The 140,357-nt window shown below is 42.0% G+C and overlaps 1 protein-coding gene across 6 annotated transcripts; it reads right to left on the reverse strand.

Annotated features, from left to right (window-relative positions):
• Nucleotides 1-3,780: 3,780 nt before the first annotated feature.
• LOC140486911 (tumor necrosis factor receptor superfamily member 5-like) lies at nt 3,781-106,340 on the reverse strand. 6 transcript variants are annotated; one of them, XM_072586043.1, is made up of 15 exons: nt 106,150-106,340; nt 104,502-104,747; nt 92,697-92,765; nt 55,502-55,632; nt 52,700-52,773; nt 36,910-37,049; nt 30,279-30,298; nt 27,414-27,516; nt 26,401-26,526; nt 23,654-23,800; nt 15,893-15,986; nt 9,808-9,983; nt 9,036-9,061; nt 7,859-7,955; nt 3,781-5,277 (listed from the first exon to the last, which is right to left on the reverse strand). In XM_072586043.1, exons 6-15 carry the CDS (start codon nt 37,037-37,039, stop codon nt 5,213-5,215), a joined length of 984 nt encoding a protein of 327 aa, XP_072442144.1. In that variant the 5' UTR covers nt 37,040-37,049; nt 52,700-52,773; nt 55,502-55,632; nt 92,697-92,765; nt 104,502-104,747; nt 106,150-106,340; the 3' UTR covers nt 3,781-5,212. The 6 variants fall into 6 exon arrangements, with proteins under 6 accessions (XP_072442144.1, XP_072442143.1, XP_072442148.1 ...); XM_072586042.1 differs by lacking the exons at nt 92,697-92,765; nt 104,502-104,747; nt 106,150-106,340 and adding an exon at nt 66,313-66,667; XM_072586047.1 differs by lacking the exons at nt 92,697-92,765; nt 104,502-104,747; nt 106,150-106,340 and adding an exon at nt 66,313-66,665 and having other exon boundaries at nt 36,928-37,049.
• Nucleotides 106,341-140,357: the final 34,017 nt, after the last annotated feature.

Consider the following 140,357-nt stretch of genomic DNA (forward strand, 5'->3'; position numbering starts at 1 on the left):
TCTTTGAGCAAATGTCTTTGATATGGCATTGTCTTTATTTTAAAAAACTTAGAGGTCCCATTAATCAATGAGAAGTATTGGTGTAGTTTACTGCTTCAAACCTCTATCACACATGTCCTAACTTGCACCAAGTCTAGTTCATCCATGACCTTTACTTTCACTCACCTACCTTGGTTCAACAGCATTGATCCTGAGGTGTCAAGTGAGAGATAAGAATAGCCTATCTTTGTAAGGGAATAGCAAGGATGTAATGATTACATTAGAAAAGCCCATAGCGTGGTAGGAATTGGAAGACACAAAGAATTCTATTTCCTCTGATGCAAGGCCAGAGCTGAAAAATGGGCTTACCAGCAATGAATGGAAAACAGAGTGTGAATCTGTGAGAAGGGAGGCCGGGACACAATGGAGCACACAGAATTCCCAAGGATAACTTGGGGCTTGTACACAGGTTTGAGACAAAACCTCAAACCAGTTGGTAACAGTTGACAGGTCTTCAGTGGAACTCCAGGACATGTAATTGCAGTAACTCTGTGGTTAAACTCCTGAAGCTTTGCACTTTCTGACCGATCAGAGCATTAGATATCACTAACTGGTATATAATTATAAATTTATGCATTTATTTTACAATATAAAATTACAAGGAAAACATGTTAACCTTTTATTGTCTTCACAGGGCATATGTTCAGCTTTAAATAAGTTTACTCTGGTTAGCTGTTGTAAAGCTGTATTTTCTATGAAGCTGTTAAGACTCTAAACAGCCAGGTTTAAACATTGAACATATGATATGCATCCAAGGTGAGTGATAGCTAAGTTGTCCACCCAAAATGGGACATGTAACTGCATTTTATGTATAAAAGCCATGACTATTTGTAACTTGGATAAATTTTAAGCTGCTCCCCATGTGCATGTGAATAAACCACTTACATTTTGGACTTAGACTGCTAAGTTTCTTATCTGTTATTTCACACTGTTCACTGGACTTTCAATACTGCAAACTCTTACTTTTAAGTTTCTCCATGAATAACACCTTCTGCACCTCTGTTATCTCACTTCTACTCAGGTTCCTGTGTTACTCCAATTCTGATCTCTTTGTCATGACAATATAGGGAGAAAACAGGAGCAGGTCCTGAATTGGATGACCAGTCAGCACCATATTAAATGGTGGAGCAGGCTTGAAGGATGAATGACCAACTGCTCCTATTCTCTATGTTTCCACAACTGACTTTTATCATTCCATCACTGGTGGCTGTGCCTTCACCTGCCAAGAGTGGATACACTGGATTTTACTCTGTCAGTTTCTTTCAATACAGTATATGGCAGTTAGAAGTGGGGCTTGGTAAGCTCAGTTGGCTGGATGCTGGACTGTGATATACAGTGACACCAACAGCATGGGTTCAATTCTCCACGTTGACTGAAGTCATCATGAAGGACTGTCCTTCTTAACCTCACAACTTGCCAAAGGTGTTATGATCCTCAGGTTAAACCAGTTCTTGCTCTCTATGAGAGTAATCCTTGAGTCTATTAAGACTATGGGAATCCTCCCTTTACTTAGAAATGCCTCCATACTTAAAGATTAAAGTTACAAAATATATTTATTATCAAATATACAAGCTAATGGGTTTTACACGGTTTCCCACACTTCACTAAACAATGGCAGGAGGATCTTAGAAGTCCCTTCCTATTAAGCTTGCACAGTGCCTGCTCTGAACTTTCATGTCTTCCTCAGCACATAGTCCTCGACCTTGGAATGCGCAAGTCTGCAACATTCAGTCATCCATATCTCTTTATACTGACCATTTAACAAGTTTTGGGCTGATCAAAGAACACCTTTCACAGAGTTGAAGCTCCTCCAGCAGCAGTTAATGTTTGTATCATGTCCTTTGATTCTCCGAAGTATGCTCTGCTTGCACACAATGTCCTTTGGCTCTCAACGATACTGTCCAAAAATGATCATTGTTGAGGAAGCAGAATGTGCAGTCACTGTGCCTGATGACTTGTGTCTAAAGTATACAGCAAATTAGAACATATGGACATGGTTCTTTGCACATTCTGCTTGAATATAAATTCACAGGCTGACAGGCACACACCAATGATGTCAGTGATAGGGGAAATCTTACATGTGCCAATGGCCACAGTATGAACTGAGAGTGCGTGTGCTCCTGTTCCTGGTGTTTGTATAGTTGTTGTAACAGTGGGAATAAAAACAGCACTTTCAGATAATCCTCCAAACTAAACATTTATTATATTCACATATTAAGATCACTTCAACAAATCAATTTTTGGGAATACAGAGGAACCTTGATTATCTGAACAAAATACACCCAGCCCATGTCATTCGGATAATCGAGGTTCCTCAGTATACTCTCTCTCTCTCTCTCTATATATATATATATATATGGGTCTTATAAGTTGCTTTCTTTCTCTTCCTTTCAACTCTGCTTCAGTTCTTTGTTATTGACACAATATTCTTTGCGACTTTCGTGAAGATTGGTGCTCAGATTGAGGTTCAGGTTGTGAATTTGCTCAGAGCTGGAAGGTTTGTTTTCAGACATTTTGTCACTATATTAGATTACATCATCAGTGAGCCTCTTGTGAAGTGCGGGTGTTATGTCCCACTTTCTAATTATATGTCTTGGTCTCTTAAAGGTGTGTGATATCATTCCCGGTTCTTTTTCTCAGAGGATGGTAGATGGGGTCTAAATCGATGTGTTTATTGATGGAGTTCCAGTTAGAATGCCAGGTTTCTAGGAATTCCCCTGTGTGTCTCTGTTTAACCTGTCCTAGAATGGATGTGTTGTCCCTCCCATCAAAGTTGGAATCCTTCTTCATCTGTATGTAAGGATACTAGTGATAGTGCGTCATGTCTTTTGGTGGCTTGTTGGTGTTCATGTATCCTGGTGGCTAGCTTTTTGCTTGTCCAATGTAGTGTTTGTTAAAGTCCTTGCATGGTATTTTGTAAATTATATTTGTTTTGCTGGTTGTTTGTATAGAGTCCTTTAGGTTAATCAGCCTTTGTATATTGACGTTCCCTTTCAATCACTCATTGAGAATTTGTCCTCTCAATGTCTTTAAAGGTACGTTTACTTAAGAATGAATGTAGCTGCATATGGAGGCAGTTCAGAGGAGATTCCCTTGATTAATTCTGGCAATGAGAGTTTGTCCTGTGAAGAGAGATTGAGCAGTTAGCCCAATATCTTCTGGCGTTTAGAAGATTGAGAAGTGATCGAATTGAGATACATAAGAAATTAAAGGCAATTGATAAAGTATATGCTTAAAGGATGGTTTTCTCACGTGGGTCAATCCAGCACGAGAAATCATAGTTTTAGGGTAAGGAGTAATGGATTGAAAACAGAGATGAGGAGAAATGACTTCTCTCAAAGGGTCATAAGCCTGTGGAATTCACTCCTCCAGAGTGTGGTGGATGCTGGGACACTGAATAAATTAAAGGAGGAAATGGACAGAGTTTTAATAGTAACGGGTTGAAGGGCATGAAAATAGAGTTGAGGCTGAGATGAAATAAGCCGAGATCATATTAAATGGTGGAGTTGGTTCGAGGAGCTGAATTGCCTAATCCTGCTCCTGGTTCTTATGTTCCCATTCTTCCTCGAACAAGGATTTTGCAGAGAAAGGTGAATGGAAGCTAGCTGGCTGTTACTGGAGACTTTCTCCTGCACCACTCAGAAAACAGAAGTTTTGAAACTTTCTTTTTACAGGTTTGGTGGTTCTCTGCTCCACTGGTCACACACAATCCACAGTCACTCAGTCAGGAGCCAATTAAGATATTTTTGTCAAACAGCTTTCCTTTAATTCAGAAACCATCAACTCCATGGTGCCTGCTTCTACTCACAATAGATATATTCCTGAAACAATGAGTTGTACAAAATGTATTCCAGTAGACATGATTTACAACACCGTAGCCTTCTTTGCACAATATCCTTGCTTTAAAGCAGTCCACATTCCAAAAATACAGGCAATAAAAAGATGTGGTCCTTACAAAGTGAGTAGCTCTCTTATCATTCGTTATAATTTTATCTATTAATACATATTATTGATGCATGGTTAAGTTTTCAAAAGAAACTCAAGTTTGTGTCCTGACCTGCAAGATGCTGGGGTTGACAAGTCCTTGTAATCTTCAGATTCTGAGGGCAGACTTTTACCCACTGAGGAAAGGTAGCTTGTCCATCTTCTGCTCTGATCTTTTAGAACTTGTTGACAACGGATTCAAGTCGAGCTGGCAGATGCTCAAGACTCCAAATGTACTGAATCTGAATGTGTTCCCATATGTTTGACATCAGATATGAGTTTTATGTCAATTCATCTTTACATTCCAGACCTTCCGCTGAAATGCATTAAGGTGATGAAGGAAAGGATAAAATTGACAGTCTTCAAATGTTCAACAATTACATTTTACAGAAATAACAACCACCAACTAACAGCCCATTGTTTTTCCTCTGGTCTACATTTCTCACTCAGGACGATAGTGTCCAATCTATTTCACGTGTTGGATTTGAATTATGGTTCAGGGCTGGTTATGCTTCACAGGTAGAACTCGAATCACACAAAGGTCTAAAATGTTGAATATTTGAAATGTTAAAACAAGCTACGTCTGCTATATTTTGTAAACAATCTTTCTGCCTTGAAGTCGTTCAGATTTCATGAATCCATAGTTTCAAGGTACAGCACATATCTTTTATCATTTTACCTCTTTCATCTAGAAGGCCAAGGGCAGCAGATTCCTGGGAACACAATCACTTTCAAGTTCCCCTTAAAGCCACTCACCATCCTGACTTGGAAATATATCATTGCTCCTTCACTGTCACTGGCTCAAAATCCTGGAACTCCCTCTCTCATGTTATTGTGGGTCAATCCATAGCAGGGGGCTGCAGTGGTTCAAAAATGCAGCTCACTTCCACGTTTACAAAGGCAGCTGTGGATGGGCAATAATTGCTGGTCAGCCAGTGACCTCCACGTCCCACAAATCAATCTAAAAACATTGATTGATTTAATTATATCAAAGAATGTCTGTCAACTTGCATCAATTAGGAGAGAGTTAATTTTGCTGTATTTCCATGTTAATTTATTTTGACATTCCCCTTCTGTCCTCTTATAATGACTGTAGAAAAACAATTTTGAACCTGACAAGTAAGGTGCATAGATGAGTCAAACCAAGAATTGCGAAAATGACTGTCTATTTCTGGGTATCTGTAATGTCTTAGACATGTGGTGAATTAGTATCTGCTGAATTTTGACTCCCTATTCCTGAATCACAAGGACGACCTGAAGAAGAAAACAAAGAGAGATAAGTCACTTTTAGAATTACTGTTCATCCATACGAAATGATAAACAGACTGTTCATTTAGACTCAAGACCATATGTTCAGGAAAGGAAAATAATTAATAATGGACTCCGTTTGCTTGTGGCTGCACAGTCTTAAAGCAGAGGGCAGCTCCTTTAAGACAATGCAGCGAATAATCATGTGACAAATCCATACCCACACTTGAAATGACAACACTCTAGTCATTCATAAGCAAGTGCAAATTTTAATTAACAAGCTTATCATGTTTCAAAACAACTGTATCTGGATTTCTCATCACTATTGCTGTGGATAAAATATTTAAAAATTGTTTACTTTCACATGTAAACATTAGTATTTATCAGAACATGTAAATACAGCTGCCAGGGGAAGGTGCAGTATTATACGATCACATTCTGCTGTTTAGTGATGGGTCAGTGTTTTTTGTGGAAAACAATTCTTCACTATAAAAAGCCTCAGAAACAAAAAGAAAACCCTCTCCTTATTTCTATCCTAAAAGGAAGACCTATTCTTTTTAAACTGTGTTCCCTTATACTGGTCTCTTCCACACTATCCACCCTATCCCAGTCTTCTGGGGTTCTTATATGTTTCAATTAGACCTTTCTCATCCTTCTTAACTTGAATTGACATAAGGCTGTTCCTTGCCCACCTTTCTTAATATGACAAGCCCTTCATTCTTGGAATGAGTTGCGTGAACCCTCTCTGAACTACTCCAAATGCATATCCTTTTTCAAATAAGGAGAGCAAACCTGTACCAGATGTGGTCTCAGCAAGGCCCTGTACAGCTGCAGGAAAAGCTATCAACTTTTATATTCCAATCACTTTGCAATAAGTGGCAATATTCCATTTGCCTTCTCAATAATTTTCTGTACTTGCATACTAACATTTTGTGACTGATGTACCAGACATGCAGAACCATGACTTATGTCTGTGGACAGCAAAGGTTTGGAAAGAATTCTGAGGGATAGGATTTATGACTATTTGGCAAAACATAGTGTGATTTAAGGCAGTCAGCATGGCTTTGTGAGGGGCAGGTCATGCCTCACAAATCTTATTCAGTTATTTGAGGAGGCGTCAAGACAGGTCGATGACAGTCGAATAGTGGATGTGGTGTACATGGAATTCAGCAAGGCATTTGATAGGGTTCCCCATGGTAGGCTCATTCATAAAGTCAGGAAGTATGGGATACAGGGAGATCTGACTACCTGGATTCAAAATTGGATGGCTGATAGAAAGCAGAGAGTGGTTGTAGATGGAAAGTATTCTGCCTGGAGGATAGTGCTGAGTGGTGTCCCACAGGGCTCTGTTCTTGAGCCTCCGCTCTTTGTCGTTTTTTATAAATGACTTGGATGAGGAGATTGAGGGGTGGGTTAGTAAATATGCAGATGACACAAAGGTTGGAGGTGTCATTGATAGTATAGAGGGCTACTGCAGGCTGCAATGTGACATAGACAGGATGCAGAGCTGGGCTGAGAAATGGCAGATAGAGTTCAACCTGGATAAATGCGAATGGTGCATTTTGGAAGGTCGAACCCGAATGCTGAATGCAGGATTAAAGACAGGATTCTTGGCAGTGTGGAGAACAGAGGGATCTGGGTGTGCAAGTACATAGATCCCTCAAAGTTGCCACCCAAGTGGATAGGGTTATTCAGAAAGCATATGGTGTTTTGGCTTTCATTAACAGGGGGAATCGAGTTTAAGAGCCGCGAGGTTTTGCTGCAGCTCTACAAGTCCCTGGTGAGACCACACTTGGAATACTGTGTCCAGTTCTGGTTGCCCTACTATAGAAAAGATACAGAGGCTTTGGAAAGGGTGCAAAGAAGGTTTACCAGGATGCTGCCTGGACTGGAGAGCTTGCTTTATGAAGAAAAGTTCGGACTTTTCTCTCTGGAGAGAAGGAGGAAGAGAGGAGACCTGATTGAGGTGTACAAAATAATGAAAGGAATAGATAGAGTCAATAGCCAGAGACTTTTCCCCAGGGCAGGATTGACTGGTACAAGAAGTCATAGATTGAAGATATTAGGAGGAAGGTATAAAGGAAACATTAGAGGTAGGTTCTTTACGCAGAGAGTTGTGAATGCATGGAATGTGTTGCCAGTTCTGGTGGTCGAAGCAGAGTCATTGGGGATATTTAAGCGACTGCTGGACATGCACATGGATAGCAGTGAGTTGAGGGGTGCGTAGGTTAAGTTACTATATTTTACATAAGGATTAAATCTCGGCATAACATCGTGGGCCAAAGGGCCTGCTCTGTGCTGTACTTTGCTATGTTCTATGTATTACCACGTTCTGCCATCTCGCTATTTATATAATGTATGCTTTTCTATTCTCACTGCCAAAGTTGACAAGTTCACATTTATCCACATCAGACTCCATCCGCCAAGTGTTTGTTTACTCTTCTATTTATTTTTGTGGTCTGTTTACTTCTACTTTCAACTAATTTTTCCTTCTATTTTGATGTCTTCAGCAAATTTACCTTTTACAAGTGTAGTCCATTTATCCAAATATGGATACAATCTCAAAATCACAGAGAAATGTACTTACTATTGCATTCTACAATGCTTTTGTCTGGTTGGTCATTGTCTGATGTTGCAGCTTGGCTCCTGAAAAGACCTACACTTTCTGGTATGGAACTGTGTTCCTAATATGAAAAAAATAAATATTTAAGTGTGTGAATCATATTAAAAGTAACAGTTATAGTTGTCTTGAGTTTGACATTGTAATTGTGACACTAAAGCAGGTCATTTATTCTTTGCCCTGTATTATTTCTATTGTTAGCTTAGGAGCCACTGAAAATAGCCCTGGAAACTATGAAGTTTCCAGCCTGGGGAGCTACTGTTTGATCACTTCTTATTTCTTCAGTGTACCAATTAACTGGTAATCCCTCTGCTTGCATCCTTCCTCATAAACTGAAGCGTCCATACATGACCGATGTTCGCCGTGGTTCTACACTGTCAATTTTGATTTGACGACTTTTATCGTTTTACCATTCCTTTAATCACCTTTTATGGCCCCATCATTGTATCTTGGTAGTAGGACAACATAGATATCTATGTATGCTCCAACTCCCTATAATTCATTTCAGTCATAGAATCCTGAAAGTGTGAAAAGCAGGCCATTTGGCCCATTGAATCCACTGAACCTCTGAAGAGCATCTATCCCTCTACCCTATCGGCACAACCTTGCAATTCCAATTGCTAGTCCACCTAGCCTGCACATCCTTGGATGCAATAGGCAATTGTATTATTGCCAATCCATCTAATCTGCACATCTTTGGATTGTGAGAGGAAACTGGAGCACTCGGAGGAAACCCACATAGTCACAGGGAGAGTGTGCAAACTCCACAGACAGTCACCCAAGGGTGGAATCAAACCTCAGTCCCTGAAGATGTGAGGCAGCAGTGCTGACCACTGAGCCACCATGCTGCCCTGAATATCCTAATCTGTCCACAAACACTAAAACTCTTCACATTTGTTATACAGAGATTTTATATTAATCCAGCCATGCTTAATGTCTGTACTGTTTGATCCTTCGCTGCCTTGCAATTCACGCAATGCTACATTAACTTCAGATATCTTTGAGAATCAAGCGGGTGGACAGCTCTGCAGGAAACAGCTCTAAACACGAGTTCAGAATTATATTGGAACGTGAGAAATATTTACAGCTTTCAGATAACATGATTTTATGCATATGATAATAAGTGTTAGAAATATATATTTACCTTGCGATCTGATAATCTGTTGGGATCTGCCAATAAAAGAAGGAAATGACACTATGAATGAGATTAATTCCATGTTTGCTTGATCTTTCCAGTTTTTACTGTTCAGAAAATGGCAGGTATTTTTGTTAGCAAAAGAAACACTGGCCTCAATTTAAACCCACCCTCTGTTGTTCAGTGTAAATGGTGGCAAGGGTGAAAATTAGGCCCAATCAACACCACAGCCAGAGGCAGTGTCACGCCTGCCTGACACCATCTCCTCTTTCAGAGTTTGAAATCAACTAAGGCTCTGACTTCAGGCAGGTGGAACTCACCAATTCTTTAGATTTAAAGGCCACAACTTTAAACTGCTAACAGGCTGAGAGATAATAAACAAGTTAGGGAGACACCTGTAATACTGCAAAGTTTTAATAAATTACTTCAGTAAGAACTCCTTGTGAGCCAGGAGAAACAGGAATGCTCCCCCTCTCCACCAACCCTCCAGGATTTGCAAGGAATCCTTGCATCTACCAAAGCCTGATTTCCCTCGATCAATATAAAACCCTCCCCTCTCATCTGCATTTGCCCATAATCCCCTCCAGACCCGTGATCCCACAAATTATTGGATAGTGTTTTATGATTTCCTTGTGGTGACCACCTGCTGTTACACAGGAGTTTGACGGCAGGACAATTGTTGGAAATAAGGAAACTTATGTGCAATTTGACTGAATGAACACTGATCTGGAGAACTGTACACAAACTGGATTATGTATAGTAAATCAAAGGAATTACACACCTGAGGCACGCCTTTTCTTTCTCCTCCATATAAAATACAAAAACCCTCCAAAGAGCACAACCAAAATCGGGATAACTGGCGCAAGTATAGTACGGAGCAGATTACTCTCCTCTTCACACTCTGTGTCACTCGTAGAGGTTCCTTGTCTGACCTGCTTCTGTTTGTGCTTTTCACATCTGGGTAAGATGTAAAAATAAAATCAACAGAAATATCACAATTGTTTTTGTATGTACAATTAGAATGATGTTCTGGGGTTCTGGGTTTGAGTTCTGTCACAGCAGATGGTGGGTTTGAATTTAAAATAAATTGAATTAAGAATCTAATGACGACCGTGAATCCACCGTCAATTAGAGTCTTAGAGATGTACAGCATGGAAGCAGACTCTTCGGTCCAACCCGACCAGATATCCCAACCCAATCTAGTCCCACCTGCCAGAACCCGGCCCGTCTCCCTCCAAACCCTTCCTATTCATATCCCCATCCAGATGCCTTTTATATGTTGCAATTGTACCAGCCTCCACCACATCCTCTGGCAGCTCATTCCATATACATACCACCCTCTGTGTGAAAGAGTTGCCCCTTGGGTGTCTTTTATATCTTTCCCCTCTCACCCTAAACCTGTGCCCTCTAGTTCTGGACTCCGACCCCAGGGAAAAGACTTTGCATATTTATCCTATCCATGCCCCTCATGATTTTGTAAACCTCTGTAAGGTCACCCCTCAGCCTTAGACGCTCCAAGGAAAACAGCCCCAGCATGGTTCAGCTTCTCCTTATAGCTCAAATCCTCCAATCCTGGCAACATTCTTGTAAATCTTTTCTGAACCTTTTCAAGTTTCACAACATCTTGCCAATAGGAAGGAGACCAGAATTGCAATATTCCAACAGTGGCCTAACCAGTGACCTGTACAGTCGCAACATGACCTCCCAACTCCTGTACTCAATACCACGACCAATAAAAGAACGCAAGCCAAATGCCTTCTTCACTATCCTATTTACCTGCGACTCCACTTTCAAGGGGCTATGAACCTGCACTCCAAGATCTCTTTGTTCAGCAACACTCCCTAGGACCTTACCATTAAGTGTATAAATCCTGCTAAGATTTGCCTTACCAAAATGCTGCACCTCTCATTTATCTGAATTAAAGTCCACCTGCCACTTATCAGCCCATTGGCCCCTCTGGTCAAGATCCTGTTGTAATCTGAGGTAACCTTCTTTGCTGTCCATTATGCCTCCAATTTTGGTGTCATCTGCAAACTTACTAACTGTACCACTTATACTCATATCCAAATCATTTATGTAAATAACAAAAAGTAGAGAACCCAACAACGATCCTTGTGCCACTCCACTGGTCACAGGCCTCCAGTCAGAAAAACACCTCCACCGTCACCCTCAGTTCTGTATCCAAATGGCTAATTCTCTCTGTATTCCGTGAGTTCTAACCTTGCTAACCAGTCTCCCATGGGGAACCTTGTTGAATGCCTTACTGAAGTCTATATAGATCACATCTACCACTCTGCCCTCATCAATCCTCTTTGTTACTTCTTCAAAAAACTCAATCGTTTGTGAGACATGATTTCCCACGCACAAAGCGGTGGGAAATCAGTCCTTGCCTTTCCAAATACATTTACATCCTGTCCCTCAGGATTCTCTCAAACAACTTGCCCACCACCGACGTCAGGCTCACTGGTCTCTAGTTCCCTGGCTTGTCCTTACCACCCTTCTTAAACAGTGGCACCACTTTAGCCAACCTCCAGACTTCCAAATATCTCAGCAAGAGGCCCAGCAATCACTTCCCTAGCTTCCCACAGAGTTCTAGGATACACCTGATTAGATCCTGGGGATTTATCCATTTTTACCCGTTTCAAGACATCCAGCACTTCCTCCTCTGTAATAAGGCCATTTTTCAAGGTGTCACCATCAATTTCCACAGTAAATACTGATGCAAAATACTCATTTAGTATCTCCCCCATTTTCTCCTGCTCCGCACAAAGGCTGCCTTGCTGATCTTTGAGGGGCCCTATTCTCTCCCTAGTTACCCTTTTGTCCTTTATGTACTTGTTAAAAACCCTTTGGATTCTCCTTAATTCTATTTGCCAAAGCTATCTCATGTCCCCTTTTTGCCCTCCTGATTTCCCTCTTAAGTATACTCCTGCTGCCTTTATACTCACTTGATCTATCCTTTCTATACCTTACATATGCTTCCTTCTTTTTCTTAACCAAACCCTCAATTTCTTTAGTCATCTAGCATTCCTTATACCTACCAGCCTTTTGTTTCACCCAAACAAGAATATACTTTCTCTGGGTTCTCGTTATCTCAATTCCGAAGGCTTCCGACTTTTCAGCCGTCCCTTTACCTGTGAACATCTGCTCCCAATCAGCTTTTGAAAGTTCTTGCCTAATAATGGTAAAATTGGCCTTTCTCCAATTTAGAACTTCAACTTTTAGATCTGACCTATCCTTTTCCATTACTATTTTAAATCTAATGGAATTATGGTCACTGGCCCCAAAGTGCTCCCCCACTGACACCTCAGTCACCTGCCCTGCCTTATTTCCCAAGAGTAGGTCACGTTTCCCACCTTCTCTAGTAGGTACATCCACATATTGAATCAGAAAATTTTCTTGTAATCATTTAACAAACTCCTCTCTCCATCTAAACCCTTAACACTATGGCAGTCCCAGTCTATGTTTGAAAAGTTCAACTCCCCTAGCATAACCACCCTATTATTCTTACAGATAGCTGAGATCTCATTACAAGTTTGTTTCTCAATTTCCCTCTGACTATTAAGGGGTCTATAATACAATCCCAATAAGGTGATCATCCCTTTCTTATTTCTCAGTTCCACCCAAATAACGTCCTTGGATGTATTTCCTGGAATATCCTCCCTCAGCACAGCTATAATGCTATCCTTATCAAAAATGCCACTCCCCCTCCTCTCTTGCCTCCCTTTCTATCCTTCCTGTAGCATTTGTATCCTGGAACATTAAGCTGCCAGTCCTGCCCATCCCTGAGCCATGTTTCTGTAATTGCCATGATACCCCAGTCCCATGTTCCTAACCATGTCGAGTTCATCTGCCTTCCCAGTTAGGCCCCTTGCATTGATATAAATGCAGTTTAATTTATTAGTCCTACCTTGTCCCTGCTTGCCCCGACTCATTTCTGTTCTCAACTGTACCAGTCTCAGATTGATCTCTTTCCTCACTATCTCCCTGGGTCCCACCTCCCCACCTTACTAATTTAAATCCTCCTGAGCAGCTCTAGCAAATCTCCCTGCCAGTAATTAGTCCCCTTCCAATTTAGGTGCTATCCGTCCTTCTTGTACAGATCATTTCTACCCCAAAAGAGAGATTCCAATGATCCAAAAATGTGCATCCTTCTCCCAAACACCAGCTCCTTAGCCATGCATGCATCTGCTCTGTCCTCCTATACTCGTAGCACCGCGAGTATTCCAGATATTACTACTCTCGAGGACCTCCTGTTTAAATTCCTGCCTAAATCTCAGTAATCATCCTTCAGAATCTCAACCTTTTCCCTTCCTATGTCGTTGGTTCCAATGTAGACAACGACCTTTTGCTGGCCCCTCTCCCCCTTGAGAACATTCTGCACCCTCTCTGAGACATCCTTGATCCTGGTAGCAGGGAAGCAACGCACCGTTATGATTTTTCGCTGCTGGCCACAGAAACATCTGTCTGTACCTCTGACTAGAGAATTCCCTAACACAATTTATCTCTTGGAACCCGTCGTACCCCTCATTGCATTAGAGCCAGTCTCAACACCAGAAACTTGGCTGTTCATGCTACATTCCCCTGAGAATCCATCACTACTTACATTTTCCAAAACAGCATACTTGTTTGAATATACCTGCACCAGGTGCCTACCTCTCATACCTTTCCTGGAGTTAACCCATCTATGTGACTGTATTTGAGACTTTCCCCCCTTCCTATAACTGCCATCCATCACATACTGTTGGTGTTGCAAATTCCTCATTGCTTCGAACTGTCTCTCCATTGGATCTGATAAGATTCCCAACCAACAGCATTTATTGCAGATGTAATCCGCAGTAATCCTTAAGCTCTCTTTAAACTCCCACATCTGACAAGAAGCACATATCACTCTACTAAAGGCCATTCTTGCTCCCTCACAATCTCCAGACCCAGAAAATAACACCGTCTTATTCCTCTATAAAACACTGCCCCAGGTTAGATTAATAGTTATGGCTTATATTTTAAGTTTAATCAAGAGACAGATCTCAAAAAACATATAATCAAGAAAGAACCCATTCTACTCACTACTGCAGATTTTCTGTAGGACACTTAAAACTGTAGGGAAAAACCTGTCTGGCTCACTAATGTCCTTTAGGGAAGGAAACTGCCGTCCTTACTCGGTCTGGCCTACATGTGATTCCAGACTCACAGCAATGTGGTTGACTCTTAACTGCTGTCTGGGATAATTAGGGATGGGCAAGAAATGCTGCCTGGTCAGCGACACCCTCATCCATTGAATAAATAAAAAGAAAAAATAATAGTAGTTTTACTGTCACATCAAGGGATTTAATTGGATTTCTGTAGACAGTTTTAGACACGAAGACTGTTTTGATAAAGAACACATTTGAAAAAACGTCAATACAGGCACCTTTTTACCAACTGGTTAATTGGATGGGTCAATGGGCTGAGGAGTGGCAGATAATGTTTAATTTAGCGAAACGTGAGGGGTCACATTTTGGTCAGCTAAATCAGGGCAGGACTACACCTCACAGTAAGGTCTTGGGGAGTATTGCTGAACAATAAGACCTTGGAGTGCAGGTTCAGAGTTCTTGGAAAGTAGAGTTGCAGGTAGACAGGGTAGTGAAGGAGACGTTTGGTACACTTGCCTTTTTTGATCAATGCACTGAGTATAGATGTTGGGAGGTCATGTTGTGGTTGTACAGGACATTGCTTAGGCCACTTTTGGAATACTACATTCAATTCTGGTCTCCCTGCTATAGGTAAGATTATGTTAAACTTGAAAGGGTGCAGATAAGATCAATAAGGATGTTCCCATGGTTGAAGAGAGAGGCTGAATAGGCTGGGTCTATTTTCCCTGGAGACCTTATAGAGATTTATAAAGCCATGAGGGGAATAGTCAAGGTCTTTTTCCCAGAGTAGGGAAGGGCATAGTTTCAAGTGAGAGGGGCAAGATTTAAAAGGGATCTAAAGGGCAACATTTTCACGCAGAAGACACTAGTGTGTAGCAGACTCCTGCAAGTGTCACCAGTTATTTTCTGGAAAGAGCAGGAAGTGAACGAATTCACAGGTGACTAACCTGACCACATGGGAAATGTGTGGTCACCTGTTCCACTTGTAAGGAAGCCTTGTTGCAGGAAGAGACAGGTGTCAGCAATGACCTGCGTAGAAAATCTGAGCCTTCTGAAACAGTGCTGTTCAGTCATGTTCAGAATGATGATCCTCTGCCGCTGTATCCTCTGTTAGGGATACAGCCTCCTACTGACTAGAGGTCTGCATTCATCCCGTTGGTCCTGCTGTATGGCTACAAGCTGAAGAGAGAACAGCTGGAGTCCTCACATTGAATATGTTTCTGAGCTGCTGTTGTTATTGCTCATGCTGCTCAACAGAGGCCCAAGGTAGAGCTGTATCAGAACAAGTTCTTTGGGACAGCCCTGAGATTTATGTGAAGAAACACCTATCCTGGATAAGCATTTAACAGCTTGTTAGCCTCTCAATTTCAATACCTCGTCAATCACTGTGGGCTCTCCACTTTGTCTTCCCAGTAAGTTTCACACAGTGCAGGCATTTAATACCAGAATGGAGGAGAAATCTTCAATCAAATGATTTTTATTGAAATCAAAACACTGGCTGACTGACTTTTGCACATACTTTCAAACTGGCACTGATTAAATGCAGAAGTTGTTGAGTTCATGTTGAATTATCAACACTTTGGCATTTTACTCACCTAAGCTGTAAAACTGACACCAGATTCCCCAGCCACCAAACCCCTGTCAGTAAAAATTCTGCAATGTATTGTTGAAAATTATAGCCACCCTATTCCAATATTGCAATTTAAAAATGCTGAATTCTCTGGAGGTACTTACTGAGTCCATTCCACACATGGTTCAGTTGATGAATCATTGCTAGAATATGTTCCTTCGGGGCATGCCTCACACACAGTATCTTTGAAATGTGTGCCTGAAAAATAAACGCATATCAGTAGTGATCTTTTATGTCAGCAATATAGTTTATTCCTAAAAATTATATAAATACTCACAAAGGTTTAAAATCAGTTCTGTACAGTCTTTGCAGAGAAAACAAAACAATGTTGGAATATTGAATTTTTCAGAGCATTTCTACATTTGCAATCAAAAGTTTCTACTTATTCAGGAAATTGTTTATGTTCATTTGAGGCACCAAGAGGGTCTGACAACTGAAAAGACCCTTGATATACTTTAGCAGAAAGACCGTAGATAGTGATCTTTTCCCATCCCTCAACACATAGTCCTGAATCTTGGAACGTCCCAGTCTGCAACACTTAAGAGTCATAGAGATGTACAGCATGGAAACAGACCCTTCGGTCCAACTCGTCCATGCTGACCAGATATCCCAACCCAATCTAGTCCCATCTGCCAGCACCCAACCCATATCCCTCCAAACCCTTCCTATTCATATACCCAACCAGATGCTTTTTAAATGTTGCAAATGTACTAGCCTCCACCACTTCCTCTGGCAGCACATTTCATACACGTACCATCCTCTGAGTAAAAACGTTGCCTCTTAGATCACTTTTATACTTTGCCCCTATCACCCTAAATCTATGCCCTCTAGTTCTAGACTCCCCCACCCCAGGGAAAAGACTTTGTCTATCCATGCCACTCATTATTTTGTAAACCTCGATAAGGTCACCCCTCAGCCTCCGACGCTCCAGGGAAAACAGCCCCAGCCTGTTCAGCCTCTCCCTATAGCTCAAATCCTCCAAATCATGCAACATCCTTGTAAATCTTTTCTGAACCCTTTCAAGTTTCACAACATCTTTCCGATAGGAAGGAGACCAGAATTGCATGCAATATTCCAACAGTGGCCTAACCAATGTCCTGTACAGCCGCAACATGACCTCCTAACTCCTGTACTCAATACACTGACCAATAAAGGAAAGCATACCAAACGCCTTCTTCACTATCCTATCTACCTGCGACTCCACTTTCAAGGAGTTATGAACCTGCACTCCAAGGTCTCTGTTCAGCAACACTCCCTAGGACCTTACCATTAAGTGTATAAGTCCTACTCAAATTTGCTTTCCCAAAATGTAGCACCTTGCATTTATCTGAATTAAACTCCATCTGGCACTTCTCAACTCATTGGCTCATCTGATCAAGATCCTGTAGGATTCTGAGGTAACCTTCTTTGCTGTCCACTACACCTCCAATTTTGATGTCACCTGCAAACTTACTAACTATACCTCTTATGCTCGCATCCAAATCATTTATATAAATGATGAAAAGTAGTGGACCCAGCACTGGTCCTTGTGGCACTCCACTGGTCACAGGCCTCCAGTCTGAAAAACGACCCTCTATCTTCTACCTTTCAGCCAGTTCTGTATCCAAATGGCTAGTTCTCCCTGTATTCCATGAGATCTAACCTTGCTCACCAGTCTCCCATGGGGAATCTTGTTGAACGCCTTACTGAAGTCCATATAGATCACATCTACCGTTCTGCCCTCGTCAATCCTCTTTGTTATTTCTTCAAAAAACTCAACCAAGTTTGTGAGACATGATTTCCCATGTATAAAGCCATGTTGACTATCCCTAATCAGTCCTTGCCTTTCCAAATACTTGGTCATGGTCAACTCTTTACACTGGAAACCAACTCGTTTTGGGCAAACCAAACAGCATATTTTATTAAATTGATGGTCTTCCAAACATAGTTGATGTTTGTGTTGGTGTGTCCCAGGGAACAGAGCGTTGAGCACAGAATCCTGCGTCATGGAGCTGCTTAGGAATCTCTTTCCAGACATTTTTTTTTGCAAAGGCACATTCCAGGGGAAGTTGTGGGGCAGTCTCCTCACTAGCACAGCCGCTTCAAGGGCAGTATGTGGTGGTGCACAGAGACCAGACGTGAATGACAGCTCTGACAGACAGTCCCCTTCTCACCACTAGCCAAGCTATGTCCTGATACTTCTTGGAAAGTTCTAGTGAAGAGACATTCTGCCAAATGACTTTCCTGCTGCATCTCAAGGACATTATGTGCTGACCGCTTCCTGATGGACTTGTGGTCAAAGGTGTTTCTCTTTACAAAATTTTTCCATGAAGGCTAGGTGATATGGAATGGTCCAACTACTTGTGGCGTGTTCTGTAGCACTGATGCCAGATCCATCCTTCGTACACCAGGGACAGGTAGAACCTCAGTATAGTGACACTTGGTGTTTACATATGAAGGGTCCACGCACAGCCTGGTGCAGCCACACACAAAGGTGGCCATCAGGAGGGAGGCGTTAAGTACACCCTTCACCTCCGACCTTATTCACAGCTTTGTACATGATGTCCTTGCAAACATGGTCCATCTCAGACCTCCCGATGCAGCGGATGATGGCTTGGGTGACTGCTAAAGCGTAGGTTCAGGGAATGGGCCAGATATGTGCCATGTGCAGCAATACCAGTGGTACCTCACACCTGATGATCAGGTTTTATCCACAATGAAGAGGAAATAGTGTTTGCTTAAGCTCAATTTCGACCTCATCTTGGTAATATGCTCATCCCAAGTTTTTGCACACTCTGAACCATAATCCGAGCACCTACAGGTAATCTGTCCTGAAGGTGAAGGCGATAAAGGATCAGTCGGCCCCGTTCCCAAAGAACATGGCTTTACTGTTGCCTCGATTTGCTTTATCTCCAGACGTCAGTTTGAACTGATTGGAGATGATCATGACTCTGCACACTAATACCGAATCTGAGCACAAAATAACGATGTGATGCATGTACAGCAAGGTTTTGACCTGCAGGCCTCACTGTCTGGAACACTCACCCCTCTCAGGCTCACATCCTTCCTGATGTACTTGGCAAAAGACTCTATACAACACACAAACAAGGCAGGTGACAGGGAGCAGTCCTGCCTGACTCCAGATCTGATCAGGAACCTTGGATTCCATCCACTGATTGAGAGTGCTTTATTGTTGTTAGTGTAGAGACGTTAGATCCAAATTTGAATTCCCACCCCAAAGCCCACGTAGATATGCAATGTCCTTTCAAAGGCCTTCAACCTGCTCCAAGCTGATGGGACAGATGTTCACCTCTCTGTCCTGCACATAGATGATTATATCCCAGGGGAACACAAGGCTCTTAGAGACCTTTCTATCCAGTACAGCACTCGGGGTGGATCACTAATCCCAGATCAGACCTGACCTGGTTGGCGATGACCTTGGACAGAATTCTATAACCTGCATTCAGCAATGACATTGGTCACCAAATCCCGATTTCCTCCTTTCCCCCAGTTCTATTTGTAGGTGAGGGTGATGAGACCTTTCCTCATGAATCCACAGATGCTACCTCCCAGAAGCATACTGTCGTACACTTCCAGCAGATCCTGGCCAATCAACTCCCACAGAGCCGAATACAACTTGGCCACAAAGCTTAAACTTCTAGGAGCTTGACTCTTCAAAAAGGAATCAAGGCCTTTAGTCAACTCATTGAAGGACAATGGCTGATCCAGCTTCTCCCACATGCTGCCATCTCAGACCTCCGTGGTTCAGGACAGAAATGAATGAGAGGCCACACTGCCTATTGGCTGCGTGTCATACAGTCTGGAATAAAATTATTTGCTGATCCTCAGGATATCAGACTGAGATGACATTATCCAGCCATCTTCTTCCTTCAGGCTGCTGATCTCAGAGCCCTCTCTGTGCACCTTCTGAAAGAAGAAATGCAAGCACGTCTCACCCTTCTCCATGATGTGGACCCTGGACCAGAAGATTACTTTGGAGGCCTCGAAAGCAAAGAGTGAGGCTTGTTGGCTCTTCATCTCCTGGAAATCCTCATTGACACTGACCCCCATCAGGAGTAGACTCTGTACGCTCTTCTGGAATTTTGACAATTTCACCCATTCTCTCTCTCTCTCACACCTCTGAACACCTTTGAAAAACCTCTTCTGTTCCCTTTGACTGCTTCCCACTAGTCCACTGAGGCTCAAAGAAGGATTTCACAGTTCTCCAACTTTTGTAATCCTTGTGAGTTCCTCAATGTTTTCTGGGGTCAAAAGTTTCACATTCAGCTTCCATGTTCTCTTAGTGGTCCACTGGTTGTCCTGCAGGTGACAGCTATCAGGAGCAGTGGTCAGAGAAAAGAAAATCAGCTTGACACTGGTGGATCTGACTGAGAATGTATGGGACACAAACAGGAAATCTATCCTGGAGCAGATAGACCCATCTGACCATGACCAAATGTGCCTGGACCACACGATCTTGTAGGATTACTGAAGACATTGTGCGGCTTAGCGTCTTAAACCGTTTCCATCAGGAATCTGGCCAACGTGTCCAGTTTGCTATCAGCCCTTCAGGATTTTCCAGCCGCATCAATGATGATGTCAGTACCAGATCATTGAAACTGAATTTGTTTTACTAAGGGCTGCTTCATCACAGCCCCCGTGGCTGTAATACAAAGCAAATGCAGGTCCATTCAATTCGTAGATAATTTTGCTCAAATTCATTCAGTACTTGGCCCAGCCACCTGAAAGAGCAGCCCATCATTGCAGGCTGCTCTGAACAGCAAAGTCTGGACTGTAGTTCCTGTTAAAAGTTTTATTCACTCTAGTTTATTCTCAATAATTTAACGACTTTTGCACTAAAATCACCCACATTTAATGAACTGCAAAATGAACTAGATTTTTAGTTGACACTCACAGCAATCTAATCTGATTTGATTAGATTTATTGTCACACATACTTAAGTGGAGTGAAAAACCTTGCTTGCAAACAGTACAGGCAGTAAGCAAGGACATAGGGTAAGAAAAAAGACTTGGATAGAGTAAGATTTAAAGGTTACACCGCACAGGAAACGCACTAGGCCAGATCAATGTCAACATGTTCCTCCTGTCCGTGTCGAGAGGAACATTCCAGTTTATCTGGAATTTAGCCTGAAGATAGCATCATGAGGGAAGAGTGAGATGAGTGATCTGAAGTGAAACTTAGAAGAGCAGATGGACAGACTGATGCAGCAGTTACAAGATCTTGAGACATGCAGGTGTGGTACAGGAACAGTCAGAACTTCTGTTTGGATTGTTTTTGGTTTTCTCTCCTGTCATCCCCTTCAAAGTGTAAAATGTGTTATTCACGAATGGTTTAACATCACGTGGTGAAAAGTGTATTGGCAGCAACATGTATTTCTGTAATAACTTTAGCATGGTAAAACTTCTCTCTGATGGTTCACTGGAGTGTAATTGGACCATAAATAATCACTGAATTGTAAAATTATTAAGTTACTATTAAAAATGGCAATTGGTCAAATCTCATTTTATTATTCAAAACTATTAGAAACTAATGTCTTTTTTAGTAACACCCGATTATAAAGATACACTTCTTTATCCGACATTAAAGTGAGAAAACAGAGGTAGACTACAGTGTAAGATGATGCAAAGTCAGAAGGATTCTGGGATATTGTATCAAGTTTAAAGCTACTGATTGCAGCAAATAGACAAGAGCATGAAGACTGTTCATGGAAATCTGGGAGAGAATAGAGTGTGAATGTCTCACTCTTTAGTAAATCATTGCAATACCAAGGACATACAACTTGGAAGCAGAAGTAGGCTATTCGACTCACCAAGTAAACTCTGACATTCAATAGGACCATGGCTGATCAGATAATCCTCAACTCCATTTCCCTACCTTTCCCCATAACCTTCATTTCCTTTACTGATTAAAAATCTGTCTATCTCAAACTTGAATTCATATAATGACCCAGTTTCAACAGTCTTTGTGGTAAAGAATTTGTTGAAATTCCTCATTTCTGTCTTAGAATGGTGATCCCTTATTTTGAGGTTAAGACCTCTAGAACCCCTACAGTGAGGAAACTGGCCATTTGGCCTACCAAGTCAACACCGATCCTCCAAAGAGTATTCCACCCAGACCCATTCCTCTACATTCATCCCCGACTAATGCACCTAACCTACACATCTCTGGACACTATGGGGCAACTTAGCATGGCCAATTCACCTAACCTGCACACTTCTGGACTGTGGGAGGAAACCCACGCAGACACAGGGAGTATGTGCAAATTCCACACAGACAGATGCCTGAAGCTGGAATTGAACTCAGATTGCTGGTGCGCAGTGCTAACCATTGAGCCACCTTGCTGCCCAAACTCTGATCCTAAACTCTCACATAGGGGAAACAACTTTTCTGTATCTTACTTGATTTCTTCCCTAAATAGGTACAGTTCGCAACAGCCACATGAACTATTCCTGATTGGTCAATGAAAATGTCTTTATACACGAGACTGAAGACGATTTGGTGAGGAACAAGTTAATTGGATAACAGCCAGCATAAAGGATGCTGAGTTTGGTCTCTTGGTAGTGGAGTGACAATTTCTCCACCTCTGCCATATCTGCTCCCAGGAGGACCAGTTCCACCACAGAACACACCAGAGGCCTCCTTCTTTAGAGATTGCAATTTCTCTTCTCACGTGGTTGAAGATGCCCTCCAACACATCTCATCCCGCACCCCTGCGCCCTCACACCCCACCCCTCCAACTTTAACAAGGACAGAACCCCCACCAACCTTTGCATTAACCGCATCATCCACCGACATTTCTGTCACCTCCAAATAGACCCACCACCAGAGATATATTTTCCTCCCCACCCCTTCCCGCTTTCCGCAAAGACTACCTCCGTGACTACCTAGTCAGGTTCACCACCCCCCCCCACCGCCAACAAACCACCCTCTTGTCCTGGCACCCTCCCCTGCCACCGCAGGAATTGCAAAACCTGCGCCCACACCTCCTTCCTCACCACCATCCAAGGCCCTAAAGGAGCCTTCAACATCCATCAAAGTTTCACCTTCACATCCACCAATGTCATTTATTTTAGCTGTTGCTCCCAATGTGGTCTCCTCTACATTGGGGAGACTGGACGCCTTCTTGCAGAATGCTTCAGGGAATATCTCCGGGATACCCGCACCAATCAACCCCACTGCCCCGTGGCCCAACATTTCAACTCCCTCTCCCACTCTGCCGAGGACATGCAGATCCTGGGCCCCCTCCAGCGCCGCTCCCGCACCACCCAATACCTGGAGGAAGAATGCCTCATCTTCCGCCTTGGAACACTTCAACCCCAGGGCATCAATGTGGACTTCACCAGTCCCTCATTTCCCCTCCCCCATCTTACCCCAGTTCCAACCTTCCAGATCATCACTGGCCTCATGGCCAGTCCTACCTGCCAATGTGCCTTCCCACCCCTCTGCTCCACTCTCCCCTCTGACCTATCACCTCCATCCCCACCCCCATTCACCTATTGTACTCTTTGCAACCATCTCCCCAGTTTCCCCCCCCACCCCGCCCCATTTACTCTCCACCCTGGAGGCTTCCTGCCTCTATTCCTGATGAAGGGCTTTTGCCCAAAACTTTGATGTTCCTGCTACTTGGATGCTGCCTGACCTGCTGCACTTTTCCAGCAACACATTTTCAGCTCTGATCTCCACCATCTGCAGTCCTCACTTTCTCCTCGCATTAATCAGGGGTAAATGTAGGTGTCTAGGTGGGTTACTCTTCATAGGGTTGGGCCGAATGGCCTGTTTCCATACTGTAGAGAATCTAATCTATGTTATAGTTCCAGTTCAAGACATTATTTAGATAATGGGGCCAAAGAAATCTAACACCATACCTTTTTCTTTAACTCCTTCACCTGGAGGGCATTTTTTGTGCTTGAACGCCATCTGACAGTTTTTCTCTCGGCAGTAATACCCATTTTTGGGCTTACATTCTGTATTCCGTGTATAGATACAAGGGTGTTTAACTTCAAGCCCCAACTCTATAAACAAAAAACATCAATGAGCTACAAGTAAAATAAAAATGAAATACTTCCCATTTTATCTTAAGTGGGAAGCAAGAGATAAATAATAGTAAAATAACAGAAGGTTTTATTTTAAAATTAGAATCTGGAGGATTAATATTAACTTTTGGGCATCCAACCAATGAAGGTCACCAGTAAACTGTCCAATTTAGTGAATTCAGGATGGCTGTGATTTGGTGGGTATAGACCTCTTGAGATTGGGCCAGCAAGCTGAGTGTGCATTGTGAGAGCGTGTTGTTGGTGGGGGTAGAGAATCAGTGACTCAGGACAGCAACATCTCCACCCAATTCTTCAATTGACAGTAATAGTTCTATTTGTCTTTAAGTTTTATTTTTATGTTTCTGTGTTTCATTTTCCTTTCATTTTTCTCACGGTAATCTTCTGAGTGGCTGTTTTATGGTTCATATTTTTTAGGTGATATTCCAAATGTTTTTCTCGATTTATTTTTTAAAAATCTTGCATTCTGAATGGTTTCACTTTCTCCTCCAGTGGAAGAATAAACAGAGAATGGGAAATATCATATAGTTCATCTGTCGAAGTGCTTCTTGAATTCACTAAATTGGACAGTTTACTGGTGACCTTCATTGGTTGGTTGCCCAACCAATTTTTCATTTTTTGTTGGCATTTCATTCGTACAAAAATTATTGAAAATAATTATGAAAATAGTCATGTAGAAACTTAGGAAAAACTAACAAAAATATCATTCATCCCTTGAGCTTTGAGTTGATAAAACATTACATGTTTCTACAGATTATTTATTCCGATTTGCTCCATTCTGTTTGACAGCCTTCCTTTTCTAAAGCCCATTGAATACAGACTTTTTTCAATTGACCTAGAATCTACAGATTCTTAGATGTCGTTCCATGTTTCCACTATACTGTATGTGGAAAAAGTGCTCCTTGATTTCATCTAAATTAGCTCAGTTCTCATTTTAAAACTTATGCCTCTTGTCCAGGGACCCCTTCACAGTTTCTCTGCACTAACTATATTAAATCCCTTTTCATATTTTAAAGACCTTGGTCAGTTCAGCCCTCGGATACCAAGCCCAAAGTAATATAAAATTTACGCAGGTAACGTGTGCAAAATCCTTTTAATTTCTCTTATAATTCTGGTGTGTTTATGCTGCACTCTGAACGTGGCCAATGTCCACATTAACAATCTCAATCATTAGCTCTAACTTCCCCTCTCCACAGATTGATGTTCCCTGACCTGATGGATGATTCCAGAATTTATATTTCATCTTAAATACGAAGACAGTTGTATTTTCATTCCCAATAGCCCAACAATTAAATGCCCAGGTGGTCTATATTACGTTGAACTAGCTAGTCTCAGTGTCTAAATATTGTAAAAAGGTCTCAAGCAGAAGGCTCAGCCATGGCTCCCATTTTTCTATTACATTCAGTGACAAAATAAATTAACTTAGCCATTGTGACCAACACCCTCAGCAGATCGCCTCATGTATAAATAATGATAATTTAAGTGAGGAGCAGGAGAGCTACTGGGAGCTGTGTAACCGCTGTCAAGCACAGGTCTGAATCCTTGGGGAAAGGAAGCAACACCAGAAAGTTATTTCTTTCACAGGAATTGTGACATATGACATTTAATCTAATCACATCTAACTCCAAAACAATCAAATAAAAGCAAAATCATGCAGATGCTGGAGATTTGAAAGAAACACAAAATGTTGATAAAAAGTCACACTGGACTTGAAATGTTAATGGAGTTTCTCTTTCCAGAGATGTTGCCAGACTGGCTGGGTTTCTCTAGCATTGTTTGTGTTCGTTAACTCCAAAATAAATTTGAGAGAAATTCCAGCTCAGATTTGAAGTTGAATTGCACAATTTCACCATTAATGCAGTGACACAATCGTGAATCTGAAGCTCACCAAAAAGGTGCATAAATATTACTTGCTAAATATTATGGGGAGAAAAATCAGTTCATAGCAACACGTTGCGATCTAATGTAAGTTCACCATGAACAGAGAGCACAGTTGGATTGTGCCAGTTGCACTGCCCGCTCAGAAATAATATGTAGTATCCTTTAGAGTGCTATGCAAATCAGCTTTTCCCCCTTCATTTTAAATAGCAAATGCATTAAACAAAAACTTTGAACAATTATGTTTTGCTAAAACCAAAGAATTTCTAACAATTGTTTAATTACTATTCCTGACAAAGTGTTCAGTCTCCAAACCCAATGTGAACATACGAAATAGAAGCAGGCATAGGCCATACCACCACTGGAGTTCCTTTGTCAATCATTAAGACGTGACATCATCATGAACCCAAATGCACTTTCCTGTCCACTCCCCATACTCTCAATGCCCTCTGTTTAAAGTTAAGAATCTCACAATACCAGGTCATAGTCCAACAAGTTTATTTGGAAGTACTAGCCTTCAGAGTGCTGCTTCTTCACCAGGTAGCTGTTGAGCAGGATCATAAGACACAGCATTTATAGCAAAAAACTATGTTTAAAAATTAATCAGTATATCCGTATCTTCAATAACTGAGCTGCCTCAGTTCCACGATGACCTGTTTAAAATGAATAAGTTTGATAGTTACCTGGGTCACAAGGTTTACATTTGAAGCATTTCTCTAACCCATTAGGATGTTCCATAAATTCTCCGGCTGTACATGGCTTGCATGTTGTACCAAATAATTCAGTGCAATGTTTTAGTACAATGGAGCCTGCAATTAAAAAAGTCAGTTGTGAAATTACAAAGTTTACGGTGTTGCCAAGAAAACGTTAAGAGACAGGATTTGCTGCAAAAAGATTTGAACAACTAAGTGAACTGGTTATGAGAAAATATTATTTTTATACAGAATAAAATACAATAATAGAATTTCAGAAAGATTAGGCAATCTATAGTATAATTGAGGAGCTTTATGTGTAAGCGTGCAAAAAGCTCAGATACTTATCCATGAGTTACCATTAATGCAACAGGAAAAATTAAACTGTTGCATTCAGGAATAAGTGAATTTTTATTGGTGTGGTCAGTATTGATTGTTACCAAAAAAAAATTCTGAGTGTCAATTTCATTCCTTCTGAAGTTGTTAAGTGTTGAAAAGAGACTTTTAAAATAAAAAAAACTATCTTATATCTCTTTAAATTAATCACACCTGTCTTTCTTAATTTTTATTTTGCTCTGTACAGGATTTTGACCCATTTTTTCTTTTATCCTTTCACAAGACAAGCAGTAGGATAATTGTAATATCACTAGACTAGTAATCCAGAGCACCAGACCAATACTTTAGGGACATGGGTTCAAATCCTGCCATGCCAGGTGGTGAAATGTGAATCTTACATAAAACAACATCTGGAATAGACAGCTAGCCTAATTATGACCATTTATCAATTGGCATCAAACCTATCTTGTTTACGAATGCCCTTTTTAGAGAAGGCGATCTGCCATCCTTACATGTGACACCAGTCCCACAGCAATGTGATGTTCATATCCCATGAACAAGTTTTTTAAAAAAAATTAAAGTTCCTAGTTAAATGCTGCAGGGTTGAAGTAAAGCTCTATAATAGACAGTGGTGGTGATGACAATTTAAAACAGGGACTAACACATACCTGGTGAACACATGGAACAGCAGTGATCTTCGTGTTCATACTCACTTACACCACACGATCTCACAAGGTGTAGTTGAAACATCAGTAAGATGATGAACAAAATCTACAATAAAATAAATGAATTTCACTTGCATGGTTGTATTTTACTTTTAAGTTCTATTTTCCCATTCTATAATAAGCAAAAGTTGTATTAAAATATAGTTATGTTGTAAGTTAATGTGTTTCACAAGAACTTAACATAAACAAAATATAATACTGAGCCATGAAAGGAGACAATAGGGGATAACCAAATGCTTGGTCAGAAAGGTAGGAGCACCACAAGGGAGGAATAGTTGCTCCTGAACTAGTGGAGAACCATAAGGAGGGGATGCCAGAGCTTTGCTCCATCACTGATGGATTAGCCTTCTTTTCAACAAGGTACCGGTCTTCCTTCAGTAAAGTGGTCAATTCTGGGCTTTGGCATTCTCCACCCATCAAAACTGATTATTAGCGGGAAGAAAACATTTGTCCGGCTGAATTTTGTAACAGAATCTCATGTTTATTTCAAACTTATAATTATGGGAATCTTCATTTAGTTCAAACAATTCTGAAACAAAGCAAATTGCTTTCAAATATTATAGTGGTGAAATATGAGGTGTCTGGAAGAAAAGCCTGATGGATGTTGCTGCATCTGCATCTGAAAAAAGTAAGTACCTGTATAAGATAACAATTACATTGTTCAGGATTGAAAAAGCATTTCTCATCAACTGAAGAAGCTTTTTTATAAACAAAAGTACCAGACAGCGAGTACTGTTATGACATTTTAAAAACATGCTTTGTAATGTAGACTTTGTGCAGGTAAAAATAGGTATAAGCTCAAGAGTCGCACGAAAAGAACAAATTCATTTTAAATGGTCAGAAAAATTACTGGACAGGCTTTCATCAAGAGCTGGAGAATCATGGCATTTTTTTAGTGAATAAGACATTTTTATGTATGGTTAAAAGTTTCATTTTGCAGGTGAGAAGGTAATACTTGTTAAATTATAATCACTTTATTTGAATTGTGGCTTTATTTGAACGTTTTATTCCAAAAATCAGCTATGAATTACAGAAGTGCATTTCATCGAAATTGAATAATTCTAAGTTTAGAATTTGGCTGGCTGAGAAAAACTAAAAAAGTTGAGCAATTGAACAGTTACTGATTTTTAATTGATGTTTTTGAAAGAAATATCAAGTAATTTGATTTTTGGGTTACTAGATCATGATTGGCAAGTTTTCCTCACTACGTACATGCACGTGTGTGGATAATTAAACAGATAGTGAGTGACACGGTTTGTAGCAAACTATTACATATATCCCAGGTGCTGCTAGTTTTGTAACATCACTGACTCATTCTATCATAATAATATGAAACATATTATAACTTAAATAAACATCTTTAACAAAGAGAAACCAAATCTGCTCACTACAATTAACCTGGAGTGTGAAAATCGGATGCTACTGCAATATATTTTTAAAAACAGCATCACAGGTTCAGATACCCAATTAAGATTATCTAACAATTAACTGGATTGAAGCTCCATACAAATAGGAGTTGGTAGCTGTCAACTGTAGCTCAGAAATTGGTACTCCCAGTTCAGTCAGAAGATCCTAGGTTCAAATCCCATTCTTGAACACGAGCACAAAAAGCAAGACCATAACTCCCCAGCATGTTATGGAGGGAGTCTTGCAATGTCAAAGTTGCTTTCTCTTAGAGTAAACATTAAACCTAATCTGATATGCCATTTGCCCTCTTAAATTTCTTGGCACTGTTTTGAAGAAAAGCATAGGACTTATTCTTCGTCCTTGAGCCAATGTTTATCGCCCAAGCCAAATCAAAGTCAGAATATCTGGTCATTATAATTTGCTCACCAGCTTGCTGTTCGCCAAATGACTGTCATATTTCCTACACCACAAAAGTGATGGTCTCTTAAAAGCATCTCAGTGGCTATAAAGCACCATGGGACATCCTGACTTATTCAAAGGCCTACATTTAATTGGCATAAAATAAAAATTAAAGAACTGAAGATGCTATAAATCAGAAACACAAACCAAGATTGCTGGAAAAGCTCAGCAGATTGGATAGCATCTGTGGAGAGAAATCAGAGTTAATGTTTCAGATTGAGTGACCCTTCCTCAGATTTACTCGACCCGAAACATTAACTCTGATTTATCTCCACAGATGCTGCCAAACCTGAGCTTTTCCAGCAAACTCTATTTTTGTTTGTAATTGTAACAGCTGTTTGTCCACTCCTAAAACTTAAAATGTATATTTTTAAAAATTCAGCAAGATCTTATGAATTATTTTAAACACAAGAGCTTCTGCACTACAGTCAAGTAATCTCTTTTGAATGACACAGTTGCTGACACTCTGGTCCTAGGTCCTATAGTCTTAACACAATCGGTATTTATGCACACAGAACTGAGCTGAAATCTAGTCTGCTAGTAACCCATTAATTCCTCTGAAAAGTAGCAGTGAACATCATAAACTACAGGAAGGAATTGCGTCAGCAATGAAAGATAACTGTTAAATTAATTTGCAATGAAAGATACCATCAGCTGTGGGCTGTGGCTTTCTTGCTCCCTAAATCTCTGGGCAATGTGGCAAAGGGAGGAGGGGCAGTGGAGTTACAACTTTATTATTCTCGTCTTGCTAATTGAAAGGATGTAAAATGCACGACCAAGGAGCTTTTGTCTGCTGGCTAAATCTTATTCTTTCAATTTTATAAGGAAAACATTTTGAACAATACAAGATGCCATGGGGTATTATTGTTTGGTGACTTTAACTTTTTTAACCCTGAATAAAATACTCACTGATAAGAATGATAGAATGTATTGAACTCTTACCTTTACTTTTCTTCCAGAACCTGATAACATAAGAATAGTATAAATTAACTTCTGGAAGAAATCTATAAACAAATGTTTACTTTTAATAACAATAGCTTTAGCTTCACAATTAAAACTAAGTTCAAAATTCACATTTCTGATGAAGGGCCATCAGACTCGAAACATTAACTGTTATTCTCTGCTGCCACACCATCAAATTTCTCCAAGACTTTTTGTTTTGTTTCAGAATTCACCCATTCTTTACTTGACAAGTGCTCTGGTCTCTAACTTGTTTATCATCTAGGCCTTTCTCCCTGTGACACTGGAGTACACCTGCACACTGTTCTCTCTCACAATCTGTTCCTTTTCCAAATTATTAAAGCATTTATTCAGCAACTGATTCAAATTGCACGCAAAACAGTGAATCACTCTACATTCAATTTCTTTTTAGTTAACATCCTTAGTGCCTTTATCCCAATTTGAAGTATTATTAATAAATTGCTATATATTGACCTCCTGAATCCCTTTTCTTGAAACAATGGAAAGCTTGCTTCTTTTGATTTTTCTTTCGATCTCAATTTTTTGGTGTCACTTAAAACTTCGGTGACACATGGCACCCATTACAACTTATTTGTCCTTCAACATCTGAAAATGTTAACTACATCCTGCCAGAAATAGCTGGGAAAATGAAAGGAAAATCCATGTGTAAGTTTAGATTGCTAAGTAGCCGAGCAAGGTGGTGAGGAAGAGAAACTTCATAAATTACACATTTTCAAATATTGCTCTATTATTCAGTATTAGCTTACTATAAATATCCCAAAAAGTGTCAAAAAATTACACAGTTCAAATATCTGTACTTAGCTTTGTATGTAATAATAAGATTTGAGTTCCTGCAATGTTACTCAACCAGAATACATAACTGGAGCTGGTTACTGGGTTTTACTATAGTTTGACCATTTAGGCTATTTTCATTTTTAATTTACTACAATAAACTAACAAGATTAAGGAAGCTAATGATAGATAAATGGTTATTTAAGGAAAGCACTTTGTATTCTGTAAGGAAACTATAGACCAGCGAGGATGACATCGGTGGTGGGCAGGTTGTTGGAGGGAATCCTGAGGGACAGGATGTATAGGATGAAAAGAAAGGATTGATTAGGGATAGTCAACATGGTTTTGTGCATAGGAAATCATGTCTCACAAACATTGATTGAGTCTTTTGAAGAAGTAACAAAGAGGATTGATGAAGGCAGAGTGGTAGGTGTGATCTATATGGACTTCAGTAAGGCATTCAACAAGGTTCCCTATGGGAGACTGGTTAGCAAGGTTAGATCTCACAGAATACAGGGAGAACTAGCCATTTTGGATACAGAACTGGGTCAAAGGTAGAAGACAGAGGGTGGTGATGGAGGGTTGTTTTTCAGAGTGGAGGCCTGTGATCAGTGGAGTGCCACAAAGATCAGTGCTGGGTCCTCTACTTATTATCATTTATATAAATGATTTGGATGCAAGCATAAAAGTTTGCAGATGACATCAAAATTGGAGGTGTGGTTGACAGCAAAGAAATTTACCTCAGATTGCAACATGATCTTGATCAGATGGGCCAATGGGCTGCGAAACGGCAGATGGAGTTTAATTCAGATAAATGCGAGGTGCTGCATTTTGGGAAAGCAAATCTTAGCAGGACTTATACACTTTATGGTAAGATCCTAGGGATTGTTGCTGAACAAAGACACTTTGGAGTGCAGGTTCATAGCTCCTTGAAAGTGGAGTCGCAGGTAGATAGGATACTGAAGAAGTCGTTTGGTATGCTTTCCTTTATTGGTCAGAGTATTGAGTACAGGAGTTGGGAGGTCATGTTGCGGCTGTACAGGTCATTGGTTTGGCCACTGTTGGAATATTGTGTGCAGTTCTGGTCTCCTTCCTATCGGAAAGATGTTGTGAAACCTGTAAGGGTTCAGAAAAGATTTACAAGGATGTTGCCAGGTGTGGAGAATTTGAACTAAAAGGAGAAGCTGAACCATGCTGGGGCTGTTTTCCCTGGAGCGTAGGAGGCTTATAGAGTTTTACAAAATTATGAGGGGCATGGATAGGATAAATAGACAAAGTCTTTTCCTTGGGTTCGGGGAGTCCAGAACTAGAGGGCATAGGTTTCGGCTGAGAGGGAAAAGATATAAAAGAGACCTAAGGGGCAACTTTTTCACACAGAGGGCGGTACGTGTATGAAATGAGCTGCCAGAGGAAGTGGTGGAAGCTGGTACAATTGCAACATTTAAAAGGCATTGGATGGGTATACGAATAGGAAGGGTTTGAAGGGATAGGGGCCGGGTGCTGGCAGATGGGACTAGATTGGGTTGGGATATCTGGTCGGTGTGGACAGGTTGGACCGAAGGGTTTGTTTCCGTGCTGTACATCTCTATGACTCTATGTAATTACTTAAAATATACTAATGAGGAATTATAGTATTAGTAATTAGTCAGAAGCAAATGATGAAGTAGTAAGGATCAACTGAGTTATGCTTTAAGAATCAATAACTAATCATTTTATTAAAAGAATATTCAAAATCCCATAAGCTTGTTTTAATATCATTAATTGGCCATAAAAGTTTCTGTCTGTTGTACATTCCTTCCAACCAGATGAAACGTGCAAACAACAAATGACGTCTGATCTTGATTAGCCTTGGCCAGAGCTATATGGCCTTACAAAGAACTTACAAAGTAGTGGAAAATCAGAGAAGAACTGCACTGTATTCTTGCCTGGGATAATCCATACGGATTAATTTAGTAATAATATTGACCATTTATCAAATTCAAATCAGACCAATTTGAGATGAGTTCATGATTCTTTTGGCACTAAATACAGGTCTTAAGAGTTTTCCTTGTTTGCCAGTTACTGTAAACGTTTGAGATAGAATCCTTGGAGAATCGTTATCAAAAAAAAATGCAAAAGGAATATACATTTTGTACTGATAACAGGGTTGAACTTGTAGAAATCTGTCTTGTATTGATAAGAACACCTTTTGTCCTTTAAATAAACTTCTTAATTTACTATCTGTAAATCTGGATTACCTTGTTCAAACTAAAACAACATACTGTGTAAAGACTATATTTTCTATTTCTCTGTATTTTTGATTGTGGACTGAAATGGGAAAAGGACCATTTTAGAGACAAAGGATTGTTTTTCAAAGCAAGCTATTTGCACTTAATGATTAGATTAGATTACCTACAGTGTGGAAACAGGCCCATCGGCCCAACAAGTCCACACCGACCCGCCGAAGCACAACCCACCCAGACCCATTCCCCTACATTTATCCCTTCACCTAACACTACGGACAATTTAACGTGGCCAATTCACCTAACCTACACATTTTTGGACTGTGGGAGGAAACCGGAGCACCCGGAGGAAACCCACGCAGACACAGGGAGAATGTGCAAACTCCCAGGCGGGAATTGAACCCAGGTCTCTTGCGCTGTGAGGCAGCAGTGCTAACCACTGTGCCACCCACAAAGTTTTGTTACAGTTACAATCATTTGTTTAACCACTGGGGAAAGATATTTGCAGACAAACTGACACCAGGTATTGTGTACAAAGTGAGATTTAGCCGTTAGCAAGTAGTCTGATTGGTCTGTGGGCTGGTGACCAGTTGTTGATGGCAGAGATCTTCTGCCTGATGACAACATTATTGGATTCAGGTAGTTATGGGTGTGAATGATACAACCATAACGCTTTGGACCTCTGGAAGGGGTCTGCAGTAAATCCACCGAAAGCTTGCAGAAATCCAGGTCATTTTCTATTTACCAGTTATGGTAAACCAGGGCTTTTGACCAATGAATCAGAAATGTTATAATTTCAGAACATCCTGTTCCATGTCCAAGTAAATGCAAGCATCAGGAGAAGCAAGAACGAGGAACAATAAGTCCTGACAAATCAAAAAGGATGATCTCGGTGCTCCCTATGGCCCAGGACCATTGTATTGCCTTTCTGGTATTTCACTCCATCCATACACCAACATATTATTTTTGTGTTTGTCTGCATGTATGGGGAATGTTATAAAGGGAATAGTTTTCACCAGTAGAGTTATATGTCCACAGTTCATTATTGAGCTTTGAGCTACAATCTATTTATTTCAATAAATAGTAATTATTGTTAAGGACAGAAACCTGAACAGTGTTGACCGACTCGAAAAAGACAATTAATTTGTAGAATTTTGTGAACGTTGCTTAAAATCTTTAACATTTTATGATAGCTCTAGGAATGGAACAGCTTGCTTTCCAGCACACTACCCCAGTCAGGTATGACAATTTAATAATTTATAAATTAGTAATGAATTATGTCAACTGCACTAAAATTGCAGGTAACAAATGGAGTACTTTAACAATTAAACTAACAGGGACCAACTGGAACATTAACATCTTGTTGTGGGCAATAGCTTGTTCTTCGACTGAGGCTTTCAGAATTAGAAAACCCTTAACTGTCCTTTAATCTCTTTCATTCTCTATTCTGTTTATCTACACCTAATGAACAATTCAATGTTTTTTTCCTACATTATTTCCTTCACCAATGCAATTTAACAATAGAGAAAGCAAGATGAATAGATTGTCGATCTTAATGCTCACCCAGGCTCCAGGTGTTCCATCAACCTTGCTGCACTGCTATCAGTTCACACTTCCTTCATTTAATTTGAACCAATCATTTCCAAATTGAAGGGTGAGGAGAAATCTCCAACTAGCAAGGCATGCCACAAAATGTCTGCTGAGAAAATTCTGCAGCATTATTTTCATTCATTCCTAATGGGATGGTCGCTTGGTAATTTTAAAAAAAATGGAGCATTTTGACTCCGTGTCAACAAAAGAATGGTGATAGGGTTCCAAGTGATAGTGGATTAGTGGTGCTGGAAGAGCACAGCAGTTCAGGCAGCATCCGAGGAGCAGTAAAATCGACATTTCGGGCAAAAGCCCTTCATCAGGAATACAGGCAGAAAGCCTGAAGGATGGAGAGATAGTGAGAGGAGAGTGGGGGTGGGGAGAAAGTAGCATCAGGGCAGAGGAAATGACCTGGGAATTGCAGTGGGAGAGGGACTCCCTGAGATTCTTGTAGAGAGAGGAGGAAAACTTCTGTTTCCCTATTTCCTACCATTTAAGAATGGCCAAATCCAGAGTGCAGGTTCATAGCTCCTTGAAAGTGGAGTCACAGGTAGATAGGATAGTGAAGGCGGCGTTTGGTATGCTTTCCTTTATTGGTCAGAGTATTGAGTACAGGATTGGGAGGTCATGTTTCGTCTATACAGGACACTGGTTAAGCCACTGTTCGAATATTGTGTGCAATTCTGGTCTCCTTCCTATTGGAAAGATGTTGTGAAACCTGAAAGGGTTCAGAAAAGATTTACAAGGATGTTGCCAGGGTTTGAGGATCTGAGCTACAGGGAGAGGCTGAACAGGCTGGGGCTGTTTTCCCTGGAGCGTAAGAGGCTGAGGGGTGACCTTATATAGGTTTACAAAATTATGAGGGGCATGGATAGGATAAATAGACAAAGTCTTTTCCCTGGGGGTGGGGAGTCCAGAACTAGAGGGCATAGGTTTAGGGTGAGAGGGGAAAGATATAAAAGAGACCTAAGGGGCAATTCTTTCACACAGAGGGTGGTACGTGTATGGAATGAGCTGCTACAGGATGTGGTGGAGGCTGGTACAATTGCAACATTTAAGAGGCATTTGGATGGGTATATGAATAGGAAGGGTTTGGAGGGATATGGGCTGGGTGCAGGCAGGTGGGACTATATTTGGGTTGAGATATCTGGTCGGCATGGACAGGTTGGACCAAAGGGTCTGTTTCCATGCTGTACATCTCTATGACTCTATTTATTAACCCAAGCCTGAATTCTTATCTCCATCATGCTGAATGCATTCTCTTGTTGGTTGTCAACGAGCTGGGCCACCCCTTACTTACATTCCTTTAGTGTCAAATCAGTTTAAAAGTTATTCATCTACTCCTTACTGTTTATTTTATTTGTGTGCAGAGCAATGAAAAGAACATTGTGTAAAACTAAAACTCTGGGTTTTGATTTTGTGTGATCTTTTGTTTCGTTGCCCTGGGCAATTATTCAGTTGTTCTGATCTCTTATGATTTTTAGCTTTGTTTCTTTCGTTAACTCCATCAATCTTGTCCTTGCGTTGTGATCAACTTTAGTGTTCACATAGCCTTTCCTTTTGTAAGGAGTAGCGTCACCATGAAGAACACATGCTTTTAGTGCCCAGTAGGGAGGACTTTGTCAACCAGAGGGATTAGGATTAATGCTTATACCAGTTGCAGGTCGATCACACATTTTCCAATCCATACTCATCCAGATTTAGGATTAACATTGAAGCAGTCACCATTTTAAATGTATGCACCAACATTTCTACAAGGTCCTCTGTATGGTAGCAGTTGGAAAGTTAGTGGGAAGGAATTTAAAACAAAAATCTGGGATCTAGAGAGATTGAAAGAATCTGGCAGTAGGAAAAACACATCACCTGCAATAATTAACAAAAATGGACGCAGAAAAGACATGGAAAGAAAAAAAATAATAATTACTTTTATTCAACATAAATATGCAAATACAATTGTCTAAGGATAGATCCAGCAAATAGCCTGTCCAATGTGCTTCCAAACTAAGTACCTGAATAAAACTTTATACCTTCTTCACAATAACTTGATATCCATCCCAAGAGACTACCAAGCAGTATGGTTCCAAGTGGGATTGCAGCTTGTATGTTCATCTTTTCTGCACTGATTGGAATGTGAACCATCTCTTGACAGCTAGGATTGTTGAACACAAAGAGTTACAAAGGTTTGAATTTTCACATTTGTAGGCTGTGTGTATTTCAGAGTTTCATGGTAGGTATCTCATCATAGCTTACAGCAACTCATCTCATTGTGACTGTTCACCTCATTCACTGTGTATCCGGGTCATATAATACCCCTCTCATGCATTCATGTGGGAACAGAGATGGAAATGCTTACCACTGCTGGGATCTTCCAGCATTCATAACATTGATGCCGTACAAGGTTTGTGAAGGTTTGTAGCTCAGGTTGAATTTTAGGGTGTAGGTTTGCTTGCTGAGCTGTAGGTTTGATATCCAGACATTTCATTACCTGGCTGAGTAACATCATCAATGGCGACCTCCAAGTGAAGCGAAGCTGTTGTCTCCCGCTTTCTATTTATATATTTGCCCTGGATGGGGTTCCTGGGGTTTGTGGTGACGTCATTTCCTGTTCGTTTTCTGAGGGGTTGATGTGTTTGTTTATGGTGTTGTGGTTGGAGTGCCAGGCTTCTAGGAATTCTCTGGCATGTCTTTGCTTAGGCTGTCCCAGGATAGAGGTGTTGTCCCAGAGGCCTATAATGAAACGTCTGGATATCAAACCTACAGCTCAGCATGCAAACCTACACCCTATTGATGCCATAATTAAAACCATTTCGACTGGGACAACACATCTATCCTGGGACAGGCTAAGCAAAGACATGCCAGAGAATTCCTAGAGGCCTGGCACTCCAACCACAACACCATAAACAAACACATAGATCCAGAGGAAAATGTGAGGACTGCAGATGCTGGAGACCAGAGTTGAAAAATATGGTGCTGGAAAAACACAGCAGGCCAGGCAGCATCTGAGGAGCAGGAGAATCGATGTTTCGGGCATAAGCCCTTCTTCAGGATTGAGGCTGGTGTGCCAAGTGTCCCGTGTGGTCTCCTCTACATTGGGGGGAGACAGGCCGCCTACTTGCGGAACGTTTCAGGGAACATCTCTGGGATACCCGCACCAACAACCCAACCGCCCCGTGGCTGAACACTAACTCCCCCTCCCTCTCCGCCAAGGACATGCAGGTCCTTGGCCTCCTCCATAGCCAGACCCTGACCACACGACGCCTGGAGGAAGAGCGCCTCATCTTCCGCCTCGGAACCCTCCAACCACACGGGATGAATGTTGATTTCTCCAGCTTCCTCATTTCCCCTCCCCCCACCTTATCTCAGTCCCAAACCCTGGATTCAGCACCGCCCTCTTGACCTGCAATCTTCTTCCCGACCTCTCCGCCCCCACGCCCTCTCCGGCCTATCACCCTCACCCTCACCGCCTTCCACCTATCGTATTCCCAGCGCCCCTCCCCCAAATTCCCTCCTCCCTACCCTTTATCTCAGCCCGCTTGGCACACCAGCCTCATTCCTGAAACGTCAATTCTCCTGCTCCTCAGATGCTGCCTGGCCTGCTGTGTTTTTCTAGCACTACATTTTTCAAAATAGACCTAGATGCCATCTATCAACCCCTCAGAAAACGAACAGGAAATGACATCACCACAAACCCAGGAACCCCATCCAGTGACAAGTGAATTTCTGTAGGGGTCATGTTGGGACCATAACTTTTCATATTATACATTAATGATCTAGATGAAAGAACTGATGGCATTGTTGCTAGGTTTGCAGGTGACAAAGAAAGATGGAGGGACAGGTAGTGTTGAGGAGGTGGGGAGGCTGCAAAAGGATGTGGACAGACTAGCAGAGTGGGTAATGACGTGGCAGATGGAATACAACGTAGGAAAGTGCGAGTTTTTGCACTTTCATGGGAAGAAAGCTTAGAATATTTTCTAAATAGGGAAAGCCTTTGGAAATCTGAGACACAAAGGGACTTGGACTCCTAATTCAGGATGATCTTAAAGATTGTCTTAACACGCAGGTTCAGTTGGCAGGCTAAAGAAGCAAGGAAGGCAAATGCAATGTTAGCATTCATTTCAAGAGGGCCAGAGTACAAAAGCAGAAATATACTGCTGAGGCTGTATAAGGCTCTGGTCACACTGCATGTGGAATATTGAGAGTGGTTTTTGGTCTAGTATCGAAAGGAGGATGTGCTGGCATTAGAAGGGTCCAGAGGAAGTTTATGAGGGTGATCTCAGGGATGAAGGGCATGTCATAAAAGGAGCTGTTGAGGACACTGGTTCTGTACTCGATGGCATATAGAAGGTTGAGGGGCTTCCGATGTAAACTTACAGAATACTGGGAGGTCGGAGTACAGTGGGCGTGGAGAAAATATTTCCACTAGTAGGAGGGGTGAGGACCCCAAGGCGCAGCCGCAGTGTGAAGAAACGACTCTTCAGAACGAAGATGAGGAGGGATTGCTTCTGCCCAGGGGGTGGTGAAGCTGTGGAAATCTTTGCCACAGAGGGCTGTGGATGCCAAGTCATTGAATGCACTTAAGACAGAGATAGTTGGGTTCTTGCTTAGTAAGGGAATACAGGGATGCAGGGAGAAGCCAGGAAATTGGAGTTGGTAAACAGATCAGTCACGATCAAATGGTGAAACAGACTTGACGAGCTGAATAGCCTAATTATGCTCCTGCATCTTATAGTCCAAATGAGATGTGAAAGTGGAATTCATTGTGGCCTTTGCAATCTTTTGCAAAAGGCAGACTTTCTAATCAGCTAGAGACTAGTGCAGATTCTGAAGGAATTATGGGCAATAATGTGGAGCATGGAAACATTGCAGAGTTATGAAGATCAAATCACTGCAATTGGCAGTTTGTCTGATGATGGACTGATCAGATCCAATTGTCAGTATGAGGCCATTGGTTCCAAAGGACAACTGTCAAAAATGAATACTAAAGTCAAATATTTACCAGAAGGGGCTAGTCAATGGAGAAATGCAACTATAAATAGAACAGAGCAGGCCACTGGAAAATACAAAAGCGAGATGAATATATAGGATGAGGGTCAGGAGGTTAGGCCCATGGATTGGAAACATGAAGTACAAAGATAGAAGGCAAGTGAATGCAATAAGCTGAAACAGTGGGTCTGGGAACGAACATGCTCTTGGAAAGAGATCACTACCATATAAATAAATCCTAATAATAGGAGGGGGAGGTTAAATAGGAGCAATCTGGAAAGAGATAGAAGGCAAGAGAAAAGGTGCAGCTTTAATAAAGACAAGAAATATAGTACAAAGCAGGGATGCCAGTAGGGGCAGAAGTCAATATGATTGGGAAGACTCAGTGGCCATGAACAAATCAGAAGACAAGTAAAGGATTCCAAACAACAAGAAATACAAAGCTGGGGAGAATTTGGGGTGTACTTCTTATTTTTCTCTATTCTTTACTGAAATGAGAAAATACATATTTTAAGATCAAGGACTGAAATGGTTGCTGCATGGTTTGAAAGCAAATAACTTGAATTTAATAGTGAATACTGTCAGCACAACTATGGATTAAAATGTGGTCCCAGACAAACTGGCGCCAAGGGATTGTATTTAGACAGCTGGCAATAAGAAGCTGGTTAATTTGTGGACTGGTGCCCAGTTATTGATAACAAAGGCCTTCCGCTTACCTAAAGGAAATGTGATTGGTTCTTGGGTAGCTGAACAGCTTGGGGCTGAGAACAAGATTCAGACAAGTGATCATTTTGGGAAGACAAATCAGGACAGGAATTATACACTTAATAGTAGGGTCCTGGGGAAATGTTGCTGAACAATGAGACCTTGGCCAGCAGGCTCATAGTTCCTTGAATGTGGATTGGAAGGTTTGTATTAAAAGGGAGAGACTGAATAGGCTGGGGCTATTTCCCCTGGAGCATCAGAGGCTGAGGGGTGACCTTATACAGGTTTATAAAATCATGAGGGGCATAGATAGGGTGAATAGCCACTTTCCCAGGGTAGGGGAGTCCAAAGCTAGAGGGTATAAGTTTAAGGTGAGAAGGGAAGGATTTAAAAGGGACCTAGGGGGCAACCTTTTCATGCAGAGGATACAGCCTATATGGAATGAGCTGTCAGAGGAAGTCCTGGAGGCTGGTACAATTACAATATTTAAAAGGCATCTGGATGAGTACATGATAAGGAAGGGTTTAAGAGAGACATAGGCCAAATGCTGGCAAACAGGACTGGAACAATTTAGGTTATCGAGTCAGAATGGACAAGTTGGAGGGAAAGGCCTGTTTCCCTGCTGTACAACTGTACGACTATTAATTCTTAGGAATAGTCATTCCTGTTAGATACAGAAACCTGGTCCATGCTTTCTGTCAACCTGAGTCAAGAAGACAATAAATTGCAAAATGTTGCATACCTTTTAAAATCTTTAACTTTTGTGACTGTTGCAGGAATAGTGGGGCTTGATTTCCAGCGTCCTACCCCAGTGAGCCGTGACAGTACACAGAGGATCGGATTATATGCACAGAAAATGTGCCCCTTAATGGGACCAATAAGACCAAAGCAAGGTGAGTAGCACAATATTTTGAAGAAAATATTGGTGGATCAAAATATGAATAGATTCATTGATGACAGGAAAGGAAAGTTTGAAGGTTTTTTAAGCAATAAATTCTAAAAATTAAAGCTACATTTCTGCAAGGGAGATCAGACATAGTGGCAAGTGTTTTTTTTGATCTTGAAACAAAAAGGCACCAATGCAGTAAGGATACTTTGGAAACTAAGTGAATGTGAATATGACCTCTACGATGCATCAAGAGTTTGGTGCTTTTCAGTAAGATCCATTTTCCTGGTCTAACAATGCCTCTTCTTCCTCAGGCAGCTCAGGAAATTTGGCACGCTTATAAAGGGCCCTTACCAACCTTTACAGATGCACCATGGAAAGGACACTGTCTGGGTGTATAACAGCCTAATATGGCAATTGCTCAGCCCAGGACCGGAACAAACTGTAGAAAGTTGTATGCACAGCCCGGATCGTCATGGAAGCCAACTTTCCAACCATGGACTCCATTTACATGGCTTGCTACAGCAGAAAGGCTACCATCATCAAGGACCTATCACACCCCAGTGATGATCTCCTACAACCTCTTCTGTCAGGCAGAGGATATAGAAGCCTGCACACACGCACCAGCAGATTCATGAACAGCTTCTTCCTGGCCATTATTAGACTGATTAATGGACTCTGTAGCCTCAAATAATGCCGACCACGCTAACATTGCTCTCGCCTAGTGCATTCTTGATGAAGTGCTTATGGCCAAAACATTGACTCTCCTGCTCCTCAAATGCTACCTGACCTGCTGTGCTTTTTTGGTGCCACACTTTTCAACTGTTGACTCTCCAGCATCTGCAATCCTCATTTTCTCCTAACCCTGTACGACTAAATCTTTCTAATATGTACATCCTTACTTACTATGATTGCCTGTACTGCTTGTGAACAAAAGTTTTCACTGTACTTTGGTACACATGATAATAAATCAGTTCAGTCAGTCTTATTAAAATTGTGTTGTCTTCAGTTAAAATTAGACACTGCCATCTTTTCCTGGTGCATTAGGGGCAGCTTTCAGGCATCTTTATGAAGCAAGTAGGTTATTTTTGTGGAGTGGGCATAACACATTTGAAAACATTGTCAATAAATGGGCTTAAAGCAAAATTCAAAATAGGAAGTCAGGCTTTTTTAACTTCCAAGTACATTGGATAGGAAAGCCGGCAGAATGGGCATTGTCAAAGGAGGGCCTCAAAAAGATGCTGCACCTTCCAAAACTGAAATGCAAAAATTACAAAGACTAATTAAACAGCTGAATTGGCTGGATACCAAACAAGGCCAAAATCCAATTTTAAAGTATTAGAACTACGTACAGCTATGAAAATTTCCAAGGAGGAAGATATTATTCAAATGAAACACCGCACTTTGAAATTTCCATCATTGGAAGATGTCAGGAACATGACGCTCGGTGTTTTAGTGACACGTCCTTTGCAAATTTCTGATGGGTTCTTAAGTGGATGTCAGCTTATGATTTTTCTTGTGGAACTTGGGATTTAAAGAGATCTGGAAAGTAATAAATGGTATCTTGGTGGCAGAAACCTTCGCTCCTGATCAGGTGACAGAAAAGGCCTTTTTCTTATGAAAATATCGCGAGAAATTCTAAAAAAAAAGGCATTCATCAATGAAATGCATTGAATGCTACATTGATAAATCACTATGGAATATTGTTATGATCCAGCTGAAGTTACTACTGGATAAATTAGATTCATGACAGGAAATGGCTTGATAGACCAATCTTGCTTTGTTTCTAACAACGTGCTGTCTCGCTGATACGTATGCAGTGTGCAGACTTTGATTTAACACTAAAGCAGAAATTTATTAACAAAGGAAATGGAAGATACAATAGGGCATTTTCAGACTATCTACTTATAAAACAAATGCAAAGATCTTTAAAGATACAGTAACAGTATAATCCCAATAACGCCAAAACCAGTTCTTTATACATTGAAAAGATACAAAACAGCATTTCTATAGTAAATAAAAACGGAAATAACTGCAGATCCTGGAAATTAGGAATAAAAAAAACCAGAAATTGCTGGAACAGCTAAGCAGGTTTGGTAGCACCTGCGGAGAGAAATCAGAGTTAACATTTCAGGCCCAATGACCTTTCCTCAGAACTGATAGTAGCAAGGAAAATATTGGTTTTTAGGCAAAAGATAGGGTGCAGAGAGGGTGAAAGGAGTAAACAATAGGTGGAAATAAAGCCCAGAGAGAGAAGAATGGCTGCACGATGGCTCAGTGGTTAGCGCTGCTGCCTCACTGCACTAGGGATCCAGGTTCAATTCCAGCCTCAGTCTGTTTGGAGTTTACACATTCTCCCCATGTCTGTGTGGGTTTCCTCCGGGTGCTCCGGTTTCTTTCCACAGTCCAAAGATGTACAGGTTAGGTGAACTGACCAAGCTAAATTGCCCAGTGTTCAGGGATGTGAAGGTTAGGTGCATTAGTCAGGGGAAACGTAGAGTAATAGGATTGGGGAACAAGTTTAGATGGACACTCTTTGGAGGGTGGGTGTGGACTTGTTGGGCCAAATGGCCCATTTCCACACTGTAGGGATCCTATGTTTCAACAGTTGGACAAATAAGGGAAAGGATAATGATCAGGCTGGGAGGGTGAACAGCTATGAATGTGGATTATTGGCTACCAGTGGGTTGTGTGTAATAGCAGATGATGTGATAAGGCTTGGTGTATGGGAATAGAGGGAAGGACATGGGACAGATCAGGCCCTAAAGTTGTTGAACTCTATATTCAGTTTAGAAAGCTGTCGAGTTTCTAGATTAAGGGGATAGCATTAAAATGTCTAGTGCAAGTGGTCAAAGGCCCTTTTCTCAAACTTAGACAAGTGCCTCAAAATGACGGAGCTTGTTTCTGTATTTAAAGATGTCTGAGCAGTATTGTTTAAGTTACTGTTGTACAACAACCCAGCATTTAATGTTCATCGGTGGTTACCACTGCTTAAAGGAGAGGGGAAATTGGGGTCCTAGACTACCAGAAAAGTGTTTGGTTTAAAAGAAAATTCCTCTTGGGGTTGTCTTTACAGTAAGGTGATGGGTAATTTTTTTTTGTTTCACACTTTTGTATAATTTACCTCTACATTGTAAGATCCAGCCTCTGCACCAAAGAATGAGGTTTACTGACCTGGAACACTACTTATTCCTGTGTGTTTTGAAAGCCTAAAAATTGATGTTTGTGCAATTTTATCTGGATGAAAGTTCAATAAAATTTGTTTACAATTGAAAAAAAATTTTACAGGAATAGTGCCAGAAGACTGGAGGATAGCAAAAGTGGTTCCCTTGCCCAAGAAGGGGAGTAGGGATAACCCTAGTAACTATAGGCCAGGTGAGTCTCACTTCTGTTGTGGGCAAAATCTGAGAGAGAATGCAATGGATAGGATTTATGAACATCTGGATAGGAATAATGGGATCAAGGATAGTCAGCATGGTTTTGTGAAGGGCAGGTCATGCCTCACAAACCTTATTGAATTCTTTGAGAAGATGACTAAGGAGGTGGACGAAGGTAAAGCGGTAGATGTGGTGTATATGCATTTTAGTAAGGCATTTGATAAGGTTCCTCATGGTAGGCTACTGCAAAACATAGGGAGGTATGGCATTGAGGGCGAGTTGGAGGTTTGGATTAGGAATTGGCTGGCTGGAAGAAGACAGAGGGTAGTAGTTGATGGTAAAGGTTCATCTTGGAGTGCAGTTATTAGCGGTGTTCCGCAAGGATCTGTTTTGGGACCATTGCTGTTTGTCATTTTTATAAATGACCTGGAGGAGGAGCTAGAAGGTTGAGTGAGCAAGCTTGTGGATGATATGAAAGTCGGTGGAGTTGTTGACAGTGAGGAAGGATATGGCAGGTTACAGCGGGATATAGATAAGCTGCAGAGCTGGGCAGAAAGGTGGCAAATGGAGTTCAATGTAGCTAAGTGTGAGGTGATTCACTTTGGTAAGAGTAACAAGATGATCGGGTACTGGGCTAATGGTCGGATACTTGGTAGTGTGGATGAGCAGAGGGATCTTGGTGTCCATGTACACAGATCTCTGAAAGTTGCCACCCAGGTAAATAGTACGGTGAAGAAGGCATATGGCGTACTGGCTTTTATTGGTAGAGGAATTAAGTTCCGGAGTCCTGAGGTCATGCTGCAGTTGTATAAGACTCTGGTGCGGCCGCATCTGGAGTATTGTGTGCAGTTTTGGTCGCCATACTATAGGAAGGATGTGGAGGCACTGGAACCGGTGCAGAGGAGGTTTACCAGGATGTTGCCTGGTATGGGAGGAAGATCATATGAGGAAAGGCTGAGGCACTTGGGGCTGTTTTCATTGGAGAAAAGAAGGTTTAGGGGTGACTTGATAGAGGTGTACAAGATGATTAGGGGGTTAGATAGGGTTGACCATGAGAACCTTTTTCCACGTATGGAGTCAGCTATTACGAGGGGGCATAGCTTTAATTTAAGGGGTGGTAGGTATAGGACAGATGTTAGGGGTAGATTCTTTACTCAGCGAGTTGTGAGTTCATGGAATGCCCTGCCAGTAGCAGTGGTGGTCTCTCACTCTTTATGGGCATTTAAACGGGCATTGGATAGGCATATGGAGGATAGTGGGCTAGTGTAGGTTAGGTGGGCTTGGATTGGCACAACATCGAGGGCCAAAGGGCCTGTACTGCGCTGTATTATTCTACGTTCTATGTTCAAACGGAAAGTGAGGTGTACTTCAAGCTTGTGCTGAGCTTCACTTGAGCACTGCAGCAAGCCTGAGACAGAGATGTTGGCCAGGGAACGAGGCGGTGTGTTGAAGTATTGAGAATACCCAAAACATCCCCCGCACAGTACACAGAACATCACATATTATATTCACACCAGAATTTAGAATCTAATACTTCAGTAGGCTTATGCCACTTAGGACTTCAACTTTTAGCTTGCACCAGCAGATGCTTCTTTCTGGAACTGTCACACACCTATTTAAATGAAAAGTGACCGCAGTCCCACAGGGCTGCGCTCTCATTCCAGTGAGATGACTGATGGTAGTTTAACTTGAGAGTCACCACACTTCAGGCAAGAATTAATGTTGAGAACACAGGATCTTCAGGATGACCTCAGCCAATGTGGGATATAAACCTGTGCCTCTGACAAATATAACCCCAACCTGTTTAACCTCTCCTCATACATCAGTCCCAATATCCCAGGAATCAGTCTGGCAAAAGTACATTGTGCTCCCTTTACAGCAATAGCACCTTGTGGCCAGACAGGAATTAAAACCTTCACTTAGAGCTGCTGTAATTTCTTCCCTCGCCTTAACAAAAGCCTGGATTACAAATATTACACAGTCTAACTTGTCCACACTCTGTAAAGCATTCGTAGTAATGCTTTTACTTTCCCCGAAGCACATGAATAGTTTTCAAACTATATAATTGGAGAATCAAACACCATCTGAACAATTGTAAATTCTTTACTCAAAGATTTAAGAAAATCAAAGGAGTGTGGTTCATATAGATTCAGTTTCATCCATATTATTGGTGATGCTTTGGTCAAAATATTGTAGATCCAATTCAAGACTCTGTCTCTTTTTCAACAGCTGAATCTTTTTGTTCATATTCACAATCCATTTTTTCCAAAATAAAACATGGACAGGCTACTCAATCCTCATCTTATCAGCTTGCAGTAAAAAGGCATTATGGCATGTCTGGCAAAATTTGACTATTGTTGTGGTTGCGTTCGCCGAGCTGGGAATTTGTGTTGCAGACATTTCGTCCCCTGTCTAGGTGACATCCTCAGTGCTTGGGAGCCTCCTGTGAAGCGCTTCTGTGATCTTTCCTCCGGCATTTGTAGTAGTTTGAATCTGTCGCTTCCGGTTGTTAGTTCCAGCTGTCCGTTGTAGTGGTCGGTATATTGGATCCAGATCGTTGTGCTTATTGATTGAATCTGTGGATGAGTGCCATGCCTCTAGGAATTCCCTGGCTGTTCTCTGTTTGGCTTGTCCTAGAATAGTAGTGTTGTCCCAGTCGAATTTATATTGCTTGTCATCTGCGTGTGTGGCTACTAGGGATAGCTGGTCGTGTCGTTTCGTGGCTAGTTGGTGTTCATGGATGCGGATCGTTAGCTGTCTTCCTGTTTGTCCTATGTAGTGTTTTGTACAGTCCTTGCATGGGATTTTGTACACTACATTGGTTTTGCTCATGCTGGATGTCGGGTCCTTCGTTCTGGTGAGTTGTTGCCGGACAGTGGCTGTTGGTTTGTGTGCTGTTAAGGGTCCTAGTGGTCGCAGTTGTGATGAAATTGCGAGGTATCCGTTTTTGGCGAATACATTGTATAGGTGTTCTTCTTCCTCTTTTTGCAGTTCTGGTGTACTGCAGTGTGTTGTGGCTCTTTTGAACAGTGTCTTGATGCAACTTCCTAGTGCTGCTAGGAATCCTGGGAATCCTGTGCCAACTGCCTAAGCACCACATACAAACAACTCCGGTTCCTGCATGAATGCCGAAAGAATCGAATCCTTCCACCATGTGTCAGATACAGACCACCAGTCAACAATCCACAAGCCAGGGACACAGCCAGGCAGAACGGATTCAGGATGATCCAGGTAATGATTACAGACGCTCACAACAGACTTGCACGCCAAAAATCGTTAATTTCAAAAACCACCAATCAGGAATGGACCCGAACCATAGAACAGGCCGTCACCATAGGACAAAACAGGACCACACACCACAAAAAAACGGCACTCAAAGAAAAAATGGACAAACTAACACACAACAGAGAGGACACCACAACACACACCTGGGTTAGAAACCTCTCCCACAGACAGCTCACAGACATGGAAAGAACAATACTGGCCAAGGGACTCAACTACAACCACAGGGAAGCCAAGACAGCAGACTTCCTAGCAGCATAGAATGTGCACTCAGCAACAATGGACTGACAGAAGAGACACAACAAACAGGGAGACAAAGTATCATACCTCTGATAACAAGGAAAAGACAAACACATAACCTCAACACCAAGGAGAGGGAAGCACTAAAATTACTAAGAAACGATAAGAACATAATCATACTACCAGCAGACAAAGGCAGAATGATGGTCATCCTGGACAAAGCAGACCACATCCAAAAAGCACAACAACTACTTGCAGATACCAACACCTACCAAAAGAGGGAGTTTCACCCCACCCCACAGCTCACCAATAGGACAAACAACACACTGAGGAATCTACAAAAAAAATGGACAGATAACCAGGTTTGACCTACAAAGAATGAAACCTGAAAGCAACAGCACTCCCAGATTCTATGGACTACCTAAAGTGCACAAACCAGACATCCCACTCAGACCCATAGTATCACTACCAGAGACACCATCACACAAACTGGCTAAAGAACTACAGCAGAAACTGAAACACCTGATCAGTGGATCCTGACACTCTATACAATCAACACAGGAACTCTTGGACATCATCAGAAATATACACATAGACAAGGAAGAAACCATGGTCTCATCTATCGGCAAAACCCTAGCCAGAGAAACAATAGCCAACTTGCTGGACATACAGAACAGACAACAGGACGTTGAACCTATCAACAAAGACGGCATACTCAAACTACTGGACCTGTGCCTCACAACACACTTCACATACAACAACCAAATATATGAACAAATCAACGGCACACCCATGGGCTCACCCATCTCTGGACTCATAGCAGAAGCGCTAATGCAAAGGTTAGAACAAACAGTCTTACCGCAAATTCAACCCAAACTCTGGGTCAGATATGTGGATGATACCTTTGTAATCATTAAAAACACAGAAATAGAGAACACGCACCGGATCATCAACGCCACACTCACAGGAATCCGAATCACCAGAGAGGAAGAAAAGGACAACCAACTCCCATTTCTAGACGTGATGGTACAAAGAACACCGAATGGAGAATTCACCACAAAGGTATACAGGAAAGCCACACACACTTTTTTTTAATTTCAAAATATACTTTATTCATAAATGATTTGATGGTCTGTACATTGGATCATGCCATACATATGTCCATATTTACAAACACAGATTCGACTTTATCCTTGTCCTTTACAATCCTGTGCATTTTTCAATCTTGTATATATACATATATTTGGGCCATCTTCCAATTCATTTGGAGATCAAAGATGGACCGGGTCCGAAGAGACTCTATGTACAAAGACCGGTGCAATGGGGGAAAAAACACGCCCAATGCCACCCTCACCCTGATGACCACCTTTGTGTGTGGCTGCATCAAGCTGTGCGTGGATCCCCGGTACGCAAACACCAAGTGTCACTACGTACTGAGGTTCTACCTGTCCCCGGTGTTGCGAAGGATGGGCCTGGCCTCGCTGCCGCGGAACGCTCAGAGTAGTTGGACCGTTCCGTATCACCTGTCCTTTGTGGAGAAATTTATGAGGAAAAACACCTTTGACCACAAGTCCATCAGGAAGTGGTCAGCACGTAGCGTCCTTGAGACCCTTTGGGAAAAGGAGAGGGCGGATCCTGTCGAGCGGTTCCCTGAGCAGACTGTCAAAGCCATTTGGCAGAATGCCTCATCGCCAGAACTTTCCAACAAGCACCAAGACGTGGCTTGGCTGGTGGTGCGAAGGGCTCTGCCTGTGAGATCCTTTATGCACGCCCGGACTCTCTGCCGCACCGCACGCTGCCCTCGAAGTGGCTGCGGGGGGGACGAAACTGTCACACACCTCCTTCTGGAATGTGCCTATGCAGAGGAAGTCTGGAGAGGAATGCAGTGGTGCTTGTCGAGGTTCGTCCCGAGCAGCGCCGTGACACGGGACTCCGTGCTCTAAGGCCTGTTCGCCGGGACTCACACCGAGACGAACATTAACTGCGCCTGGAGGATCATCAACTCGGTGAAGGACGCTCTCTGGGCGGTCCGAAACCTGTTGATCTTCCAGCTGAAGGAGTTGACCCCGACCGAGTACTGCAGACTGGCACATTCCAAGGTCCAAGACTACGTGTTGAGGGACGCGCTGAAGCTTGGGGCAGCTGCCGCCAAGGCGCGGTGGGGAAAGACCACCGTGTAAGATCGGCCTGCCTAAAGAAGAACAGGGGGCCCATACAGACGTTTTTTTGGGCTCTGCTGATGCCTCAGCCAAATATATGTATATATACAGGAAAGCCACACACACAGACCAAGTCCTAAACTACGAAAGCAACCACCCCAACAGACACAAAAGAAGTTGCATCAAGACACTATTCAAAAGAGCCACAACACACTGCAGTGCACCAGAACTGCAAAAAGAGGAAGAAGAACACCTATACAATGTATTCGCCAAAAACGGATACCCTGCAATTTCATCAACAGATGCCTAAGGGAAATACAACGGAACGAGGACATGCTGCAACCCAAAGGACTAGCCACACTACCATACATCAGGAGCATTTCCGAACTGACAGCCAGACTACTGCGACCACCAGGACTCCTAACAGCACACAAACCAACAGCCACTCTCAGACAACAACTCACCAGAACGAAGGACCCGACATCCAGCATGAGCAAAACCAATGTAGTGTACAAAATCCCATGCAAGGACTGTACAAAACACTACATAGGACAAACAGGAAGACAGCTAACGATCCGCATCCATGAACACCAACTAGCCACGAAACGACACGACCAGCTATCCCTAGTAGCCACACACGCAGATGACAAGCAACATGAATTCGACTGGGACAACACTACTATTCTAGGACAAGCCAAACAGAGAACAGCCAGGGAATTCCTAGAGGCATGGCACTCATCCACAGATTCAATCAATAAGCACATCGATCTGGACCCAATATACCGATCACTGCAATGGACAGCTGGAACTGACAACCGGAAGCGGCAGAGACAAGCCACTACAAATGCCGGAGAAAAGATTACAGAAGCGCTTCACAGGAGGCTCCCAAGCACTGAGGATGTCACCTAGACAGGGGACGAAACGTCTGCAACACAAATTCCCAGCTTGGCGAACAGAACCACAACAACGAGCACCCGAGCTACAAATCTTCTCACATACTTTGAACATTTGACTATATCTTTCTGTAATCCTGCTCAAAAGAAATGCTTTAATGTTTTATTTTGTACTTTCCTGATACCTACATCAGCCACAATTATAATTTTATGTTCCAAATTTCACTATAATACTCAAAAGGAACTGCCATCTGACCACTGACCATTCCTCATTGACTCGTATCTCACTCGTGGTCTCACTTTTCTCATTAAGATTTTTTTCTTCAAATAATAACACTCAGGTATTGTTTTTTATTGAGTTTTGCTTTGTCACATTTTCAATCATAAATATGTTTCTTACATTTCTATTAAAGAACTAAACATATCATTTTCTTTTCAGCCTTCATCTTTTGTAGTTACGTTTTTAAAAATTAAATCCAGTAACTGAATTTCCAGATTACTCTATCTTCCTGTCTCATAGACACCTTTCCTTCTTGTTTAGATAATGGACCTGTGATCAGTCAGGACAAAATCAGGAAGCAGTCCAGGAAGTTAAGATTTCAGGCTCATTTACCTCTACCACTCTTGGTGAAGCCAATGCTTTTGAATCAGCCAGATCATTTTCCAGAATAAAATCAATTCCCCCCAAAAGAACTTGTTCCATTATAAAAGTGATAGCTTATTTGTAAAGTCAATCTTTAATCCAACTCTGTATAAATGAGACTGATTCATAACTTCCAATATTTGCTTCTTCACCAACCCCCCTGAAGACAAGTAGCATCATCAGCAAACATCAGAGACTTACTTGCTCCAGTATCTCTCAATACCTGTTGAGCAGGCTTTCTGATTTAGAATTCAAGGTTAATAGTCTAAGGACATGGGTTCAAATCCTGTCATGGCAGAATCTAGAATGACCATGTAAACACTGTCGATTGTCACTAAAAAGCCATCTAGTACACTCAAAAACTCGGGAACTCCGATTTCTCTCTCCATAAATGCTGTCAGGCCAGCTGAAAGAAAATCAAGAGTCATCTTTTCAAATCTAATGACTCTTCTTCAGTTTGGAAGAAGTTTCATTGGACTTAAAACATTGCTTTTGTTTCTCTCATCGCTGCTGCTAGACTTGCTGAGTTTCTCCAGTAATTTCTGTTTTTGCTTCAGATCTCCAGCATCTGCAGTTATTTGTTTCAGTGCAGTGTATCAACGTTTGTTTTGGATTCTTTTGAAGTACTTACTTAATCCTCTGTTTAGGAGCAACTGCTGGAACCTGATTCACACCTTTCTCTGTTCAAATCAGGAGTTTTAATATCTGTTGCAAGAAAATAAGAAAAAAGAAAATCTGTTGCAAGAACAGCCATTCAGCTCATTAAAAGTTGCTTCCCCGACTTTTACTCTCTCACTGTGTATTCATTTTACTGCTTTGACAATGTTGTTGATATTTTTAGCCAGTTTATCCTACCGAGCAAAATATTTGAAGTCAGAAATTATGTTTCATAACATTCACGTCAAATGGCTTAGTTCATTTTAGAAGGCTAAAAACAACATAAATGTAAGGTCAGCTAAAGGGTCCAGCTAGTCCGCCACAAGGATCAGTGCTGGGTCCACTACTTTTCATCATTTATATAAATAATTCAGATATTAACATAGGAGGTCTCTTTAGTAAGTTTGCAGATGACACCAAAAGTGGAGGTGTAGTGGACATCGAAGGTTAACTCACAGTACAATGGGATCTTGATCAGTTGGGCCAATGAGCTCAGGAGTGGCAGATGGTGTTTAGTTTAGATAAATGCGAGCTGTTGCATTTTGGAAAAGCAAATCAGAGCAGGACAGGTACACTTAATGGTAAGGTCCTGGGGAGTACTGCTGAACAAAGAGACCTTGACGTGCAGGCTCATAGCTCCTTGAAAGTAGAGGCGCTAGTAGATAGGAGAGTGAAGGAGGTGCGTAGTATGCTTTCCTTTATTGGTCAGAGCATTGAATATAGGAGTTGGGATGTCATGTTGCCACTGTACAAGACATTGGAATCGGTTTACTTCAGTTGGCTGGTTTGTTGGCTCACAGAGCAGTGTGATGCCAACATCGTGGGTTCAATTCCCATCAGCAGTTTGAGGCTACCATGGAGGACTCTCCTTCTCAACCTTTTCCCACGCCTGAGACTTGGTGGCCTCAGGTTAAATCACCACCAGTCGCTTCTCTTCTAATAAGAGAGCAGCCCGTATGGTCTAGTAAGACTATGGTGACAACAATGTTTCAGCCATGTTTTGAATATTGTGTGCAATTCTGGTCTCCTTCCTATTGGAATGATGTTGTGAAACTTGAAAGGGTTCAGAAACAATTTACAAGGATGATGTCAGGTTTGGGGGATTTGAGCTATAGGGAGAGGCTGAATAGGCCAGGGGCTGTTTTTCTTGGAACATCGGAGGCGGAGGGGAAACCTTATAGATGTCTATAAAATCATGAGGGGCATAGATAGGATAAATTGACCAGGTTTTTTCCCTGGGGTGAGGGTATGGGTTTAGAGCGAGAGGGGAAAGATATAAAAATGACAATGGGCAACTGTTTCACACAGAGTTTGGTGCACATATGGAATGAGCTGCCAGAGAAAGTGGTGGAGGCTGGAACAATCACAGCATTTAAAAGGCATCTGGATGGGTATTTGAAGAGGAAGGGTTTAGAGGGATATGGGCCAAGTGCAGGCAAATGGGACTAGATTAGATTAAGATATCTGGTCAGCATGGACGGGTTGGATCAAAAGCTCTGTCAAGGTGCTGTACATCTCTGTGGCTCTAAGGTGTTGTTACTCGACACAATGATGTTTTTTAATATCTCCCATATTAGTTCTAAGTCAATTGTCTTTCATTTAAATTTAGGCCTTCTGTTCTAAAATATCTTGGGATTATCGTCTACATCATTAATATTCTACAAATACCTTATTCAGATCTTCACCAAACAATATTATTTTTACTCTGTTGAACTGCATTTCTCTAATTCCTTTACATTTAATTGGGTTGAAGTGATACTTATCTTGCAACCCTCTCAACATCTCAGTAAAGTTCCTCCCTGAAGAATTGCAATGCCTCAGATTAGAAGCATTCCAGGAAGAAGAAATTTATTTGAATCCTTCTTTCAGGTAAGTCAGGGAGTTTTGAAGACCGCAGCAAGGGAATGGAGATTGTTTATTTGGAGGATGATTTTTAGAGCAATAAAGCAGAGCTGCAGGGTGGTTTGCCTCCCAGGGACCAGTGCATCTGCAGCAAGGGGAGAGCTCCAGCAAGGGGAGAGCTCCAACACCTGCCCAACACCAGCCTGTACCATCAAAGCTGTTAGGAAGATGAGGCAAAGGAAGAGTCTGAGTCAGACGAAAAATTGCGACGGAGGCTTCCCATTGGCTTACTGCAATTCATATGGCCGGGGGCAGGCCAGCCATCTGTCAAATTATGTGCTCACTATATATGGGAGACAGGTTGGAAGTGGGCAAAAATATGTTAAGTATGTTTTATTTCACAAGCCCCCTTCAAATACCACTGCCTGGGGGCTTGGAGGGGCTGTAAAATTCATTTGCTAATCCTTGACAATATTTGAAGAATTGGATACTCACTAAATGCCTGTAGAATTGAGCAGCCTATCCACATAACTTGCATAGTTTCTGAATCCTTCCCAACTTTATTTTAAGCCATGATGGGCACTTTATAGTCAATTTGTACCCCCTACTTTCATCTTTATAGGAAGAATGTTGGAAAAGGTTGCTGCAGTATAAATTAGTTCATGGTTTTACTGATGCCTCCACGAAAACCCCAGCATAAGAAATGAGAGCCAAATGGGATGTACTCTCTTATATTACTACAGCAGAGATGCTATATAAATGCAAGCTGTTATTTCCTGATCTCAATAACACTTGACAACTGCCTCATGGTCCTTCCACTACCATTCTCAATTGTTACACACACCTTGATCACATTCTTTAACAACCATAGAGCATACCAAAACAGCTCCGTTCCTCAATCATGTACACAGGCCTGTAAAATAAAAATACTTACGCTTGTATAATTTTCAAACAGAATTCTCTGTTAGCAGTCCTTTCTTCTAAGCGTAAAGCAGTAATACTTTACAAAATATAATAACTTTATGTCTAATCGTGGCCAGTTCCTCAATTAAAACAATCCAGTTTCTGAAATAAATAAAAAAGAAATCAGAATTTAACCCTAATAAAATCAACACATAAATGTTAGTCAGGAAAGGATTGACCAGCACATTTCCATACAGTACTGATGCTTTCTATATCAAGTCCAGAATCTCCCTGCCTTCTAGATCTCATGACCATTCCAGAAAACAAAATATCCACCAAAATTAAAAGGGTAAAAAAATTCCACTCTGCTATCCAAGCATATTAACTACATTGACCATGACCTCTCACATCATGCAACTTAGGCCACAACAGCAGTCCAAGTTTCTCTAACTATACAACGTGACGCCCGGATCTCCTGCTTGAATTGCTGCATTCCATACAGTGAGATAGTTCATAATTGTGTTAATCTAGATAATGACCGAGAATCAACGAAGGAAAGGAAACATATGTTCAAATCAGGATGGCATTAATACTTGAAGCAGAAGTGATGTGATATCCACAACTTTGTTGTACTTGTCCATTCCAGTGACAGAGGTTGCAGGGTAGGGAGGTCTTGTTCGAGTAAATTCACAACGTTATATATTATACATCCTGCAGTCAAGGAGAGTCTGTAGTGGAGGGATTAACATTGATTCCAGTAACACGAGCACTAACCAGGCAAACTTGTTGTCCTGGACAGAGCTGACTTATAATGACATAGAGAAACAGACCCTTCAGTCCAACTCGCCCATGCCGACCAGATAACCAAAATTAATCTAGTCCCATTTGCCAGCACTTGGCCCATATCCCTCTAAACTGGTCGTATTCATATACAATTCTGATGCCTTTTAAATGTTGTAATTGTATCAGCCACCACCACTTCTTCTGGCAGCTCATTCCGTTTTCACACCACCCTCTGTGTGAAAACGTCGCCCTTTCGGTCCCTTTTAAATCTTTCCCCTTTCACCCTAAACCTTTGCCCTCTATTTCTGGACTCCCCCACCCCAGGGAAAAGACCTTGTTTATTTACCCTATCCATGACCCTCATGATTTTATGAATCGCTATAAGGTCACCCCTCGGTCTCCGACACTCCTGGGAAAACAGCCCCAATCTATTCAGCCTCTCCCTCTCGCTCAAGCCCTCTAACTCTGGCAACATCCAATAAAATCTTTTCAGACCCTTTCAAATTTCACAACTTCCTATAGAAGGGAAACCAGAATTGCATATGATATTTCAAAAGTGGCCTAATTAATGTGCTGTACAGCTGCAACATGACTTCCTGAATTCTATACTCTTAAATATTATTTTAGCTTCACCCATTCATGTGAGTGGGTATTCTGTCACACTCTAGTTCTGGATCTTGTAGATAATGGAAATATTTTGAAAGTGGAGATTAAGCAGTCATCATAGAATACTGTTTCTTTGTACTGCTTTTCAAGATATGAACTTTGGCTTTTCCCTTTCAGTCAGAGGTCATTTGATTAAATCCCAAGACTAGAGCACATAATCTAGTCAGGCCCAGAAGTGTAATCCCTGCACTGATGGAGGTACCATTTTTCAAACAAAGGTCAAAGCCAAATCCCTTCTGTTCAGTTTATTCTATATTGAGTATTAAAAAATCCCACTGCGCGACTCGCTTCTCCTGGTATGCTGGTCAATATTTATTCCTTGTTGGAATGTTGTTGGATCTACACTCATCCAGATATGTGGGGATATTCCATCACACTCCTGACGTATGCCTTGTAGATGATGGACAGGCTTTGGGGAGTCAGGAGGCCAGTTACTTGCTGCAGCATTCCAAGCTTCTGATCTGCACTTGTAGCCAATATATTTATATAAATATATTGGCTACATGACTAGTCCAGTTGAGTTTCTGATCAGTGGTAATACCCGGGATGCTGAAAGTTGGGTATTCAGCGATGGTGAATCCACTGAATGTCAAGAGGCTATCGTTAGATTCTCTTACTGGAGAGAATCATTGCATGGCACTTGTGTGGTCCGAATATTAATTGCCACTTAGAATCAGATTACTCCAGCACTGAGACAGGCACTTTGGCCCAAACTGGTCCATGCATTTTTATTTGTTCAAATGCCTTTTACATGTTGTTAATGTACCTGCCTCAACCACTTCCACAGGCAGCTCATTCCATATGTGTACCACCCTCTGTGCCCGTCAGGTTCCCTTTTATTCTTTCCCCTCTAACCTTAAACTGATATAGTCCTTAATTTCTCAACCCTGGGGAAAAAAACTGAATGTATTCACTCAGAGAGAGGACACCCTCAGTCTGAGGTACACCTCAGTCTCTAACGCTCTGAAGAAAAAAGCAATAGCTTGTACAACCTCTCCCTATAACTCAGGCCATTGAGTCCAGGCAACATCCTTGTAAATCTCTTCTGCACACTTGCCAGTTTAATAACATCCTTCCTATAATGAGGTGTCCAAAACTGAATGCAATACTCCAAGTGTGGCCTCATCAACATCCTGGACAACTGCAGCATAACTTCCTAACTTCTATACTCAATGCCAAGAGTGATGAAGGCCAGTGTGCCAAAAGCCTTCTTTATTGCCCTGTCTACCTGGTATTCCATTTTCAGAGAACCATGCACATTAAAATCCAAGGTCCCTCTGTTCCACTACACTCCTTAAGACCCTACCATTCACCATGAAACTCCTACCTTGATTTGACTTTCCAAAACACAAGGCCTCACACTTCTCTATATTAAACTCCATTTGGCAGTTCTTGTTCCAGCTGCAAGTTCTGAGAACCTTTCACACTGTCCATGATCCCGCCTATTTCAGGGTCATCAGCAAACTTACTAATCATGCCTTGTACATTCTCATCCAAATCACTGATATAGATAACAAACAGTGATGGGCCCAGCACCGACCCCGGAGGCACTCCACTTGTCACAGGCATCCGATCCAACAAGCATCCTTCCACTATTATCCTCTGCTTCCTACCATCAAGCCAATTGTGTATCCAATTTGCCAGTTCCCTCTGGATTCCATACGATCTTACCTTCCAGAGCAGCCTACCAGGTGGAACCTTATCAAAGGCCCTACTGAAATCCATATAGACTAAGTCTACCACCCTGCCCTCATCAACCTTTCTGGTCACTTCATCACAGAACTCTAACACATTTATGAGGCATGATCTCCCACTCACAAAGCTATGCTGACTATTCCGAATCAAACCCTGTTTTTCCAAACGCACGTATATCTTATCCCTCAGAATCTTCTTGAGTAACTTATTCCCCCATAGATGATAAATTTACTGGTCTATAGTTCTCAGACTTTACTTTGCAGCCCTTCTTGAATAATGGGAGGAAGTGAGGACTGCAGATACTGGAGATCAGAGGTGAAAATGTGTTGCTAGAAAAGCTCAGCAGGTCAGGCAGCATCCAAGGAGCAGGAGAATCGACGTTTCAGGCATGAGCCCTTCTTCAGGAATCATTATTCTTCTTGAATAATGGCACAACACTCACTTCTCTTCAGTCTTCCGGGACCTCACCCATAGCTGATGATGATGCAAAAATATCAGCCAGGACCCCTGCAAGTTTTTCTTTAGCCTCTCACTGATCTTGGATATATCTGCTTAGGTCAAGGAGATTTATCCACCTTCACAGATTCTAATACATCCAACACCTCCTCTATTGTGATATGGACAGTGCCCCATATATCATTACTAACTTCCCCAAGTACAAACCTGGAAACTGCCTAGTCATATTGCATTTTGACATGGATTGTTTCTGTATCTGAGGAGTTGGGAATGGTGATCAACACTGCACAATCATCAAGCATCCCCATTTTTGCTTTGATGATAGAAGGAAGGTCATTGATGAAGCAATTGAAGATAACTGGATTAAGACACTATCCTCAGGAATTCCTGCAAATATGTAGTGTAGCCAAAAAGCCTGCCCTCCAACAACTACATCTATCTTCCTTTGTACCAGAGCAAAGCACTGTCCTGCCAATAATTGAGAGGAGACTGATGGAACAGTAATTGACTGGATTGGATTTATTCCGCTTTTTGTGCACAGTACATATCTGATTTTTTTCACATTTTTAGGTAGATACTAGTGTTGTAGCTCTACTGGAATCACTTGGCCAAGGGCACAGCGCAAATGGTAAGTACTTAGATTGGAATATTTTTGGCACCCGTAGCTTTTTCAGTATCCAGTACCCCTTACTGTTTCTCGAAATCAGGTCGTCAATCGAATTGGCTTGGCCTTATCTTTTACACTGCTGCGCTGGGCTCTCCCATTATTGACAATGAAATATTTGTGGAACTTCCTCCTCCAATGGGTGTCACAGGTGGTTGCTGGGTTTGCAGCAAACTGTGTTTTCACAGAGTTTTCACTGTGTTTACATGCTTTACAAACATGATTAAACAAAATCTGACAATGAGTGATTAAAGGAGGTTTTATGCTAAGACAACCAAAATCTTGAAAAAAAAAGAGAGGCAGATGTTAAGGAGCATATTAAAGGAGGCAAAATAGTAGAGAGGTGAAGAAATTGAAAGAACAAGTTCCAAACCTGAAAACCCAACCACCAACCCAGAGTGATTAAAATTGGGAATGCTCAAGTTCCCAACATTTGCACAGAGATCTCAGAGATCTGTAATCCTAAAGAGACCATAAGACCTCGGAGTGAAAGCAAGGCCATTCGACCCATTGACTCCACTCTGCCATTTAAACATGGCTGATGGGCATTTCAACTCCACTTACCCACATTCTCCCCATAGTCCTTAATTCCTTGCAAGATCAAGAATTTATCAATCTTTGCCTTGAAGACATTTAATGTCCTGGTCTCCACTGCGCTCTGTGGCAATGAATTCCATAGGCCCACCACTCTCTGCCTGAAGAAATGTTTCCTCATTTCCGTTCTAAATTGACCCCCTCTAATTCTAAAGCTGTGCCCACGGATCCTAGTCTCCCCGTCTAATGGAAACAACTTCCCTGCGTCCACCCTTTCTAAGCCATGCAGTATCTTGTAAGTTTCTATTAGGTCTCCCCATAACCTTCTAAACTCTAATGAATACAATCCCAGGATCCTCAGCCGTTCATTGTATGTTAGGCTCACCTTTCTAGAGATCATCTGTATGAATCTCCGCTAGACATGCTCCAGTGACATTATGCCCTTCCTGAAGTGTGGACCCAAACTGGATACAGTATTCCAAATGGGGCCTAACTAGAGCTTTATAAAGTCTCAGAAGCATGTCGTTGCTTTTATATTCCAACCCTCTTGAGATAAATGACAACATTACATTTGCTTTCTTAATCATGGACTCAACCTGCAAGTTAACCTTTAGACTAGAGACTACAGATAGATGGACAGAACTTTACTTTCCTGTATCCCCCTATAAACATTGACTCCCCTGAAGTCAATTTTTAAATGAATCAGCCTCCAGAGTTTTCAGGGCAAGAGAATATCATAGACTAATAATGCTTACAGAGAAAAATATCCTCTTCATCTCCATCTTAAAAGTGAAACCTCTTTTTCTTAAACTGCATCCCTAATTCTAGCCTCTTCTACAAGGTGAATCGTCCTTTCAGAATCCACTCTGTTACGTCTCCTCAGGATCTTATATTTTCAGTTCTTCTTTCTCATTTGTCTAAACTCCCTCAGATAAAGGCCCAACCTGCTTAGCTTTTTCTCATAAGGTAAGTACTTCATCCAAGGAATGAATCAAATCAACTTTCTTTGATTCCTTCTAATGCAATCATATCATTTTTCAAACTGGGAGACCAAAATTGTACGTAGCATTTCCACATTTGACCTCACAAAAGCTCAGTATAGCTGCAATAAAAGTTTGCTACCTTATATTCCATACCCAGTGTTATAAACACCAAAATTGCCCTTGTCTTTCTAATCATGTGCTGGACCTGAAAACTAATTTTTTGAGAATCGTGTACCAGGACACATAGATCGCTCCGGATTGCACAGTTCTGCAATCTCCTCCCTTTAAACAGCATACTATTTTCTATTCTTCTGGTCAAAGTTGACAAGTTCATATTCTCCTACATTAAACTCTATCTGTCATTTTTTTCCCTACTCACCTACTCTGTCCATATCTTTTTGCAGGGTTCTCCATCTCCTCTTAATTATTACCCATCTTCGTGTCATTGGAAAATGTAACCACCATACATCCAAAACAATAAGATGAACTGTAAACTGTTGAGGCCCCAGTTCTGAAGCATGTGGTACTGCATTAGTTGCAGCTTGCCTTCCTGAAAAAGACACATTTATCCCTACTTTCCTATACTTATTTGGCATTCCACCCATAGCAGTCTCCCACCTCTAGCTGATGCCACTCCCAGCTGGCATCATACTTCACTGGAACCCAATTCTCCAATCTACACCTTATCATACTTACCTTGTGTAAGGTTTCATGGCAACTGTCAAAATGGCTGTCAGGGCCCTTTATTTTCAGGATATGGCAGCTGAATATTGTGATAAAGGGACATGGTTTGCTTTCTTCTGACAGTTCGGTGTGACAAAAGAACTGTCAGAATGGAAGTATGAGTCCAGCTTTCTGTGGGAACTCTGAAAGGAAACTCCAGACAGAAATGCGACCGCTCCCTTATTTCATAAAAAAAAGACAAGAATGGTAATCTGTGTGAGATTGGCAATCTCATACAGATTGCCAATCAGAAAATTTAGCCATAGATAAGTCATTTGGCTCTATGAGGAATGACTGGAAGATTTCCAAAGCTGCTAATTACAAAACTGGGTCGGAATGTAGTAGCATTAAGGGAGATACAAGGAAGCTTCAAAGTATTTTGAGAATCCAAGTGACTAGGATGTAGCAGCTAGAACATTGTATGATTAAATATCAAGTTATCCACTTTGGTAGAAAAAAACACAAAGACAAAAAATTTCTTAAATGTAAGAGATTGGGAAGTATCTGCATTCAAAGAACCTGTGCGTCTTTTGTCGTAACGTACCAAAAGCTAGCATGCAAGCAATGAGGAAGGCAAATGTATGTTGGCACTCATTTTGAGAGTATATGGGTACAGGAGTTAAGATGTGTTGTTCCAGTTGTGTAAAAGCTTTTTGAAACTGGAAAATGGTGTGCAGTTTTGCTCTCCTCAGGAAGAGGCAGCGACATAACTGAAATATCACGAGGCAAACAATCCAGAGGCCCACACTTGTCAAGGCTTTTTTTGTTGATTTTGTTTCCCCTTTATTCTTTCATTGCATGTGGACATCACTGGCCAGAGTTGTCTGCCCGGGGTATTTAAGAGCTGAAAATGTGTTGCTGGAAAAGCGCAGCAGGTCAGGCAGCATCCAAGGAACAAGAGAATCGACGTTTCGGGAATCAGCCCTTCTTCAGGAATGAGGAAAGTGTGTCCAGCAGGCTAAGATAAAAGGTAGGGAGGAAGGACTTGGAGGAGGGGTGGTGGAGGGAGGTCAAGGTGAGGGTGATAGGCCGGAGTAGGGTGGGGGCGGAGAGGTCAGGAAGAAGATTGCAGGTTAGGAAGGCGGTGCTGAGTTCGAGGGATTTGACTGAGACAAGGTGGGGGGAGGGGAAATGAGGAAACTGGAGAAATCCGAGTTCGTCCCTTGTGGTTGGAGGATTCCCAGGCGGAAGATGAGGCGCTCTTCCTCCAACCGTCGTGTTGCCATGGTCTGGCGATGGAGGAGTCGAAGGACCTGCATGTCCTTGGTGGAGTGGGAGGGGAAGTTGAAGTGTTGGGCTACGAGGTGGTTGGGTTGGTTGGTCCGGGTGTCCCAGAAGTGTTCTCTGAAACCCGATGTGGCCTCCTCTATATTGGGGAGACTGGCGGCCAGTCTCCCCAATATAGAGGAGGCCACATCGGGTGCAGCGGATGCAATAGATGATGTGTGTGGAGGTGCAGGTGAAGTTGTGGCGGATATGGAAGTGTCCCTTGGGACCTTGGAGGGAGGTAAGGGGGGAGGTGTGGGCGCAAGTTAACACTTTGTTATGGATCTGGACCAGGCGAGGATAGCAGATTTCCTACTTTAAAGGACATCAGGGAACCAGTAGGGTTTTTACAACAATTGGCAATGTTTGCATGGTTACCATTAGACCAGCTGTTTTGTAATTCCAGATCTTCACTGAAGTCTAACTCCATCAGCTGCCATGGTCGGATACAAACCCATATCCACAGAACATTATTTTGGGATTCTCATAATAGTCCAGTAACATCAGAACCATGCCATTGACTCCTTCGGTGTGACTCTGCATTCATAGCATAGTGATTGAACCTGTAAACAATGGTGCACTTGGCTAACTACAAGTTAAATGAAACTGAAGTCGCCAAGGAAATAAATTACTTACATATTAATGGGTTATGTCTGGCTTATGTCTACCTATATTCAGTAGCTTAATGGGCAAGTACATAGTGGATGCTACTGCACAAACACTGTCTCAACTATTAAATTTTTAAAAATCAGAGATTGAAGTCATGTTGCAGTTAAAAGGGTAGTAATGTATTGATTAAAATATTCCAACATCATGAATATGTGATGGGAAATGTATTAGCTTTGATCTTACCTTACAAACATAGGAGCAGTACTGGGCTATTAAGCTCAAAGAGCATGTTCTGTCATTCAGTTAGCTCGTGGCTGATCATCTAACTCAACGGCAATTTCCTGCACGACCTCCGTATCCCTTGATGCCTTGAGTATTTAGAAGTCGAGTGTTTTCTGTCTCAACATATTTAATGACCAATCTTTCATATCCCACTGGAATGGACAATTCGAAAGACTCACCATCCTCAGTAAAGAAATTCCTCATTTCATTCTTAAATGGTCTATCCCTTATCCTGAGATTATGTGCCCTAGTTCTACCTGTCATACCAAGTTGAATTGTCTAAGTTTTAATGAGATCACCCCACTGTCTTCAAATCTTCCAAGAATACAGTCCCAGTTTCCTCCATCTCCTTGGAAATTAATCTCAGCATTAAAGAGATTAATTTCTGATCCAGTTCATTTCAGGCAAACATAATTTTTGTCCCTACTCTTTCATGGGATGTGGGCATCATGGGCAAGTCCTTGAACTGAGTGACTTGCCTGGCCTCTTCAGCACGCAATATTGCTGGGAGTCTGGACGCATATGTAAACCTGACAATGTAAAGATGGTAGATTCCTTTCTTTTGTTAAGATTAGTAATGAAACAGATGGTTAATTATAAAAAATTGATCATAGTTCAATGGTCATCATTAAGACTAGCTTTTATTTCTGTATTTATTAATTGAATTCAAATTCTACGAGCTGCCAGGTGAACCCTTACCCCCACAACATTTGTAGCGTACCTCTGCATTACTAATCCATTAACATCACCTTGACAGTCAAAAATTGATCATATTTCAGGGAGAGAGAAAACAATGGGACAATCATTGCAGAACTATAGAGAGTGGAGCTAGATGACAGCCAGCACAGACATAACAGCATAAAGAGTCTCTCCTTGCTGTTACCATTCTCTGATTCTCTTTTTCATCCTAATGATGTTAAATAATTAAATATTTTCACAGCTCTCTATGATGTTTTAGATTTGTACAGCATCCCTTGTATTTTGTCAGCGCAGATGCAATTTAGGCAAAATGCAGATGCTGTCTGCAGGTGACGTAGTGGCGCTTCAAAAGCTAGTGTTTCCAAATAAACCTGTTGGACTATAACCTGGTGTTTTGTGATTTTTAAAGTTAAAGTGTGTTTGTTGCTCTTGATGCAGTCTACATTAGGGAGGCAGGACACCAACTTGTGAAATGTTTCAGAGAACATCTCTGGGACAGACGCACCAAACATACCCACTGTCCTGTGGCCAACCACTTCAACTCCCACTCCCCACTCCACCTCCCCCTCCAACTCCACCAAGGACGTGCAAGTCCTGGGCCTCCTCCACCGCCAAATCCTAACTACCCAACACCTGGAGGAAGAACTTCTCGTCTTCCGCCTCGGAACCCTCCAACCACAGAGCATCAACACCAATTTCATTCGTTTCCTCATCTGCCCTCCCCCAACCCCCAGCCCCCAGCCCCCAACCCCATCCCAATTCCAATCCCAATTCCAACCAAACTCAGCACCGTCCCCTTGAACTGTCCTATCTGTCCACCTTCCCTCTCACCTATCTGCACCAACCTCCGCTCTGACCAATCACCATCAACCCCCCCCTCCCCCATTCTACCTATTGCTTTTCCCTTGACATTAAACCCCTGCAGATAAGATTTGAATATTTGAACTTAAACGGTAGTTTTATGGCTTCCAGCAGGAGGCAGCTGTTTATTTCTAATCTTCAGTATTTCTATGTTCTATGTTCTCTTCAAAATTAGTTTGGTATACATTTCTCACCGTTTTTATGCTCATACATTAATACCACCGAGGTTACTGGAAACCCGAAATAAAAAACATAATACTGGAGAAACCCAGCGGGTTTCGCCGTTTCTGTCGATGTTAAAGCTCCCGGAGCCGCACCCAAAGACGTTTATATACGTTTTCTCTTTCTCCACAGAAACCTCAGAGACGCTGAGCTTCTCCAACATTTTCTGGTTTTGTTCCGTTTGTTAAACTCGGATCAAATAATAACGTTTCCTCCGCATTTCCCTCTGTCTCGCTCACCTCCATCTCGATATAAAAACAAAGTAAACTATCCGTCTCCTTCGCCCTGCGCCATTTGGTGAGGACGGACGGGCCTGAAGCTGAAGATCCCGCTCAAACGCCAAGGCCCCGGATGATCCCGCTCGAGCTCCGGGAGCCGGGTTCACACACAGTTACTCACCGGAGACATGGACAATCCCCGAGGGGCCGGGAACCCCCTCAACAAACTGCGATTTAAACCACCCCAGATCCGCCACCGACGGACTTCGATCCACGTCTAGGATCAGAAGAACCTTTCACTTTCATTTCCGCCTGAAGTCACAGGACACGCCTGTCCCCGCAGATTAAAGATTAACCATTGAAAATTGCTGCTGTTCCTGCGGCCTCCCAGTTGCGCAGGGGGTACGTGAAATGGGTGTTTAAAACAAAATCTTAAACGTGTTCAGTGTCTTTTAATAAGTTTCCATCCCCGACAATAATCAAGTCTCAAGTGAGGGTTTGAGACTCTGTGGCTTCCTAATTTTGGGCTTTCAGTTTGTGAGGAGCGTATCAAGAGTCCCCACAGTTTAGGGTGTAGGTTTGCTCGCTGAGCTGTAGGTTTGATATCCAGACGTTTCATTAACTAGCTGTTTTTTATTTCAAAAATATACTTTATTCATAAAATACTTTAATGGTCTGTACAGTTGGACATGCCATACATATGTAAACATTCCATTTGTTTGCATACCGAAAACAGAGTAATCATTCCTATTTACAGGTCTGTACGATTACATTTTTAGCTGAAGCGTCAGTGGAGACCTCCAAGTGAAGGGAAGCTGTTGTCTCCTGCTTTCTATTTATATATTTCTCCTGGATGGGGTTCCTGGGGTTTGTGGTGATGTCATTTCTTGTTCGTTTACCGAGGGGTTGATAGATGGCATCTAGGTCTATGCGTTTGTTTATGGTGTTGTGGTTCGAGTGCCATGGCTCTAGGAATTCTCTGGCATGTTCTTGCTTAGCCTGTCCCAGGAGAGATGTGTTGTCCCAGTCGAAATGGTGGGGTTTTTTTATCCGTGTGTAGGGGTATGAGGGAGAGAGGGTCGTGTCTTTTTGTGGCTAGCTGGTGTTCGTGTATCCTGGTGGCTAACTTTCTTCCTGTTTGTCCTACGTAGTGTTTGTGGCAGTCCTTGCATGGAATTTTATAGATGATGTTGGTTCTGTGTGGAGTTTGCACATTCTCCCCGTGTCTGTGTGGGTTTCCTCCGGGTGCTCCGGTTTCCTCCCACAGTCCACAAATGTGCAGATTAGGTGAATTGGCCGTGCTAAATTATCCATAGTGTTTGGTGAAGGGGTAAATGTAGGAGAATGGGTCTGGGTGGGTTGCTCTTCGGAGGGTCGGTGTGAACTTGTTGGGCCGAAGGGCCTGTTTCCACACTGTAAGTAATCTAATCTCAAATATTTACCCCTGACTAATGCAGCTAACCTACACATCTGCTAACACAACAGGCTGACTGACCTGCTGTGCTTTCCCAGCACCATCTAATCTAGAATCTGGTTTCCAGCATCTGCAGTCCTTGTTTTTACCCTGCTGTGAGGGAGCAGTGTTAACCACTGAGCCACCATGCCACCCACCATATGGCCAGGTTGAGGCAGAAACTGTGCGCGTGGGACTCCATTGCAGGTAAAAACCTGGTCATCAGGTGTGAGGTGCTTTTGGCGTTGTTTCATGTCATGTAGGTCTGGCCCATACCCTGAACCTGCATTGCAGTATTCATCCAAGCTATCTTCAACTTCGCCTAGAACTCAAAATGTTTTGAGTCAACAGGACATCACATAGAGCAGGTGGAAGAACATACCCAATATTGCACTCATCCCGATGGTTACATTTGTACTTGATTGATGGCTGTACCAAACTCTGTATAGACCCTTTGCTGCACAAATACCAAGTGGCACTCCATGCTGACACCTCCACCAGTCCCTGTGATTGTGAAGGATGGGACCGGCCATATTGCCACGGAACATTCATGTCGTTGGACTATACTGTACCTCTACCATTTGTGGAGAAGCTTGTACTTTCAAGTAAACCTGTTAGACCATAACAGGCAGTGTTCAACACATAGACTTTGAGCCTATGAAGAAAGGAAACGTTTGATCAGACTTGGAGCAGAATGCCTCATCACCACAAGTTACCAACAAGCAGCAAGATGTAATGTGGCTGGTAGAGAGAAGGGCAAAACCCGTGAGATCTCTCATCCACAACTGGACTTTGTGTGTCACTGCATTCTGCTCTTGAAATGGCTACAGTGGTAAAGAAACCTTAGCATAGCCGATTCTAGAATGTGTCTTGCAACAAAGGTTTGGTGAGAGATGCATTGATTTTTGTTGAAGCCCATCGCGAGCAGCTCCATGACACAGGACCCTGTGCAATACAAGCTGATCCCTGGGATGCAGACCGAGCCAAACATACAACTATGCCTGGAGCACCTTCAACTTGGTGAAAATGCTGTTACATCTGTCTGAAACTTATTGATCTTCCAGAGCAAACTGTTGCCCTCAACCAAGTGTGAGACACAAACAAACTGCAGATGCTGGAATCCAAAGTAGACAAACAGGGGACCAGAAGAGCAGAGCAAGCCGGGCAGCATCAGGAGGTGGAGCAGTCAACGTTTTGGATATAATCCTTCTTTCAGACTGCTGTATTCCAAGGTCCAGGAATATGTGGTAAGGGACACACTTTGTCAGTGGACTGGTCAGACCTTTCCTGGGGCTATCTGTTAAAGTCAGCTCGGTAAAAACAATGACTGCAGATGCTGGAAACCAGATTCTGGATTAGTGGCGCTGGAAGAGCACAGCAGTTCAGGCAGCATCCAAGTAGCTTCGAAATCGACGGTTCGGGCAAAAGCCCTTCATCAGGAATAAAGGCAGTGAGTCTGAAGCGTGGAGAGATAAGCTAGAGGAGGGTGGGGGTGGGGAGCAGTCATGGCAGATGATGTTTGATATGACAAATGTGATATTATCCATTTTGGTCAGAAGAATTGAAATGCAACGTTTTATCAAAATGGAGAGAAATTTCTTGCAGAGGGATTTGGGTGTCCTTGTGTATGAATTGCAGAAAACTAATATGGAAGTACAGTAGGTAATAAAGAAGGCAAATGGTAGTTTGGCCTTTATTGCTAAAGGAGAAGGCATGAAAGTAGGGAAGTGTTGCTGCAAGTGTTTCTTTACTTGAGGAGAGATATTGTTGTTTTTGGAGGCAGTTCAGAGGAAGTTAACTAGTTTGGTTCCAGAGATAAGGGGTTTGCCTATACTCTCTGGATTTAGAAGAAGGGGAGGAGATCTAATTGAGGTAAATAAGTTGGTGTAGGGGATTGGCAATGTTGACCTAGAGAGAATATTTCATCATGTGGGGCTATCTAGAATGAGAGGTCATTGTTTTAGGATAAGGGGTCGCAGATTTAAAACAGAGATGAGGAGAAATTATTTCTCTCAAAAGGGCATGATAGTGGAATTCACTATCCTGGAGTGTGGTGGCTGCTGGGAGATTAAGTACATTTAAGAAGGATATAAATTTTTAATTAGTAACAGGTTCAAGAGTTTTGGAGAGTGGGCAGGAAAGTGGAGTCTGAGATTAACCATAATCCTATAAAATGGTGGAGCATACACGTGGGCTGAATTGCCTATTCCTACTCCTAGTCCCTATGTTCTAATGGGGCTGGAAAGCTCTAAGTCCTGGGGAGTCCATATGTTGACCAGTGGAGAGGGGGGAAAGAAGTTTGGGATTGGGTGCTGTGCAGCAATAGTGGTGGGTTTATTCAAGGCCTGGTTAGCATGTTGGGAAGCAGAAGCAGAAGTGTATTGAGGTATGGGCAAGGAAGTCTGGGGGAAAATTGAATTATAAGGGGAATAGTGGTTCATAATGGAAGGGCAAGAATAGCTTTAGGGGATCTCTTGACAGTGACCACGCTGTGGTCTCCAAGAGGGAAAGCATGCAGGACCATGGTGGGCATCATTAAAGTATAATGTCAGATCTCCGGGGACAAGGAGGAATATTGGTGGTCAATGTGGAAGATTTACACACCCAATGTTGGGGAGACAGAATTTGTCAAAATGGACTGTCCAGGTACACCAAGAAAAATGTGTACATGCAGATTCTTTATTCGATGATGGATGCCTGACAACAATGTGAAACTCAATGCTGAGGGTGTCCATTACAAGCTGCATCCCTGCCATCTCTTGATGTTTGCAAAATGTGACCTACAAACGCTGCACTTGAAAAATACAGCCACACTTCATTTGCAGCAATATCAACAGAATTGCATGCAGTGTTAAAGTGTTTGTGGTTCAAATGCTGCTCGCAGATGATGGTCCACCTGTGAGCAAAAGAAGCACATTTCATCGCTTCTGACTTTAAACAAAGTAATTCTGGCCATAACCAACACAAAACTTGCAAGACTTCCAAGGATGGTATGGGGCATCCCCTCTATGTGAAGCTGGGATGAAAAGGACTTAGAGCACATGGAACACTCCAAATGTACTGTTATGTGTTGATCAATCAGTCGGTGCAGCAGTCAGCCAAGTAGATGGCTATTCCCAAAGAGCCATGAGAAGTCCCTGCATGCCATAGTGTTGGGGCACTACATGTCTCATTGAATTGAGGAGTGTTTGCAGCTATCATAGAATCCCCACAGTGTGGAAAGAGGCCATTCAGCCCATTGAATCCACACTGATCCTCCAAAGAGCATCCCATCCAGACCCCTACCCCACCTATTTTTCCACTGTCAACCCAACTAGCTTGCATAGCCCTGGACACTATGGAAAATTTAGCATGGCCAATCCCCCTAATCTGCGCATTGGAAACTGGAGCACCCAGAGGAAACCCCACACTCAGACATGGGGAGAATATGCAAACTCCACACAGGACTGGAATTGAACCTGGGTCCCTTGTGCTGTGAGGCAGCAATGCAAACAACTGAGCCACCATACCAACCTAAATTTCTTTCTCCTTGCTGCCTTTGTGGGAGAAGGAAGCACTGGATGTCCTGAAACGCCTAAAGGTGGATAATCCCTAGGATCTGATCAGGTATACCCTAGAACTCTGTGGGAAGCTAGAGAAGTGCTTGCTGGGCCTCTTGCTGAGATATTTGTATCATCACAGGTGAGGTGCCGGAAGACTGGAGGTTGGCTAACGTGGTGCCAGTCTTTAAGAAGGGTACTAAGGAGAAGCCAAGGAACTATAGACCAGTGAGCCTGAGTTCGCTGGTGGGCAAGTTGTTGGAGGGAATCCTGAGGGACAAGATGTACATGTATTTGGAAAGGTAAGGACTGATTAGGGATAGTCAACATGGCTTTGTGTGTGGGAAATCATGTCTCTCAAACTTGATTGAGGTTTTTGAAGAAGTAACAAAGAGTATTGATGCAGAGCGGTAGATGTGATCTATATGGACTTTAGTAAGGCATTCGACAAGGTTCCCCATGGGAGACTGATTAGCAAGGTTAGATCTCATGGAATACAGGGAGAACTAACCATTTGGATACAGAACTGGCTCAAAGGTAGAAAACAGAGGGTGGTGTGGAGGGTTGTTTTTCAGACTGGAGGCCTGTGACCAGTGGAGTGCCACAAGGATCGGTACTCTACTTTTTGTCATTTACATAAATGATTTGGATGTAAGCATAAGAGGTACAGTTAGTAAGTTTGCAGATGACACCAAAATTGGAAGTGAAGTGGACAGCGAAGAAGGTTACCTCAGATCACAACAGGATCTTGATCAGATGGGCCAATGGGCCGAGAAGTGGCAGTTGGAATTTAATTCAGATAAATGCGAGGTGCTGCATTTTGGAAAAGCAAATCTTAGCAGGACTTACACACTTAGTGGTAAGTTCCTAGAGAGTGTTCCTGAACAAAGAGACCTTGGAGTGCAGGTTCATAGCTCCTTGAAAGTGGAGTCGCAGATAGATAGGACAGTGAAGAAGATGTTTGGTATGCTTTCTTTTATTGGTCAGAGTATTGAGTACAGGAGTTGGGAGGTCATGTTGCAGCTGTACAGGACTTTGGTTTGGCCACTATTGGAATATTGCGTGCAATTCTGGTCTCCTCCTATCGGAAAGATGTTGTGAAACTTGAAAGGGTTCAGAAAAGATTTGCAACCATGTTGCCAGGGTTAGTGGATTTGAGCTATAGGGAGAGGCTGAACAGGCTGGGGCTGTTTTCCCTGGAGCGTCGGAGGCTGTGGTTATAGAGGTTTACAAAATTATGAGGGGCATGGATAGGATAAATAGACAAAGTCTTTTCCCTGGGGTGGGGAGTCCAGAACTAGAGGGCATAGGTTTAGGATAAGACGGGAAAGATATAAAAGGGACCTAAGGGGCAACTTTTTCACGCAGAGGGCGGTACGTGTTTGAAATGAGCTGCCAGAGGAAATGGTGGAGGCTGATACAATTGCAACATTTAAAAGGCATTTGGATGGGTTTATGAATAGGAAGGGTTTGAGGGATAGGGGCCGGGTGTTGGCAGATGGGACTAGATTAAGTTGGGATATCTGTTAAGCATGGATGGGTTAGACCGAAGGGTCTGTTTCCATGCTGTACATCTCTATGACTCTATGACTTTGACCATATTTGCTTTAATAATATGTTTATACATTGTGTCACTTCCTGTCCCACTCTCTATTATCACCTAAATAGCTGCCTTGCAATGCTTGATGAAGGGCTTTTGCCCGAAACATTGATTTTCATGCTGTTCGGATACTGCCTGACCTTTTGTGCTTTTGCAGAACTACTCTAATTTAGAGTCTGGTTTCCAGCATCTGCAGTCTTTGTTTTTGCCTTGCAATGCTGTCATGTCCTTCTGCTTCGGAAACCAGCGTCTCCCTCTCCACAATTTCATAACTGTTTGACAGTTGCAGTGGCCAAGGCTCATTGAATTTTACCTCCAGGTCTCAATATCAGCCTCACTTGCTGACACTCTTTCTTGTCCATGACCACAGACCAAATTTGAATGATCCAGCTTGAGGGATGTTGGAGCAAAATGTCCAGATAATTATTGCCTTCAGTGAGTGATACAATGTCTACCACTTAAGAGTCCAGCTCATCAACTCAGATCCAAAGTTCTTTGAGCTATACATATGTTCACTTTGGATCACCTTCGTGTCCAAGAGCTCCCCATATGCTGCATGACCCATCCTGCTTTAGCACCCCCCCCCCACCCACCCCCCCCCCCCCCCACCCACCCCCCCATAACAGTAGCGAGATGTAGGACAGAGATTAAATCAGGAGAGAATGAGGACATGTTCAAAAAAAGCACAGTGTATTATTTATGGATGACTTTTAATCTTGATGTAGATTGGGAAAATTGAATTGGCAGAGATAGCCATGAGGAAAGATTCATAGGGTATTTTTAGGACAGTTTCCTAGAACCTGTGTGGAATATATTGTGGATCCAGTCAGAGATCAAGAGAAAGTGAGGACTGCAGATGCTGGAGATCAGAGTTGAAAGTGTGGTGCTAGAAAAGCACAGCAGGTCAGGCAGCATCCGAGGAGCAGAAGAACCAACGTTTCGGGCATAAGCCCTTCATCAGGAAGGTTGCTGCCTGACCTGCTGTGCTTTTCCAGCACCGCTCTCTTGACTTCAATCAGAGATCGGGCTATTTTGGATCTGGTAATGTGTAATGAGGTTTAATGTATGATCTCAGAGTAAATGATCGCCAAGGAAACAATGGTGTTAAATTTAAATAAAGGGAATGCAAAGGAATGAGGGTAACATTGACTGGGATGGACTGGAAACGGAGTTTATCAGAAAAGACAATTGATTAACAATGGCAGAAGTTTAAGAAACTAATTCATGATTGATAACTCAGAGACATCACCAGTAAGAAGGAATTTAGGAAAGGGATAAACTGACAATTAACCACGGGAATTAAGGATAGCACCAAACTGAAAGAAAAATAAATACATAATATTGCAAAGATCAGTGGTAAGCTAAAGGATTGGAAAAGTTTTAAAAATGAACAGAAGATGACCAAAAATATAACAAAGAAGGGGAAAATATACTTTGAGGGTAAACTTGGGAGTAATATAAAAGTGGACAAGAAGTTGTTCTTTACAATATATAAAAAGGAAAGGAAACACCAAAGTGAACGTAGGCCCCTTAGAGAATGAGGATGGGAAATAATGAATTGGATCCAGGAATCTAGCAGCACTGAAGTGTCAGCACAGACCCTTCTCCAAGACAAGAATGTCTTCTGTTCATTATGATCCCAATTTAGATTTCTGCCAGTAGAAGCAATGAAGTCATCCACAGATTGCATATTGGTTGCAGTGGCTGACTTGTGAAGAAGATGAAAGCGGATGGTGTAAGAACAGGTCCAACGGCAAGTCCAGCGGTAGCAGCAAGCCGTCAAGTGGGCCAAAGAGTGCCAAGCTCAGTCAGAGGCCAAAGCTACAAGGCACCTCAAGATGCATTGGGAACACATGAAGGTCAGAGTCTTGCACCCATGAATTAATTCCTTTTGGATCAGCAAGGCACAGTGTCAATGCAGGCTCCTTGTGACCCAGAGCACTGTGACAGAACTGTACCAGTTGCTAGTTTGGGACCTGACATCTGTAAAAGTGGGGTCTCATCATTCCCTTTGGCTTCAAAGGTGACACATCCCTTAATGCAATTCATTGAAAATGCATAATTAAATGACTTTCATTGGCAAAAATAAAGATGCATCATCCTTTTACTGGAAATAAGAACAAACTGTCTTCTGTAAACTTCCTGCCATTCCACTGGTTCTGGTAATCAGACTCTGTTGGAAATTTGGGGAAGGGATGAATTTCTAAAGGAATTTTACAAACTTTTGCTAAAATATCATTGCAACCCCGAAGACACAGGACCATTTAGGTTATTGCTCTGGGGATTCCTTCAGTGTTATGCTAAAGTTCAGTCAAGAAATTGTGGAAACCCTTGGGAATATCAGTCTGGGTCTTCAGAGGATACATAAAACTGAACCAGTTGTTATTATTTTTTCAAGTATTTGTGCTATCATCATCAGCTTCATGTTTCCTTCCAGGTGACGAGATATCCTGGCTTATAGATGTGTCAACATCATTGCAATGTTGCTGGATCAAACATTTTGGAATTCTGCACTTTAACAACACTTGGCAGTACATTCTGCACATGGTGCAGCAGTTCAAGATGGTTATTTGCAGTCTCCTCTCAAGGGTGTGAGTAAATAGCACAAATTCTCACCTTGCTAATAACATCCATGACAGATAAATCAACTATTTATCCTCCTATGTCATATCATTGAATGATATGTCACAGAAGAAAGTCATTGTTACTCCTTTGGATAGTCACTCATATTCAAAATTTGTTGCCGGTTTTCTTTTATTTCTTGACTCTATTTTTGTTATAGTCAATAGTAATGTAAGACTTTGAAGTGCTTTCATTTCATGTGGTAAGCTGAGCCTGAGAGCCTGAAGCGTCTTGGTATGGTCCAGTAAAATTCAATAAAGCTTACTGTTCCTTTAAAACTTCTATTAACAAAGCTTTTTAAACAACTTTAGGCATCAGCTACATCATGTGAGATTTTCTAACTGTCTATGTCAGTCCAGATAAAATCTCTGTCTCAAAGCATTTTGTATTCTGCTAACAATATCGTATTAATATCAGTTGTTGTTAAGGTACTAAATAAGTGCAAGTTCTTGGAAAAAGAAGTTAAGGTAATTCTCTAAGTGGGAGTGAGAAAATTGAGAAGTGTTTTAGGATGCGAAGGTATACTAGAAGGGGAAATGTTTGTCTCCAGCACTAGGGGAATGATGCTGAGGACACATGAACTGTGTGGATAATGGCATGCAAATTAGAGTGCATCAGAAGCAGAACATTACATTTTTCATATATTTTTGATTGAGCACATGGAGAAACTGAAGTAGTTGTTCATTCCTGTCTGGCACAAAAATAAATCAGGAAAGATGGCCTGACCATGACTAACAAGGGAAATTAGGGAAGGTAGTAAGTGCAGACAAATTGACCCGAAAAAGTAGCATACCTGAGGATTGAGAGCAGTTGAGATGTCAGTGAAGGAGGACAAAGATTGATTAAGAGGGAGAAATGGAGTACTTGAGGGGAATATGAGGAGTATTGGACTAGCTATGATCTTAGCGAATGGTAGAGGGAGTTTAAGGAGCCGAATCGCCTACACCTGTTCCTGTTTCTTATGGTCTTATGGAATGTATAAACTGGTTGTAAAACTTCTATAGGTATAAAAGAGGAAAAGATTATTTACAACAAATGTAGGTCCCTTCCAGTCAGAAACAGGGAAGTTATAATGGGAACAAAGAGATGCCAGATCAATTAAATACATATTTTGGTTCTGGTTTCAAGAGATAAACATAATTAACATCTCAAAAAAATTGGGGAACACAAGGTCTCATGAAGGAAGGAACTGAAGGAAATCGGTGTTAGGGAAATAATGTTGTGGAACGTGATAAAATTAAAGGCCTCCAAAACCCCTGGGATCCAATTAATCTGCATCTCAGAGTACTGAACAAAATGGTCATGAAAATATTCGATGCATTAGTGGTCATCTTTCACGATTCTATAGACTCTGACTTTGATTGGAAAGTAGCTACTGTAACACCACTATTTAAATACAGAGAGAAAATGGAATTATAGACTGGTTAGTCTGATATCTGTGGTGAGGAACATTTTGGAATCTGTTATAAAAGATTTATAAGCAGAACACTTGGAAAACAATGGTGGGATCAGACAACATCAGCATGGATTTGTGAAAGCAAATCATGTTTAACAAATCCACTGGGATTCTTCTTGGAGCTAGTAGAGTTGATAAGGGGAAGCCAGTGAATAGGGCTTACTTGGGCTTTCAAAAGGCTTTCAATAAATACCCTTCATGCAAGATTAACATCTAAAATTAAAGCACATGTGATGGGGTAAGTGCACTGACATGAATAGAAAACTAGTTGGCAGATAGGAAACAAATTTATGGACGGCACGGTGGCACAGCTGTTAGCACTGCTGCCTCACAGTGCCAGAGACCTGGGTTCAATTCCCGCTTCAGGCAACTGTCTGTGTGGAGTTTGCACATTCTCCCCGTGTCTGCGTGGGTTTCTTCCAGGTGCTCTGGTTTCCTCCCACAATTCAAAGATATGCAGGTTAGGTGAATTGGCCATGCTAAATTGACCGTAATGTTAGGTGAAGGGGTAAATGTAGGGGGGTGGGTTGTGGGTCAGTGTGGACTTGTTGGGCTGAAGGGCCTGTTTCCACACTGTAAGTACTCTAATGAAATTGTAAGAAAAAAGAACAGGTCTTTTTCAAAGTGCAGGCCGCAGCTAGCAAAGATACCACAGGGATCAGTGCCTGGTTTCTAGTTATTCACAATATAGGTTAGTAATTTAGATGAGGGAACAAAATGTAAAAGCTGGGTGGGAAGGTGAACTGTGAAGACAATGCAGAGATGTTTCAATATGGTTTGAAGAGATTGAGTATTAGACAAATCGTGACACAGAAGATGACGTGGACAAAATGTAGGTTTATCCACTTTGGTGGCTAAAGCAAGACAGTAAATTATTATCTGATTGGGAAAGGAAGAGGTGCAAGACCTTGCCATTGTATATCAATCACTGGAAGTAAGCATGCAGGTGCAGAAGTGGTGAAGAAGGCAAATTATGTTTTGGCCTTCACAGCAAAAAGGTTTGAGTACAGGGACAGGGCTATCTTGCAGCAATTATACAGGGCCTTGATAAGACCATATCTGGAGTATTGTGTGCAGTTTAGGTCTCCTTATCTGAGGAAGAGTGTTCTGGCTATAGAGAGAATGCAATAAACATTTACCAAACTGACTCCAAGAATGGCAAGACTGATGTAAGAATTGAGACTGGATTGGTTAGCACTATATTCAGAGTGTAGAAGAATGAAGGGGGACTTCATAGAAACCCATAAATTTCTAACAGTCCTTTTTAGGGTAAACACAGGAAATTGTTCCTGATGGCAGAGAAGTCCAGAACTGGAGTTTAAGGTTTAAGGATAGGAAATAGGACTGATTTGGACTGTGATGAGGAGAAATTTCTTAACCCAGAGAGTAGTAAGCCTGTGTAATTCTCTGCCACAGGAAATCATTGCAGCCAGACATTGAATGTTTTCAAAAAGGAGTTAGATATAGTCCTTTTGCTAAAGGGATAAAGGATGAAGCAAGTGGGAACAGGGTACTAAATTGAATGATTAGCCATGATCATATTGAATGGCAGAGCAAGCTCAAAGTTACAAATGGACTACCCTGCTCCTATTTTCTATAATTCGAGGATGGTCGTAACACAGTTATAAAGAAAAGTTACAGGTTACCATGTGCTCCTGCCACATAGATTACCGCAGTCTCAAAGTCAGAGAGATCTACAGCAAATAAAAAGGCCTTTCAGCCTGTCCCATGCAAGCCAGTCAAAAACAACAACTGAAGTATTCTAAACCCAATTTTCAGCACGTGGCCCTTAGCCTAGTGTGGCTTGGCATCGCAAGTGCACATCTAAATACTACTTAAATGTAATGAGGATTTCTGCCTCCACCATGCTTATAGGTGGAGAGTTCCAGATTCCAACCTTAGTATTTAAATTCTGGCTGAAAAAGTGTTTCTCACATTTCCTTTAAATCTTCTGCCCCTTGTGTTAATCTAACTCAGTACTATTGGCCAAGAGGAAAGATTTCTTCTTCTCTACCCTATCTATGCCCCTAGTAATTTTATACATCACAATCATATCCCCTCTCAATCTCCTCTGCTGTAAGGAAAGCAACCCCAGTGTGTCCAATCGCTCTTCATAACCAAAACTGTCCAGCCCAGGCAACATCCTGACAAACCTTCTCTGCATCCTGTACAGTGCTATCACATCCTTCCTACAATTTGGATTCCAGAACTGCAACAATACTCTTACCTGGGGACGAACTAATATTTTACATAGTTCCAGCATAACCTCTGTGCTCTTAAATTCTATGCTTCAGCTAATAAAGTCAGGTACACTGTATGCCACCTTAACTACTTTCTCCACCTGTCCTGATACCTTAAAGGACTGATGTACATGCACAGCAGGGTCCCTCTAATTGACGGTGCTTCCCAGAGTCACGCTGTTCATCATGTATTCCCTTGTCTTGTTTGAATGTGAAGAGATTAGAAAAAGAATTAGTGCACCTATTATACTTCATTTCTTTTAAGGTCAGGAGAGAAAATTAAATGATATGATATTTGAGATTAGATTAGATTAGATAGTTGTGATAGATTTGGATTTCTGGTTGCATATGCATGGACTAATGCCCTGGAAGTTTTGAATAGAACTATATTTGAGTTAGCTCCAAGAAGACTATCTGTATTATTCATACAAGTAGTGAATATGGGGGAAAAAGTGTTGTTAAATTCAGCAGGATGGATGGTGGTGGGATCTCATGGTGATTAAATTTGCAGGAAGACAGAGTTGGCAATCATATACATACTTATTTTGTAATTTGCCCTAAGATATCTGTTCAGCTTCAGGTGTGGAGATGTTGAACTGATCCTAATTCTGCCTCCATCCAATGCTTGGGATGGGAGAAATATTAGGGCACACAGAAACACCTCTGAAAAGGAGAGAATGACTTCAGCAGAGGGGGAGTTAGAAATCCTTTCTGAATTACTATGTTTTTCCACCCTGTATATGCAAATGTCTTTGGCTGGAGCCTTATTTTAAACTCCTACTATTTTCCGACAAATGCTTTCATTTATGGTTTCAAGTAAAATAAAGATAAAGGAACTTGAGAATGACACCTGATGCTTACAGCACTGAAGTTTTCATGACTTAATTTTGCAGTCTTTATTTGAGGTGCAGATATTGCAAGGTAGCCGCAACTGCAAATGTGAATTCATTCTTAAATATATTCAACAGCTTTTGTGTTCAGAGATCATTTCATTGTGTGTATTGCCCTACTACCTGGAGTGTGACTGACCAGGATTACCCCCTCAATAGCAAGTTTAAAAAAAAGAACATATTATTCCTCTTAATTGTTACCTGATGGCAATTTAGAAAGTGCATGAGGATGGGGATGGGATTTGCAAAGAATCACACTGTCGATAAAGTGTGACGTTGGAAAAGGCACAGCAGGTCAGTTAGCATTTGAGGAGCAAGAGAGTTGATGTTTTGGGCATAACCCTTCCTCAGGACAGTACTGATTAATGTCCTGTGTTTCCGAATCTGGAATTATTGGCCAGAAGCGTACTTCAGGTTGTCCCTCATCATCCACTTGTGGAGTTGGTGATTACGTTGTCTATGCTGTGTGTGGATTTGGTGCCTACTAAGTTCCTTCTTTGTGGAAGATTGAAGCCAGGATGTCTGTTGTTGGACTGTTGTTGAAGTGGTGGTTTTTACACTGCATGTATTCAACAAATCCACTGCCCCCCCTCAAAAAATCAGGATAGTGTGTTGATTGCAGTTGAATGAATATTAGTTGATTTTTCACAGATCAGTTAGCGTTCTTTTGAGGCTTTCTTGGCAGCTCTTTCAAATATTAGAAAATGGGAAGGTTGCTGTTGTTCGTTACTTCTTCTGTCCCACAACATTTTTATGTCACTGTGAATGGCACTTTGGGTAATGTGGAACAGCATCAAGTGCCAATGGTGTGATTGGTGTCAGTCTGGGGTTTTTGATTTTTGGCTAGTGTTGATGAGATGAGGGCCAGAGAGCCCTGTCCAAGGTGACACTGTGTTGGTTATGAGAGAGGATCTGGTAAGAACAGCAACTTCCTTCTCAGACATTTGCCTGTTGTTAATGATAATATGGTCACCTTGTGCACTTCATCTGGAACTTGTGAATTGATGGTGTTTAGAAGACAATTGAATAAACAATGTACCTTCCCTATCTGAACAATGTGAAAGCATAATTTGAATGAACCAACCAGTTGTCCCTAAATTGGTGTGCTCCTTTGGTTGCAGTATACCTTTCATTATAAAGAGTGTCAACAAGACTGTCACACTCTCACCTCAGATTCAGAAGATTGTGGATTTGAGTTCCATTCCAAGACTTAATCACAAAAACCTAGTCTGACATTCCGTGCAATACTGAAGGATTGCTATGTTATCTGATTAACAGCCTTACGGATGGGATATTAATCCACTGCCTCTTCTGCTTCTCGAGTGGAGAATTTTGAAGAAAAGCAGAAGAGTTGTCCTTAATATCCCTCTCGACAATGCAAAAAAGAATTTTCTGGACATTATGATGTGAAGTTGGAAGCTTACTATGTGCAAATGGCTCCTGTGTTTCCTACATCACTGCCGTGATTACATTTCAAACGTATTTCATTGGCTATAAAACACCTTGCTACATCTGATGATTTTGAAAAGTACTATATAAGTGCAGCCTTCCTTTCATTTGCCTCTGAAATGTATGCCTTCACAAATGTATGAGGTAATGCACTCTGAGAGTGCTCACAAGGCAAGGGATTACACTTGGAATAGAAGGACCCTATAATGTACAGAAGACCAGAACAATTTTGAAGTGCATATCCACTGATCCTTGAAGAGCAGGGTAGGTGGTAAGGTGGTTACAAAAGTATATGGGACTTTTTAAAAATGTAAAAGTACACTTTATTTTTAAGAAATCTTTATATGCAAAAATAGTCACTACAGCAAATCAGCTTTGAACAGTCTTTGCTTATGGAGAACAGGCAAAGATTGGAGTTTGACTTTCACAACAGTTTCAACAAACCAAACAATTTCTTACATGTGCAAGATACTATTTACACATATTTCAGGCACCAGGAGGGCTCAATGCTAGTGTTTATTAGTTGAGGCTTAGCATACAAGACCAGACATATTATGCTGAAAATGTATAAAACAATGGTCACCTCATCATAGGAAGGATATGATTGCACTAAAGAAGGTGCAGGGGAGATTTACCAGATGCTACCTGGGCTGGAGGGTTTGACCAATGAGGAACAATTGGATAGGCTGTGGTTATTCTGCTTGGCACAGTGAAGGTTGAGACAGGAATTAATAGAGGTATATAAAATAATGAGGGCAGAGATGGTGTAGATGAGAAGGCACTTTAGCCAGAGGACATAAGACTTCAGTAAGGCATTCGACAAGGTTCTTCATGAGAGATTGGTTAGCAAGGTTAGATCTTATGGAATACAGAGAGAACCAGCCACTTGGATACAGAACTGGCTCGAAGGTAGAAGACAGAAGGTGTTGGTGGAAAGTTGCTTTTCAGACTGGAGGCCTGTGACCAGTGGTGTGCCATAAGGATTGGTGCTGGGTCCACTACTATTTGTCATTTATATATACTGGATTTGAACATAGAAAGTATACTTACTAAGTTTGGAGATGACACCAAAACTGGAGGTGTAGTGGACAGCGAAGAATTTAACCTCAGATTACAACGGGATCTTGATCAGGTGAGCCACTGGGCTGAGGAGTGGCAGATGGAGTTTAATTTAGATAAATGCGAGGTGCTGCATTTTGGAAAAACAAATCAGAGCAGGACTTTAACACTTAATGATAAGGTCTTGGGGAATGTTGTTGAACAAAGTACAGGTTCATATTTGCTTGAAAGTAGAATTGGAAAGAGAAGGCATTTGATATGCTTTCCTTTATTGCTCAGAGTATCGGAGTAGAGAGGTTATGTTGCAGCTGTACAAGACCTTGGTTAAGCCACTTTTGGAATATTGTGTGCAGTTCTGGTTTTCTTCCTATCGGAAGAATGTTCTGAAACTTGAAAGGGTTCAGAAAAGATTTACAAGGATGTTGCCAGGGTTTGAGGACTTGAGCTATAGGAAGAGGCTGGATAGGCGGGGCTGTTTTCCTTGGAGCATCAGAGGCTGAGCAGTGACTTTATAGAAGTTATTAAAATCATGAGGGGCATGGATAAGGTAAACAGACAAGATCTTTTCCCTGATTTGGGGGGAGTCCAGAACTAGAGGGTATAGGTTTAGAGTGAGAGGGGAAAGGTATAAAAGGGTCCTAAGGGGCAACTTTCTCCACACAGAGGGTGGTGGGTGTATGGAATGAGCTGCCAGGGGAAGTGGTGGAGGCTGGTACAATTGCAGCATTTAAAAGGCATCTGGATGTGTATATGAATAGAAAAGGTTTAGAGGGATATGGGCCAAGTGCTGGCAAATGGGACTAGATTAGATTGGGATATCTGGTCAGCGTGGATGAGTTGGACCAAACGGTCTGTTTCCATGGTGTACATCTCTATGACTCTGATTTTATAAGTGGTAACAAGTTAAGAGAAGAATGGAAAAAAGACGTTTTTCACCAAGAGGGTGATGGGAGTCAGCACCTCACGGCCTGAAAAGGTCGTTGAGTCATAAACTCCTGGAACACTTAAGCAGCTTTTAGATATTCATCTGTATTGCCACAGTCTCTATGGCTATGGTACAAGAACTCAAAAATAGGATTAGTGTGGTCAGACATTTTTTGACTAGCACAGACCCGATGAGCTCAATGACCTCCTTCTGCTTATGTCTATAAGCATACTGAACTAATTCAATGGGGCGTAGGATGGAAAATATACTTAGAAAGGTCATTTAAAATGTGGTCAGATATCTCGGGCTGCTTTAAATAATATAGGTCTTTTTAAAAAGTGTGTACTTTTGGGGTCTTGTCAATTGCCTTTCAAGATGCCTTTTATGTCTATACTTTGCAAAAGTGCTGCTTTTGTCAGTGTCGCTGGTTTAGTTTAGTCACAAAACAGGAGTCATTTTAGCCACAACGTTGTATAGTACATTAGCTAGTTCTTTTGTGGACTTTCTTTGAACAGTTTTTTAAGGTATCCAAACCATCTCATGTACTAGAATTAAAAGTAAAGCCCTGTAAATGCAGTACTTTGAAATACAACAGAATAATTGAAAATGCCTTGTTGTCAACCTCACCATTTGCTAGCAGAACAACAACAGGTCATGTGGGCATTTGAGAATGTGGTAAATACATGTGCAGTTGCAGGGAATATGGGGAAATCCTAAATCCATATTAACAAAAGTTTACATAGCTGCTTGAGTTAACCCACAGTCACTATGAAGATCAAGCAACTTAGAAGGCCAGCTTTTCTGGAACTTTCCATTGACTACTAGATCAGTCATATTTTCCATTACAAATGCAGTTCAATCTGTGGCAGTATTGCTCACCTGGATTCACCACAGAGGTACAAAGTAGAGGAAGATTAAACTAATCACAAAACTGCTGACCAACCCACATATAAAACTTTGACCATATTATGGGAGTAACCAGCAGCATCAGAATAGCAGAACCTGACTTAAATAAAGAAGGTTCAGCATGACCCTATCACTCAAGACCTGCTTGTAAGTGACGCACAGGCCTAGAGATTGATAACATGGTATGTCTGGTTCTAGGAACTGCTGCTGATTCAGGTTAATGGATTACCTCCTTTATTAGAGTTGGAGATTAGCATACTGTGTAACTTTCTCATTTCTTCTTGCCACTAGTGAACTAATTAAAATGAACTTACAGTACAGCAGGTCAGGCAGCATCGGAGGACGAGGGGGGTCGACATGTCAGGTTGGAATGTTTCACCAGGACCGGGGAGGGGAAAGGGGCTGCAAAATAAATAGAGGGATGAGGGAGGGGCTGGGGGAAAGGTGCGTGGGGTAGCAATAAATGATGCAAAATGAAGGAACCAAGTTAAAACAAACTGAATAAATCTACACCATACATTGTTGAAGCAAATAAAATTCAATTGAAACATGATGTCAGCTGGAAATTAAGTTTGACATGTGGACAAATCTCATTCTCCATGCAGTCGTTCTGAAGTTCTCTACTAGTATAGTGAAGTAGTTACAAAAACAGAAATTGCTGGAAAAACTCAGTAGGTCTGGCAGCATCTGTGGAAAGACATCAGAGTTAATGTTTTGGGCCCAGTGACCCTTCCTTAGAACTAGTAGAAGTAGTTTATCTGCAACATGTAAAGAGCCTCAAATTGTATTTCTTCAATGTTCCCTGTGTAGGCTTATATATAAAATGTGTGTGTGTATCCTTGGTTGGTATTAATTGGTCTTTCATGCCAGTCAGCACCAAACAACAATTAGCCTAACCTTCCTTTATAGTCAAATGATTCTTTGACCTACTTTAGGTTTTTCTGAGAAGCAGGAAAGTACATAAGTGGATAGAGTTGAGCTGGAAGTACAGCAGGTCAGGCAGCATCGGAGGACGAGGGGGGTCGACATGTCAGGTTGGAATGTTTCACCAGGACCGGGGAGGGGAAAGGGGCTGCAAAATAAATAGAGGGATGAGGGAGGGGCTGGGGGAAAGGTGCGTGGGGTAGCAATAGATGATGCAGGTAGGAGTTTGCTGTGATAGGTCAGTGGGATGGGTGGAATATATAGGTGGGAAAGAAGATGGTTAGGTAGGGTCAGGTTAAGCGGGCTGGGTGGAGAGGGAGGGTTGGGCCTGGGAATGAGGAGATTTGGAAGCTGGTGAATCCTATGTTAAGGCTGTGTGGTTGTTAGTTTCCGAGGTGGAAGATGAGGTGTTCTTCCTCCAGTTTGCACGTAGCCTTGTGTTAACGGTGGAGGAAGCCCAAGAAGGACATGCTGTTGGGGCAGTGGGAGGGAGAGTTGAAATGGATGGCAACCAGAAGGTGAGGTTATTGGAGCATATGGACTATAAATGCTCCTCGTTCTTGCTTTCAGTCTCTCTGATGTAGAGGAGACCACATTGCGAGCAACGGGTGCAATAAATCAGGTCTAGCAAATATTCAAGCATATTTCCCTCTACCAAGCAAAGTACCGAACAAAGTCCTTTTATTTTGTGCAGATATATGTTTGGTCATTTTAAAGGAATTGGCAATTTAGTATGAACAGAGATCCCTGTAGCCATAAAAAAATACATTTCAAACCAGAATTATCTCTAACACACCCTTTATTCCATGTCACTTTCTTCTTTTCCTCACAGTTATAGAATCCTTGCTGAGAGATATGTCCCTTGACATGACATACTTCCTGGTTTTAAGTAGAGCATTTCAGGTCTGAAGGCATCATAGCTGAACTGGAACTTGCTCTTGATCAGTATCTATACATGTATACTGTGATCAAGTATTAGGATAATGTGGTACTGAGATCAGTGCTGCTACCCACAATATACCCCTGTCTGGGAGAGCCAAATTCAGCAAGGAATATGTAGAACTTTGTACCTGTAAGACTCAAATTACTCAGTTGTCACACCAGCTCGGACACTGAGGAGCTAATCCTTTAAATATGGTCATTATTCTATGTGTCCAGACAAAGCCACAAAATTTATGTGAAATTATGTTTAAGGACCAGTAGCTTTTTTTGTTGAGTAGATAAAATTTTAGATTCCAGTAACCCAGAAGAGAACAAAGCCACAAGATTCCATGATTATTAGCAATCAAAATAATCTTCATGATATAGTGTTATAGAAGGAAACTAATATATAAAACGCAATGTGTAAAATCCAGAATTCATATGAATTTGAGCCATAAATATGGGTCAACAGACAAATTGTAGTCAAATACTTCATAGAGCAAATTGAATAGCAGATCTTCTTGAGATAGTTTCCATCAATGTCTCAGTTATTAACAATGCTTTGGGTCACCAAATTGCACTAAAGATTTGTCTCTTTTATAAGAGATAGCAAATTTTTACTTTCAAAGATTCAGCCTCTGAATTTTCTTTAAGAAAACCCCTCACATTTTGACAGTTTTGGGTTACCGTCACCGGACCCAAAACATTAACTCTGATTTCTCTTCACAGATGCTGCTAGACCGCCTGTGCTTTTCCAGCAATTTCTGTTTTTGTTTCTGATTTACATCATCCACAGTTCATTGAATTGTCAAAACAAAAACTCAATCTCTTTTCCTGAGACCACATTCCCCAGGATTATAGAATCTATTCACAAGCACCTCAGTACTAGCATCATTTCAGCTTTTTGTCAACATCTCACTTCACCAAACTGCTGCTCCTTCCAAATTTTCCTGAGTACCCAGACCTAGCAATCTCGATCATTGTTTCCAGTTGAGCTGACCTATATCTAAGACAGCAGACTCCTACCCTCCAGTATCTCAACACAAGTACAGTTGCAACTTTCTAGCTGCTGTGGATAGAACCCTACTGCTCCTGGAACATTTCTTTCCTGAACAGCCAACTATAGCATTCTAGTAACATGGAATAATCTTCTCTGACTCTTTCATATTGGTGAACTTATGGTGCTAATTGCTGCAAACTGAGTCTTGAACTGATTTGAGCGATACTAAACAAGTTTTTTGCATCAGTGTTTAATGTGGAGAAGGACATGGAATTAATAGAATGTGGGGAAATAGATGGTGACATCTTGAAAAATATCCGTATTCACAGATGTGAAGGTGCTGGATGTCTTAAACACAAAGGTGTCTAAATCCCCAGGGCTTGATCAAGTGTAACCTAGAACTCTGTGGAAAGCTAGGGAAATGATTGCTGAGTCCCTTGCTGAGATATTTGGATCATTTACAGTCACAGGTGAGGTTCCAGAAGACTGGAGGTTGGTTAACATGGTGCCACTGTTTAAGAAGGGTGGTACGGAAAAGCCAGGGCACTGTAGACCAATGAGCCCGACATTGGTGTTGGGCACGTTGTTGGAGAGAATACTGAGGGACAGGATTTACATGTATTTGGATAGGCAGGGACTGATTAGAGATGGCCAACATGGCTTTGTGTGTGGGAAATCATGTTTTTTGAAGAAGAAACTGTTGTGGGAAAAATCACCAGTCTCAGAGTCAGAATCAGGATTGAATGACAGAGTTTGCTGTGCAAAGAAACCGGAGTTCCTGGGGGAGAGAGAGACTTTTTTTATTTCAAAAATTTACTTTATTCATAAAATACTTTAATGGTCTGTACAACTGGACATGCCGTACATATGTAAACATTCCATTTGTTTGCATACCGAAAACAGAGTAATCATTCCTATTTACAGGTCTGTACGATTACATTTTTAGCTGAGGCGTCAGCAGAGCCCAAATGACTGCGCAGGCCCCCTGTTCTTCTTTAGGCAGGCACATGTTACACAGTGGTCTATCCCCATCGCGGCTTGGCGGCAGCTGCCCCAAGCTTCAGCACGTCCCTCAACACGTCGTCCTGGACCTTGGAATGTACCAGTCTGCAACACTCAGTCGGGGTCAACTCCTTCAGCTGGAAGATCAACAGGTTTCGGACTGCCCAGAGAGCGTCCTTCAGTTGATGATCCTCCAGGCACAGTTGATGTTCATCTCGGTGTGCGTCCCGGGGAACAGGCCGTAGAGCACGGAGTCCCGCGTCACGGCGCTGCTCAGGACGAACCTCGACAAACACCACTGCATTCCTCTCCAGACTTCTTCTGCGTAGGCACATTCCAGAAGGAGGTGTGTGACAGTCTCGTCCCCCCCGCAGCCGCTTTGAGGGCAGCGTGCGGTGTGGCTGAGAGTCCGGGCATGCATAAAGGATCTCACAGGCAGAGCCCTTCTCACCACCAGTCAAGCCATGTCATGGTGCTTGTTGGAAAGTTCTGGCAATGAGGCATTCTGCCAAATGGCTTTGACAGTCTGCTCAGGGAACCGCTCGATAGGATCTGCCCTCTCCTTTTCTTGAAGGGTCTCAAGGACACTACGTGCTGACCACTTCCTGATGGACTTGTGGTCAAAGGTGTTTTTCTTCATAAACTTCTCCACGAAGGACAGGTTATACGGGACGGTCCAACTACTCGGAGCGTTCCGCAGCAGCGAGGCCAGGCCCATCCTTCGCAACACCGTGGACAGGTAGAACCTCAGTACATAGTGACACTTGGTGTTTGTGTACTGGGGATCCACGCACAACTTGATGCAGCCACACACAAAGGTAGCCATCACGGTGAGGGTGGCATTGGGTGTATTTTTTTCCTCCATTGCCCAGATCTTTGTACAGCGAGTCCCTTCAGACCTGGTCCATCTTTGACCTCCATATAAACTGGAAGATGGCCTGGGAATAGGCTAGACCTGTGCCATGTATAATAGCAATGCCAGTGCCTCACACCTGATGACCAGGTTTTTTTTCCTGCGATGGAGAGCGACCGTAGCTTCCATCTGCCCAGTTTCTGCCTCACCTTGCTGATATGCTCCTCCCAAGACTTGGTGCACGCCCCAGCCCCCCCACTAACCAAATACCCAGCACCTTCAGGTGGTTGGTCCTGATGGTGAAGGGGATCGAGGATTGGTCGGCCCAGTTCCCGAAGAGCATGGCCTTGCTCTTGCCTCGGTTTACCTTGGCCCCGAGGCCCGTTTGAATTGGTCACATATACACATGAGTCTGCGCAAGGACAGCGGATCCGAGCAGAAAATGGCAACATCATCCACGTACAGGGAGGCCTTAACCTGCAGGCCCCTGCTGCCAGGAATAGTCACCGCTCTCAGGCTCGCATCCTTCCTGATGGACTCGGCAAATGGCTCTATGCAGCACACAAACAAGGCAGGAGAGAGTGGGCAGCCCTGCCTGACTCCAGATCTGACTGGGAAGCTATCTGATTCCCACCCATTGATTGAGACTGCACTGACAATGTTGATGTAGAGCAGTCTGATCCAATTGCAGATTCCCTCCCCAAAGCCCATTTTGGAGAGAACATCTCTCATATACCTGTGTGATATCCTGTCAAAGGCTTTCTCCTGGTCCAGGCTGATCTGGCAGGTGTCCAACCCTCTGTCCTGCACGTAGGCGATCGTATCCCTGAGGAGTGCGAGACTCTCAGCGATCTTCCTGCCCGGCACAGCACAGGTTTGGTTGGGGTGAATCACCGACCCCAGAGCAGACCTGACCCGGTTGGCGATTACCTTTGACAGAATTTTGTAATCCGCATTCAGCAGTGAGATTGGTCTCCAATTTTTGAGTTCCTCCCTCTCCCCCTTCCGCTTGTCGATGCGGGTGATGATGCCTTTCCTCATGGATTCACTCATGGTACCTGCCTGAAGCATACTGACATATATCTCCAGCAGGTCCTGGCCAATCAAGTCCCACAGAGCAGAATAGAGCTCGACCGGTAAGCCGTCGCTTCTGGGAGTTTTATTCTTTTCGAAGGACTTGAGGGCCTTGGTCAGCTCGTTCAGAGATAGCGGCTGGTCCAGCCTCTCGCGTGTTCTGTCGTCTAAGACCTCCGTGATAGAGGACAGGAACGACTGGGAGGCCGCGCTGTCAGTCGGTTTCGTGTCATACAGACTGGCATAGAAGGATTTACTGATCCTCATGACGTCAGCCTGAGATGATGGTGGGGGAGAGAGAGACATCCGGCAGCACAGCTGTCAGCGACGAGCCTTCTCTCGCCCTCGGAGCACATCACAATATTGTATACATTTCACAGTATAATGGTCCAGATATCAAGTCTTCGTTTGTGCAGCATGGTTTGTTTACAGAAAATATTACAGAGTCATTGTCAGTTTCAACAGCTACACAGAAGTCCATTACCACAATAATTGGTCGTGATCATTCTTCCTGAGAAGGAAGATTGTTTTCCATTACTGCAAATCTAAGATATTAATACTTGTATACAACCAGTCTCAGGTAGTTAACATTTCTATTAAAGGTGGTGGCTGGACTCAGACACTTCGGCAGGCAGTAGACATTACTGATGTGTATTCTTTCCCCCACCCACTTTAAACTGTGTTTTGTGTCTACTGAGCTGGTATCCTGTTGGCCTCAGGCAGTAGCTGTGTTTGCTTCGCTGTACTTTTCCATGTAATGGCTCAGCGGCCATCTTGTGTGCTAAGTGACCAACTTATGGCTCAGTGACCATCTTGTGTTTGTGTGCCCAATGTCAGCATGCCCCATGTCAACTCCCCCTTCAAAACAAAGAGGATTCATGAGAACAGAGTGGTGGATGTGATCTGTATGCACTTCTGCAAGACATTCGACAAAGTTTTTCATTGTTGACTGGTGAGCAAGGTTAGATCACATAGAATACAGGGAGAACTAGCCATTTGGGTGCATAACTGACTCGAAGGACCGTGAAATATTGGAAGAAATTAGAATCGTGAGTGAGGAGATACTAGAGGCTTAAGCAGAGTTATAAGTGGATAGATCTGCAGGTCCAGATGAGGTTTCTTTTTTATTTAATCATGGGACATGGGCTTTACTGGCTAGCCAGCATTTATTGCCCATCCCTAGTTACCCTTGAAAAAGTGATGGTGACCTGCCTTCTTGAACTGTTATGTTTAATCATTATTTATATGCTAAATATGTTGACATAACTTCCATGACTATGGTCAAGAGCTGCCAAATAGGCTTACTGTAGTCCAGGTATCTATTGGCCAGGGCAGATTTCTGTGCTGTAAGTATCTATTAATCTGAGTTTAGAATGTTGAAAATTAAAGTTTTATGAAGTTTGTAATTTAATGTTTGGAGGGCTTACTGGATTTCATAAGATTACATTTCACTGTTAAAGAGGAATTTGCTATCATGAGAATTTTGGGTTGGGGATTTCCAACATTCATTCCAAATTTATAATAGGAAAAGAGAAAGTAAACGTGAATCAAAATTTATTTTAGATTTGGACTTTTGTTTCCTTGCAGCAGAAACCATAAATTTTGTAAAAGTTGAAACTTTCAACATTCCAATCTCATAAATTCATAGACATCTAATCATCAAGTGAGGCCAATAAGTCATCTTTAGAGCTTTGACTGTAATTAGCGGCTTACTTTCATTATAGATTTCTTTATAGATTTTATCATCTTCGTTTCTTACTTTATTTCTTCCATTCACATTACCTATTTATAAATCCTCAGTAACGAGGGAGAAAATAAAGTGACCCAGAAGAAATGCTAACAAAACTAACTAATCTACATAAATCTACATAAATATCATAGAAATCCAAAAGGGCAGCATGGTGGCTCAGTGGTTAGCACTGCTGCCTCACAGCGCCAGGGCCTGGGTTCAATTCCTGTTTTGGGAAACTGTCTGTGTGGAGTTTGCACATTCTCCCCATGTCTGTGTAGGATTCCTCTGGGTGCTCCGGTTTCCTCTCTCAGTCCAAAGATGTGCAGGTTAGGTGAATTGGCCATGCTAAATTGCCCGTAGTGTTAGGTGTAGGGGAATGGGTCTGGGTGGGTTGCTCTTTGGAGGGTCGGTGTGGACTTGTTGGGCCGAAGGGCCTGTTTCCACACTGTAGGGAATCTAATCTAAACTAATCTAATCTAATATTTTGGCAGTGTTGACTTTGGAGGAGGAAATGACTGCAGCAATTCATGAAATGAAAAAATGCTGACAATTAATGGTTTTGGAAAGGCAGAAAGAAAGTTAAAATGAGGAACAAAATTTCAATCTGTCTCTTCTTCATTCTATGACAATGACATAAGTGGCTAAAGTTTGATTTTACATTACTCATTAACACCCAACGTTTGACCAATCAGCAGCCATCATATTTATAAATATTTGAGCATATTCACTAAAGTCCATACAGAATTAATGTTTTTTCAGGAAATAACAATTTTTGTGCAAGTATTATCATTCAATTAAATTAAAAATTCTGCTCCATTTGGATAAATGTCCCCAGGTCTAGCTCCACTCCTCCCTGTTAAGGTTGACACTAAACAGGATTACATCAAACAGCCATGCAAGATTCCAAACTTCTTTCTTACTTTGGCTTTCAAGCTGTCCATAACCAGAACTCTGTTATTCAGTGTCTGTTCTCTTCAACTGAGTTGCACCTGTAATTTGGAAATGAGATTATAATGATTTGCATTGTAGGCTTTTAAATTTTTGTGACCGGAATAAATTTAAAAGAAAAAGGTGAAACTAAATGTAGCTAAACGAGAAATCAATACTGATGTAATTTAAGTGAAAGTATAAAGTGGAGCCTTTGAGAAGAATCTTAACCCAAAGACAGAGTGGTGGATGGAAAGATGGAAACATTTTAAATTGTCAAACCTGAACCCCAACACACATCCAATCTGCTCACTTCCAGTTTTAATGGAGGCTGAAACGGGAGAGTGACTGTTTGTGACCAATACCGCCCTCACAAGCTCAATCATTGAAATAATGTCCTCCAAGTCTGACAAGCTTATCCCTGTAATGTTCTGACATGTTCCTCTCCTCTCAACATCCCCATCTTATTGTCAGGAGGTGACTGATATCCAGTATTGTTCTGTCGATTTAAATGAATTTGCTTGTCTAATTCCTGTGAAGTATCTAGAATTGTGGTGTCAGGATCTCAAGTGCTTGACAAGAATTGGGGTTATTTCCTCTTTTTTCTTCTTAGTACAGGTTGAGAAATGAACATAGTCTGGTTTTTTAAAATCATCTTGTGACAGATTACATCCCAGCTGAACAGAAATGTAAGTAAGACTCACTTCTGAAGTTCAGAGTCAGAGACTTGTACGTTCAATTTCCCATCAATGTCATGTGAACAAATTAATTGGATCATTCGATTTATATTTTTGTGACTGTACTCTGTATAACTTGACTGTTGCGTTTATCTACATTTCAACAGTTATTGCCCATGGGAAACACCGTGACAATGTTATTTAAAGGAAACTTCTTTCTGTTGACTGTTCACTTTTGCAAACATACAGCTCTATCCAAACGTATCGAACCAACATAACAGTTTATTTGAGCTCAGGAATTCAATCTGGACCAGAAATAAAGTCTTGGTAACTTGTTGACTGGAACTTCAAACAAATTAAAATTCCAAGGGAAATGTAACTTCCAAATGAATAGTTATTTTGTGTAAAAATACCACATATTTACAGCTTGCATTTGGGACTATTTCATATTTGAACATAGTTTATGAGAAAAACATTAAATAATTATTTTACTTCCACGGACTTTTTTTCTTTTTAAAAGATAGGATCTGCTTGGGAATTGCATTTCAAGAGATCTGATTGGGCCTTGGAATAGCCCTACTTCCCAGCAATCAGTCTATCCTTCAAAGGATCGGTGGCATTCAACTTTGGGAGCCACCAATCCGATATCCTTTTCAGTAGGTACATCCATTGTGAGGGTATGGAATATTTGTCGTCTGACTATGGCACAGAACTGTTGGCCACACATGCCATTTTTCGCTGCTTTTATTGTTTGTTCCCTAATGCAAACTTTTAACTTTGTGTCCAGTGATTTTACTGCATTGTTTACTGTATCTGTGACATGACATGAGTGGGTTTGTGGGATTGTTTGGTAATCCTGGCTCTGTCACGTCTGGCAACTCAACCTCAAACTGCTGACAAAGCAGTAGAATTTCAGGTAAAGTTTCCATTTGCCTGGTGCAGAATGCACACCTTCTGTCACGTCAAACATGGTTCAGTTCTCATCTCTATATGAAAGTAAATTTTTGTAAAACTTCAGGCTGAACCTGCCATGCAGTACAGAGGTTATGCTGTATCTCATTATTGAATGAGATACATCAAGGCACCTTTTGTCCTTTGATAGATGTAAAAAGTCCCATCACCATTTTGAAGAGGAGTTCAGAGGTTCTGCCTCGTGTCCTGGTCAACACTTATCGCTGAATCAACATTGGAAAATTAACAGATTTCAAATTGTAGAAGCTTGCCTTTTAGCGATGTCCCACTTTCTGCCTTATAACAGTGACAACATTTCAAAGCTACTTTTTCAGCAATGAGGTCATGAATATGAATGCAAGTGTTTTTTTTCTTGGGGACATCCTACTTAGCTAAGTGTCAGTCTCTGCCTAAAAGATAAATGTTAAATTTGGAGGAGCATGTGCATTTGGGAGTGGGGTGGATGAACTGGTTTAAATTGGAGAAATTGGCCTACTGAAGCCAGTTCCAAACCTACTTGCATGAACAGCATATCAGGCACAGTGTGAACAATTACATTCTGAAAAGGGGTCATACTGGACTCAAAATGTTATCTTCTGTTTCTCTCCATGGATGCTGCCAGACCTGCTGAGTTTCTCCAGGACTTCTGTTTTTGTTAGGAGAGATTGACATTTCAATGTATTACTTTCTCATTTGCAATGGTGGAGTGAGGGGTGACCTTATTAAAATGTGTTAAATCATGAGGAGCATAGATAAGGTGAATGACCAGGGTCTTTTCCCTCAGGTTAGAGAATTCAAACTAGGGAGGAGGGGCAACATTTTTTGACACAGCAAATGGTTCATATATGAAACAAACTGCCGGAGAAACTGGTGGATACAGGTACAGTTAGAATGGTTAAAACACATTTGGATAAACTCATGAATTGGAAAGATTTAGAGGGATTTGGGCGAAGTGCAAGCAGGTGGGACTCTTTTAGTTTGAGAACATGGCTGGCATGGACTGGTGGGACCGAAGAGTCTGATGTATGGCTCTTAAGAGTTGTGTTGGGAAAGAAAAATGAGATCCTGGTAAGCTCAAACAGTGTTCTCTTACAAGATCAAATGTACTTCTACAAAGTATTACAAGTTTTAACCGCAGAGTATACGTCAACCAATGTGAAAAGAAGTTCCATAATAAACAGTGTTTGGTACTTAAATTTGATGTGGAGGAGCCATCAGGACAGAATTTGGTCTTTTCTTAGATTGCTTAATAATGCATCTGTGATGTGGAGATGTCAGTGTTGGACTAGGATGGACAAAGTCAGAAGTCACACCACACCAGGTTATAGTCCAACAGGTTTATTTGAAATCACAAGCTATTGGAGCAGCACTTTGAATGTTTGTGATTTCAAACAAACCTGTTGGACTATAACCTCATGTCATGTGACTTCTGAATAATTATCAGGTTGAACTTTTTTTTTGTTAGCTCGTTTCCTGATGCAACAAATCACTAACTTTTCGGGAGCAAGATTTAAAACTAAGATACTAAAGATACTCTGCTTTCTCTCCACAGATGCTGCCAGATATGCTGAGTTTCTCCAGCGATTTCTGTTTTTGTTTTAGATTTCCAGCATCTGTAGTTGATTGTTTTAAGCAAATTCAAAATGCAGCCTTCACCAGTTTCTTCTTTCAAGGTCAATTGACGCACCATAATTTGTTCACAAGATAATACATTTCCTACAGTATTCGCTGTGGAGAAGTAGTGTTTTTTATATTTGTTCAGTGGTTGTGTGAATTGCTAGTGAGGCAGCGTTTATTGCGCCTCCTTAATTACCCTGGAGAAGGTGTGATGAGATAAGCTGTTTTCGGAACTGCTGCAGGACCTGAGGTGTAGATTCATGCACAGTACTGTTTAAACTGAGTTCCTGGATTTTGAACAGGAACACAGTTGTCTCTTGCATAGCATTGAGCTGAGTGCTCTGATAATCCAGGCCCTTGTAAAAATGTACTAAGTTCATTCACTGCAGCCTTTGACCCCCCCACCACCCCGAATCAGCCTGAATACATACTTGGACAGTTTCTGTTGCAATCTGTACTTTTTAATTCTTGCTCAATCCTGCTGGAATAGCAGTGCAGCCAGCCCTGTTTACTTAAACACAGATGTTTGATTCCCAAGGGGTTATGATGCATACCAATCCCATCATGCATTGCCATATTAGTCCGCCAGTTCTGATGATCAGATGATTCTTGCTGCTTGTTCTTAACTTCCTCCAAGTGTATAATATTATTTCTTAAATGATTTAATAAGAACTTGCATTTATATAACACCTCAAAGGTAATGAAACATCCCAAGGCACTTTGAATGTTACCAGATCAAGATTTTACATAAAGAGCCTTTGGAACAGATGACTGAGATCTGAATCAAGGAAATGGGTTTGCAAGAATGATGTAAAACATTTTGGAGTTTTATTCTCTTGTTCTATTTTAGTAATTGTCCCATGATTTGTACATAGTGCGAAGAGGAATTTCATGATATTTCTACTAAAGTTATCATGTACTAGTTGGCTTTCTGTGCTGTCAATCCAGCCTATCTCCAGTCTCTCCTCATACCTGACCCTGACATTCATTCTGACTCATCATTAATCTGCATTGCCCAGAAACTGCACCATGGGAGTCAATAAATTAATAAAATTAGTTTTTGGATGTATTTACCATTTTTGTATCTTTTGTTTTGTAAGGAAGTCCTAAACTTCTGCAAGAAAATACATTGGAAGTGACTGAAATTACAGTCATAGAGTTGAAGAGGTCTTACAGCATAGAAAAAACCCTTCTGCTCAGGACGACAGTCAAAAACAACCACGTAACAATTCTAATCCCATTTTCCAGAACCTGTCCTATAGCCTTGGCATTGCAAGTGCTCATCTAAACAGTTAGATTAGATTAGATTACTTACAGAGTGGAAACAGGCCCTTCGGCCCAACAAGTCCACACCGCCCCGCCGAAGCGCAACCCACCCATACCCCTACATTTACCCCTTACCTAACACTACGGGCAATTTAGATTGGCCAATTCACCTGGCCTGCACATCTTTGGACTGTGGGAGGAAACCGGAACACCCGGTGGAAACCCACGCAGACACGGGGAGAATGTGCAAACTCCACACAGACAGTTGCCTGAGGTGGGAATTGAACCCAGGTCTCTGGCGCTGTGAGGCAGCAGTGCTAACCACTGTGCCACCGTGCCGCCCTTGGGTGTTGTGAGAGTTTCAGCCTCCACACCCTTATAGGCATTGTGTTTCAGATTTCCATCATCATCTGGAGAGAAACACTTTTCCTCACATCCCCTGTAAATCTTCTGCCCTTTACCTTAAAGCTGCGCCCCCTTCCACAGATCCCTCCACCAAAGGGGAAAGGTCTCGATGTTTACAATTTCTATGTGCCCCATAATTTGATATATCTCAATTATGTCCCCTCCCTCCTCAATGTTTTCTGTTGCAAGGCAAAAAAAATCCTATCCAATCTCTCTCCACAACTGAAACTTTCCAGCCCGGCAACAACTTGTTGAATTTCTTCTCCAGTGCTATCACATCCCTCACATAAAATGTGGATTCCAGAATAGCCCATAACAGTGTAGCTGTGGCCAAATGGACATTTAATACAGTTCCATCATTACCCCCCTGCTTTTAAATTCTGTATCTCAGCTAATAAAGCGAACTATCCCATGTCTTCTTAACCATTTTATCTACCTGTTTCACTCCTTTAAGAGACTGGTGCACACCAAGCTCCCTCTGAAAGGAGAATGTGAAGACTGGCGATCAGAGTCAAAAAGCATGGTGCTAGAAAAGCACAGCCGATCAGACAGCAGATTCTGAAGAGCATAAGGTCTTCTGACATTCCTGAAGAAGAGCTTTTGCTCAAAACATTGACTCTCCTGCTCCTCAGATGCTGCCTGACCAGCTGTGTTTTTCCAGCACCACACTTTTTGACTCTGAAGCTTCCTCTGATTCTTGGTGCTTCCCAGCATCCTACTGTTCATCATATATTCCCTTGCATGTTTGTCCTGCCCAAGTGCATCACTTCACATTTATCTAGATTGAATTGAATTTGTCACTAATCAGTCCATCTGACCAGCGCAACTATATCCTCCTGTAATCAAAGGCTACCCTCCTCACTATTTGCCACTACCCAATATTCATATTGTCCACAAACTAATCAACCCTTCTACATTCAAATCTAAATCATTTATATATATATTGTAAACAGCAACTGCCTCAACACTGATTCCCGTGAAACACCACTAGACAAAAGGCTTCCAGTCACAAAAATATCCCCAACCATTAACCCCTGCTTCCTGCCACTCGACCAATTCTGGATCCAATTTTCCAACTCTCCTTGGACATTGTGAGCTATCAGTCTCCAGTGTGGTTGCCCTGCTATAGGATTTATTAAATTGGAAAGAGTTCAGAAAAGATTTAGCAGGATATTGCCAGCAGATGGAGGGTTCGAGTTATAGAAATGGCTGGGACTTCTTTCACTGGATTGTAGGAGGTTGAGGGATGACCTTACAGAGGTTTAGAAAATCATGAGGGCATAGATAACGTGAATAGCAAAGGGTCTTTTCCCTGGAGGTGGTGGGGTGTGGCAGATATCAAAAGTAGGAGGCATACTTTTCAAGTGAGAGGATAAAGATTAAACAGGACATGAGAGACAACTTTTTTTTTAAACAGTGATGTGTGTCTGGAATGAACTGTCAGAGGAAGTGGTGGATCCAGGTACAGTTACAACATTTAAAAGACATTTGGATAAGTACAAATGATTTAGGGTTTAGGGGGATAAATTACTGCAGATGCTGGAATCTGTACAGAAAACAAATGCTGGAGATCACTGTGGGTCAGACAGCATCCATGGAGAGAGAGAGAGAGCAAGCAAATGTTTTGCGTCTAGATGACTCTTCATCAGAGGTTTGGGGTATATGGCCCAAACGCAGGTAGATGGGACTAGTTTAGTTTGGTAACATGGTTGGTGTGGACAGATTTGACTGAAGGGTCTGTTTCTGTGCTGTATGACTCTATATGGGTCTTCATCAAAATTGATGGGGATTTTTCTAGAATCAGTGGAAATTAATGTTCTTCATTTCAGTCAATATTCTATAATGAACAGTAATTTATATTTAGACATGATTCACTTAAATCTTTTTTATTATTTTCTGTTTCACCTTTGATTTGTAAATTATATGTTGTGATTCATTTGAGTGGCACGGTGACACAGTGGTTAGCACTGCTGCCTCACAGCGCCAGAGACCCAGGTTCAATTCCTGCCTCAGGCGACTGTCTGTGTGGAGTTTGCACATTCCCCCCGTGTCTGCGTGGGTTTCCTCTGGGTGCTCCAGTTTCCTCCCACAGTCCAAAAATGTGCAGGTCAGGTGAATTGGCCATGCTTAAATTGCCTGTAGTGTTAGGTGCAGGGGTAAATGTAGGGAAATGGGTCTGGGAGGGTTGCGCTTCGGTGTGGACTTGTTGGGCCGAAGGACCTGTTTCCACGCTGTAAGTAATCTAATCTTAATCCTTCAGGCAGAAGAAAACAAAAGCATTCATTGTGGTAGTCTCTGTTTGTCTGTCCCAGCTGTGGGAGTGTCATCCTCTTATGGATCGTCCTCTACACCCACAATAGAGAAGTGATATATACCCGAGGCACGGTCTATAATCTCCCATGACAGATGGGTGCTGCTTGTTAGCAACAAGTGGGATTTCATGGAATCTTTTTGAATTGATGTCCAAGTGCCTGAATCTAACAAGGGCACAACAGTGAATTGAAACAGTGCTCTCAGAATATTCAAATTGATGACAGTTAGTTTTGAATTGTGTTTGAACTATTGAACCTCCAAGATTGAGCAAATATCTTCCAAAGCCAGTCAAGGTTCAGTAATATTGGATATGCTGTAACAACGGTTTCCTCATAGACTCTTTACATCTTTTCTATCCAGAGATTTATTTTCATCTGTTTGTGTCAATTAACAAACTTGAATAATTTAGGAAAAAGGGCAAGAGAAGAAAACAAACTTTCGACTTTCTGTTTATGAAGATATTCTGGGGTGTGTTAGCCTTTCTGTCCTCCAAGTACTCTGGGCAAAATGCAATATCCCCACTGTCCTATGGGAACTTCATGCTCTTGACTGCTGAAACTGGAGAAGCAGCAACCAGGAAGGTGCCAATCATTTCAAGCATTTGTGACAGGTGTAGATCCAGTATTTTACTGTTTAGCCACCTCAGCACCCACAACTCTGGAGTGGAAAAGTGGTCTGAAAGAGGAGAAATTGTATTCCCATCCCCAATGTCTGTGATTTAACCATTGCAGTTGGATGGTTACTGCCATTCTCCCCAAACCAGGAATGTGCTGTACAATTGATCAAGAAGTTGTCCTCAAAAGTCACATTTTCTGCCCTCTAATGTGAGATATCAGTCTTCATGTAACTCCATCCTGCTCAGCTGGAGATAAGGATCTAATTGGTGTGAAACCCAAAACTGCATCTGGTTCTGCTCAGTGGGGTTTTAATACGTTTTTATTCCCATTTCTTTTAGTTCTCCCTGGACAACATGCCCTAAGCATCTTTCTATTGCTTCACCTGGTGTTATTTCAAAATATGTTTAGCTTGTCGCTCTGCCTGGAATTCCCCATTCAAGTGATGAATTATTTTCCAATGATGTGGGAGGAACTATTCTCGCAGGCCTCCCACTCAGTGTGGGGCTGGACTGGAGGACAGGGAGATGCGTGGTAGAGTCTGGGGTGACACCTTGTGAAGAAACTGGGCCTACCAATCACAAAACCCCATGACGTACCTGAGATGGGGAATTAATAAGGCGGGGATGATTTTCTTGTAACAATGTCTGTGCTCTGAATGCAAATATACTGTCATTGAATCACTAAACGTTTGCTATGCAAAGTGATCTGCAACTAATTGGTCAGATCTTTGTTCACAGCTGTAAAACACATCCAGAAACATAATTTATGCAAATTTTAGTTTTGCTTAATGTTCATAATCTCATTTACTTTAACTCCAATGAATAGGAGGTTCCACAAGAGTATGTAATATATCAGATACTGACTGTACTACTTCATTTTACAAAGGTCAGTTTGTATGAAAATGGTGATATCATTTGTTTTGTACCGAGTAGTTGGACCGTTCCGTATCACCTGTCCTTCGTGGAGAAATTTGAGGAAAAACACCTTTGGCCACAAGTCCATCAGGAAGTGGTCAGCACGTAGCGTCCTTGAGACCCTTCGGGAAAAGGAGAGGGCGGATCCTGTCGAGTGGTTCCCTGAGCAGACTGTCAAAGCCATTTAGCAGAATGCCTCATCGCCAGAACTTTCCAACAAGCACCAAGACGTGGCTTGGCTGGTGGTGAGAAGGGCTCTGCCTGTGAGATCCTTTATGCACGCCCGGACTCTCTGCCGCACCGCACGCTGCCCTCGAAGTGGCTGCGGGGGGGACGAGACTGTCACACACCTCCTTCTGGAATGTGCCTATGCAGAGGAAGTCTGGAGAGGAATGCAGTGGTGTTTGTCGAGGTTCGTCCCGAGCAGCGCCGTGACGCGGGACTCCGTGCTCTACGGCCTGTTGCCCGGGACTCACACCGAGACGAACATTAACTGCGCCTGGAGGATCATCAACTCGGTGAAGGACGCTCTCTGGGCGGTCCGAAACCTGTTGATCTTCCAGCTGAAGGAGTTGACCCCGACCGAGTGTTGTAGACTGGCACATTCCAAGGTCCAAGACTACGTGTTGAGGGACGCGCTGAAGGTTGGGGCAGCTGCCGCCAAGGCGCGGTGGGGAAAGACCACCGTGTAAGATCGGCCTGCCTAAAGAAGAACAGGGGGCCCATGCGGATGTTTTTTTGGGCTCTGCTGATGCCTCAGCCAAATATATGTACAAGACTGAAAAATGCACAGGCCTGTATATGACAAGGATAAATTCGAATCTGTGTTTGTAAATGTGGACATATGTATGGCATGATCAAATGTACAGACCATCAAATCATTTTATGAATAAAGTATATTTTTGAAATAAAAAAAAGTTATAATTTGTTCTGTATTAAGTGAGTTTTGTCCATTGGGTTTTTAAACTGGTTTCTTTGTAAACACAAGGGTCACTGACAGATTTCAGAGATAAACTTTAAAAATAAGTCACAATGGACCCACACTCTTGTGAGAGAGAAAAAGTGTGGGGGGGGGGGGGGGGGTGGAACAAGGGAGAGAGAGCTGATGAGTTTAACCTGAAAGTCATTGTGCTTCAGACAAAGGACAACACTGAGAAAGCAGGACCTTCATGATGATCTCATCCAGTACACGGATTGAACTGATAATAGGCTTGTGTCACTCTAAAACTCAAGCAAGTCACCCAGCCAACTGAGCTAACCAACCATTCAGAAATAGAGTACAAGCTGGATATCAAAAAGTCTCTAAAGCAGGTTTAACCAGTATCTGTGATAACCATCTTACTTTTCTGTTTAGTTTAGAAATGAGAGGCAATTTTGGCAAAACAGACTTCAAAACAGTTGCACACAAAAGTTTCCTTTATATCTTTAAAAGAAGTGCAGTCATAAAGTCAGAGAGTGAGAATGTTCAACTTGCCTGAGTGGAAGTGAACTGACACAGTTCAGAAAGCAGTACTTAGCCGCAGTCACAGAGAAGTATCTTATGATTAATTTGATTAGGGGGTTTCCAATGTGGAGTCAAGTTTCTGTTTTCACTTTGTATACTGACAAAGGTCAAGAACTTCACAATACAGCTTTGAGTTGAAGTGAGAAATAAATTCTCAGTAACAATCTCTGTATTCTGCAAGAGTTTATAGAAAATGAAATGACATTGGCAAAACTTTGAAAAGGAGATGTGGTTTTTGGGCTGAAAAGCTGTTGATTTGGTACGAGTGTGTGAGTTTGTGTAACACTCTGGCGGTAACTTCTTTAAACCTGTGGGCACAAAGCTGTAGTTTCAGTACTTCTGGGATCAATTGCCTTTTCTTTTATTTGGCCTCAGGTGAGGGCTGGAGGATTCTCAAGAAGCTGACTACAGGATCCATTCCTGCTCTCAACAAACAAGGGTCCTTCTTGGTCTTAGGGAGAACTGGGCTAAATTCCCAGTTTCCTCAGGAAGTCTTCCTGTTTGAATTCAGTCCCAAGGAATGCGAAAGAGTGAGTGAGAGAGCAATGTTGCAATGTTGGTGGAATTTTTGAATTAAGGAAATCAGAAACTGATTCTGGTGAATTAACCTACACATTATGGGTTGTTTCAGATTAGATGATTGGTGAGTCATTACTATTGGGTTGAGAAGTGTAAGAGGAGGAGATCAGGTCAACCTAAAGGCAGATAGACACTGATGTGTCATACAATGTCACGCACGACCTTTATAGACTTGTGCAAAGTGGCTCAACATGGTGATTCCAAAATGAACCTTATTTTAAAATAAGACCGTTACTATATGATGGAACTGTACTTGTACCCTCTTAGTCTTCTTCTTTCCAATGAGAACAGACCCAAAGCTCACAGCCTTTTCTCATAAGACCTCCACTCCAGGCAACATTCTGATAAATTTCTTCTGCACCTTTTCCAATGCTTCCACTTCCTTCTTGTAATGGGGCAACCAGAACTGTACACAATATTCCAAGTGAGATCGCACTAGCATTTTGTACAGTTGCAGCATGATATCACCAGATCACAATCCCTCTACCAATAAAACCTAACACATCGGATGCCTTAACAGCACTATCAGCCTAGGTGGCAATTTTCCGGGATCAATGTACATAGATCCGTAAGATCCCTCTGCACATCCACACTACCAAGAATCTTTCCATTGACCCAATATTCGGCCTTCCTGTTGTTATTCTTCCCAAAGTGAATCACCTCACATTTATCTGCATTAAACTCCATTTGCCGCCTCTCAGCCCAACTCTGCAGTTAATCCAAGTCCCCTGGCAGCACTGCCCATCACACCACTGATGATTTAGAGGTAGGGACACTACCATTGTGCTACTAAAGCCCCAAAAAGCACAGCTATTTTTCCTTTCGTAAATACTGTATCCAGAACTGCTCTTAGACATAACTGAACTGGGTTCTCCCCCATTGCCAAATCCCTGGTGCTTTTTTTCTATTAACCCCCCACCAGTAAATTGCTGTTGTTTCCAATTGAATAACTCACGTGCAAAGTTTGGGAGAAGATTTGTAGCTTGGGTGCTCGTTGTTGTGGTTGTGTTCGCCGAGCTGGGAATTTGTGTTGCAAATGTTTCGTCCCCTATCTAGGTGACATCCTCAGTGCTTGGGACCCTCCTGTGAAGCGCTTCTGTGATGTTTCCTCCAGCATTTATAGTGGCCTGTCTCTGCCGCTTCCGGTTGTCAGTTCCAGCTGTACGCTGTAGTGGCCGGTATATTGGGTCACGTGCAAAGCCTGTTAAGGGCAAGAACCCAGCTCTTAAATATAATCTCCAAGGAGTATTGTCCAGATTAAATAAACTCAGGAGTGGTTCTGTTTGAAAAATACCTTCATTTCTAACACGGACATCTCTCATTGACACCTTCTCACCCTCTCTACCTCCATCCACTTGCTGTCTCCCTCACACTTGCTTACTGTTTCAGTCATTTACACACTCGCTGGCGAATTGACCATGCTAAAATTGCCCGTAGTGTTAGATGAAGGGGTAAATATAGGGGAATGGGTCTGGGTGGGTTACGCTTTGGTGGGTCGGTGTGGACTTGTTTGGCCGAAGGGCCACACTGTAAGTAATCTAATCTAATCTAATCGCTTGTTTTGCAGTTAATTTATTATTGTTGCATGTACCTAAATACAGTGGAAAGTTTTGTTTTGTATGCAGTACAGGCAGACCATAACATACAAGGACACAAAGATCTTGGTTGATTGAACAAATTGAGGAATACAAAGTTCATACTTTAAAAGAAAATCACACAACACTAGGTTATAGTCCAACAGGTTTAATTGGAAGCACAAGCTTTTGGAGCTCTGCTCCTTCATCAGGTAGTTGTGGAGGTCAAACGTTCATACTGATATTCATAAGTGTATTCCATGTTTTCACTTTCTCTTTGTACTTCACTCTCTTGCCCACTTCTTCTCTCTCACACTCTCTAACCCCTTTCTAAAAGCACTAACATCTTCCCTGTATCTGTTTCCAGGATCTGTAAGTGGGACAACCCCACTGCACTGAACCTTGGTACCTGACTGATATTCAGTTTGCTCAGGGCACAGTGGGTGTGTGTAGAAGGAATTCCAGTTTATGAAGCCACTTAAAACCATAAGAACTGCCTCTATTTCCCCTTATTTAACCTTAACATCAAGCTGCCTGAGAAAATGAACTTGTAGTAAAAACTCAGTACAGCCAGATCTTTCTCTATTCCTGCACTTACCTATCTGGGGACCTCTCCATGCCTTGCTCCCACTCACAGAGAAATTCAAGATCTTCAAGACAGAACAGAGAACAAACCATCAACAGTGAGCACTGCACAAGGCTGAACATGATGACCAACAGAGAAACGGCTGGAAATCGAATTGACAGGGGGCCTTCCTGGACTACAGTTCACAGAATAAAGCGCTGTACTCTTGAAAGCTTACGATTTCAAATAAACTTGTTGGACTATAACCTGGTGTTGTCTGACTTCTGACTTTGTCCACCCCCGTGCAACACCGGCACCTCTACATCAGAATTACCACAACAGCGAAAGAAACTATTGGTCTCATCGTGTCTGCACCGACTCTCGGAGTAAGCAATTCACTTAATATTAACAAAGCACTTAACGACTCCTGTCCTCCCCCGTAACTGAAAGGAACATTTACTTACTTGATAAAAACAGGATAACAAAAAGAAGTGGCTTCTCCAGCTCCTGAAACTGCTCGATTGCTGTTTTTCCAGCCTCCTGCTTGACTGTCCCATCACCCTGCACATTGTTCATTTTCAGATAACAGTGTAATTCTCTAATGAAAACGTTGATTAAATCTGCTTCCACCATCGTCGGAGGCAGCCAATCGCTACTTCGTTCTTGACAGACTGACAGAATCTGTTGAGGTAAAAACAATGACTGCAGATGCTGGAATGTGTTGAGAGTCGAGTCGGAACTGGATTTATTACTGTATTTTTAAACTACAAGGTAGAAGCAGAAGGGAAATACTTTGTTCGTTTCTACTTCCCACCCATGAGAGATCTGGTGTACTTTTTGTGGTTTTTGTCTTATGTTCAGATGTTCAGGATTGGGTGTGATCAGTATCTACTGAATACAGCTTTGCTCAGCTTTTAACTGAATGTTTTCATTTCCCCTTCCCCACCTCACCCCATCTTTAACCTTCCAGCTCAGCACTGACCTCATGACCTGTCCTACCTGCCTATCTTCCCTCCCACCTATCCACTCCACCATCCTCTCTGACCTATCACCTCCATCCCCACCCCCACTCACCTATTGTACTCTATGCTACTTTCTCCCTGCCCCCACACCCCTCTCATTTATTTCTCCACTCTGCAAGCTCCCTGCCTGTATTCCTGATGAAAGGCTTTTGCCCGAAAGGTTGATTTTCCTGCTCCTGCTCCTACACCAACATTGTCAGTGCAGTCTCAGTCAATGGGTGGGAATCAGATAGCTTCCCAGTCAGATCTGGAGTCAGGCAGGGCTGCCCTCTCTCTCCTGCCTTGTTTGTGTGCTGCATAGAGCCATTTGCCGAGTCCATCAGGAAGGATGCGAGCCTGAGGGGTGACTATTCATGGCAGCAGGGGCCTGCAGGTTAAGGCCTCCCTGTACATGGATGATGTCGCCGTTTTCTGCTCGGATCTGCCGTCTGTGCACAGACTCTTGTGCATATGTGACCAATTCGAACGGGCCTTGGGGGCCAAGGTAAACCGAAGCAAGAGCGAGGCCATGCTCTCTGGGAACTGGGTTGACCAATCCTTCATCCCCTTCACCGTCAGGACTGACCACCTGAAGGTGCTGGGTATTTGGTTCGGAGGGGCTGGGGCGTGTGCACAGTCTTGGGAGGAGCATATCAAGAAAGTGAGGCAGAATCTGGGCAGATGGAAGCTACGGTCGCTCTCCTTCGCGGGTAAAACCTGGTCATCAGGTGTGAGGAGAAAGTGAGGACTGCAGATGCTGGAGATCAGAGCTGAAAATGTGTTGCTGGAAAAGCGCAGCAGGTCAGGCAGCATCCAAGGAGCAGGAGAATCGACGTTTTGGGCATGAGCACGCTCTGGGCAATGGGGGAAAAACACACCAAATGCCACCCTCACGCTGATGGCCACCTTTGTGTGTAGCTGCATCAAGCTGTGCGTGGATCCCCAGTACGCAAACACCAAGTGTCACTACGTACTGAGGTTCTACCTGTCCCCGGTGTTGCGAAGGATGGGCCTGGCCTCGCTGCCACGGAACGCTCCGAGTAGTTGTACTGTTCTTTTTCACCTGTCCTTTGTAGAGAAATTTATGAAGAAAAACAAACACCTTTGACCACAAGTCCATCAGGAAGTGGTCAGCACGTAGTGTCCTTGAGACCCTTCGGGAAAAGGAGAGGGCGGATCCTATCGAGCGGTTCCCTGAGCAGACTGTCAAAGTAATTTGGCAGAATGCCTCATCGCCAGAACTTTCCAACAAGCACCAAGACGTGGCTTGGCTGTTGGTGAGAAGGGCTCTGCCTGCGAGATCCTTTATGTATGCCCGGACTCTCTGCCACACCGCACGCTGCCCTCAAAGAGGCTGCGGGGGGGGGGGGGGGGGAACGAGACCTGTCACACATCTCCTTCTGGAATGTGCCTACACAAAGGAAGTCTGGAGATGAATGCAGTGGTGTTTGTCGAGGTTCGTCCCGAGCAGCTCCGTGACGCGGGACTCCGTGCTCTACAGTTTGTTCGCCAGGACGCACACCGAGATGGACATCAGCTGTGCCTGGAGGATCATCAACTCGGTGAAAGGCGCTCTTTGGTCTGCCCAAAACCTGTTGGTCTTCAGCAGCGACTGAGTGTTGCAGACTGGCACATTCCAAGGTCCAGGACTACGTGCTGAGGGACGCACTGAAGCTTGGGACAGCTGCCGCCAAGGCGCCTTGGGGAAAGACCACTGTGTACCATCTGCCTGACTGAGCACAGGGGGCTGACGCAGTAAGTGGGCTCTGCTGACTCCTCAGCTAAATATGTGGATATTTAGCCTGCCTGAATGTTTTTATAGGTTGCTCACATTTCTGTGAAGTGGGAATAAGCCTGTGTTTATATCCACGATATAACATTACATTTTATATTAGCATCAGCTCCCTGTTGTCAGGGCGCAGTTTCTGTTGTAACCCGGAAACGCGAATCATTCAACAATAAGTGAAACAAACATCAAAATTATTTGACCCGAAAAAGAAACTACTGTCAGGGTGACACGTAAACGCTTGTGATTCATGTATCTCTGCATTATTTTGTCTGACCCGAGTTGTTTTTCTCATAAAACGGAAACAATTGCAGGAAGGAAGGTCTCCGCCCAAAACCCGAAATGTTGAAATAGCTTAATGGCGCCTCCCGTTGGTCACAATGCCAAAGTGCATTGCAATATCTGCACCATCCGACAGGGGGCACATTTCTCATCAATAATGCTTGATCATTGATCAGTCTGCAGCGTCCTCAGCTGTTGCTTATCGATATTTCAGTTAGACGAATGATAATTCATTGGAGTTTTGAACAATGACAGGTATTCTCATTGAAACGCAAGCGCTTGACAGTGTAAAGCTGAAAGGATGGGTTTTTTTTAATCGAGCACACTGGATGTGGGGCAGCTGGTCCAGAGACAGTCCCCTTCCCCTCTAACACAGTCAAGGAGGAGAGTCCTTGCAGTGCACACACACTGGTCCAGCTCCCTCAAGAGCCAGGAGTCAGCAGGATGTCTGAATCTCCTGTTTTTTCCCCCCTATTTTTTAACCCCCACACTACCACCTAACTGCGGTAGCTGAAAGGATTAGATTAGATTAGATTACTTACAGTGTGGAAACAGGCCCTTCGGCCCAACAAGTCCACACCGCCCTGCCGAAGCGTAACCCACCCATACCCCTACATCTACATTTACCCCTTACCTAACACTATGGGCAATTTAGCATGGCCAGTTCACCTGGCCTGCACATCTTTGGACTGTGGGAGGAAACCGGAGCACCCGGATGTTTCCCCTCATGGTTCAGAATAAAGGGGCGTCAATTTAAAATTGAAATGAGGAAGAATTTCTTCTCTGAGAGGCATGACTTGGAGATGCCTGTGTTGGACAAACTTAAAAATCATACAACACCAGGTTATAGTCCAAAAGGTTTAATTGGAAGCACTAGATTTCGGAGCGCTGCTCCTTCCTCAGGTGGTTGTGGAGGTTAAGATCTTGGAGATCACGATGTATAGCCAAAGGAGTCCAGTGTCATGGAGATGTGATACAGTAAACAATTTTAGATTAAAACTTTCATCGTATACAATGGGATATGCTGGTTTCTGTTCTTTGATCTGTAAATGCCAGAACTCCTTTTAAATTACATTCTCAAGACAGTTCAGCTTTTTAACCAATAGGTGTGAAGTCTGTCTGTGTCCCAATGCTATGCCAGACTGACAAACCCTCTGTAAAACTATACAGAGTTTAACTTAGATTCATGCAGTTTTTGAGCAAAATAAAATGTAACTCTGCTTAGAAACTGCATGAATCCATGGAAAACTCTGAAACTATACAGTGGGTTTGGCCATGCTAAATTGCCCGTAGTGTCCAGGGCTGAGCAGGCTAGTTGCATTGGCCATGGGAGATGCAGGATTGAGGGGTGGCGTGGGTGATGCTCTTTGGAGGGTTGGTGTGAACTTTTCTGGCCTGTTTCCATGCTGTTCAGATTTAAAAAAAGAAAATCGATCACCATCTGATGAAAGCAAAATACTTTGATTTTATTTCAGTCTTCCAGTCTCCAAAGTCCTAGACAAACTCATCAGGTCTGGAAGCATCTATGGAGAGAGTGATTCTTCATTTACCAGCTTTTATCAATTTGAAAGAAATTTGAAATGTTGACACTGCAGTGTTACCAAGTGGGAAGGTGTGGGTTCTGAAGGACATGGGGAAAGGGTGTTTTGTTGAGATGCTGTGAATTTCTATTAATGGAGCTGCAACCAAAACTTTCATGAAGTGAATGATAAAGTCACGATTGCTAAAACTCAGAACCCTGGGGGTCTGCCTCGATGTAACATTGGTTGAGATGTGAGTCTTTGTGCCAGCACAGCTTTGGGAAGTGGGGCTTCTGCCAGAAGAGGACAGGAGTAAGAGAAGGAGGTGATTTCAGAGTGGTTTAGGGAGAGATCAGGCAGACTTCAAGGGAGAGAGGAAAGAGGGCTGTGGTGTGTGGGGGGAAGAGGGAAAGTTGGAAAGGAGAGGAAATAATTTTAAACCTGTTAGCAAAGGAATATTCAGCTAAGTGGGTTCCAAAAAAAAATCACCATTGTTCCTGGCACATTAAACGGATTTAGGGCTGTGTAAGTTCAGGAGCTATTAAGAAAAATAACTCAGTATGTGCTCTTGAACTGAATACTGCATCAGTTGCTAAATTAAAACCCGAGATCGAGATCCAAGATACAGTAAATAGGATGGAACCACTGCCTGGTTAAAATGTTTCAGCTTTCCTGAATGTGTTTTGGAAATATACCCATTGTGACCTGTGGCGAATATAGGTTTAGGGTGATGGCTGTTCATTAGTAGAAACGTGTCACTGTGACAATGCTGTAACTTTAAGAGGTTATTTAATCTTGCTTTCCTTTAAAAGAGAGATTTAATGAGAGGCGATGAGCTGGCTAGAGAAAGCCACTTGAGTAAACTGCTTGGGAAGCCTTGGGTTTTTTTAAAGCAGCCTGTGACCAGCTCTCAGATTGGAATTCCTAGATATTGGTTTTAAAGGCATCAGAAGCTGTTGGGGTCTCAACAGAGTTGGAAGCTTCAGTGACTGTCTCCTGGCTGCCACTTGCTCTGAATTTTCACTTGATGTTTGTTTCTCCCCAGATTGGAGAACTACATCTGTGTCTGAATTTTCCTTTATTTGCCAACAGCAGAAACAGCCCTATCGACCCTGCAATGTCCTCCTCATGCACATGGGGGCTAATACCAAAACTGGTGAGGATCTAAAATTTGAATTTAGGCTGTTGTCAGTAATGTAGATTTTTATTAACCACAAAATGGCTTTTCAATTTAAAATAACATAACAAAATGGCTTTTAGTTTTTTTTGACACTGAACTTGAACTGATGCTTTACTGTGTTGCTTGCATTTAGAAAAAAAGAAAAAAACAATGGATTTTTCATGATTTGAATCATAAGACAGTAATTTGGTATTCAAACTAACCTTGAACATTTTTGCAAGGTTTGTGAAGGTTTGTAGCTCAGGTTGAGGTTTAGGGTGTAGGTTTGCTCGCTGAGCTGTAGGTTTAATATCCAGACGTTTCATTACCTGGCTAGGTAACATCATCAGTGGCGATCTCCAAGTGAAGCGAAGCTGTTGTCTCCCGCTTTCTATTTATGTGTTTGTCCTGGATGGGGTTCCTGGGGTTTGTGGTGATGTCATTTCCTGTTTGTTTTCTGAGGGGTTGATAGATGGTATCCAGATCTGTGTGTTTGTTTATGGCGTTGTGGTTGGAGTGCCAGGCCTCTAGGAATTCTCTGGCATGTCTTTGCTTAGCCTGTGCTGAAAAATGTGTTGCTGGAAAAGCGCAGCAGGTCAGGCAGCATCCAAGGAGCAGGAGAATCGACATTTCGGGCATAAGCCCTTCTTCAGGAACGTCAATTCTCCTGCTCCTTGGATGCTGCCTGACCTGCTGCGCTTTTCCAGCAATACATTTTTCAGCTCTGATCTCCAGCATCTGCAGTCCTCACTTTCTCCTCCGTTGCTTAGCCTGTCCCAGGATAGATGTATTATCCCATTCGAAATGGTGGGTTTTTTTTTCCTGTGTGACAGCCAGACTACTAAGACCTCTCGGAATCCTAGTAGCACACAAACCCACCAACACTCTCAAACAAAAACTAACAAACTTAAAAGACCCAGCACAACCCATGGACAAAACCAACGTCGTCTACAAAATTCCATGCAAGGACTGCTCAAACACTACGTAGGACAAACAGGAAGAAAGTTAGTCACCAGGATACACGAACACCAGCTCTCCACAAAAAGACACAACCCTCTCTCCCTCGTAGCCCTACACAGAGGAAAAAGACCCACCATTTTGACTGGGACAACACATCGATCCTGGGACAAGCTAAGCAAAGACATGCCGGAGAATTTCTAGAGCCCTGGCACTCCAACTACATTTCTTTGTAGCTGTTCCATTTAATCCCTTTTTAAAATTCTTTGATGGGATGTGGGTGTCACCAGCAGGGCCAGTGTTTGTCATCCATCCTGAACTGCCCTTGAACTGAGTGGCTGCCTAAACCCATTTCAGGGAGTCAAGATGTGGAGATGCCAGTGTTGGACTGGGATGGACAAAGTCAGAGTCATATGGCACCAGGTTATAGTCCAATAGGTTTATTTGAAATCACAAAGCTTCTGAGCTCTGCTTCTTCATCAGGTGACTTCTGACTTCATTCGGGGTGGGGTTATGAGTCCCCTACATTCCAAGAATAAGCTATCAGAGGTTTCAGATGAGGAGATAAAATCACATTGATCTTAAAGATGTTAGAGAAATGGATTCTGGTGTGAGTACGTGTAACAGTTGCTATTGGGCACTTTCAAGAGATATTGTTTTTACTTGAAACTTGTAAAGGAATGTTTTGGGATTAATGAGATTATAAGTTTACCATGTGTTGAATTTGTGTTATAAGGAAATAGATTGGTTTATTCTACTTTATTTTCAATTGTTTTGCTTAACAAACTTGTTTTACGGTTAAAATAAAATTTGCAATATTGCAGACTTCTGTGTCAGTGAAAGACTTTGTTAAAACCAAATCAAAACATAAATATGATCTATCAAGCCAAATTTCGGTCTAGGATCTGATCTGTTCATAACAGCAAACAGAAAGGTGAGCAATCTCTTTGCTAAACAGGATTAAATTTTACGTACAATCCTGTTCATAAACTGATTTGTTCGTGAACGGGGTCGTTTGTATGTCAAGGCGCTACTGTATTTCCTGTGGCAATTGGCAGCCAAAATAGGGATCTGAAAAGAGACTTCTGCTGAAGATAAAGCAAATGCTTCAATCTTATCATTTGCATTGATGTGCAGGGTTCCACTATTACTGAGGATGGGGATTTGTGTGGAGCCTTCTTCTCCTGTGAATTGTTTAATTGTCCACCACCACCCACAGCTAAATGCGGTATGACTGCAGAGCTGCGATCTGATGCATCGCTGTCGAATTGCTTAGCTCTGCCAATCACTTGTTGTTTCTGCTATTTAACACACATGTATAGACCTGAGTTGTAGGTTGACCATATTGTCACCTCAGCTTTAGGTATGTCAGGTTCTGCTCCTGGTGCCCACTTCTACCCATGCTGTTATGGACAGATACATTTCTGACAGGTTCGGATGCAATCAAGTTGGTTTTTCTCTTCTGTTGGTTTTTTTACCATCTGTTGCAGAACTGGTCTAGCAGCCACGTCCTTTAGGGTTTGACCAGCTCAATCAGTAGTGGTGCTATGGAGACATGCTTGGTGATGATCTTTGAAGTCTCCCAGCCTGGATATGTTCTGTCACCTTCAGCCCTCCTTCCAAGTGGTATTCAACTTGGAAGGGGACTGATTCTTCAACTGGGCATGGGGAACAGTACGTGCTAATGAGCAATAGGCTTCCTTCTCCACATTTTACATGATGCCATGAGACTTCATGGAGTCCTGTGATGCACAAGAAGATAATTCCATTTAAACTGAGTCCAACTCCACACTTTTATTTGTGTTAACCATGCTCCATCAAACTGACCCCAAATGATTCCTAATTCCCTTGATATTTATGCAGTCAAATCTCACCCAATTAACCCTTAATTAATGTGTCCATTATCTGTTGCCACATTCCATGAAGTTTTATATATCCGTTCAGACCATATTAGATGATAACAGGCCAAGAGCTACTGTTGAGGACTCCCAGGCGAACTCCCTATATACCACTGTACCACCACTCTGCTGGGTCTGTCCTACCAGTGGGACAAGGATAGTGATGGTGCTGATTTAAGGTATGACTGTGTTAGAGTGTTGTTTGACTAGTCTGTGGACTGGCTCTCCCAACATTATCACTTGCTCTCAGAGATCAGTGAAGATGACTATGTAGGTTCGACAGGGCTCTGTTTGCTGTTGTTTTTCCAGTGCCGAGGTCAATGGCCCATGGTCTGTTTGATTTCATTCCCCTGAGATTTTATAGCAGTTTGATAGAACTGAGTGTATGGCTTGCTAGGCCAACTCAGAAGGCAGATAAGAATTAACGTTGGACTCTATCCATACCTAGTGTTTACTCCTTCCCCTCTCCCCCCTCTGGTTTGCATATTAACCAATATTTTCCGAGCTACCATCACTTTTGAGGAAGGGTCACCGGATCCAAAACGTTAACTCTGACTTCACAGATGCTGCCAGACCTGCTGAACTTTTCCAGCAACTTCTGTTTTTGTTTCTGATTTACACCATCTGCAGTTCTTTCGGTTTTTATTAAGAATTAACCACAATTGTACTTTCCTGGCCAGACCACTTAAGGACAGCAGATTTCCTTTTCAAAAGGGCATTAGTGACCCAGAGGATGTTTTAAAATGCCAGTAAACAATGGTTACATACTAACTATTTGACTTTTAATTCTAGATGTTTTGAATACAAATTACACCATGGGTGATGGTGGGATTCACACCCATGTTCCCAGACCGTTCCCTGTGTCCCTGGATTACAAGTTCAGCAACAATTGTACCACAGTACCGCCTCTGTCTAAATTATTTTGAGGTAAATGATTGCTGGCACTGGAAGAGACTGATAAAAGCAAAATACTGTTGATGCTGGGAATCTGAAATAAAACAGTGCTGGAGAAACTCAGCTGCTACTTTGGAGAGAGAAACAGAGTTCATGCTTCAGGTATGACCCAAATAAGCATTACACTGGACTTCAAACATTAACTCGCTTTCTGTCTCCACAGGTGCTGCCAGATGTGCTGAGATTCTCCAGCACTTCCTATTTTTTATAATATATTTTTATTGAGAAAAAATAGATTTTTAAATATTACAACAAATACAAAACAATGCAACTCAAAACAGTACAAAAATAGTACAAAACTAAACCCAAATAATAAAACAAATTCCCCAACCCACCCTCCTAATCGAATGTATAAACATATATAGAGAAGTATAAAATTAAAAAAAACCTAAACCCGCTATTTAACTAACTAAGTAAATACCTAACAACAAACAAATAAATAGTAATAACTCAGCCCAGCCAAACAAAACACTCATACATTCACAGTTCCTCCTCCCTGGATATTGGACTCATGAAACACAATCGTTACGGCGATATAAAAGCCCTTGTTAGTGTGGCAGATAAATCTGTGTCCAGGTATTTCAAAAAGGGTTACCATGTCTTGTAAAAATTCTCAGTTTTGTGGTGTACCATATTTGTGAGAAAATCCAGGGGAATATGCTCCATAACAATCTTCCGCCAATCCGACAGGCCTGGGGGGGTTTTCTGATATCCAACCGAGCAAGATATTCTTCCTTGCACAGAATGTAAGAATATTGAAAAGTTTTGCCTTATGCGAGTCTGCAGGAAATACAATGGGTAGGCCCAAAAGGAGCAAAATAGGGTCGTTCTCCACCCCTACACCTAAAATCCTCTCCATTGCACCCACCACAGCGCTCCAATATGTTTGAAGCCTGTCACAAGACCAAAGACAATGGGTAAGAGTACCTGTACAGACCTTGCACTTGGGACATGCTGAAGATACCCCTGGTTTAAATTTTGACAAACGGTCTGGGGCTAAGTGGACCCTGTGGAGAATCTTCAACTGTAAAGCATGGGTCCTATTGCAAATTGATATCTTCCTTGCATTCTCCCAAATATCCTGCCATGCCTCTGAAGAAACTTCAACACCCAGCTCTCTCTCCCACATCTTGCAGAGTCGATCAGACTCATCTGAGGTGGCACCCCCAATTGGTGATATAGAGTCCTGACAGAGAGTGTACTCTTGGCCCTTAGTACCCCTCTTTCTATGTCAGATTTGTAGGGATCAGTCAAAAGTGTGGTCTTTTTTTCAATAAAATCCCTAACTTGAAAAAACGAAAGAGGTCTCTATCAGGTAACTCGTACTTCCGTACTAACTGATCGAAGGACATCATTACATCTCCCTCAAATAAATCACCCATACAAGATATACCCCTAGCTGCCCAACGTTTAAATCCTGAATCTATCATTCCTGGTTGAAAACTCAGCATACCCACTAAAGGTGTAAACAAAGATGTTTTGCCAATATTACCTTCCCTATGCCAAATTGCCCTCCATGCTTTAACAGTATTGATGACTATTGGGTTATGGCAATATTCCCTAACTGTCCTCACCTTGTCCAAAAACAGCAAACTGCTAAGGGGGCACCTTGCCTGGGAGACTTCGATATCTAGCCATATTGAAAGAGGGTCCTCACAAACCCAATCACTTACGTAGGTCAAGAGCAAGCTTAATTGGTAATTTTTAATGTCCGGAAGGTCTACTCCCTCCAATCTGTGAGGCAACTGCAGTTTGGCTAATTTAATGAGGGGCCGTTTACGGTGCCAGATAAAGGAGCTGAACCAACTGTTCAGTCTCCTGAGAGTTTGTTTATTGAAAATCAGGAGGAGCATCCGTATAGGGTATAGCAAACGAAGGAGAATATTAATCTTAATAAGCGCTATCCGACCCACCCATAAGACTGGAAGTGCCTCCCATCTTTGGAGATCTTGTTTAATTTTTTCAAATAATTGAGTAAAATTGGCTTTGAACAGCTAGTCCAGAACTGGAGTAATGAATATGCCCAAAAACACAAAACCCCCCTGTGACCACCTAAATGGGAATCTATAGTCACTCTCAAGAGCCAACTCTTTCGTAAGACCACCCATCGGCATAGCCTCTGATTTAGCAAAATTAATCTTATACCCTGAAAAAGTGCCAAACGCGTGAATGCATTGTATCAGGCAAGGCACTGAGACTGCTGAATTTGTCAAGAAAATTAGAACATCATCTGCATACAGCAAGATATTATATAGTTTTGACCCCACTTCTGGAGCTGATATATTGAAATCCCCACGAATGGCCTCTGCCAACGGTTCAATCGCCAACGTAAAAAGTAATGGCGAAAGGGGACAGCCCTGCCGGCTCCCCCTAGAAATATTAAAATTGCTTGATCGTACTCTATTGGTAATGACCGCAGCGAGAGGTACACTGTAGAGAACCTTTACCCATCTTATGAAAACTTCGCCCAGACCAAACCGGTCTAGAGTATAGAAAAGGTACGGCCACTCAACTCGGTCAAATGCCTTCTCTGCATCTAAAGAAATCACCAATCCCTGTATCGACTGCTGTTGGCGTGCTTGAATTATGTTAAGCAGCCTCCTAACGTTATTGGAGGATCTGCGACCCTTTATGAAGCCCGTCTGATCCTCTTTAATAATAGAGGGTAACACAGTCTCCAGCCTTAATGCAAGAGCCTTAGAGAGGATCTTAAAGTCCACATTTAAGAGCAAGATGGGCCTGTATGAAGCACAGTCTTCCGGATCCTTCCCTTTTTTAAGTTTAAGTGAAATATTAGCCCCTCTCAGAGATGGTGGGACTTCCTATTTTATTTCCAGAAGACGTTAGTCAATAAATGAAAATAATATGATAATCCAAGGAAAAAGAAAGGAACTTCTCACTCCACAGTAGGTGAGTCTGACAACATTGCAGTATTTCCCGAACTTCATGCTTCACTGTTAAAGAGGCTTCCTTTATATTTTGATATCTTATGATGAAAAGGAACCCTTTTTTGTGAAGCATTTTGACATTGGATTTCTCTTCAGTAGTGTTATTGGGAATCTGGTTCATTAATGGCAGCTTCACAGATAGTGCACTCCCAGTACTGAGCTAGGAATACTGGTTACACATTGTGTTGCAAAATCACAACATGACTTCTCCTGTGTGCTGTGTCTTTGAGAGTTGGAAATGTGATTGAATGAATTATTTTCAAACATTGATATTTTGATTTTTGTGGAGCGTTTAAACTGGAAAATTGTTGTTGATAATGATAGCAGAGGTAAATTAAGTGTGTTCATAGGACATTCTTGTACCTCCCCTAAAGTGACAGACAGACGCATATATCACAACACAACAGAGAGGAGAGTTTCCATTTGATCCTTTGAGCAGATGTTGGGAATGGATATTGGGAAGTTATACACCCCCAGCCACATTATTCTATTCTTTAATTTTCATGGATTGAAAACAATGGATGCCTGGTGTTAAAAATTCTTGTTTGCAATATGTGGACAGGACATTGGCTGGATGGGTTTAGGTTACAGTACAATGCTTTGGAATATACTCTTTTATGTCACAGTGACACTATCAGCTTACATTTTTTTTAAAATGTCCCATCGAAGCATGTTGGTAATATCATACATTAGATGTAGGTTCCCACATGTAAACACTGGACCTGAAGAGCATCAATACAGGGTCTGAAGGTGAACTGGATGGAGAGGTGACAGCTGAAAACCTTTTTTGCAATGTGTCAATGTGGGAGATATTTCTGTTATTGAAGTAAACCTTCTTATCTGTACCCTAACATGTAAATAGACTGTACTGAACCTTTAGCCTAGTCACCAGTCACTGAGGATGATGAAAGACCTATCCTGAATAATCAGAATATAAACTGTGGGGCTGAGTGGAAGAAATGTAATACCCAAATTGCCAATTAACTTGCAGGCCCTGACTGTAGTAAATCCCTGTCTATTGGGATGGTGAACCTGGCTCATTATCTGCCCTTGCACTTTGGCATTTATCCCATACTGTTAGCAGTCAGCCACATCACCTCGAAAGGAAATATTAAGTTTCAAAGTTTATGTTCCCAATTGATTGTTTTGATTCTGTTTAACGTTTACTCTTCCAGATGTGGTTGGTATAAAAGACCTGGGTCAGTTGGTGCTTTGACTTGTTCTGGCTTCACACTTAATTTCATCTTGAATGGTTTCATTTGAGCTATGCAGTCACCAAAAGCCGTTTAGCATCAGTCTTTTCCGTTTTTAATCCTTGGTGCTGTACTTGACTCTGAGGTGAGGTAATGACCACATCCACACCATCGCTAGGGCTGCCTATTTCCACCTCTTTAACATTCCCTGACCTGCCCTTCCTCAGCTCAGCCACTGCTGACAACCTTATCCATATTCTATACCATCTTTCACATGTCTAATTCAACATACCCTTGCTGGTCTACTGTCCAGCATAAACACAAGTTGTATTGCTTGTTAAAAATGATGAGCAAATCCCCCCTGAGCTGGGACAGCTACCAAGTGATGTAAAACCCTTAAACCTCTTGGTATTCCCACCTCTTCCTTCCCTACTTCAAGGCAGGAACCAAGACCTACCTCTTTGATCAAGCTCTTTATCGCCTGTCCAAGTGCCTCCTCACGTGAAACAAACACAGTGACTGCTGGAGAAACTCAGCAGGTCATGCACCATCTGTGCAGTGAGGAACAGAGTTAACATTTCCAATCCAATAATGTCTTTAGCACTGAAAGGTGCTGGAATTTAACAAACATTTTTTAGACATTATTTAAAAGTTTAAAAAACATGTTATTACACTTTTCAGTTCTGAAGAAGAGTCATACCTGACTCAAAACATTAACTCTGTTTCTCTCTCCACTGATGCTGCCAGACCTGCTGAGTTTCTCCGGTAACTTATGATGTATTTCAGATTTCCAGCATCCACAGAATTTTGTCTTTTTTTATGGATTGATGTCAGGTTAATTTTAACCAAGTATGCTGTTTTGGAAAATGTAGGGGGAGATGGCTCTCGGGGAATGTAACACGAACAGCCATGTTTTTGGTATTGAGACTGGCTCGAATGTAATGAGGGGTACGTCAGAGGCACAGGCACACATTTCTGAGGCCAGCAGCAGAAAATCAGAATGGTGTGTTGTCTCCTTGGTGCCAGGATCAAGAATATCTCAGAGAGGGTGCAGAATGTTACGAAAGCGGAGAAGGACCAGCAGAAGGTCATTATTCACATTGTAGCTAATGACATAGGAAGGGAAAAGGATGAAATTCTGAAGGGAAAATATAGAATGTTAGTCAGGAATTCAAAAAGGAGGTCCTTGAGAGTAGTAATATCTGGATTACTTCCGGTGCTACAAGATAGTGAGGGTAGGAATAGGAGGATAGAGCAGCTGAGGAGCTGGTGCAGGGGAGAAGGTTCACGTATTTAGATCATTAGAATCTCTTCTAGGGTAGAAGTGACCTGTACAAGAAGGACTGAGTGCACCTGAATTGGAAGGGGACTAATATACTGGTGAGGAGATTTGCTAGCACTGCTTGGGAGGATTTCAACTAGTAAGATTAGTAAGGTGGGGTGGGGTGTGGGGTGGGGTGTGGGGTGGGGTGGGGGGCGGGGAACCCAGGGAAATAGAGAGGAAAGAGATCCATCCGAGACTGGTACAGTTGAGAAAAGGAGTGAATCAAACAGTCAGAGCAGGCAAGAACAAAGCACAGAACAAGGTAGCTCTAATAAATTAAACTGCATTTACTTCAATGCAAAAGGCCTAACAGGTAAGGCAGATGAACTCAGGGCATGGTTAGGGACATGGGACTGGGATATCATAGCAATGACAGAAGTGTGGATGGACAAGACTGGCAACTTAATGTTCCAAGATACAAATGCTAAGGAAAGGATAGAAAGGGGTCAAGAGGGGAGGAGGAATGGCATTTTTGATACAGGATAGCAATACTGCTGTATTTAGGGAGGATATTCCTAGGAATACATTCAGGGAAGTTATTTGGGTGGAACTGAGAAATAAGGAAGGGATGATCACCTTATTGGGATTGTATTACAGACTCCCTAATAGTCAGCGGGAAATTGAGAAACAAACTTGTAAGGAGATCTCAGCTATCTGTAAGAATAATAGGGTGGTTATGGGAGGGGATTTTAACTTTCCAGACATAGACTGGGACTGCCATAGTGTTAAGGGTTTAGATGGAGAGGAATTTGTTAAGTGTATACAAGAAAATTTTCTGATTCAGTATGTGGATGTACCTACTAGAGAAGGTGGGAAACTTGACCTACTCTTGGGAAATAAGGCAGGGCAGGTGACTGAGGTGTCAGTGGGGGAGCACTTTGGGGCCAGCCACCATAATTGTATTAGTTTTAAAATACTGATGGAAAAGGATAGACCAGATCTAAAAATTGAAGTTCCAAATTGGAGGATTTTGATGGTATTAGGCAAGAACTTTCAAAAGCTGATTGGGGGCACATGTTCGCAGGTAAAGGGACGGCTGGAAAATGGGAAGCCTTCAAAAATGAAATAATGAGAGTCCAAAGGCAGTATATTCCTGTTAGGGTGAAAGGAAAGGCTGGTAGGTGGAGGGAATGCTGGATGGCTAGAGAAATTGAGGGTTTGGTTAAGAAGAAGAAGGCAGCATATGTTAGGTGTAGACAGGAGAGATCGAGTGCATCCTTAGAAGAGTATAAAGGCAGTAGGAGTATACTTAAGAGGGAAATCAGGAGGGCAAAAATGAGATATGAGATAGCTTTGGCAAAACGTGTTAAGGAGAGTCTAATGGGAGTTTATAAATACATTAAGGACAAAAGGGTAACTATGGAGAGAATAGGGCCCCTCAAAGATCAGCAAAGCAGCCTATGTGTGGAGCTGCAGGAGATAGGGGAGATACTAAATGATCATTGTGCATCAATGTTTATTGTGGAGAAGGATATGGAAGATAATAATGCAGGGAGATAGATGGTGACATCTTGAAAAATCTATATTACAGTGGAGGAGGTGCTGGATGTCTTGAAATGCATAAAAGTGGATAAATGCCAAGGAGTTGATATTGTGTACTTTAGAACTCTGGAAAGCCAAGGGAGTGATTGCTGGGCCCCTTGCAGGTGAGATGCTGGAAGGCTGTAAATTGGCTAACGTGGTGCCGCTGTTTAAGAAAGGTGGTAAGGAAAGGCCAGGGGCCTCTGGACCAGTGACCCTGACATTAGTGGTGGGCAACTTCTTGGAGGGAATATGAGGGACAGGATCCACATATATTTGGAAAGGCAAGGACTGATTAGGGATAGTCAACATGTGCATGGGAATTCATGTCTTATGAGTTTGATTGAATTTTTGAAGGAGTAGAAAGAGGATTGATGAGGGCAGAGCAGTGGATGTGATCTATATGGACTTCTGTAAGGCTTTCAACAAGATTTCCCCATGGTAGACTGGTTAGCAAGGTTAGATCTCATGAAATACAGAGAAACCTAGCCATTTGGATACAGAACTCGCTTGAAGGTAGAAGACAGAGGGTGGTGGTGGAAGTTACTTTTCAGACTGGAGGCCTGTGACCAGTGAGTGCCACAAGGAATGGTGCTGGGTCCACTATTTTTTGTCATTTGTGTTTTGGATGTGAACATAAAGAGATAGATGTAGTAAGTCTGCAGATGACACCAAAATTGGAGGTGTAGTGGAAGGCGAGGAAGGTTACATGAGACTATAACGGGATCAGCATCAGATGAGCCAATGGGCCGAGGAATGGCAGATGGAGTTTAATTTAGGTAAATGTGAGGTGCTGCATTTTGGAAAAGCAAATCAGGGCAGGACTTGTACACTTAATGGTAAGGTCATGGGGCATGTTGCTGAACAAAGAGACCTTGGAGTGCAGGTTCATAGTTCCTTGAAAGTAGATTCACAGATGGATAGGATAGTGAAGAAGGCATTTTGTATGCTTTCTTTTATTAGTCAGAACATTGAGTATAGGAGTTGGAGATCATGTTGTCGCTGTACAGGACATTGGTTTGGCCACTTTTGGAATATTGCGTACAACTCTGGTCTCCTTCACATCGGAAAGATGTTGTGAATAAATAGACGAAGATAAATAGACAAGATCTGTTCCCTGGTAGAGGGAGGCCAAAACTAGAAGGCATAGGTTTAAGGTGAGAGGGGAAAGATACAAAAGGGGCAATCTTTTCATGCAGAGGGTGGTACATGTATGGAATAAAGTACCAGAGGAAGTATTGGAGGCTAGTATAATTACAGCATTTAAAAGGCATCTGGATGTGTATATGAATAGGAAGGGTTTAGAGGGATATGAGCCAAGTGCTGGTAACTGGGACTAGATTAGGTTGGGATATCTGGTTGACATGGATGACTGGGACCGAAAGGTCTGTTTCCATGCTGTACGTCTCTATGAATCTGAGTTATAACTTTGGTGTACATAAATGTCTGCCAAAACCAAGCACAACTTTCCCACTCTATCTGCACTCTTCAGGAACTATTCCACAACAACCTGGTCCACTTCTCTCATCCTCCCCCACCAAAAAAAAGCATGTTGTTCCTCCTCCACAGGACATCCCATGCAATGATACAAAGAGTAACACCTGCTCTTTTATCCCCTTCCTTACTGTCCAAGACCTCAAACAATTTTTTTGGTGATGCAGCAATTTGATTGTACTTCAAGATAATTCACTGTATTTGCTGATTATGATCTTTCACACTGGGGAGCCCAAATGTGTATTTGGTGGTTACTTTGCAGAACAACTCTGCTCAGACTGCATGCTTAATCTTGACCTGCTTGTCACTTGCCTCTTCAATGCACCATCTTATTCTCATGTTCACATTTTCGCCCTTGACCTGCTGCAGTGTTCCAGTGCACACTGGAGGAACAGTCATTTTCTGATTTCAGCCTTCTGGTATCTACATTGTGTTCGGCAACTAAAGACCATGAACTCTGTCCTCTATCTTGGTTTTTGTTTGCTCCCTCAGTGTTTTTATTATTTTGCTTTCGGTCAGAACCAGTCTTTATTTTGCTGTTAACACCTATTCCACAACTTGTGCTATTCACTTTGTTTTATGTTTTAAGCCCTGTTTATCTAACCCCTCCCCCCCACTTGCCCTCCAGTCTTTCCCTGTCCTTCCCTTTTGTTCCACATGACCCTTCCCTTCCTTTCTCAACTGCGTAAGATCCCTCTCATCTTCACCTATCTTCAGTTCCAAAGAGTCACACCCGACTCTAAATGTTAACTCTGTTTCTCTCTCTCCCAAGGAGCTGACAAGTCTGTTGAATTTCTCCAATATTTATGTTTATTTCAGTTCTCCAGCATCCAGGATACTTTCCCTTTGTTTATGTTCAGTGTTCATTTTGTTCAGATTTGATGTTGGTTCTGATACATCCGCCTTAATTCACAATATTTGCAATGGTAAGAATGCAAAATTTCAAATAATATTGGCATTTTATAGAAAGCTTACTTTTTAAAAGTTTTTTTTCCTTAACCCCATTGCATCTATACTGCAGTTTAGTAAAGAAAATCAAATACATTATAAAAAAGATGCTGAATCACTGTGAATATATTCCGTACTTCTGAGAAAATCCAATATCAATCCTGTCATTCAGTTATTTCCAGTTCAAGTTTATTTTGCAGGGGCCTCAAAACTTTTAAAGGCTTATGCAGTTAGTTTACGTGAATTGGATTTTTTTTTCTGCATGTTCTGTTTTATTCCGAGTGCAAAGCCAACTAATGTGACCCACGGTGGTTGAGGCCTGTCCTAGACCATACACCTATGTCATTGTTCATCAGTTAACCTCAGTACAAGTCAGAGGCTGCCAGAAAGAAGGCTAATCCCCTTCCAAACTAGTTCAAGTCAACTGGGCACCATGAGGAGGTGATCCTCATGTGCACAGCACCTGGTGTTTGGCTGGGGTGGGTAAGATAATCTGCAACAAACCAGCGGTTTCTTGTGAGGGGGCCAGGTTAGGAGCTGTATGAGTGGGGTGGGGGGGGTCACCTGGTCCAGATCACTGACCTCAACACTAATCCAGATCTTTGGGGCCCTCCCTTATTTCCTGGATGGCTTGACCTATTAATGGTCCAGGCCCAGAAAAGTCAGTCTCTGCACACTGAGAGGATCCTACTTTTGAGAGTTCTTAGTCAACGAGTTTTGAGAAGAGTTGTAGCTCAGGTTGAGGTTCTGGATGTAGGCAAACATATAAATAGAAAGCAGGAAACACCAGCAGTGCTTCGTCCGGAGACTCACTGAAGATTTTACCCAGTATGGTGACAAAACATCTGAAAATGAACTTTCCAGTTCAGCAAACAAACCTACATCAAGTTCTTAGTTAATGGTATTCTTTTAAAAATCTTCCTCTGTTGGAAAGAGTAAAATTGCAGTACAATAAGTAATAGACTCATCCCATCAGTTAAATGGGATTGACACAGTGAGCATTTGCTAAGTCCGCTCCCTGTTCAGGAGACTAGGCAGTAGCACACTGCGCACAAGGCCCCTCCCCCAACCCCACCCTCATCCTCCCCCAACCCCATGCAACACCGCCCCACCATCTGCACTCACCCCGCCCCCGATCCCATCCAAACCCGCCATCTTCTAACCTCAACCTTATCCAACCCTGCCCCCATCCAAATCCCAACCCCCTTCATCACCCCAGTCCCCCATGCGCCCCCTCCCATCGTCCGCCCACCAGTCTGTTCGGGTCTGACCCCGCTACCCCGCTCCCCCCTCCCCTCTCCGGGGCAGCCGGACTGGGCACCAACAGTAAGACTGCAGCTGTCTTTGAGGCAGGGCAAGTTTCAAAATAGCACACACACCCACATGCAGCCACACATACATGCGCACACACCCACATGTGACCACATGCACAGACACGCAGTCACATACACAACTTTTTACTGCAACGTTTTGACAGGTTCCACCTTTACCCTGTAAAGGGCAGTGTTGGAGAGATTATCTGGGGAAGGGGGGTTTAGGATAGACCCTTGTGTAGAACTCCAGGGAAAGTGTGGAGAGTGAGAGAGGGCATGTAGTCAGTCATTTGGAGACAGTGCCTGGGCTCCCATCGATGTTCAGGACTGTTCTCGGCAGCATTTTCATAAGCTGGATTCATTTTTAACCATTGTAAACAAAAGACATGATCGGTGTTTAAACACCTCTTTGAGGTAATATTTCTATTGGGACCTTGAGATCTTCTTCAGATAATCCGAAATTCGGATAATTGATACAGGGAGAAAGAAGGAAGCATATGTCAGGTATAGACAGGAGAGATCGAGGGAATCCTTAGAGTATAAAGACAGTAGGAGTATACTTAATCAGGAAATCAGGAAGGCAAAAAGGGGACATGAGATAGCTTTGGCAAATAGGTTTCAGGAGAATCCAAAGGGTTTTTACAAATACATTAAGGACAAAAGGGTAACTAGGGAGAGAATAGGGCCCTGCAAAGATCAGCAAGGCGGCCTTTGTGTGGAGCTGCAGGAGATGGGGGAGATACTAAATGAGTATTTTGCATCAATGTTTACAGTGGAGAAGGACATGGAAGATACAGAATGGTAAATAGATGGTGACATCTTGAAAAATGTCCATATTACAGAGGAGGAAATGCTGGATGTCTTGAAATGCATAAAGGTGGTTAAATAACCAGGACTTCATCAGGTAACCCTAGAATTCTGCAGTAATTGAGGGAAATGATTACTGGGCCCTTTGCTGAGATATTTGTACCATCAATAGTCACAGGTGAGGTGTCAGAAGACTGGAGGTTGGCTAAGGTGACACCACTATTTAAGAAAGGTGGTAAGGACAAGCCAGGAAACTATAGACTGGTGAGCTTGACGTCGGTGGTGGGCAAGTTGTTGGAGAGAATCTTGAGGGACAGGTTGTACATGTATTTTGAAAGGTAAGGACTGATTAGGGATAGTCAACATGGTTTTGTGCGTGGGAAATCATGTCTCGCAAACTTGATTGAGTTTTTCGAAGAAGTAACAAAGAGGATTGATGAGGGCAGAGTGATGGATGTGATCTATATGGACTTCAGTAAGCCATTCAAAAAGGTTCCCCATGGGAGACAGGTTAGCAAGGTTAGATCTCACGGAATACAGGGAGAACCAGCCATTTGGATACAGAACTGTCTTGAATGTAGAACAGAGGGTGGTGGTGGAGGGTTGTTTTTCAGACTGGAGGTCTGTGACCAGTGGAGTGCCACAAGGATTGGTGTTGGGTCCACTACATTTGTCATTTATATAAATGATTTGGATGTGAGCATAAGAGGTACAGTTAGTAAGTTTGCAGATGACACCAAAATTGGAGGTGTAGTGGACAGCGAAAAAGGTTACTTGGTTTACAACAGAATCTTGATTGTATGAGCCAATGGGCTAAGGAGTAGCAGATGGAGTTTAATCTTGACAAATGTGAGGTGCTGCATTTTGGCAAAGCGAACCTTCGCAGGACTTATACACTTAATGGAAAGGTCCTAGGGAGTGTTGCTGAACAAAGAGACCTTAGAGTGCAGGTTCATAGCTCCTTGAAAGTGGAGTCGCAGGTAGATAGGACAGTGCAGAAAGTGTTTGGTATGCTTTCCTTTATTGGTCAGAGTATTGAGTGTAGGAGTTGGGAAGTCATGTTGTGGCTGTATAGCACGTTGGTTAGGCCACTTGTGGAATATTGTGTGCAACTCTGGTCTCTTTCCTAGTGGAAGGATGTTGTGAAACTTGAAAGGGTTCAGAAAAGATGTACAAGGATGTTGCCAGGGTTGGATCATTTGAGCTATAGGAAGAGGCTGAATAGCCTGCAGCTGTTTTCCCTGGAGCTTGGAGGCTGAGGGGTGATCTTATAGAGGTTTACAAAATCATGAGGGGCATAGATAGGATAAATAGACAAAGGCTTTTCCCTGGGGTGGGGAGTCCAGAACTAGAGGGCATAGGTTTAGGGTGAGAGGGGAAAGGTATAAAAGAGACCTAAGGGGCAACGTTTTCATGCGGAAGATGGTATCTGTATGGGATGAGCTGCCAGCAGAAGTGGTGGAGGCTGGTACAATTGCAACATTTAAAAGGCATCTTGATGATTATGTGAATAGGAAGAGTTTGGAGGGATATGGGCCGGGTGCTGGCAGGTGGGACTTGATTAGGTTGGGATATCTGGTCAGCGTGGACGAGTTAGACCGAAGGGTCTGTTTCCGTGCTGTACATCTCTATGACAAGCAGTGGGCTAATCCTGTGCTGGGAGAACCTGTTCCTTCCAAACATTTACTTTAATCATCAAATTTGTAAAAGTCCATCACAAAATATTTTGATTTGAAAATCTCACATGATGTATCAAAGTTCATCCTGTCTTAATACAATATGTGCCACTCTTAGGAGCTTCAATACAATTGTAATAGCCTTAATGTTTTCAATAATCATTGCAATTCAGCCTGAAGGCAAAATATTTCCAATTGAAAATAGCAAGAGTAATACATTTTTCTCTTTAAACATTTTTATGCACAGCATAAAAGTTGCCTTAATGCAATTTCAATATTTCTAATCATATAGCAAAGTTTGCCAGAAGCAATCAGGAAAAGTATTTTACAGAATTTGTTATCATAATCAAATTATTCTAGTAAGTGGACCATTATAAATTGTACATCATACCAGCAATCTCAAACACAGTTGAAGACATTTCAAACAATTTTAATCAAGGACACATTGCATCGATTGTTTTAGAAGGTTCAGTTTGGTTGGGATATATCAATTCTGCTATCACAAAGGAACTCAATTCGGTTAGTAAAAACTGGTGTAGCCCTTAAAACATAAACAATGCTTGTATCTAAATTTATGCTAAAAAGTGAAAAAAAAAGCTTCAAGAGATTTCTATGGCTGTCAACCCAAACTTGTATAAAATTCAAACTTAAGAGCACATCATTCAAATTACATAAATTTATGTAGGTTTTAATTCTAAATTTAAAATTTATTTCATATGTCAAAAGTGGGAGCCTTTAAAGGTGTATTTCAAATTGATAGTACCTTTAACTGTTTTGTACTAATCACTGCTCATGAACAATTTCATGTATGCTATAACATCCAACCACAACACATTCAACTAACTGTTACATTCTGAAACAGCATATTAGTTGCATTGATTCATTAGGCGACATACAATAACAGAGCATTAATGTACGCGGAGACTGCTCTACATACTTTGTGATTTTTTAACCTTATTTATGGTTAACTAAAAACAACCAGTCTTTTCCAGGTTCGGAGGTTATGAGCCTCAAGTTTGCATTGATGTTACCCTTCATTTTAAATTTTCCATTATTAATTTACTGACCAAAATTATTCTTCTTTCCATCCTGCCAAGATCAAAGAAGACCTTATTTCAACGAGTTTACAGCAATGATAATGTAAATTTGGACCCCGAGAGGGGCCTCTCGGTTCCACGATCAGTCAAATAAACATGAGCAGCTGTGTCTGATTCAGCAAGATCTAACAATTTATTACGACGCCAGACATAGGTTATCCAGCAACACAGGGGTTAAGCACCTCTGTGTACTCTGGAAAAGCTGCGCACTTTAGCTTAAAACACAGGCAACTTTTATAGGTCTCTTAACAAACAGAACAAAATCAATCCAATAAAATGACAAAAGATATACAATTAAACCAATGATATTTCCTCGGAACTGACTTGTTTTGTGTTTCTTAGTCTCTGGGACACCTGGTTTCCAAGGTCAGTTTAGGATACTTTAATAATGTCATATCTTACTTAGTTAATTCATACTGTTTGCTAATCTCTTTCAATTAGGAATGCAGTTTTCAGCAGAGTTAGATGCCATTATAAAGAAAATTGTTAATTTGCTCCTAGAAGCCATTTAGTTATGTTACTTGCATTAAGAAGCCATTTTGTAGTTCGTAAAGGCATGCATTAAATGTTATATTGTTACCTTGTTCCGTACTCTCTGTCCTCCTCCTAGTCTTTGCTAGCTTTTCAACTCTCTTGTCCTGACAACAGCCTAAATCTAGATTTTAGATCCTCACTAAGACTTGCATCAATTTGTCTGTTTTATGTAAATAGCAGTTGTTGCACTTCAGCTCAATCCGTTGTGACCCAAGGTTTAAGGACCAATTGCATTCAGAGGTGTTCATCCTTTCGCCCCTCATTTGGAAAGTTGGCCTTAGTGAGTTGATCTGAAAAGCAAGCTTGGCTTCATAATTGAGTTTGTCACTTTTCTTCTGCAAATGAGGCCGCACAAGTCTTAACTTCAAATGAAGAAACTGCTGGTGTGTAGGAGTGGAGTCAAGCTGACAGTGGAACTTTGAGATAAAAGCCTGATGAACGCATCTCAGATTGAGCTCAGTTGGAGCAACAGCTAAACCCTAACAGAAACCCTGCCAGAATTTGAAATGGCTGACAAAAGGGACATCAACATAAAAGTAAGAGCTGATTTGGTACTTACTGGTAGTGGTCAAGATTATTTTCAAATGTTATGAAGGTGTTGAGGTGTGGTACTATTAAGAAAATTGAAAAACTAGCAAGGACTAGGAGGAGGACAGAGAGTCCGGAACAAGGTAACAATACAACATTTGATCAAAACAGCTAGCAGTAGTTGGGTTGCCATGAGACAAAAACAATTTCAAATTCGGCCAATCAACTTAAATTATGCCCTAGGATACCAAACTCCAATCAAGTTTGAACTTAATATTTTGATAATATTAAAACCAATGAAACCATCTGATGTTTTGGGTATAAAAATGGACATATTGAACAGGTAATGGAAGAACTGTCACTGCCAGCTCAAGAACTTTCATAAAGGTACCTGTCTGGGGAAAGAATTCACACAGAAAACATCGAGGCCGACCTACAGAGAAGAATCTACAAAGAAGACTTGGCAAAGCTGACTAGTTTTGAAATGTGACTTTTTTTTGTAAATCGTAATTGGGACTTTTTATCAGACTAGTATTATAAAGTAGAGAAAGGAGCTGTAAATAGTTGTTAGTTTTAATATTCTCTGTTAGACTTAAAGAAAAAAGTTGTTTATTTCTACTTTAAATCGTGACCTCTGGGATAGCTCTTTGCCTCTCAAATTAACAGATTACAGCATAGGGTGTATCTTTTCTGTGTTGTTGGTTTAAATTAGCAGAGCGTTTAACCCCGTATTGTAACAGTTTGGGGTTCATTACCAGGATTTGAACAGTTTGGGTCTTGGATTCATGATTTGAATAGGTTTAGACAGATTTGAATAGATTTGGGGTACGAAAAGGCCCAGTAGATTTAAACACTTACAGCTTACCGTCCTAGATCTTTAAATAAAATGTAGCTAAGACAATTAGTTTCAGTTCAGTGACTTGTGGTTGGTTAAATGAAAAGTGAAAGAAACGACTCTTAAAATTGCTAAAGGGGTTCTGGGATTCTCAAGTTTGCCAGGAAAGTTTAAAAGGAAAAAAAATGCCATACTTTTAGAATTAGCAAAGAAGTTAGATTTGTGTTTAACCAAGGACAAAAGTAAGCCAAAATTGTTAGGGAATTACTCAAACACTTGGTTCTATTAGAGAAACAGACAAGTGCAGTAGAGGTCAAAAAACTTAAATTGCAATTGAGGAAAATGGAGTTAGGAGATAAACAAAGGGAGAGAGAAACAGAGCGAGAAGAAAGAGAGAGAGAAGGTTCTTAGCTGAGCAAAGAGAGAGAGAAGAAAAGGAAACACAAAAAGAGAGAATTTGAACTTGAGAAGTTGCGGCTTAGTCAGTAAAGTCAAGTTAACAGGATGGAGATTAAAAGAGAAGGTATTGATATATATATAAATATGTCAAAACTCTGCCCAAATTCTGATGAGAAAGATATTGAAGCCTTCTTTATTTCATTTGAAAAATTGGCTGGGCAGATGGAATGGTTTGAGGATTTATGGGTAATGCTAGTTCAGAATAAACTGGGAGGAAATTGTTAGTGAGGTATTTGCTGCGCTGTCAGATGAGGGGTCAAGAGATTATGAAGATTATCAAACAGGCTATTTTAAATGCTTATGAATTGGTACCAGAAGCATATAGACAGCAGTTTAAAAACATAAAGAAGAAACCAGGTCAGACTTATGTTGAGTTCAAAAGAATTAAACATCGTCATTTTAATAGATGTGCTTTAAAAATAGATAGGACCTATGAGGCTCTAAGAGAGATTATTCTGTTGGAGGAGTTTAAAATCTAACTTCCAGAGATAGTAAGAGTTCACATGGAGGAACAGAAAGTCCAGGAAGTGAGAAGGGCAGCAGAATTAGCAGATGAATATATATTGGTGTATAAGACAAGCTTCTGGCCAGAATTTTGTCCTGTGAGGGATAGAAGTTGGGAGAATGGGAGATCCTACACTACAAAACAGAGAGTAGAGAACACTGGTAAGAGTTTACCACAGGATAAAAAAGAAGCCCAAGAGGGTGGAAAGGAGGTGAAAGGCCTCAGGTGTTTCCACTGTGGTAAAGTGGGACACATAGAGTCACAGTGCTGTTTGTTTAAGAAAGGCATGGTGGGAAAGTTGTGGTAAAAGAATCTAAGCCAGTGGCATCAGTGAAAGTAGTAAAGGAAACCCCAAGAAGAGCTGAGGAGCTGCAGGAGAGCGTACAGCCTTGGCAGGGACTGGGTATGAAGTTAGTACCTGATCTCTGTATAGAATTAACCTCTGAGGGTAAAGTTTACTCAGAAGAATAGGGGGAGAAGGACAACAAGTTGCTGTGGGGAAAACCACCAGTCTAGGAGTCAGAATCAGGGCTCAATGACAGGGTTTATTGCACAAGGAAATATCGGAGCTCTGGAGTGAGAAAGAGACACCAATAGCACAGTAGTCAGCTGTGAGTCTTCTCTCAGCCCAGAGCACACGTCAAGATACTTTTATACATCTTGTGATACAATTGGTCAGTAATGCGATTATTGTCTTTGTAACATAGTTTGCTTATGACAATTATTGCAGAATCATTGATAGTTTTGATACAGTCATTGGCCATTCCAGCACAGCCTTTGTTAATTTCTGCACGGTCATTGTCAGTTACAGTGTAGATATTGTCAGTTTCAATGTCAGCACGGAAATCCGTTGCTGTAGTAATGGGCGCTAATCATTCTTCCTGAGAAGGACGATTACTGCAGCCTTGGCTATTAGCATTTTGTATTGAGTCTGTATCAAGCTGTTAGCATTTTTATAAGAGGCATTGGCTGGACCCAGACACTTCGGTGGGCAGTGTTCGTTACTTGCGTATTCTCTCCCTCACCTGCCTTAAACTAATCAACTGGGTTGTGAGTGTATTGAGCTGGCATTCTGGTGGCCCCAGGCAGTGTCTTTATCTGCTCTGCTGTTTCTCTCCATATTGTGATCCGGTGGTGGCTCAGCGGCCATCTTGTGTATCCGTGTGCTTAATGTCACTCTGCACCTAATGCCTCCCACTTCAAAGTTGTAATTTTGAGAGATACAGGATCTAACCAGTCACTGATAGCAAGAGATGAGCGAATATGTTACTTGAGAGTATGGCAATGTGTGGGAAAGATAGACAGAAAATTAACGTTCCTCTATGTAAGATGAGGTTGGAGTGCCAACTTAAGACTGGGGAAGCATCAGTGGGAGTGATTGACAGAGTGTTAGTTCCAGGAATCCAGTTTGTTCTTGGGAATGATTTACCAGTGTCCAAGGCGGGAGTGACACCCCTTGCTGTGGAGGAGCCCAAGGAAGATGAGGGAACTGAGGGGTTAAAATAAAAATATCCTGGCATTTTTCCAGACTGTGTAGGAACCAGATCGCACGATCATAGATCACAGCACGAAGCAAAAACTAAGGAGAAAGATGAAGGAGTTGAGGTTCAGTTAGTCAGAAGTGTTTAGTCCTGAAAGGCGAATGAACTTGCAACAGACAGACAAGATGATAAAAGATATATATGTGACTGCGTTCTCTGAAAAGGAGGCAGAGGATATTCCAGAGGGTTATTATCTGAAAGATAGAATCCTAAGATGGAAATGGAGACTACGGCAGGCTAGTGCAGAGCAAAAATGTGGCGAAGTACAGTAGATTGTGTCCCAACCAACCCAACCACCGCGTAACTCAACACTTCAACTCCCCCTCCCACTTCACCAAAGACATGCAGGTCCTTGGACTCCTCCATTGCCAGACCATAGCAACGCAACAGCTGGAGGAAGAGCGCCTCATCTTCCACCTAGGAACCCTCCAACCACAAAGGATGAACTCAGATTTCTCCAGTTTCCTCATTTCCCCTTGCCCCACCTTGTCTCAGTCCCAACCCTCAAACTCAGCACCACCTTCTTAACCTGCAATCTTCTTCCTGATCTCTCCGCCCCCACCCCCACTCCGGCCTATCACCCTCACCTTAACCTCCTTCCACCTATTGCATTTCCAACGCCCCTCCCCGAGTCCCTCCTCCCTACATTTTATCTTAGCCTGCTTGGCACACTCTCCTCATTCCTGAAGAAGGGCTAATGCCTGAAATGTCGATTCTCCTGCTCCTTGGATGTTACCTGACCTGCTGCGCTTTTCCAGCAACACATTTTCAGCTCTGATCTCCAGCATCTGCAGTCCTCACTTTCTCCAAAAAGTTGAGTCAGGTGAACTATCTGGTAAAGATGCCAGATAAAAAAAAACAATATCGGGTATGTCATGTGAATATGTTGAAACCATATTATACTAGAGAGAGAGAGAACTGGACAAACAGAGTAGAGAATCAAATCCAGATGATGTGGATTTTGATGTGCCTCAAAATAGATTAAAAAATGAAGAAGTCCTTGAGGAGTGGGATACATTAGTGAACTATCTGTCTCAGGAGCATAGAACGCAGTTGAAAGGTTGGTTACTGCAGTATAAGGACATATGTAAGTATCAGATCAGGAGGACTAATTCTATTGTACATGAAGTATGGAATACTGCTCTGATAAAACAACACCTCTATTGGCTAAATCTGTTCAATGGCAGACAGGTCTAGAAGAAGTTGGACGCCATGCTTGACAAGGATATCATCGAATCAAGCCAGAGCGAGTGGGACTGAATGAATTTGCTTGAATTATCGCAAGGTCAACACCATTACAAAATCGGACTCATTTCCAGTTCCAAGATTGGAGGACAGTATCGAGAAAGCTGGACAACCCAGTTACATCACCAACTTGAACTTACTGGCAGGTACTTTTTATCAGAGACGGCAAATTAAATTTCTGCATTTGTAATCTCAAATGGGCTATAGCAATTTAATGTGAACTGCCACTTGGTTATTTTTCGAAATAACTCAACATCCACCAGAGGAAATACTCCACGATCGAAAAAGAACTATTGAGTTTGGTACTAGCCTTTAATGTGTATGTCATGAACAATGTGTTGGAGACAGTTGTACGCATGGATCACAATCCTCTTATATTCTTGGAACGTTTTAAAGACAGAATATGCAACTACTGGTTGGAGTCTTATGTTACACACTTTTAAATTACGTGCATCATAATTTAAATATCGTACATGTTGCGAGTCGTAAGAATGTAATTGCAGATGCATTATCACAGATTTAACTGATATAGGTAAGAGTGGTGTCTATTCAATATTTTATGTTTTTTTGGAAAGAGGTTAATATGGATTTAGATTTTGAATTTAGTATGCCATGATATTGTTGTTAAGGAATGCAGAAAAAAAATGAAGCCATCTTTTCATTGTGATGTTTTTTTTTCTTAAGGGGGGAGATGTTATGAAGGTGTAGACCTTTAAGAGAGTTGAAAAGCTAGCAAGGACTTAGAAAAGCACAGAGAGTCCAGAACAAGGTAACAATGTAACATTTGGTCAAAACAGCTAGCACGAGCTGGGTTGCCATGAGACAAAGACAAATTCACATTCAGCCAATCAGTTGAAATTATGCCCCAAACCCCATTCAAGTTTGAATTTAGTATTTTGATAATATTAAAGCCAATGAAACAATTTGATGTTTTGGGATATAAAATTGGACATTTTGAACAGCCAATGGAAGAACTGCCACAGAGACTGCTAGCTCCAGAGCTGTCATAAAGGTACCTGTCTGGGTAAGGAATTTGCACAGAAAACATCGAGGCCATCCTACAGAGAAGAATCTACAAAGAAGACTCAGCAAAGCTGACTGGTTTTGAAATGAGACGTTTTTTTCGTAAATTATAATCAGCACTTTTTCTTGGATTAGCACTGTAGAGTGGAAGGTAAAAGATAGGTTTAAGAGCAAGGAGCTGTAAATAGTTGTTAGTTTTAATATTCTCTGTTAGACTTGAAGAAGAACGTTTTAAATTTTTACTTTAAATAGTGACCTCTGGGATAGCTCTTTGCCTCTTGAATTTTAACAGATTACACCATGGGGTGAATCTTTTCTCTGTTACTGGTTTAAATTATCAGAGGAATTTACCCAGTGTCATAACATCAAGTTTTAACATACCTTTACCACTAATGTGTATACTAATACAATATTTGAAAATCAACATAAATAAGGAAATAATATAACTGAATTCATTAAAAGCTCATTAAGAATGGCATTACAGGTGGTGTATGAAGCTGCAGTATGTGGGAGCTCAATGATACCATTGTGATCCAGGGCAAACATATCAGTGCTGTGCTTGAAGTTTGAAGTTAGAGTTTATGAGCTGTGAGTTGAATTATAGACACTGTGATGCATCAGGGAGTGGAGAAATTACCTGGATTCTGTATACCAGGAGGCAATCACACCTCCTAGGATACAGTGTTCTGCTATGATCAGTGGTTAGGGACAAGAGGCTGTGATTACAGTAGGGTGCATAAGAGGACCCAGAAGAAAGGAGTGTATTACTGTCAGCCTCTGCAATAATCCAACAGGTTTGAGGTTCTCTCAGCTTGTTTGGATGAGAGCAGGGGCTGCGGGGTGGATGAGTTAAATGACTACGGCACCATTGCACAGAAAGCCCTTCGAGCATTTGGGGAGACAAACTGTAGTGCTTGCAGGGGGCAGCTTGGTGGGGTGGGGTGGGGTGTGGTATTGACACTGTTCTCTGCAGCAAAGTGCGAGTCCAGGTGGCTGTGTTGTCTGGTTGGTGCAAGGGTTCATGATATCAGGTGGAGAAACACATGCAATGGAAGGGGGAGGAAAAGGTTGTTGTGGTCCATGTCAGCACCAATGACATTGGTAGAACAAGGAAAGAAGTTCTGCACAGTCAGTGTAAGGAGCCAGGCACCAAATTATGAAGCAGAACCTCAAAGGTAATAATATCTAGATTTTACACACAGTTTAAGGGACCGAAGTGTGGGTCCAAGAATAAAGATTTGGACCAGGGCAATGTGAGACCATGAAAGCAGAGTTACAAAAAGGAGCTGGTAATTTAGGTTAAGGGATAGGCCAACAATAATGCAGCGGCAAATATTGAATTGGATTGAATTTATTGTAACGTGTACCGAGTCACAGTGAAAAGCTTTGTCTTGCGAGCAATACAGGCAGATCACAGTTAAAAAGCATAGATAATTAGATAATAGGTAAACAGCGGCAAACACAAAAACATAGGTACAGACGAATGCTAAGGGTTTGTGAGTCCCATTCAGTAATCTAACTACAGTAGGGTAGAAACTGTTTCAAAATGGGCTGGTGTGAAACCTAGCCATGATGGTAGAGGTTGTAGAAGAGCATTGCCAGGGTGGGATGGATCTCTGAGAATGCTAGCGGCCTTTCCTTGACAGTGTGCCTGGTAAATGGATTCTATAGATGGGAGGTTGGCCTTTGTGATTGTCCGAGCTGAGTTCACCACTCTCTGTAAGCGTCTCTGATCTTGAATGGTACAGTTGCCAGATAGTGAGGAGAAAGTGAGGACTGCAGATGCTGGAGATCAGAGCTGAAAAATGTGTTGCTGAAAAAGCGCAGCAGATCAGGCAGCATCCAAGGAGCAGTAGAATCGACGTTTTGGGCATAAGCCCTTCTTCAGGAATATTTCTGAAACAGATCCTAAATTAATCAAGTTCCATTTGCCTGCCCTTGATTATAAATCTTTGGAATTCCCTTTCTCAAAAGGCAGTGGACACAGAATCTTTAAATATTTTTTAGGCAGAGGCAAACCAAGAGAAAGTAAGATTATTGATGTTCTGCAGGAGGTTAAAATCAGTTGGACCATGAAGGGTGAAGTGACTTATTCATGTTTCTTATTTGTAGATTCATATGAACAAGTAGTAGGACACTGACCCCATCAAACCTGCACCACTGTTTAAATAAAGTCAGGCTATTGATTTTGACCTGATTATAACCTCAAATCACATGCCTGCCTACTCCTGATAACCTTTCAACTCTTTTTGGATGATGATAAATAGAAACCCAGTCTTGGGAACACAAATGCTTATGGCAATGTTTTGAAGAAGAGGAGCGTTTTCTGTTAGCTAATGTTCATCCTTAATCAGCATCACAACAACAAAGTGATTAACTTGTCATTATCATATGGTTCTTTGTGTAAATTGGATTATGCAAATGGCTGCTGTATCCCTACTTCAAAAACATCTTCAGGAGCTGCAACTGGTTGATGCTGTGGTACAGAGACATGAAGTACTCTTTTATTACTCAAAACAGGAATACTAACTATCTTCATCATAATTGGTGTTTCTAGCAAAGCTTTCAGATGTTGGTTTCATTTGGACCTTAATGCAAAATAATAATCTCTGAGGCAGGGAATATCTTTGAGCAAATGTCTTTGATATGGCATTGTCTTTATTTTAAAAAACTTAGAGGTCCCATTAATCAATGAGAAGTATTGGTGTAGTTTACTGCTTCAAACCTCTATCACACATGTCCTAACTTGCACCAAGTCTAGTTCATCCATGACCTTTATTTTCACTCACCTACCTTGGTTCAACAGCATTGATCCTGAGGTGTCAAGTGAGAGATAAGAATAGCCTATCTTTGTAAGGGGATGTAATGATTACATTAGAAAAGCCCATAGCGTGGTAGGAATTGGAAGACACAAAGAATTCTATTTCCTCTGATGCAAGGCCAGAGCTGAAAAATGGGCTTACCAGCAATGAATGGAAAACAGAGTGTGAATCTGTGAGAAGGGAGGCCAGGACACAATGGAGCACACAGAATTCCCAAGGATAACTTGGGGCTTGTACACAGGTTTGAGACAAAACCTCAAACCAGTTGGTAACAGTTGACAGGTCTTCAGTGGAACTCCAGGACATGTAATTGCAGTAACTCTGTGGTTAAACTCCTGAAGCTTTGCACTTTCTGACCGATCAGAGCATTAGATATCACTAACTGGTATATAATTATAAATTTATGCATTTATTTTACAATATAAAATTACAAGGAAAACATGTTAACCTTTTATTGTCTTCACAGGGCATATGTTCAGCTTTAAATAAGTTTACTCTGGTTAGCTGTTGTAAAGCTGTATTTTCTATGAAGCTGTTAAGACTCTAAACAGCCAGGTTTAAACATTGAACATATGATATGCATCCAAGGTGAGTGATAGCTAAGTTGTCCACCCAAAATGGGACATGTAACTGCATTTTATGTATAAAAGCCATGACTATTTGTAACTTGGATAAATTTTAAGCTGCTCCCCATGTGCATGTGAATAAACCACTTACATTTTGGACTTAGACTGCTAAGTTTCTTATCTGTTATTTCACACTGTTCACTGGACTTTCAATACTGCAAACTCTTACTTTTAAGTTTCTCCATGAATAACACCTTCTGCACCTCTGTTATCTCACTTCTACTCAGGTTCCTGTGTTACTCCAATTCTGATCTCTTTGTCATGACAATATAGGGAGAAAACAGGAGCAGGTCCTGAATTGGATGACCAGTCAGCACCATATTAAATGGTGGAGCAGGCTTGAAGGATGAATGACCAACTGCTCCTATTCTCTATGTTTCCACAACTGACTTTTATCATTCCATCACTGGTGGCTGTGCCTTCACCTGCCAAGAGTGGATACACTGGATTTTACTCTGTCAGTTTCTTTCAATACAGTATATGGCAGTTAGAAGTGGGGCTTGGTAAGCTCAGTTGGCTGGATGCTGGACTGTGATATACAGTGACACCAACAGCATGGGTTCAATTCTCCACGTTGACTGAAGTCATCATGAAGGACTGTCCTTCTTAACCTCACAACTTGCCAAAGGTGTTATGATCCTCAGGTTAAACCAGTTCTTGCTCTCTATGAGAGTAA

The sequence above is a fragment of the Chiloscyllium punctatum genome, chromosome 16 (genome assembly GCF_047496795.1).
Source record: "Chiloscyllium punctatum isolate Juve2018m chromosome 16, sChiPun1.3, whole genome shotgun sequence".
Classification (NCBI taxonomy): domain Eukaryota; kingdom Metazoa; phylum Chordata; class Chondrichthyes; order Orectolobiformes; family Hemiscylliidae; genus Chiloscyllium; species Chiloscyllium punctatum.

What these genes read in the sequence shown, in the direction of transcription:
- LOC140486911 (XM_072586043.1), bottom strand. Translation starts at nt 37,039, where the DNA reads ATGGTTCACATTCCAATCAGTGCAGAAAAGATGAACATACAAGCTGCA. An exon ending in GTTCTGGAAGAAAAGTAAAG is followed by an intron (nt 27,517 to 30,278) that starts GTAAGAGTTCAA and finishes ATTTTATTGTAG; the next exon opens with ATTTTGTTCATCATCTTACT. An exon ending in AAAGAAAAGGCGTGCCTCAG is followed by an intron (nt 9,062 to 9,807) that starts GTGTGTAATTCC and finishes TTTTATTGGCAG; the next exon opens with ATCCCAACAGATTATCAGAT.